Source organism: Tiliqua scincoides, chromosome 6 (assembly GCF_035046505.1).
Source record: "Tiliqua scincoides isolate rTilSci1 chromosome 6, rTilSci1.hap2, whole genome shotgun sequence".
Classification (NCBI taxonomy): Eukaryota; Metazoa; Chordata; class Lepidosauria; order Squamata; family Scincidae; genus Tiliqua; species Tiliqua scincoides.
In genome coordinates, this window is record NC_089826.1 from 78,437,595 (window position 1) to 78,565,648 (window position 128,054).

Here is a 128,054-nt window from a genome sequence, read left to right on the forward strand (position 1 = left end):
TCCCACCTTTTTCCCACACATTGGGGGCACTCAAGGCTGTTTACAACATAAAAACACAATATAACATGAAAGATTCAAACAATACTAAAACATAAAACAAAACAATAAGGGAGATCAGACCCAATGGATCATGCAACTCTATTACAATTTCATTCATTAAAAGTGCTGGCCCATCATGGCAATAGCTAATATAATCTGCTAATATAAATGAAACCATTGTTTCAAAAGAGACACCATCAAACAGCCACTGGAAAAGACATGGTGAATAGGGACAGTTGCTCTCCCCTTGCTAAATATAGGATCATCAAGTGCCTCTTAGCCCAGTTAGCAGAACCTAACTCTATCTCATTTGAATATGAGTATGCCCTTTGGGTAGAAAATCTAATTCTCAGCAGGCGAGAACAAACAAATACACAAACACAAAGACAAGACACATTTTCCATTGTCACAAAGTTTTTCTTACATTGTCTATTCAGTCAAAATCTAATTTCACTCATATAAAGCAATGTGATCCCCCAAGAAATAAGGGGGCAAAGCCAATGTTCTTGTGGGCTTAAGGGTTGACGTTTACTCAGATAGCTTGCAGTCTTGATACCTACCTGAACCTGCTATATAATGTCAGCATTGAATCAATGGACTGGACAGAAAATGTGCAAAGCTTTCCCCTGAGCACTGAATTGTCGAATACAAAGGAAAAAAACTTCCTCAATAGTTGCAGCCCCTGCAGCTTAGCACCTGTTAGCATCCCTGAACCACTGGCTTGATCCTTCAGACAACAAATCTCTCCATGCCACTTCACCTTCCATAAAATAGGGTAATGGACCTCAAACCTAACCAAAGTATCAGAACTTCACAGTGTATTCTTGGAGTTCTTTGTACTGAGTAGTGAAAAAGAAGGTAGATCACAAATCTCCAAACAAGTACATACATTCCTGATGGGGTCTGGCGGCAACATAGCTTTCCATTTGTTTTATGGCATTATTAATCTCTACTGGCCCAGTTTTCTAAAAGTGTGCACTTCCTGGAGAAGCCATGTGCAGTATAGTTACAGGGAAAACAAAGACCAAATGGCAACATCATTCGCACATAAAACAAACAGCTGTGTTGTCCTAGGTATTTGTATGTCTGTACTAGCAAATCTAGTTGCATTCTTGAGTTGGGTAGCAAGGGAACTGGAAAGGAACAAGCAAGCCACTAAGTAATTTAAAAAAAACACACATACAGAAGAAAAGAATTACATTGCAATGTAACAGTTCCATGCATCCATCCAAGCCAATATATCATGTATAAAACAAATGCCATTAGTACACATCTGAGTTAATTTTCTTCCAGTTCCATCTCATTTCTTTATGATTAATCTATTTGAAACCTCTTATTCATAGCAATATTTATTTTTTGCTATATAACAATGTCACTTGCTACAGCAAGACAAGTTCAAGAGTCTAATAGGTTCGAAAAGCAAAAAAATTATTAAAAAAAAAAATGAACATCTGCTGCAACACCACCAAAAAAAAATAAACCAATGTCCCCTGAGGACAGTTAAGTACTCACCTAAGACAGCAAATCTCCCCTTGCCACTCCCCTTACACCTGGCATTCAGAGGTTGCCTGCTTCTAAAACCAGGAGGTTGCACATACCCATCATGGTTTGAAACCTGTGATGAATTTTTCCTCCATAAGTCTGTCCAAACCCCTTTTAAAGGCATCTAGGCTAGGTGACATCACCACATCCTGTGGCAAGGAGTTCCACAGACTAATAACACACCGGGTAAAGAATTATTTTCTTTTGTCTGTTCTTACTCTCCTGACACTCAATTTTAGTGGATGTTCTCTGGTTCTGGTGTTGTGTGAGGGAGGAAAGAACACCCCTGTATCCACTCTTTCCATCCCATACATAATTATATATGTATCAATCATGTGTCCATCCCCCATCCTGCCGACATGCACCTTTTTTTTAGGCTGAAGATCTCCAAATGTTGTAACCTTTCTCCATAAAGGAGGTGCCTTGTTCAATAATCATTTTGGTCACTCTCTTATGAAGACAATCTTCAGCACTGAAAAGGTGCTTCCTCTCCCTCAACGTACACATATTTGGGACTTCCCTTGTTATGACCCCTGGTTTTAAACGTCCTTTCCACAAATGAGGGTTGCTTCCCTTAATGAACACTCTTTAGATGTTCACAAAAATGCAGAACGGATATATTGTCTAATAAAGATGAAAGGCCCAGAACCCTTGTGAAGTTTTTAAGCTGGAGAATAAATAGTTCAGTAAATTGATGAAGCTGAACAGCTTCCTTATTTATTGATTTCCCATACTAAGCATTTAGATAGTGAATTATGCTGAAAATTAGTGATCTTTAAACAAAATTATTTACATTCCTTTTCTATTGAAAAGTGATTTTCGAGAGGTTAATGCACAAAGGATCATCAAGCGCAAAAAAAAATAATACAAAGGATATTAAATTAGTGCAGTTATGATCTTGTTCAATTTAAAATTTGCAATCTCGTCCATGAGGAATACTAGCTGAACAATGACGGCATTGCTACTAAATTTTCAATGCTGGGATACGTCAAAGTTATTCCAGAGAAAGAAGGAATACTGGGGAGAGATGGTGGAAAAGACACACTCTATCCCTCTCCAACTTAAACAAGCTGGACAAAGACAGGCTAGCTATGAAAAATTCATTACTCAATGTAACATCAGATTAATGAAGTCCTCTTGCATGGTGACCTAGTAATGCTGACTTACCTTTAAGTCAGTGTAAATATCCAAATGAGATTACAGCAGAAACAGAGTTATGGAGGACAAATGGACAGCTTATTTAGTATCCTATACTTTCCAGTCTGGCCAATCCTAACTAAATTTCCCCAGGCCAATTCAGCGATCCAGGCACAAGCTATGCTACATTCCATAGGGGAATTTTGGCTGCTGGAGACCTCCTCAAGGTAAGGGGACATTTTGCCTCAGGGAAAGCTCCAGCAGCTGCTATGGGTCAACTCAGTCCTATATTGCTGGCACATGTCTGAGTTGACCCTGTGTCTGTGGATTAGTCCTGAGAAGGGGGATAGGATATGGCATATACAGCAGTTATAGGATTAAGCCACAAGTTACACTTGCAAACTAGCTAATATGAAAATACAGTATTCACATTATTTGAGAGAGCAATATGGTAAGCAGCAATGGCGTAACTAGAGGGGGTGCAAAGCTCTAAGTTTTGTACGTTCCTGAATGCGCCGTGCAAGCAGCCCCTCCCCCTCCCCTATGGAGCCATTCTGGTCAGTGGAGCATAGGGCATGTGGAAGGTTTTTCTATGATGTTGTGCTGTGTGAATCAGTGTTAAGATGAGTTCTGTGAGGGAGGAGAGTTAAGGATTTAATAATCCTTAAATCCAGAATGCTTCTGCTGCTACTGTTTCTGAAGCGTCACCTGCTTGAAATCAGAAACTTGCAGAAACCTGCATTTATGGGTCAAAAGGCAAAGTCAAGCTGGATCCTGGTTTCCACTAAATGGTAGCATCTGAGAGTAGGAGTTTCCTAGAAATGAAAAAATGTCTCCACCTATGGGTGGCAATGGGTAAACTATACAACAATGTACTGCCTTGCTAGTATTTTAACACTATTTGTCTCAAGCAATGAGGAAGCCATCTTTTGTAAATTGCTGGCTTATAAGCAAATTGAACTTTCCAGAGTTCCAGGAAGATGCTAACTCAATAGCTTGTAGTGGCTCAAAGACGTTTCCATAAATGAGCATTGATGGTTAGTGATCATCACTAACTATGACGACTGCCTCATACACAGGTAGGAGCTGGAGAGAAGCTGTGGGTGTTTGAATGTAGGTTCTGAAGGAGACAAAATGTTGAGTTTTGCAGCTGTCTGAAAAGAAGAGCCATGAAGGGCTCAAGAGTGAGTCGCTTGCTTTAAGAGGGGATGGGGGACGGGTTGGACACTGATGAACTATTACAGACTAGTGCAATGAGTCTTTTCCTGCTCCTCTATGTTCAGCTTGCATATTTGAAAACAAAGTATTACAAAAATGCTATGGGTCTCCAGCGTTCTTTCCTCACAAAGAAGTAGATCCTGTACGGGCTCCTCCTGGAATATTCTAGAACAGCAGTTCCCAAACTGTGGGTTACAATTTGATTTTTGGTGGGTCACAAAACTGACCAGCTAATAGCTGATGAGGAAAAATGTATTGAGCCTTATGGAAACTGAAACGGAGCAACATGTGCATGTTTTCCCATGAGTAGGTGGTTGCACCTTGGTCCACTTGGTCTCCCCCACCCTCCAAGTTCACAGGGAAAATGTATTGAGCCCTATGGAAAGGCCCTATGACCCACATATGAATAGGTGACAGTTTACTTGGATCTTAGTGAAGCCTAGGTGAAGGGGAATGCAAGGCCACCTGAATGGTTCTGCTCAGATAAACCTCTTGTAAAATTGAGTGGGTCCAGATAAAGTGTTGTTTTAAAAATTGGGTCCTAGTGGTAAAAAGTTTGGGAACCACTGTTCTAGAATACTCAACAAAATGGGCAATGCACCAGCAAGATTTTGTAGATATAATGGAAGGGGCAAATGAACAAGGTACCTGAATGGAGAGAGAAGGCTGACTTTGACTGGTGGGAGAGCACCGAACATGAAAATGGAAGTTGTCAAGCTTTTGTCTTGCTTCTGTAAAATTAGCACAGTACCTGCTGAAAAACATCATTAATTGCATTGTAATTAAATATAATTAATAAGACACTGCAGGAGCGTGTGTTGCAGAGAGATAATGTCAGCCCTTGGGTGTGACCTATGGTTTGATGTTATCACAGCAAAACCAGTGGTTTCTGCACTCTTGCTGAGCTACAGTAAAGGGGTTTCCTCCCTTCATTTAAAAGGCACTTTGTTAACTTTGTTGGGTGCCTTTAATCCACATGCTTTGTAATATCATAAAACATCAGTTCCCACATAGAGGTGCCTCACTTAGTAGTATTTGACAATGAAGCCTGAATGTGTGAACTGATTACATTCAAATGCACAGTGATCCAGGTGGCAGGAGATGATACAAATTTTTTTCTTTAAATCTGAGATGACCCAGGGTGCAATCCTAACTGCGCGCTAGGCCAGCGCAAGCCCCTTGCACCAGCTCAGGAGAGTCGCAAATGTGCTGTAAAGCACATTTGTGCCTCCTTGGGAGTCAGCTATGCCGGTGTAGGGACACGCGCGGGTTCATGAAGGCTGCATCCAGCCTCTGTGCCGACTTGGGGAGGGAGGGTTGTGTTGGCCGAGCTCAATGGGGGGAGTCTGGGGGAGGAGGCAGGGAGGAGGCAGGGAGGAGGTGGGAGGGAGGCATTCCAGGGTAGGGTGAGGGCGGGCAGAGGGCAGTCCCAGGGGTGGGTGGTTGGGGAGTGGGAGGCGGGGCTTAGACCTGGCTGTTATGCCGGATCCCAACCCGAACTGAAGAACTGAAGCTGCTCCGTTCTTCTCGAACTTGCACCACCTCCTGAGGTGGTGCAAGTCCAAGGAGACCCATTGGAGCTGTGATGGCTTACCTGGAGGTAAGAGGGGGAGTTTCCCCTTGCCTCTGGCTGAGCCACGTCTGGCCCCAATCTTGCACTGGATACAGTGCAGGCCTCCTGGCCCGCCTGTTCCAGCACAAGATAGGATTGTGCTGTCATTCACACAAGCAAATCACTATCCAATGCCACCCTCATCAAGATGCAAATCTGTGAAACAGTCCAAAATGCTGTGTTGCAAGCCAAAACGCCACCCCGCACCACAGCCCTTATCCAGTTCTCCCACCCATGCACCTGTGGTTGCCTTGGAAAAAAGACAAAGACATTTGTAGTCCCAGCCATGGAACTCCAATGTGTCGTGTCTGATTTGGATGTTCTTCACTGACTACGCAACCCAACAAAATAAGAGTTCAGTACTAAACCCACTTCTGAAGAGTGGAAAAACATGTCTTAAGTTGCGAAACAGGTAAAGCAGGGTGCAATATTTTAAGGCAAAGGTTATCAAACTGTAGGTCTAAGATGCACCAGTGAGTTGTGACACAACTTGTGGTGATTTGCAAAACTAACAAGGTTGATTAGGCTATGTGCATTAAGGGTTAAACAAGCTGCTTCCTGGGGAGGGGGGGAGCACTGCTGCCTAATCACCATAATAGCCATACCATTTGGCATTTATAAATGAGGCAGCAGCCTCTAGGGCCTAAAAAAAGGGGGTTTTAAGGACATTGGGGGCAGTTTCAATGTGCCCTTGCTGCATTCATATTCACACACACACACACACAGAGATTTTTTTTGCCTTTGAGGGTTAGTTTGGTCAATGGTCTAAACTATCCCTTTTAAACACATGGGGAAGAAGCAAGATCACATGCATTTCTCTCCACCTAGCAGTGCTTTTTTTGTGAAAAAAAAGGTGCAGGAACTCACAACTTGTTAATCTTTTATTTATTTATTTATTTATTTATTTATAAACCATTTTTTATTGGAGAAATAAAATATTTTTTATGTGCTTCCCCCCTAAAGATGAACTTACTTCTGAGTAGACATGCATAGGATTGGGCTGTCAATCTCCACATCCCCTTCCCCCTAGCTACTTTTTCTACACATGGGGAAAAATACTGTACAGGTGCACTTGTAGCATGTAGTATGTAGTGCGGCACTACTTCGAGGAGAGGAAGCAGTGAATGGATTCCGAAAAATGGCTTACGTGAGTTCCATGTAGTAAAATTACTCTAAGCAACTGTGGGAGTAAGAACAAAAAAGGAATTCTTACATGAGAGGGGTCCTTAGGTGCACATAGAAACAGCTACATTTGCAAACAAGTGATTAAATATGGTTTAATTCAGGTATCAGAATACTCTGTGTCTTTGGGAAGGCGCTTGGCATGCAATTGTATGTTCTCTGCTGCCCTGAGCAGCTGCTGTGCATTGCTGGAGAGGAGCTGCAAATGCTGGCTGGCGGAGGGCATGCTTGTGGGGGAAGGACGAGGAAGATCTCTGGCAAGGCTGGACAGCACGTTGTACACACGTAGAATCCCTTTTCACCTGCCCTTAGCATGTGAAAACGGGGGCAGATATATATCTCTGCCAGGATTAAGAGCCCAATCCTAGGTATGTCTACTCTGAAGTAAGTCTCGTTCTAGTCAATGGAGCTTACTCCCAGGAAAGTGCCTAGGATTGCAGCCTAAGAGCCCAATCCTATGCATGTCTACTCAGAAGTCCACTTTAGTGAATGGGGCTTACTGTGGATAGGATGGCAGCCTTAGAGTCCAATCCTGTGCCTGTCTACTCTGCCTCTGTTTTGCTCCCCTCCGGAATGCCTCTGAAGGGGAGGTGCCCCTGCAGAAAGGTGCCGGAACTCCGTCCCCCCGCGTTCCATTAGAAAAAAAGCCCTGCCACCTAGTGTGCTGGCACCTAGTGCCATGGGTGGGCAAGTCTGTTCAAGTGGGCTAGTCTGTCCAAGCAATTCCCATTGCTTAGAATAGTACTTTAAGTACTATTTAAAGTGCAGATAGAAGCCCAGTTCTGTAAAAGAACCCCATGGCATGATTAGGCATTGGCACACCAGTTGGGGAGCTGTTCCCCCTCCAGAGCCGGAGGGAGCTATAAAAGTATAATGCAAACTAGCTCCGGTGTTTCCACCTTACATCAAATCACCCTTTTAAACTTGGAGAAAAGGTTAAAACAAAGTTTGCTTCTTTGGTGGTAGAATCATCTCTGCCCCAAGCCCAAGACAACATCTACAGGAGCCATCAATCTTTATGGTTGGTTCCAACATACACATAGGAATTTAACACAAACACAAAAGGAATGCTTTTTGAAAGAATAAAAAAATGCGAGAGAAGCAAATTAAAATAGCTCTCTGATATGGATACTTTTATCCATTCAGGCTGCCTGCCAAAAGGATTTTAATATAATATTTATTCAGCCATACAAGCATAATAATTGATATTTGCAATTCAATAATGCTACTTAATTTTTTTTTATTTGTTTCTGATCTTCCTTCCCTTTCTGCCTTCAGATCAACAACCCCCATCTCAGCATATCTATCGCTCTAATGACCCTTTCAAGCATCAAAGGCAAATATTAACCATGGATCTAATTTTTTTCTTTTTCTCCAATTAATTTCTTTGAGAAGAAAGGTCAAACATTAATTCCGGAGAGTTAAAGTAGCATTAGAGTTCTTTACATGTCCTCATTACAGCATGGTGGGGATGGTGTTGGGTGGTGTCACCCAACGTGTGTGGTCGGTCTGTGGAACTCCTTGCCACAGGATGTGGTGCTGGCGTCTAGCCTAGATGCCTTTAAAAGGGGATTGCACAAGTTTCTGGAGGAAAAATCCATTATGGGGTACAAGCCATGATGTGTATGCGCAACCTCCTGATTTTAGAAATGGGTTATGTCAGAATGCCAGATGCAGGGGAGGGCACCAGGATGAGGTCTCTTGTTATCTGGTGTGCTCCCTGGGGCATTTGGTGGGCCGCTGTGAGATACAGGAAGCTGGACTAGATGGGCCTATGGCCTGATCCAGTGGGGCTATTCTTATGTTCTTATGTCACAGAGGAGAAGGCTGTCCCGAAGCTGTGGTATACAGCTGATGGCTACAGATATTTCTTGACTGGGTAGGCACTGATGGGAGAAGGTGAAAAGGAGCATTGATAGATGCTAGCAATTAGCTACTGGCCACACCCCCACCTGCTTGGGATGGGGCTGGAAAGAAGCAGTGTGAAAACAGCCAGCAAAAGACATAGAAGGTTTACTTTTGCAGCTCATTGGGGAGAAAAGGCTTTCAGAGGACACTGAGGGTTTGGGGAAGAACAATGAGCTGTTTGAAGCCTAGCACTGCCTGCCTAGTTGTCTAGCAGCCATTCCTAACCTTTATTTTTGTTACAGTCCCTTAGGAGGTCTTCTCAGGTTCCAGGGCCCACTGGTGATGCTGGCCCCTGTGCCGCCTGGAGCCAGAACTGCAGAATTTGCCCCCCCCACCAGAGAATGATGCTCTCCATCAAAGAGAATGCCATCCCCCCACCAATATATCCAGGGGCCTTGTGAGGGGGCCTTTCAACTCAGTCCTAATTTAAAGGCTGCCACACAATTTTTTTTTCTACGTAGAAACTTTAGTACCTTTTCAATTGTAGTGTCCTAGATGGCTAAACACACACACACACCAACCTCTGTTTAACCATTTTGGCGTAGGGTTGGGTGCCTTGCTCAAAATGAAGGATTGTTCCATCCACTGAAACAGAAATCGCTCTAAATTAGGACTCAGAAAATGCCTTTATCAGTGAACTTCTAATGTGTCAGTAACAAGTGTGAAAACTCTGCAGAATTTATTACACAATAGAGTGCCTCCATTTGAAAGAAAATTCATTTTGCTAAAATAAATTCAATTGACAGATTACTGTAGCGGTTCTGGGGGCTTTGTTGGCTGATAAGTCAACCCAGCAAATGCTGTGTAGTTTTTTTTTTTATTTTGTTCTGTTTTTTTCCTTTAAAGTTCTGCAACCATACTAAGCATGGCATTAGTTTATACTGCATCATTTAGTACAACGTAGACTTCCTTTCTATGTTTGGACAAACTCCAGAAGTTAGTGGAAGACAGGGAGGCCTGGCGTGCTGTGGTCCATGGGGGTCACAAAGAATTGGACACGACTTACAGCTCAATCCTGAGCTGCATAAAGGCACGTTTGTGCCTCCTCGTGAATCAGCTAGGCCAGTGCTAAAAAGGACAATGGCTAAAAAGGGCAAAGGTGATCTAACACAGTGATTCTCCAAATTTTTCCACTGATAAAAGTGGTAAAATGAGATGAGAATCTGTTGGGACCCACCAGAAGTGATGTCATGACCGGAAGTGACATCATCAAGCAGGAAAATTTTTAACAATCCTAGGCTGCAATCCTACTCATACTTACCCAGGCGTAAGTCCCATTGACTATCATTGTTAAAAGTATATTCATAGTAGCCTGTAAAAGTACAGATGTGTCACATTTCCCCAAATGCAGTCACATACCATGGTAGCATCTAGTCTAATATATTAAAAATAAAATATTGAAATGAATGGGGACCCATCTGAAATTGGCTCATGACCCACCTAGTGGGTCCTGACCCACAGTTTGAGAAACACTGATCTAACACATAATAAAACACTCATAGCTGCAATAATAAAGTGATGGAAAGTTGGAAACAATCACAAGCAGACAGTTAATGAAAAAACTCCTACAACTGGTATCCTGCGATCTATACCCACACCTTTGTGCATGTATTGCACATCGTGTAATCCCAAATGCCTCTCTGCACCTGTTAATGCAGAGTGCCGGTTTTGCTGGGTGAGCAATACTCGGCATTGTGCAGAGTGGGTGGAAATTTGAAGCGGAAGGTGTGCTGCTCTTTTCACAGCACATGTGGAAATAAATAGCTCACGCTCAAAATAACTCACGGGCTAATTTTAGATCAAATATGAATGGGAGGCCAAACAGAATGGAGAGAGACAGTGTTGGGAATGATTGGAGGTTACAACAGCAATTCAACATCTCCTTGAGTCATATGCACTTTGCGGGGGCTGAATGGGATGCCTATTTATATGCCTACATAGCTATAAATAGCAAAGTGTGAATAATTATCCAGATAGTGGCCCCACCACCTTCCACACAATTGGATATATTTATGGCCTGATAATAAATTCAAGGTATTCATCAGATTAGAAGCAATTGCTTCATATGTGTTTGAGAGAGGCTGTTAATGGGCTTGAGCGACACAATTTATCGTCCAAACCAGTCCGCACATGTTCAAATGACGTTGCTCTGAAGATTTGCATGGACAAATTCCTTGACAACAGTAGGGACAGACTTAGTAGCCAGGAAACTGTGTTCTGTTTGGAAGCATTCAGCTGATTGCCTTTAAAGACCAACAATATTACAACATTGGGGGGAAATGGGGAATTTCTCGACTGATCAAAAAGAAAAAACCGATTATATTAACACAGTGGTTCCCAAACTGGTGGGTTGTGACCTACCAGCCTGCGAAGCACTCCTGTCTGGTCCCTTAAGAGGCAGGGCAGAGCCATGACAGCAATGCAATTCCTAGGATCGCACCACTGCCTGGGTCTGCAAGTTATATTTTTTTTACTTACAGACGTCCATGCTGACCTTCGGGAAGTGCAGGGAGCCCCGCAGATGCCTCCACAGGGCTCCCCAAGTTTCCAATTAAGTAAAAATAACAATCAGAAACCACTTCCATTTTTTGATCGTGAAACTGGAAGTGGTTTCCGAACATTATTTTTACTCAATTGGAGGCTTGGGGAGCCCTGTGGAGCCGACCGTGGGCCTCCCTGCACCTCCTGAAGGCTGGCATGGTTGCCTGTAAGTAAAAACCTCCCCTTTCGCATCTCGGCAGCTGCACGATCCTGGGGATCGTGTTGATGCCAGTGCCCTGCCCCTGCAAACACTTAAGTGGTTCCTAAGTTCTCTGTAGGAGTTTCGGAACCACTGTGTTAACATTTCATAAACAAAAAGTAATATTCCGGAATATTTTCTTTTGATGTCAGAAGATTAAGCAGGGCGTTGCTAGACTCTGAGGGAGAAATAAGACAACATGTTAAGAACATAAGAAGAGCCCCGCTGGATCAAGCCAAAGGCCCATCTAGTCCAGCTTCCTGCATCTCACAGTGGCCTACTCCCACACTTTGATTTATTTGATTTTTAGAAACAATGCAGGGAAACAATGTGGTGATGGAACTGGAACCATAACACACAGGGGCATCTGACCCTTTTCCTTATACCAGTATGCCACCAAAAATTATTTCTGAAGGTACTTTGCTTCCCAAGGTACACTAAATGGTATCCTTGAGAGCAAATAGGGTCAGATTTTGGTGGTGAAAATGATGCAACTGAGAGCAATCTGGATTGAGACTCAGAATGGCAGATGCAAGGGAGGGCACCAGGATGCAGTTCTCATGTTGTCTTGTGTGTCCCTTGAGGCATCTGGTGGGCCACTGTGAGACAGAGGAAGCTGGACTAGATGGGCCTTTGGCCTGATCCAGCAGGGCTCATGTTCTTATGGGACACAACCCACCCTGAACATTTCCTGTGTCCCAATCCAGATTGAAGTCTTGGTGGCTGTTGTTTCTAAGCCAAACATATGACAGGAGAGACAGTAACATTTTTTAACATATTGCTTAGTCTGACTTCGGACCCAGATACAGAATGTCAATAGCCAGATACAGATCTCTGTATGAATGACTGTACCAAGTCACGACAAAGAGCACTGTCATAAAACAGTTCCAAAGGAAGAACCATTATTGTAGGTATTTGCGATGTGCAATTTGCATTGTACATCTGCAATGAAAATAGTAGAATAGTAGAATATTTTCGGTGTAATACTAGTACTGTAATTAAAACAAAAAAACTATAATATTGAATAAGAAATTGACTTTTATTTACCTTGAATGCTGGGGCTGCCTTGCTTACTGGAAGCAGGTTTAATTAGAGGAAGATAAAGAAGTACATGGAGACTTTTACAGAGATACTCAAGAGGGGACTTCTAGGAACGTCCAAGCATTTTAGCGATTGATGGCATGATTTAAAAGAAGCACCTACTCCTTTCTTTGAAGACTATATGTCTAATTTCACTTTAAAACATATGGCTTTTCTCTTCCTTGATACAAGAATATCCTTATCATCAGTGATCAGGGTTGTATTTTGACTCACAAATGGATGAAAACTCACTGCTTTCACTTGGAAGGCAACTAACAAGCACTAAGCAGCGCATAGATGCACCATGTTCATATGGACCATGTAGTATGTATTGTGCTAGGTTGCCACAAGTAGCTTCCAAGAGTAACAACTTGTTTGCATGAGCAGGTTGTCACCCACATTCCCAAATTCTTTTAAAAAAAATAATCTTTATGAAACTATGTTCATATGTACGGATATTGTGTATATAGTAGAACTTTAGAAATCTGATCATTTCAGGCTGTTTGTAACTCTGAATTCTTTTAAGAACTCAGGGGTGTGGAAATGAAGGTTGGGTAGCAGTTTCACAATCTGCAATTACTGCAGATCGCAAGGGCTACCCTATGCAGAGTGCATTGCAGTGGTCAAATGGAGAGGTGGTGGCTAAGGCATGGCAAATGAAAGCCAGGTCTGACTTGGTCAGAATGGGTGCAGCTGGGGCATTAGCCAAAGTTGAATAAAGGCTTCCTAGGCTGCAGCTGACACCTGGGCATCCAGACTTCGTAAGGCCAGGTCCAGGAGTACCCTTTGAACTTCATTCTTTAAGGGGACTGCATCGCCATACAGACCAGGAAATTTTATTTACATGGTTGAAGTTGCACATTGCTTGCTCCTCCACCACTGAAAAAGGATTGTCTATTGCAGTGGCTCTCAAACTTTTAGCACTGGGACCCACTTTTTAGAATGAGAATATGTCAGGACCCGCCAGAAGTGATGTCATGACCGGAAGTGACATCATCAAGCAGGATGAGTTTTAACAATCCTAGGCAGCAATTCTACCCAGGAGTAAGTCCCATTTACTATCATTGTTCAAAGCATATACATAGTAGCCTGTTAAAATTACAGATCTGTAACATTTCCCCAAATGCACACACATATCAGGGTAGCATCCAGTCTAATATATTAAAAATAAAATATTGAAATGAATGGGAACCTACCTGAATTTGGCTAGTGATCCAGCTAGTAGGTCCTGACCCACAGTTTGAGAAACACTGGTCTAGCGCATAAGAGCGTCCTATTGAGCATGAATATGGTTGACCAGTCAATTAACATTGACAGAGATGGTATCTCTGACATTCTAATGCCTCTCAAAAGTTCAAGCTAACATAGATTGCCATGGGATTTTCAGGTTTAGCGCAACCTGCTGAGTTCTAAGAATTTACATTTCTCCATAAGATTAGGCAGAGTAATTTTTTCCGACCCTAAAGACAGACATAAGTACCATAGTGTAATTACGGCACAAACATATTTGCCAATCAGGTCTGGAGTGTGCATATTTAAGATTTTAGCACCAGTACATTAAAGAAAACCCATTAGAATAATTGAGGAAATGCATTCAGCACAGGCCACACTTCCAAATCCCTAAAGCCAGCTCATTGAAATGGTGACACGATGAGTTAACAGTCTGTCAATCTGGCTCAGTTTCAAGTGGCACCAGCTGAGGTGTGCTTTTAAAATAGGGATTTTTTAATTGGATTCAAAATCAATTAAAACCCCATTAGAAACATAATTGTAGTAATACACATCATAAAATAATCTCTTTTACAATAAACTATAAAACCGAGGAAGCTTGCATAATGAATGCTGCAGGTCACACGGGCAGAAGCAGACCTTTCAGGACCTGGAACGTAGTAAGGAACCAAAACTTTTGCATTTGGTGCACAGCAAGGCAATCAGAAAGCCACGCTAGAAGCAACAGTGAAATGCAACTACATGCATCACCCTGTATTCTCGGGGGACAGGTTCCAGCTGCCACCGCAGATACTTGAAACCGTGGACAGCACTGAACCCTCACCAAGTGATTTACAAATTCTCCTTCATTGCTCAGAAGGCTTGTCTGTTCCTGATTGCAGCCCTCCTTTCACTGTTTTCTCTGTCTCACTGTCTCTGTGATGTCTACGCACTCTAACAGGAAGCGGAAAACATTAAAAGGAAGTGTCGCGTTGTTTTCAGCCATGCAACCTGTTAGCGCTTCCTGTTAGTTTTTGCAGAAAGCACAGAGACAGCGAAACACAGGAGACAGTGACAGGAGGGCTGAAATCAGAGACAGATAATCAGAGACAGAAATCAGAGACAGGTCATTTGCAAGTGGGAGGAGAATTTGTGAACCGCAGATAGGTGAAAATGTGAATACGGGACCTGCAAATACAGGGGAACACCTATAGAGAATCATCGTGGCTGAATGTTACCTACCATGGATTTTCCTGGCAATTTGCATGAGAGAAATAACAGTTTAGATAATAAGGAGGCCATGAGTGTTTTGTTAAGATGGAGAGAAGGTTCCACACATCACAAGTTGGGACCCACAGAAAACATTCGTGTGAGCTGTTAGTCAAGCTGTGTTGTGGGCACTGACCTCCTCTTACCAACACTGGAATTCCTTCTTTGAGAGATCAGTGCTGGTGAAGAAACTTACCAAAGAGGTAAGGTATACTGAACAAAGAGGTAATGATATAAATAGTGATACAAATTGAGATCTGATATTCTTCAGTCAGTCATTTACACCGAGGAGGAGCAATGGATCAGCAGGCAGAGACTTGACAAGATTGGACCTGGGGAAAGGGACCTCCCTGCTCTTCAAACAGCTGCTGGAGAATGACTTGAGAGGGAGGAAGATGAGCATTTACGTATCTAGTAGGAGGAGGAGGAGCCAGGAACATGAACTCTAGAACAGTTGGATCAGGCCCTGGTGAGAGAGACTGTATATAGCAGATCAAACCAGTGATGAGGTGTCCACTGAATAGATTTCTGGAGAGCATGGCCATGAGAGCATGGCCACAAGGGCTTTGGAGGAGGTTAACCTGGCCTAGCCAAGCTCTGGGGAGATTTAGGTGCGGAGGAGGTTGTAACACCTGCTTACCTCCTCCACCCATCCTTGGTCCCCTTCCCAGGGCTTCCAAAGGAACAAGTAGCTCCCTCTTGTTCCTTGCGACTCCCACCAGTAGCCTAGGTGGTCAGGAAGGCCTTTGTTGAACCTTACACCAAGAGGGGCTCCACTGGCAGGTCTCTTGCAAGACCTTTGCAGCCTAAGGAGGGCAGGGGCCACAGTGTGTCCCAGCACTATTTGAAGATTGAAAGCTTCACCTGAGTTTTGGAGATGTGAAAATTCCTTTTATATTTAAGGAGCAAAGAAGCTGAAATGTTGAAATGCTCAGTTTTGAAGTGTTCAACTTTGGAGCATTGAACCCCATAGTTCAGTGATTCTCAAACTTTTAGCACCAAGACCCACTTTTTAGAATGAGAATCTGTCAGGACCCACAGGAAGTGATGTCCTGACCGGAAGTGACATCAAGCAGGACACGTTTTAACAATCCTAGGCTACAATCCTACCCACACATACCCAGGAGTAAGTCCCATTTACTACCATTGTTAAAAGCATATACAGAGTAGCCTGTTAAAAGAACGTATGTGTAACATTTTCCCAAATGCAGTCACATATCATGGTAGCATCAAATCTAATAGATTAAAAATAAAATATTGAAATGAATGGGGATCCACCTGAAATTGGCTCATGACCCAGCTAGTGGGTCCAAACCCACAATTTGAGAAACACTGCCATAGTTTAATTAAGGAGGGGGATGACTACATGGTTGGCGACCTTCAGTCTCGAAAGACTATGGTATAAGCCTACAGCACCTGGTATTCCCAGGCAGTCTCCCATCCAAGTACTAACCAGGCCTGACCCTGCTTAGCTTCCAAGATCAGACAAGATTTGATACAGCTATGTAGAGTTCAATATAAAGTCTGGCCTTTCTGGCCTCTGGATTTGTGGCCTCTTGCCATCTGTCCTGTAAGCTGCTACATTACTGGTCTGGTCTTTGCTCTCCAAGCAGGTAATATCAGGTACTCATTTGCAACAGTGTCACAAGGGGCCATGGTGGCCAGGGCAGTGACCTTGTGACATCATTTCCAGGTTCAGCGAAGAAGCTCCCAAGTGAAGAAGCAACTGCTCCAAGCTTTGCCAAGTTAATGAGGAGGGACGCCAAGGAAGGATGCCCAAATGGTTGGCAACCTTCAGTCTCGAAAGACAATGGTATAAGCCTACAGCACCCGGTATTCCCTGGTGGTCTCCCATCCAAGTACTAACCAGGCCTGACCCTGCTTAGCTTCCAAGATCAGGCATGTGCAGGGTAACAGTTGCTGCATGTTGCAAGGATGCAAGGGATGCAAAGTTGCAAGGATGCCCACCACTGCCATCTTGGCTGAACCTTGTGCAGTATTCCTTTCAGCCTGGTACCCAGAGGGTGTCTCCCCACCCACCCCACCCCCGCTTGCTATACTATATTGCACACTTGCATGCATGTTTCCAGCACACCTTCAACTAATAGATAATAAAATATTAACCCTATAACAGCATACGGCTTTGGGTGCTAGGAAGTCTTGGGATGGCCCAAGGTAATTTTGAATCTCGTTCAAGTGATTAGAACTAGTTCTAAGATTCTGGAACAACTAATTTTTCTAGCGTCTCCACCACCACCCGTGTTTAATGTCACATTTTTCTTTATGGAAATATGTTGTTAGAAATATTCATTTCAAGCGAGACATCCTTTCCCAATTTGTTTTTTTTTTTTACAATGATACTTGAAATAAGTGTCCCTGTAAAGATTAAGTGCATAATTTAATTGTCCTTGTATCTGATGGAGAAAAAAATGATTCCCCACAGCAGCCTATTGACTCCTTCAACCTTGCCTCTTGAAACCTTCCTGAACGCAGGAGCTGATACTGCAGGTTTTGTATTTATAATGATTAATTAATTCTGCGCTAAGCAATGTTCCTGACTGCACGAACAAAATCCACTTTCGAAAACATAAATGACAGCCTGCCTAAAATAATTAACACCAGCACTGATAGAATTGGGGATGTTTCTCTCTCTGCTTTATGCTGGTGTGTTTCGAGAGAGTATAATTACAAAATATTTCTGCCAAGCAAAAAGGGTAGCATTAAAAAAGATTCATATAAAGAATATATGTTACAGGCACACAGCACTGAAGAGAAAAATGCTGGCTTAAAACAGGGATCTAATGCAATGACTTCTAGCAATTGACTACTCATGTTTGCTTTTTATCAAGACGAAAACGCCAAGGCTGTTCGTCTTCTTAGAGCAGAAGCTCTCAGATCTGAGTCCCAATCCAGCTCCATCGAAATCTAGTGGCACAGAACAACTAGTGGTTTTGGAAAGTCAAGATGATACAGTGGTTCTGAAGCCAGACTTCGGCCAGGAAGATCCAGATTCAAATCCCTGCTCTGCCATGAAACTTCCTGGGTGACCTTGGACCAGTCAGTCTCTCGAAGGCTCACCTACCTGACAGGGTTGTTGTGAAGACAAACTGTGTACACTACCCTGAGCTCCTTGGAGGAAGGATGGTATAAAAATGTGAATGAATGAATAAGTGAATGAATGAATGAATGAATGAATGAATGGAGACAGAAATCCTTGTGTGCATCAAAGGACTCATTCTGCCTCCTCAACGTGCTCCATGGGAATACATATGCATCAGATATTCTCACAGGAGGCTGCTACTGCACATAGATCTCTGTCGCCGCAGCACGGCCTTCCCTCTTCCTTTCCGTGCATGTATATTCATCTCTTTATTATGACACTCTTTCTCACCAGAGACATTTCTCACATTCAACTGGGAGTTACTAACTAATAAATCTTTGATGGGACATTGCATCAGTTCAGACAATGTTACCCCCCTCCCCACAAGAGTCTGAACTCAGGGCCATGCTAGGTGCCCTTTGTGTATGAACCAGAGCACCCACATTGGTGGTAGCGTGTTCGTAAATGTTCCAATTCCCATGATAGCAGTTGCTCGATTTGGGGCTGGAACCAAGATGCTTGTACACAAACATGCTACATGGTGATTCCTGGTAGCATAGGAACTTCCAACACAGGAAGCAACTCAGATTGCACCTGAAATATTCTACACAATACTAATTTTATCTATTTAGCACACCTCTCCTCCTAGAATCATAGAGTTGGAAGGTACTCACAAGGTCATCTAGTTCAACCCCTGACTGTAACATGAAATTCTTCTACATCATCTCCAGCAGGTACCTGTTGATCCTCTGCTTGAAGATCTCCTGTGAGGCAGAATCCACCACCTCCCTTGGTAATTAGTCTTCTGGTGAACTGCCCTTACCATCAAGAATTTCTTCCTGATGTCCAACTGAAATTTCCTCTCTTGCAGTTTGGACCCATGGGATCTTCTCAGTTTGGCATGCTGTGAACCTGGAAACAGCCCCATGCCACAAAGTGTTTATGTGAGTTTATGTGCTATATTTGTTTGTTAGTACCATGGAAAAAATCTCATAAGAACATAAGAACAGCCCCACTGGATCAGGCCATAGGCCCATCTAGTCCAGCTTCCTGTATCTCACAGCGGCCCACCAAATGCCCCAGGGAGCACACCAGATAACAAGAGACCTGCAAGGCTTCCTGGGAATTGTAGTTAAGAACATAAGAACAGCCCCACTGGATCAGGCCACAGGCCCATCTAGTCCAGCTTCCTGTATCTCACAGCGGCCCAACAAATGCCCCAGGGAGCACACCAGATAACAAGAGACCTCATCCTGGTGCCCTCCCTTGCATTGGCATTCGGACATAGCCCATTTCTAAAATCAGGAGGTTGCACATACACGTCATGGCTTGTAACCCATAATGGATTTTTCCTCCAGAAACTTGTCCAATCCCCTTTTAAAGGTGTCCAGCCCAGATGCCATCACCACATCCTATGGCAAGGAGTTCCACAGACCAACCACACGCTGAGTAAAGAAATATTTTCTTTTGTCTGTTCTAACTCTCCCAACACTCAATTTGAGTGGATGTCCCCTGGTTCTGGTGTTATGTGAGAGTGTAAAGAGCATCTCTCTATCCACTTTATGCTTCCCATGCATAATTTTGTATGTCTCAATCATGTCCCCCCTCAGGCGTCTCTTTTCTAGGCTGAAGAGGCCCAAACGCCGTAGCCTTTCCTCATAAGGAAGGTGCCCCAGCCCAGAAATCATCTCAGTCGCTTTCTTTTGCACCTTTTCCATTTTCACTATGTCTTGTTTGAGAGGTGACCAGAACAGGACACAATACTCCAGGTGTGGCCTTACCATCGATTTGTACAATGGCATTATGATATTAGCCGTTTTGTTCTCAATACCAAACTCAGGAGGAGAGAAAATACAATGGGGCAGCAAAGTACTATAAGGTTTTTGAGTGAAACTGACAATTTGTGGAGTGTCTTCCCCACTGGAACTGATGTGGATGCCCAATTCATGCAATTTTTCCACCTCAAAAAAATGGGAAGAAGATAATGATAATCATGACCTTTGCCATGTATGGTGGTACGTGCAAAGCCCCTTGTAAACTTATACGCATGAAAAATGAGAAGACTTATTACTTGCAGGAAAAGGACCAATGACCAGGTAAGCATGTAAACTGGTCTTTTGTCACAGATCTTCACACATTCTTGATGCCAGTGGTTATCTTCCTTGTGCTTCGTTGCTGTTTCCACCTTCCCATCAATTCTTAAATGTCCCAGAATGCACCCTGTAGTTAGAATCAGAGTACAAGAATTCAGAGCCCAATTCTATCCAACTTTCCAGCACCAGTGCAGACGCAATGCAGCCCTGAGGTAAGAGACAAAGTTCCCATACCTTCCGGAGGCCTCTGTGACTGCCTTCCCACCACAGGATGTAGTGCACACCCCATGGGCATGGCTGCACAGGCTCTGGAAAATTGGATAGGATTGGGCTCTTTGTCCACTTCATCTTCAGATCTCAGAAAACATCCTTCTGTTTCCAAGGAAATGCTTTAACATCTTAATTCAAAGATTGAAGTGTTATCTTTTTTTCCTCCTTGCTAAATGGTAGTACCTGTCTGTAGACCAGTTAGAAAAGAGAAGGCACTCACTTGCTGCTTAAGTGCTCAGATGACTCAATTCATGTAATATAAATAAATGTGATGGGAGCATGGAATGCGTATGTTACATTTCCCCATGAATATCTAAGCAGATTATACAAAATTACAGTACAAGGGGACATGGACAGCTGGAGAACATGAAACACAGAAAATCTGTCATACTATGTATCTACAATGATGAGAATGATGAGTCTGCTTACAGGAAGGAGGTACAGGAGTTGTTATTGTGGTGCAAAGAAAATAATCTCTCACTTAACATAAAAAAAACTAAAGAACTTATAATTGACTTCCAGAAAAAGAGGGATGTACACACACCATTATACATAAATGGTGAGGAGGTGGAGAGGGTTGCTAGTTTCAGATTCCTAGGCATTTACATCACAGAGGTCCTCTCATGGACTATTAACACCAGCATGTTGATAAAAAGGCACAAAAGCGGTTATATTTTCTGAGGAAGCTTGGGAGGTTAAATTTGTCACAGCAGCTGCTTGTGTCTTACTATTGTTACACTATTGAGAGTGTCCTAACCTATGATATCCATTGAGAGTGTCCTAACCTATGAAAGCTCTGCAGAGAATTATTAAGATTGTGCAGCACATCATCAACCTTCATCTACCAGCTTTGGAGGACATCTATACATCTCGCTGTCTGCAGAAGTCACATAGTATTCTGAGAGACTGTTGTATATATTTATGCTTGTATCTCACTCAAAGGTGGATAAATTTCGTTGTGCTGTAGCACAATGACAATAAAGTTACTACTACTACTACTACTACTACTACTATAAAGCATTTCTTTATGTGTAGAAAAGTATTTGATACTGTCAGACCTGGGGGGGGGTCAGGGAGGGCAAAATCCCTTTAATCCACTTCCAATGCACTTCTATTCCCTCAGTGTATTCTGAAGACTGTGGTTTGTTAAGGGTAGCTCTAACAGCTCTCAGCTTCATGAACTAACTACAGTACCCCACAGAATCCATTGGGGCAATAGAAGTGCATTGAAAGTGGATTAAATAGTGGAACTGCAGTGTGGAAATAGTGGAAATGCAGCCCAGGTCTTTTCCATAAGCACCCGCATGTACTATTCAAACATAGGAAAGCGAAATTTACACCTTCAGACTGGAACTAGTAGGTCCTAGCAGTTGGGCAGTACTGTCATAACAGTTCTCTCAACTAAAATATCCATGTTCCCATTTACTATGAGATTCAAAACATATACACGGGCAGGAGGTCTGGTCTAGAGGGTAGAGCCTCCATTTGCCTGAAGATTAACATCCACAAGGTCGCCAGTTCGAGGCCACCGGCACCGTGCGACCTTGAAGCAGCTGGCAAGCTGCAGCTGAGCTGTTCCATCTGCTCGGAGCGTGGGAGGATGGAGGCCAGAATGTTAAACCAGATCGGAGTGTAACATCTTGAATGTGGTGGTTCTTGAAAGAGAGAACCTTCTTTCAATTTGTAAAAATCCCTGTGTGGATTTAATAAGCCTGCCTGTGTAAACCGCCTTGAATAAAGTCTTGAATAAAGACCAAGAAAGGCGGTATATAAATACTGTATATTATTATTATTATTATATTATTATACACACTGACCCCTGCCTACACACAGGTTTGGTTCCAAGGTCTATACTGTAAGATGAAACATACATAGGTCAGAACACCTGGCTCTTGCCAATCCAGCGCTATTGTTCCTGTGTAAACACACCTCCAAATAACATATTATGGGTGTACCAAAGCGCTGATGCAGCCATTTGTAACTCAGGGAGCCAGTGTACACAAACACAAAAAGAACACAATAAAGAAAATTAGCAAGTCCAGCAGGGAAAAAATCTCATGTCTTCAGAGATTCCAATTTTTATTGCTCCCCACCAACGGCAGCCAATGAGACAAAGCAGCATCAAATCAAATGCACAATGTCATGACATAGGGACACTTTATTTTTTGAAGCATTTAAGTGTGGCTTTCAGATAAAAAGACTGCCCGTCTTTATGACCACATGGCCAAGCACATCTGCACCATTTGGTGAGAATTGGCACCAATTGGTGGGGTTCAGTAATTTGTGACTTAATAAAGTGAGCTTTCCATATAATGTCCCTGCTTTCCATATAAGAAATGAGTTCAGAGCATGAAACAGCTATAAAGTCCCGGATGCACCCTATTGAGGCTGGTTCTTATGCATTTTCTTCATTCCATATCCATACATCTTTCTATAATAAGGCAACAATTAAGATGAAATTGATCAACTAACTTGAGGAGAGTCCCTAAAGCCTAGAGATAACAAATAGTATTACTCACAGACCTTAAATGGGACATTTAGGAGCAGCATAACTCAGATGGATTACAACTGATTTTTTTTAATGTAATTAACTTTTGCATCCAAAATAAACATGTTTGTTTTCAGGTCTTAAGATATAAGGCACAATGGAAAGCATTCCCCTAATTCTCTAGTAATGATCAGGTTCCCTTCAGTCTTGACACAGATTCAAGCAGGGACAATATTATTAGCTATTAAAAAGAGGGAGAGAGCAGCCCTCTCAAAACAGCAGTAAGTCTGGGTGGGAAACGGTTATAATGATATATGGAGTTCAAGGCAGATGCCAGCTAAATAGTTAGTAGAGAAAGCTAGACAGACAAAAGAAAACTGTCTGAAAGCATCAACTGAAGTGATTCTACAGTCCGTTATCAAATAACTGTTGTTATAATTTGGTCATGTACTCTGCTCGCATACATATATTTTCATTTGTACAAGAATGTTCCAAGTACTGTACAATCAAATAAGGTATGTCACAATCTAATTTGTCATTCTCCCTTTCTTCCCATTCCTCCTCCCAACCATTTTCTTCTTGCTAAGACCTTTCAAATTCTAAGTTGCTAGCACTGAGGTGAAATCCCAACACTCGGGCAGGCTTCCAAGGTCCACGTTGATTGCATGAGAAAAAATTACTGATGCCTATTTAGAGGAAGTAAAAGCCAAAAGTCAACCAATTCACACAAACCCAGAACGTCTTAAATTTGTTATTGTAAACTTGAGGACCAGGGTACTAAGGTTGGTTGGCAACCTTCAGTCTCGAAAGACTATGGTATAAGCCTACAGCACCCAGTATTCCTAGGCGGTCTCCCATCCAAGTACTAACCAGGCCTGACCCTGCTTAGCTTCCAAGATCAGATGAGATCGGGCATGTGCAGGGTAACAGTGGGATAACAGGCATCCCCCCATATCCATTGTTTCCTTAGCCATGGTTTCACTTACCCGTGGTTCACAAATTCCCCCCCTTGTGCAAATGGCTTGCCTTTGTTGCTCTCAACTGTCTTTCTGTGCTTTGTGCTGCTGCAAACTTCTAAGTGTCATGTGCTTTTCAGCCCTCCAACCCACTTCCTGTTAGTGTTTGCAGCAGCACAAAGCACAGAGAGCACAGACAGCAAGACACAGGAAAGAGTAACAGGTGGGCTGCAATCAGACAAAGGATGTCATTTGCTCAATGGGGGGAAATTGTGAAACACTTCTTGTAGGGTTCTCTACTATCCACGATTTCTAGTATCTGCGGTAGTAGCAGGAACCTATTCCCCATGGATAAGAGGATGACACCTCTCTCTCTCTCTGGGTGGGTCTGACTGAGCATTTTGAACATTTCCAGTTTGAGCTTTTGATTGAGGTGAATTGATAGTTTGGTGTTGAATGCAGGTGGCATTGGACATTTTGAGTGTGAAAACCTACAGGTGAAGGCCAACACTTAGAGGGCCAAGTTCAGCAGAAGCCACCTGTACATTTTCACACTGAAAATGTCCATGTGTTTTTGAAGATGACAGGTTAACCAATGGCCTTAGCACAGCAATTTTCAACCGTTTTCATCTTATGACACATCAAGAAGGAGTTAACATTGTCAAGAAACACTATCAGCTTTTTGAGAATTGTCTAGGCACACTGCTGGCCAGAGGCTCACATCCCCCAATGGCCCTACTAATATATGACCCTCCCACAAACCCCCATGTCACAACTGCAGACCATTCTTGGCATACCAGTGGTTTAAAATTGCTGCCTTAGCCTAATATTAACTGAAAGCATGTGGTTGGTCTGTGGAACTCCTTGCCACAGGCTGTGGTGATGTCCTTAAAAGGGGATTGGACCAATTTCTGGAGGAAAAATCCATTACAGGTTACAAGCCATGATGTGTATGTGCAACCTCCTGATTTTAGAAATGGGCTATGCCAGATGCAAGGGAGGGCACCAGGATGCAGGGTCTCTTGTTATCTGGTGTGCTCCCTGGGGCATTTGGTGGGCCGCTGTGAGATACAGGAAGCTGGACTAGATGGGCCTATGGCCTGATCCAGTGGGGCTGTTCTTATGTTCTTAACTACAATTCCCAGAAAGCCTTGCAAGTCTCTTGTTATCTGGTGTGCTTCCTGGGGCATTTGGTGGGCCACTGTGATACAGGAAGCTGGACTAGATGGGCCTATGGCCTGATCCAGTGGGGCTGTTCTTATGTTCTTATGAAAGGCCTATAGCTGAAGGCATCTACACTGCAAATGTAGATTGGAGTTATGCCAGTTTTAACTGGTATGCCTCCCCCCAATCCTGGTAACTGTGAATAGGTGACAGTGCTGAGGTTTCTCCATCAGAGGCCACTCCCCTCTTAAATAGGTTCAGGGCACAATCATAACCAGGTCTACTCAGACGTAAGTCCTATTTTGTTCATTGGGGCTTACTCTCAGGAAAGTGTGGTTAGGATTGCAGCCATAGTTTTCAGAAGGGAGGAACTGACTACTATACTGGCTTAACACTGTGATATAAAGATGCCCTGTTTGCTGCCAGGCATCTCCCCCAGATGCACACCACTCACCTGGCCAAAGCACAGGAGGTTTTCTTATATAGGCTTGCAAGCGATCGTACATGATATAGTATGGACTTTCTTCCTCCTCCCTACTTTTAACAAGATGTGACAGCTTCAAGAGCGAGAACATCAAAGCAATTTACTGCAAATATTTTTTGGGAACAGCAATACAGAGATTCGGCTCCCCCTATACATGCCATCCTCTTTCTTCCGGATAATGGGGACTTCAAAGACAAATGGGGTAAAAGCAGTTGAACTCATTGATTGATCTTTGTCTGGAACATTTAAAAGAGAAACCATACCTCCCAGATATTGACTTGAAAAATCGTGTTCTGCTTATGTAAGCAGTAGTATGCAGACAAGAGTGATATTTCTCTAGCTGTGTCAAACGCTTTGGAACAGTTCATGCAACTTTTAAATAGACTTCAGTAGATAGTCACTTGATCGTATTACAAGTGTCAGGAGAAAATCCGACCCTATTTTTTTTTAAAGAAGAAAGAGAATTTAAATTTAGCTGCAGGCTACTTTTATGAAATAACATGATCAACTTGGTTTGCTTAAAAAGTGGAAGCTCAAAACCATACGGAAGCTCAAATCCACCATGCGATGGTCTAGCAGAGCCAATATGGCATCTGCTGTATCCCACAGGGGAGTTTTGGCCACAGGTGGCCTCCTCCTGAGGGAACATTTGTTCCCTTGCCCTGGGGAAGACCCATTCTGGCCTGAAGGGTCTACTCAGACCTGCACCAGCATATCGCTGGCATAAGTCCGTGTTGAACTGGATCAGGCCCAAGAAGGTGGTCAAAATTCAGCAAGTGCCATTGCGGCTGAACCCACCCCCTTCCCAGGTCAGATCTGCTATCCTCCCCACCCTTGTTGCACCCCATTCTGCCTACCCCATGCTTCCCCCTTCCTGCCCCCCTCCCAGTCACGTGCAGCCTCACCTGAGGCAGCAGGTGCCCATGGTCTGTCACAAAGCAGACCCAGCCATTTGTCTCTTCAGGTGGCAGCCAGGCCATGCTCTTCAGAGCACTCCCCAAGTGTAAATTTGCATGTTCCTGCCTCAGTGTTGCCTTGGGAGGTAAAAGATAACAACTTCTGCAAGGTAACCCAGTGAATTGCATGGTGGCACCCATATTTGAATTCTTTAGTGCAAAGCCCAAATATGCTAGGTGTCTTGGTATACACACTGAAACAGACCTCCCCAGTCTACTTCACCTTCTGTCACAACATGAGCTGTCCCAAAGACACTTCCAAAGCTGTCTAACACACACACACACACACACACACACACACACACACACACACACACTGAACTGGCTGAATTTCCTGGATAGCTGCTCCACGACCAGGAGCAATCCCTTGTAGAGTACAGGCCACATCCCAGCACTAACAGAACAGCCCAAACCCGTCAGAGCATGTGCAATGTCACAACAGCAACTGTTACTCTGCACATGCCCGATCTCGTCTGATCTTGGAAGCTAAGCAGGGTCAGGCCTGGTTAGTACTTGGATGGGAGACCGCCTGGGAACACCGGGTGCTGTAGGCTTATACCATGGTCTTTCGAGACTGAAGGTTGCCAACCCATGTGCAATGTATCAGCTGGGATAGCTTAAAAGACTCATTGCTGGTCTACGATAACAGGAAAGACAATGCAAGCCTGAGACATCTCTGATGGCCTGGTGCACAAAGGGGGCAGAGGTCTTGGAAGCTATCCCAGGAGGCAGAAGAATAGGAATGGACTGCATGAATCTCAATGTGAAGACTGAGGCATACCTAAAAGACAGGCTGAGGGCCCAATTCTGTTCAACTTTCCTGCACAGATGCAGCTGCAGTGAAGCTCTGAGTTACAGGGACAAACAATCCCTTACCTTGCCACGAACTCCATGACTCCCCGCACTGCAAGATGCAGTGCACGCCCTGTTGGAACAGCTGCGTCAGTGCTGGAAAGTTGGACCGAATTGGACCTTGGGTCAACTTTCTAGGAAAGATTGTCAGCTCTCCTTCCTTGATAAGATGAGCAATGGGGGTGTCCCCTTCCCAGGGTACCCACCTAAACTCCACACTAGGCAGTGTACCATATTGGCTCTCCTGCTATGTGCTATGTAACTTTAAAATACAGCTTTGTAAATCAGTGCTGAGGCTAACAGAGACATATGTGGAGGATGTGAATGGTACTAAACAGAAAAGAGAGATTTCCAGATAAATACAGAAAGGAAATCACAAAGTCTGCAGAGACACAAGAATGGATAAATGGAGAAAAAGTACGACATTTTTCTGGGCACCTCCTAGGCACAAGACTTAAAGCATTACAACCATGACAAGGAATGAAAGATCCTTTACACTGGGAACTAAATATTGTTCATGGATAAAAATAGCTCTCTTTATTATCTATTAAACAGAATAGGCATACCCCAAGGGCGGAGGAGCTTATCAGCAGGGAACAATAAAATAACTGATTGAAGAAAATAATCCTCCTACTCTCAGAGGGACAACTGGAGTTGTTACATTACACTTGTTGTGGTTTATCTCCATGCAAGTCTTCGGCCTCTTAAAAATAGAACTGTGGTATCTTCGCAAGCAGCTACCCCTCCGGGTCAGTTGTTTTGTTCGTAGTGATGAATGCAAATCAACCGCTGTGGACCAAACTGAAATTTGGGCAAGCACAAAGAGGATTGGAGAAGCACTGGAGAATCCACATTCCAGTGTGACCAAGGGAGAAGTCATCTGCTGAAGGAAGTGGTCTCCAGTTCACAAAGAAGTATGTGAAGGAAGCTACATATACTGAGAAGCCGCTAGGTGATGACAACAGCTGTCTGGGTGATGGATGTTATTACCATCCATGGAGAGTCCCCTCTCAACTCTCCCTCATGGGTGCCCAGTCACTGAGGACGTAACCCTAACCCACTTCCCAGCACTGACATAAGGGCAATGCAGCTCCAAGATAAGGGAACAATATTCCCTTACTTTGAGGAGGCCTCCGTGAGTGCCACCCAACTGCAGGATCCAGCACACGTCCCATTGGCACCGCTATGCCAGCGTTGGAAAGTTGGTTAGGGTCTGGGCCTGAGTTACTCACAGCCCAGTCCTATTCCAGGTTTATGCTGATGGATCTCACAATATGTCATCATAAGTTCCAGATGGATAGCAGGAAGGCCACTCCACTACCCAGCAGGCTGTGGGAACCAGGACAAATGGCTGAAGGTTGCACACAAGTTGCAGCAGCCCACTGTACCTTCTCATCATTTCCAGGAAGTGGCAGGGGCAGACTAGGGAGGATCATGGCATTTTGGGGTGGGGACAGGCCTGTGGGTGGGAGGGAGCAGGAGAGGTAACTCAATGGTAACTGCATATGTCAAGATCCTACCCCTCCCTTTTCAGCCTGGACTAGATTCAAGAATCTTTTACTTATGCCAGCAAAAGAGCTGGGTAGGTCTGAGGAGACCCACTGGAAGCCAGGCAACCTACAGTAAGATTTCTACTGACCTCTCACGGGCCACCTAGTTCCACCCCCCCAACACACACATAGCATGAAGCATGCGCTCCATCAGTAGCGCTGAACTGTTTGGGCCGTTGGGAATAGAATTGATCCACCCATGTGCTTGCAATCAACAAATGGCTTCTACTTTGGACTCTTGGAGTAGTTCACGGTCATAGGCATGTTCCTTTACTGATGTCTGAAGCATCAAGGCGTGGGTCGCATGTTCACATGGGATCCCCACAGCTGCATCCACGTTTGAACCAAAGTCTTCACGATCCAAGGCCAAACCTCGAATGGACACCCAGGCTATTTGCCGTATGCTACATGTCTATATCAGCTCTGTGGCTAACAAAGACATATGCTGTGTGTGCAAATATGTTCACTGTGTGGATAAAACATGAAGGAGACATTTCCAGAGAAATACTTGCAGGCGACGCTAAGTATTCGCCATTTTCAATATTTACTTTGGCACCTGATACTGCTAAACAAATTACCAACCAAATCCTTATCAAACAGTCACGTTTTTTTGACGTGGTTCAGTGCCTCTTTAATCCCTCTCTGCTGCTTCTTCCTAGTCTGATTCACCTCCTTTTTCTTTGCCTTCCGTGTCCTTGGCTTCATTTCTCCAGCCTTCCGTTTGTGACAACCCACATGATTTTGTTTACAAGCATTTGTGAAATCATTATCGTCAGATGTGCCATCGTGATATCATTCGTAAAAATCACACTGGTTGCCACAGCTATACGGGCGAACAAGAGGACAGAGAGTGGCACCAAGAACAACAGCATTATACATTGGCAACGAATACAGAAAATCAGGAAAAAATGAACTCCAAGTTTTATGTGAGAAGATCCAGCTTGGCTCAATTAAAATTGTCTGGGTTCTTCACCCATATTTTCTCATCTGCATCCTTAACAGGCAGTGGGGAATGTCCAAACATCTTGAGAAGTTTGCTGATTTCCAATTCAGATGAGAAGATGCTCGTTGGCATGCTTTGCATTATAATACGAAATGTATACTGTTGGAACCTCACATCACATTATAGCAGAAAGCTTTTAAGCGCTCTTGTTTTCTGTTTTTAGCGAGGGCGAACACTCTCCATCACGAACATCATTAGCGTCTTCCTCGTGACCGCCCCACTAACTGTTCTGCTGAAATCGAAAAACACAGCAAGCTCCTTCCATTGCCAAACAGCAAGAAATCCTTAAAGCTATTCTAGATAGTCGGAAGCCAAACAAAAAACAAAAAAAAAACAAAAAAACCACCAATGGAAATTATTCCAATAAGGATAAAATTATTATAAAACTGTCACATTTCTAATATTTCATATCACTCCTGACCATAAGCTCCACAGCTATAAAAGCAATATCTCCAACTCTTCAGTGTGTGAAAACGATGGTTTGCATTCTGTCGGGCTTACAGTGGTAAAATGTCTTTAATTATGTTCCAGACGGCTGTTGGTAAGGCCTTCTTAAACTCCCGTCAAGGTCAAAGCTTTACTTCCTTGCTGATCCCAAGATCATCAGTCTGTGATTTCTGTTTCACTGACATAATATCTGAATTATTCTTGAGAAACACTATATTACTGTGTAGTCCTTGGAGGCATTGGATAACATCAACTGTCCCTACAGGTTTGGATATGACACAGTGATGTCTCTTTCTCCTTTAACAGTCTTTAAAGGTCAGCTAGGCTGGAAACTAATGTATGTGCTTATTTCATATTTGAGCAGATAGTAATATAACAATGTTGCATTTTTTTTCAGGTGGGGGGGGTATTGGCTAGACTCCTGAATCTCAAGTGTATGGTAAACAGCAGGAACACCCTCCCAAACTTATGTTTCCAATGACACGTTCTAACACAAATGAGGGGGGAAATGATTGGTTGCCAATCACAGCGACAACTGGGCACCTTGAGAGCCCTGGTCTCTCTAAGTAGTTTTTGTTGAATTTAAACGACTGCTAGCTATTCGGCACACAGTAATACACTCTTACTCCCAAACCATTAATTTAAACTCCGAGACACCAAAACCTAAAGAAGAATCATCTTCATGGATCACTGACCTTGTTAACAAGTATAAAACAGAATAAATTGTATTAAAGTGAGGCCCACTAGCTCTGCTGTTCAGAAAGGTACATTCTGAATATTTTCTGGTATTACAAACTCCCAGTACCAAGACCGTGGTTCTGGGATAACAGACTTAAAGCCCAATCCGATCCAACTTTCCAGCACTGGTGCAGCTGCAATGCAGCTCTGACGTAAGGGAACAAGTGTTCCTTTACTTTGAGGAGGCCTCCAGACTACCTAACCACCACCAGAAGATGCCGGGCACACCCCATTTGCATGGCTGCATCACTGCTGGAAAGTGGCATAGGGCAGGGCTTCCAAACTCCTTGCCCTTTGGGTAACACCCCCCCCACCCTTAGTTACCATGGTTTGTTTGTTGTTATTTAAAAAAAGGAAGATCTAGCAAAGACGCTGGCATGGCCAAACAGTATGAAACTATAGGCAGCCCCATTCCATGGTTGGCAACCTTCAGTCTCGAAAGACCATGGTATAAGCCTACAGCACCCGATATTCCCAGGCGGTCTCCCATCCAAGTACTAACCAGGCCTGACCCTGCTTAGCTTCCAAGATCAGATGAGATCGGATAAATGCCACTAAGGTGGGAGAGAGAGAGAGAGAGATTGGTAACAAGACACAACTGTAATCTTTTCTTTTTAAATTTTAGGAACCGATATGCCATTGTCTATCACAATGGTTTTCATACTGGGGCATCATGATGCCCTTGCCAGAGAACCCTGGCCTCTGCCCCCTTAAGGGGTGGGGAGGGGGGAAGGCAGTGACTCGATCCACTGGATCACACTGCTTTGGAGGGGTGCAGGGGCTGCTACTACTTACCAGAGCCTACAGCAGCCTCCCAGGGATGATGGGAGCCCCCATGCCTGCCTCTGCAGGGTTCCCCACGCTGCAGAGTCAGTAAAAATCACAATCCTTACCACTTCCAGTTTCTGGGGCAGGCAGACGGTGGGAAAAGGCAGGGAGGGAGCAAAACTGGGCAGGGGAAGGGCTGTTTAGGCCCGGTAAGGGGCGGTTGCCACCGAATCCTATCCCCTCCTCCGATTGCCTCAGAGCTCTATGTAGATTCCCTTGGATCTGCCCCAGCTAAATAGCTGGCACAGCTCCAATTAGATCCATAGGGGCCACTGGGGCTTTACATGGGGTAAGGGAACCAATGTTCCTTAACCTTGAGCAGACCTCTGACTGCTTCTCTGACCCCACAGGTGTGAAGCAAGCATAGGATTGGGCCATCCTAGAATAACACTTGTAAAAACCATATTTGAAAAGAATGAGGTTTATGGTCAGCCTGCCAACGAAGGTGGTATATAAATAGCAGTTATTCACCAGCTATTTTCAACCAGCTATTTCACCAGCTATTTTCCCCTGAGGGCTGGGGATAAGAATAGGCCCTCAGTTTGGCTGTACTTGTCGTAAGAGGCAACTGAACAGCCACCGGGTAGATGGGACTCGTTAGCCTGGGAAGGCAGCTCATCTGAGAGAAGGAAAACTCTGATCCCAAACCTCCACTGCCTTGTGGCTACATCCAGTTATGGAAGAGGCTTCAGGAGTCAACCTCGAGGCAAAATCCGGAGCTGGAGTCCCTGAGGCAGTTCATGGCTGAACACAGTCACGTTCTGGCAACTCCTGCGACGCCGCTGGAACCAACCGTATTGGCTTCTGCCTTTCCATTGGACCATTCCAGCGACGTGGAGAGGGGGGATTTGCTGCATGGGTAACAGCCTATCCTCCATACCTACTTTACCCAGGCTTCGCGCACTGGAGAGGACACTCTGTTCCAGAACACTATTCAGAGTGCGATACCATAGTCTTCCGAGACTGAAGGATGCCAACAAGAATTTTCAACCAGTGGACCACAGCACATTGGTGTGCCACCAAAAGACTGTAGGTGCCGCCAGAGTTTGGAGCACAGTGGTTGAAAATTGCTGAAATACTCTTTTGGGTTCTGCAGCTCTATTTCTAGAGCAACTGTCTGTAGTAATCAATTGGGTGTCACTCTTCCTCCAGCAGCAGAGTCAGCAGAGGAAGAAGGACAGAAAATTTATTACCACAGACAGTTGCCCTAGAAACAGAACTGCAGAACCCAGAAGAGTCTCCTGGAAGTAACATCACAAGAGGCAAAGACCATACAGACCATAGTATACCGCGAGAAGAAAAATGTTGAAAATCACTGCACCACTTCCAGGATAAGCCAGGCTCCTCCACTACCCACTTCTCAACTACAATCTGTGGCCGCAACAGTTCCGGTGCCCACATAGTTCCCGAGAATCACCTGCAAGGCAAGCAGGTGATCTGCATCTGTCCTGGTATTGCTGAACATGGAGTCTCAAATATCTTAATTGATCTCGGTTATACACATTCATAGTGTTTAGTTGAAAACCTTATTTTGTTCTTAGAAATGGTGGTTTGGTGCACACTGGGCACTGTGTACCACTGCCAGAAGATTCCCTATCTCAGCACAAAATTTCTTAGCCCTTTGCAATATAATGAACTAGAGCAGGGGTCTCCAAACCCCAGCCCGGGGGCCAGATGCAGCCTGTAGCCAGCTTCTTTCTGGTCCGCGGCCAACCTCTTGTCCCCTGAAAGCCTCTGGCCCACTCAACTGAACATGACCAGAACTGTTCTCTAATTGTATCTGGTGGGTGTTCTGAGAGCCAGAGAGGTTCAATGAATGAGCCCATTCATTCATTTATTTACTCATCTAAGTTCCATCTCTAATTTATTTATTTAAATTTTATATTTAAATTTTTTTTCCAACCCTCAACACCATGCCAGATATTTGATGCGGACCTCTGGCCAAAACATTTGGAGACCCCTGAACTAGAGGAAATAAAGAAAAAATAAACTAATCCCAGACTTGTTTACAGAAAGTTTTGCTCAACCAGAAAAGTACAGATATATCTACCAATTATTATTATTGTTATTTTATTAAGTACTTTCCAATTCACTTGTGCCTTAGCTTTAGGTGACAATAATTTTAAATATTAAAAAAAAACTAGACTCGGCTATATAACTCAAATATCCAAGGCTTACAAATAAAGAACTTGTTTTGTTACCAGTCATTAATACTAATTAAGGCTGACGGTGTGATACGACTGAAGCAACCGGCAGGGTTTGGTATCCTATTTGTCAACTTTTATTTGAAAACAGTGGGAAAAGTTCTGATCCGAACAATGATTAGCCTCAAACTATGTTGCAGATTGTTTTGTGTGGTTGTAATTGTAAAAAGACAGCTTTGGTCGAAGCTCCTGAACACTTTTTACTGCTAATTTTGGCTATAAACCTGTTAATTAGTTATTAGTAAAGCGTTAGTGAATGGAGCAAGAAGGACCCATCTGTTTAACATTACAAATATGACTTCTGGGCATCACATTTTAAAACAATGGTGGCAGTCACTGGATCACCTAGTCATTGAACAAAGCACACAAACACACAAATTCTTCCAAGGATGGGTGGGCCAGGACTCAGATGTCTTGGACTTGGGAAACAAAGCATTTTTTGCAACTTGTACAGACTCAAGTCACATGTGTCAAAAACCTGGGCACTGACTTTTTAGGGTAAAACACACAGGGGCCTGTTTCACAGCCTGTGAAAAGACTCACAGGCTCAAGTCAAGACTTGCTTTTGAATATGTGGCTGTGCTTCCTTGATTGCTTTTTTTTGCCACTTCCAGGGATTGACTTGCTTTTCAAAAAGACTCTGACATGAACCAAAGTGGACAAGACACGACAGCTGCTGTTATGATTCATGGGTGACTTGACTCAATAGGGTGGAGACTTGGAACTCGACTCGAGTTCCGGCACATCACTGCATTCTTGCATCACATATTCTCACAGCATACATGTTTGAAACATTTTTTGCTTACTCTAAAGAAAATCTTGACCATTTAAACATGGTTTGGAGTGCATGCATTCAAAGGATTGACTCATCACCTGCATATCATTTTTGGCTATGCTTTTTTGCTAGAGACAAAAATATACAAAAGGTCTATCTTCGATGATCTCACATCAATATTACATCCTTGTGGTAAAAATTGTACTATTCCATAAAAACCATTACTATGATTGATACCATCAGACCACTGCCACTAATGAAAGTATTTAACCTTTGATGCACATAGCCTAATCTGCGCTGTCATGAACCACCAAAAATTGGGTCACAATCCATGGGTGGGTCCAGGACACACAGTTTGCGAACCACTGTCCTAGAGCATCTTCTCTGCTTTAGCCTTCCTCTGGATCTGCTTCATCCTTCCACCAGGTTCTGATCCCTGCGGGGGGGGGGGGGGTGTTTGTCCATCTGGCCTCAATTCATGTGACCCTGGCTGCCTTTGATTCCAGCACTAACACCATGACTTTGCTGAATTCATCCAACTCCTTCATTACTGAATCTCATTCTTTGAACTCCAAAAAACCTACCTTTCACTTTGATTGTATCAGAAAATTAATTTATTCCTTGCTTCAGATACTGACTCGTAGAAAAATTCAGCTTAATACAATACAGTTTACAGTATTATTCATGAACAAACTAATGTCAGATTGACAAGCAAGTTCCTGTTTTATTATTTTATTATCAGTAAAAATGGTTAGTCCTTCGAGCCATTGACACGAGCCGTATTTCAACTGCCAACACTGGAAATGATAGGAGAAAGAAAAGGCCTTGACAATAGAACTCAGTGAGGAATGTTTTGAAAAGCACTACAGTACAAAAAAAAAATCCAAAGACTAATGTCACAAAAATTACTGGAGCTAAAAAAAACACCAAAACGATTATTCAAAAGTGGAAGCTTGCAGGAGAACACCAGGCAGTGAAGGAAGAAGAGGTGAAAGTCAGCACTGGGCTGCTAAACAGTCAAGGCAGAGCTGAATTTAAGATCCCAAAAAATTGCAGCATCAGAGGTCTCCATCACTACGAAGACTAAGAAAGACCAATGTATTTGCTGGCTGAGATTGAAGCCAAGACTTGTGAATGCCTTTATGTGAACTGGAGGCCACTAGATGTTCCAGTCAAGGTGAAACAAAAAAATTTAGGAGGCATTGAGAAGTAGTTACCTTATTGGATGTGGGTCTATTGTAAGGAGGGAATGAAGAGAGTAGATTGTGGGTTTACAGCCTCCGGGACAGCCAAGTACTCAGTTGCGTAAAATTGTACCTGACCCAAGTCTTCGGAATCCTAAGGGAATAAATCTAAGCAAATATAAGTCAAAACTTAGACAAAACAGAACACCATTATAATAATCATAGAAGGAACAGGTTTTTTTTTAACTGAATATGTAAGAGCTGCTGCACTCACCAGACTTCTGAAAACTCAACTATTTATTATTGACTAACTGGAAAATTCCAGGCAGGAAAAAAAACCCAGAAAAAAAAAAACATGGTGAAATAACAATTGATTTGAGGACTGTCTCTGGTCACTCATCCATCAGGGCCTAGAATTGTTCCCTTGGAAGCCTTTCAGGTTCTACACTCACACAGACTTCTGCTGCTAAAGTGAAACTGTTTCCTCCAGTCTAATCCAGAGACCTTCTGGAAGTGGCGGACCTCCCCAACTCTGTGCCTCAGGGCAAAGGTCAGCGATGGTGCCCCCCCACAGGATGTCGCTACCCCCCCATGCAAATCTGCCCCCCCCCCCACTTACCTGAAGTGCAATGGAGCGTCGCATGACTCCAGGACACTCTCTGAGGTTTCCTGATGCTTTAAACTGTGCTTCTGGAAAACTGGAAGCACAGTTTCTGACCCCGTCGGGAGCCTCAGAAAGGCTTCTGCGGGGTCGTAAAGGCATATGAGGCTCTGCACCTGGGGCATTTGCCCCATCAAATGAATGGGAGGTCCACCACTGCCTTTTGGGCTTTCCTCATGACGGCAATATGCAACACTTTTTGAGTGCAGGATGGGGCACTCCTCACCCCAGTTGGATTCTTGGACCACTCTATTCTGATTGCTCCAACTTGTTGGCTAAGCCTTCAGGCCAGGCCTTCCCTAACCCATTTTCATGCTTCTCCTGCCTTTGAAACATCCTTCCTCCTGTGCTTTCTAGTTCTTATAGGCCGGTTGTCTTTAATTTTTTCCATGCCACAACTCCAATAAGTAAATAAATAAATAATGAGACTGGGGACCCATAATTGGTTCTGCCCCCTTCCTGGGACCCTATCCTCCCACTCCCTGTCCTCATCGCCACCCACTTTCCGGCTCCCTGCCCGTTATGCCCTCCCAGCACTGTTCACTGTAATCAAATATTCTTGTCTGAGAGAGCAGAAAGAGCTACCATGAAACCTGGCACTAGTGAAGGCTATTTTAGCACAGTTGCTAAGAACCTGAGCAGGACTGGTACGCAAACTCTTGGTACCTAAAGGGGTATTCTAGATGCCTTCTCCTTTTCCTGGTGCTGCTCTAGTCCAGTGGTCTTCAACTTTTTTTAATTCCTTAAGTTGCCACAACCCCACAATTGAGGCATTGCAGCCCCACTGGGATCCTGACCCCAAGGTTGAAGAACACTACTATAGACTATCCAAGCTACACCCAGTTCCCATCCCACCTCTATTTCCATGTTCACAGGGAGGCCCTCTGTTATGCTATATGCCCCAGGCCTGTAGAGAATTTACAGGCTGGATAGAGCAAGGCCCTGATGTCTTGGCCTGCATACAGTGTGGCATCATGGGAGTGGCTGATGCAATACCATGTCACCAGGTATGTCACCAGATGGTGAGTCATAGGATCACCAGACTGTAGCCCGCCTCTCATTGGCCAGTGCCAGTATATACTGCAGCCTGTGCAAGCTGCTATGTGGGAGAAGTTATGTGGAGTGTCTGCGGGAAGGTACTTCGGTGTGATTTGTGATCGGAGTGTCGAGAAAGAGAGCTATCTGTGCTGTTTGCTTGCAAAGCTGCCTTTGAACTGTAAATATCTTGTACATACTTCAAGTAAAGGAGCATCTGGTGGTGGAGCACTGCCGTGCGCCTCATTATTTTCCAGGAGTACTTGCCTGACCTTGGGTCTCTGGAGCTGTGGTGTCGGCTGCGTACAGCAACACCCTCACTAATGAGTAGCCTCTACTCCCCAGCAAGTTATATAATCCACTCCTGGCTGGGGCAAAGTTTCAAGGCACTTCATAGTGACAGCCTTATACTACTCTGGGTAGGCTACCTACACCTCCTGTCTTGAAATTACAGTCAATCCTTGCTGCCTGCAAATTTGCTACCTGTGAGTTTGCGGGCAGCAGGATTGCCACTCACCTTACTCCATTTGCAGGTTGATTTTGGCTATCCACGGTCTCCACACCATCAATGGCCATCCTGAAGCAATCAGAGGCATCTAAAAATTACACCTGCAAATAGCTTTTAAAGATCTTCGCTCTATTCACAGAGGCCTTTCTAAAGCTGCATGTGCCATTTTTCAGGTCTCTGCTGCATTCAGGAAGCCAGCAGAGACCCTCAGAATGCAGCAGAGACCTTCAAAATGGCACCTGCGAGTAGTGCCGCGAGCTTTAAAATGGCCTTGGGAAGCTTCAGAATACAAGTGGATGCAAGAGAAAGGAAAGCACATGGACAAAATTTGAAATGTGGTTGTAACTGAAAACAGCTGAAAGAGCAAAGTGATGAAAGTCAAGTGGGTGAAAGTCAAGTTATTGCTATATTTGCTTTTTAAAGAGAATAGATGGCAGCTGTTTTTAGGTTCACAGTGATGCTGCATCAGGCTGGTAAATCCTTTACCTATCTTTCCCAGAGTTCCCACAAAGACCTTGGCACCTCAAATCTGCTTTGTATAAGAAGGGGTAAATTGCACTCGCTGTGCATATCACATAACCCTAATTATCCCTCTCTTTACATTAATGATGAAATTTCTATTTTCTCTAATTAACTTTATTAGGCAGGCATTTTTAATGTGTCTATTTTTAAAAAATGAAATTCCATTAAAAGTCAGCATATCAGATCGTATTAATTCTATTGCATTACAACATGAAACATTTCACTGGAAAAAGGGGAGAAAAAAGAACTGTATCAAAACCAAATGCCAGGCTTTGATAATATTGATTTAAAAAAATCCAGTGCATTCACTTTTCTGTCTCTGTCATTTTTTAAACAGTCTGTGTAAAACTTTCCCAGTCTGAAGGGTATTTCTCTCCTCCCATCAACAGAGATCAACCTGTCATATCTTGCTTCAGAGAAATGGTGTTATCTATTTTTTTTATTTTTCCCAAGAGTAAAATGGGAAGGTGAGGACTCTAAATAGCTGTGCTTAATCGGCTCATGACCCCAGTTGAGGCCCAACCCCTGGCTTGTGATTCGGTATGTGGGTGGGGTGGTAAATAAATGAGTGAACTGAGTACACTTAGGGCCCAATCCAAACAGGACGCCGTGCCATCAGAACTCGCGTTCCTGTGGAGCAGCAGATTTTCCAGCATCAGAAAATGAGATGTGCTATCACAGCACAACTGGGCGGTCACTGAAATTGTGAGTGTTGGTGTCCTTGCAATAGTGGCAATCCCACCGTCTTAGCACTGGTAGATTGATGCAGGGGTAGGGGGAACAGGGGAGGGAAGGTGAAAAACATGGTGGGGTTACTAAGGATGAGAAGGGGACAGTTATCAGTGAGAGTGGTCTTCCTGGTCTTGGACCACCTCCCTCAGTCCACTTGGAGTTACATCAGCCAAAGAACTGGCACAGGTTTGAATAGACCTATTAGGGAAGTGGAGGCTTACTCTGAGGTAAAAGAATGAACATTCCCTTACCTCAAGAAGGCATCTGGGACCACCAACACCCCCCCCCCCGCAGGATACAATGTGTGCTTCATCAGCACAGCTGCATGGGGGGGCAAGGTTTATTTAGGGTTGTCCATTTCCTTTCCCTCTGTATATGGGACTCTTGGCCCCCATCCCCAGTGTGCACAGAGGATGGACTGGATAATCCAGCGATGTTCATGTTAATTCCTTGATCCACGTCAATTTCTGATTCTTACCCAATGTCTCCTTATTGTTCATTCTGTCATGTTGGAACTCGCCCTCATGTATCCATTGAGCTGAAATGTCCAGTATTTTTCATTCTCCAACGAAGTCTACTCTAGCTTGAGCAGAGGTGCAGCTAAGACATCTGGCATCCAGGGGCACAGAAATTTTATCACTCCCTTATATTACATCATTGTGCTCCTGCCAGGCCTCAGAGGGTGAAAACTGGCTTTCGGAGATGTCCTGAAGGCCCTCTGAAGCCCAACTTTTTGAGGAACCCAAAGCCAGATACCCTCTCAGGCATACTACTTGGGGCTCTGTACTCCCCACTCCCCTCTAGCTATGCTTGTAAGCTTGAGTCCACTCTGGCAACCAACCACTCTTCCTAACCAAAACACTAATACTCCCTTACAAGTATGATAGAGCCCGTTTGCCTTGCCGGCTGCTGGGGTTCCATGTCAATTCCAGCCCATAATTGATATGCTGTGATGTTTTCTCTGTCATTGCTGGAGAGGAGAGACTTGAGTTTTTAATGATTTTCTGTCACCACCTAAAAATGATAAGGCCTATCAGCAGTAATAGCAGAATAAAGGATTCTCCAATACCCCACTGAGGACATATCATGTTCTGCTGTTTTTCCCAGCACATTCCACAGATGTGACTCTAGGGTGCACGCAACCTAAACATTTTGGGCTTAGGGCTAAGAACCATGTATTTCTTACAGCGCTATTTCACAGCATGGGTGACATATCACAGGCAAAAGGATGGAGCTCTGTGGATAATTGGCAGCATTTAATGCCTTCCACTTGGCGGCGACGGAGAAATTCCTTATTTGACTGTTTGTGGAAAGGAAAGCATAACCATTCTTATCTGGCTGTTTTACAGCAGAGAGGTCTGAATGAATGGAGCCGGAGAAATATATAGGTGGTGTCAGGAGGGTGAAAATATCACAGAACACCCAGCAGAATGACTTGTAGTACATACCTAATTGGCTTAAATTGCTTATTTGGGTTTTCCGTAAGCTGCAAATGTAGGCCATATAACTTGTCTAGCCACAGCTGTTTTCTTTATTCAACACTCCATCACTCTGGAAGGAGGTAGAGCGCCTTAAATTATACACAAAAGACAGAGAGATTTCCAGAGCCCTGCAGCAATTTTTTTTTCCCCTCTGTACTTAACACATCCTTCCATGCAAAGAAGGGAAAGAAATGCTTGCGTTCATTCTTCCATTGGTGCCCCTCCCTCCATGTTCTCAGATGAACAGGGTGGCATTAGGTTTGGCAAGAACAGGCATTCGCTAAGGGCCCAGACCCATCAGAAATTCCCCTAAAATCTCAGCACCAGTATCAATGTTAGTGCCCAGCGTTCCAGCACCTGTACTGTGGGTGAGGGCTTTGGAATGAAAGAGCTTAGAAATGTGCACATACAGTTGCACCTCAGTTTCTGTGTGGGGGGGGGGCATTCCCAGACCTCCCACGGATACTGAAACCAATGAATAATGGAATCTGCTGGTGAGGTCCAATAGAACCTCTGGATGCAACTGGAAGCACCTTCTAGTCACATTCAGAAGTGTTCTGAGGCCCATAGAGGCTGCGCATGGCCTCTATGGACCTTAGAAATCCCCCCCCCAAAGCGTTGGAAAGGCAATTCTGGTTTTAGCGAAAACCAGAAGCTCCTTTTCAACACCTCCAGGAGATGCTCTGAGTCCCAGAGAGGCCATGGGTGGCTCCTTGGGCCTCAAAAAGCAGTCCAGATGTGACCAGAAGATGCTTCCAGTCACATCCAGGTACTTCAGCATAGATTTGGAACCTGCGCTGAATCAAATCTGTGGGTTCTGAACCCATGGATAAAGAGGGTCCACCTATACTTAATTTGTGGTGGGTCAGCCCAAGGGCATATCCTTCACCTTTTCAAATCTTTAGGTAGAGTGGGAAAAATACTATTCTCACTTGCAACCGCAAACACAGGCTGAATATACGTCATATATGTATCTGTGTACATGAGTAGCACAGGAACTATAATCAGAATCTTGGCTAACACACAGAGGTCGGAGCAGGGCTATCAGAGCTTGGCAACATTAAAAGTGGGACCATCTGACACAGCCCGCTGCTGCTCCCTATATTTCACCAGAAAAGAAAACCCAAATGGACCCAATGGAGCTCTGAGAGGCAGCAACATCTGCATACTCTTGTATCCAGCAAATGAAAGAATGATGGAAATGTTATTCAGAGACTTGTGGTTCAACATTCAGCACCTTGAAGTGCTAAACAGATAGCAGTACTTAGGAAGAAGCTTTTAGAAGCTGCCACAGATAATGACTAGTACTACAAAAATATGTATGCACTGCTTTTCAGTTCACAAAGCAGTTTACCTAGCAAAACACATAGTGATCCAACTGTGGGCTGAAATGCTTATGGTTAGAGTTGTACAGAACAAATAAACATTCTGCAGAGATTGACTGTACTGACTGGAAGCTATCCTGTTTCACAAATTTGAAAATCAAGTGCAATTGTGCATTGAAGAAATTAAGTAATTCCCATCAAAATGCAGTGTATGACGACTTTCAGATCCTTGACTGGATGGTGGAGTGAACAACAAAGGGCCTCTAATTAGGCCATCAACTGAGCTGCAGGGATTCAGATGCTGGAGGGAAAGGAAAATCATAGCCAAACTGTTCCCCTCGGTGGGCAAGGAAAGTATTGTAATTCCTCGGGAGATGAGGGTGGCTTCCTACTCAAGGACAAGATAGATGGTAGAGTGTTGGCTGCACCCACATGCTTAGGTGGTTGGCAGGAGATACTTCCTGGAGATGGAATTTGAAAAGACTGCCCAAGTGGCTTGACCCTGTGGCTGTTAGGCTTAATGTAGGAAGACGTTCCTGAAAGTGAGATTTTGCCAGGGTAGAGAGCTTGAGTTTGCAAGATCTAAGGGGAAGGTGATGCACAGATGCCACACATTGCTACAGCTTTCCATACTGATCAATAGCCATTTATTGGCATGATCTTGATTAGAGGGAACCATGCCTCCACCCCTTCAGGGAGAAGTCCTGGTTGACTCTTAGGAACGTCAGCTTCAGAAATAAGATGGAATCAGGAGAGACTGCAGGTTTGGAAAGTGAGGTCATTGGCAACGGCTCTGCAAAATGTGGCTCTCCCTATGCAAAGAAATGATCATGCATCTCACCTGCTCTGTCTTTCACGTCCTGCTTTCTGCAAGCAATAGCAAGAGTGAAAGAAGAGATGGTGGAGAGGCATACAACACCTAATTGCCCCTGCGACATACAGAACTTTCTTGGGTGGATTCTAATCATGTTATCTCTTGCAGAAGACTGGTAATGAACATGTTGCATTCACACTGTAACCCTAACACATTCTTTCAGAGCACAGAACATGGCCTCGGTTTTATTACTGCTTAATTCCAGAATAAATGTTGCTGTCACTCTTTCATAGAGTTATGAACAGCGCCTTTATTTACTCGGAGAGCGCAATTTTCTCACATTTGACAGACCATTGCTCATGCTTTTCATTGTCATGGTGTTAGTGAAATGTAGCGTAAGCTTTAAATTTTCATCCAGTGTCCAATCAATAAGAAGATCCTACCATCCGAATAATGCCATGATATTTGACCAAACTCTATTCATCTGGTTCATTCTTTGCGACTTACAAATGCCGTCACCCTCAAAACGAGCATGGCTTTGTGTTGTGACATGGGGCTTCCCCCCCCTACGCTTCCCCAACTTTGATTCAGCGCTTCTAATGAACATATTTTAAAATGAGGTAGGCCGATTAAATAAATTTTATGTGCCATATCAAAACAGCCATATTAACATTATTTGTGACAGCAAAGTTCTGAGTAAATTACAGGGAACTTACATATGCAGTACATTTAGCAAGAATAGGGGTTTTCAAAGAACGTAAATCTTGGCAGATGTCAACATGCCACACAAATGATATGTAGACTTTCTCCCCCATATTTCCATGACAGGAACAAAACGTGTGCCTTGGCATGGTTTTCAAATGCATCAAATTAGTATCCAAACCAGAATTTATTGCTAATGCAATAGCTTAGGAAAGCAGGGCCTGTAAACTGTAATAAAAGGCTCCTATATCTCCGGGTCCCTAGATGCCCAATATGACAAGACTATGATTATGCATTCTCCTCTCCACGGCTATTTTTCCTTCAGCCATATTGTTTAATTTGTGAGCTGGGCTAAGCAATGAAATTTTTCCTCCTGCATGATGTCTCCATTAATAAAATAGCACTGGTCCCCGAGAAGAAGATTGGGTTGCAGCTCACCAGGCTTATCGCTTATTATCCTGTAATAGCAACATGGTGGAAAGGTTGGGCACTTGTAGCGTGGCTCAGCTGGCCTTTGACAGCTCATGAAGTAATTCCAGAGGAGGAGGTGAATTGACCCATGTACCCACAGGCTCACATACACATGTGGAACTTTATTATAGAGTTGGGATTAGGGGCACCACATCATTTATAATGGAAATGCATTATTTATTTTCTATGATAAATTCTTAAGCGTTTTCAGTAAATATAACTAACAATCTTACATAAAAGAAAATACCTTCTGTTTACTGCAGTCCAGTTTACATCCTGTATTGGTCAATGGTACGATTCACAGCTTATCTGTGTGCAACATACACAAGCACCAGACACCTACTGTATACCTCTCATTCTAAAGCCCCCAAGTCCAAAGCCACTGCTGAGAGTTGGGGGACCCTGGGCAAACACATGGGATGCAGTGTGTGTGTGGGGTGGGGGAGGTCTGCAGGACAGCTAAACTCAGAAGCTAGGGGTAGGAACTGCAAGCACTAAGAATTGGATAGTTCTCCAGGCCAAAAATAGGGTGTCTATGTTTATTGGAAACTCATTGGTTGATCTTTTGCCATCTCTCAAGTGTTCAGTCATTTTGGAAATTTCAGCCATTATCCAGCTCTTAAATATTCATTTCTTCAAAGACAGGAATTTCTGTCCACTCTCCTTAGTTGCTATCAGTACTGTTGCTTTATTCTTCATATTCCTACATTTTGACATAAAGAAGTAGAAAGCTTAGTATGGAGGAAGTTTGCCTATGTTTTTATGATGGTCATCATTTTAAAAACGCAGTGTCGCTGAAGAGCAGTAAATGTTGCGTGAGTGACAAATCACAGGGCATATATTCACTATTTTGATGACTGAAAACCCAGTCCTATCTTAAGCCCCCTCCCCGATACAGCTGCACCACAGGAGCCCCCAGTGCACATTGAGGCAGTGCCGATATTAGCTATCTGACAGAATGCAGTAAAATACTGATGATCAGGATTGATGGTAGAGAGTATTGACAACCCCTGGACCTTTCAGGAATTAAAGAGGGACCCGGTTCCTAGAATCAGTGCTCCTGTGCCCAGATAGATTTGTCAGCACTTTTACAGCACTTTCTACCCGTGTCACTATGATTGGTTCATGCCCCTTCCTGCTTCTTTGCGCTTCCCCTCCTTATACTTCTTATTTATAAAACAAGCTACTTTACAATTGTGCAGCAGTAGCATGGCTAGAGGGGGAGGGCAAAACAGTAAGTACTGTGGGCGCCGCAATACGCCATGTAAGTGGCCTCTCCCACTGATAGCCTGGGCCATTCTGGGCAGCAACAGCAATGCACAGAAGATTGTGCTTGGTTTGGCAAGCACCTGTACATTGTTGTCGCTCCTGAAATGGCTCCAGGGGCAAGTGGAAGGAGCCACTTACATGGCGCATTGAGGTACCTGCAGTACTTGTCTGCTGTGCAGTTTACAGACGTTACCTATTGTTCCCATATCACTTGTTCCTGCTCTTCTTCCTGACCTTGAAGTCCCCTCCTCAGCTTCCCCAGTCTAGACAGCATCTCTGCACATTTTCTAGACCACCTACCTGAACTGACTGCCATCACTGGACTCTAAACTGTGGCTTGGTCATGAATTTCAATGCTCATGTTCCCTCCCAATCCAGACCCAGATACTTTGCCTCACCTCCCAGTCCTGGAAGGAACCCTTCACCTCTGCAACAGATTGGTGGCTTCACAACATATGATGGCCTTGCAAAATTGCTATCACCCACATTCTAGGGGGAGGGGGAAGCTCCCTTCCCCGACTGCCACTTACCTCTCACTCCTGAATGCTTCCAGCATTATCACAAAATGTCTTTTGTCTTTCAGTAAAGGTGATCCTAACAGGATTAAATGCAATTGAGAGTCAATAAGGGAGAAGCTAATCACAGACTTTATTATAAGAGAATGGTTTAGCAGAACATATAGGAATTGGACGGTTTTCAGAGGCCCATTTCAACGTTTAGAAAAAATTGAAACTGCATGGAAAAAAAAATATCATTCTCAGTCAGAGTCACCTCCTCTGTACTTTGATAGTGCAAGCAAATCAGTTCACAGTCCATTAAAGTAATAAGAACTGTATATTATACCTTATGAGTAAATATACATTTACAAGAAAATCAAAGACTGTGGGCAGACTTCCCATCACAAGTCTTAGTGCCGCTAGAGTGGTACATAAAACACACTTGGTTCTCCCTGACACTCTGGTTTTAATACACAAATGCTGCCTGCATGAAAAAGCTTGAGGCATGGCAGCTCTGAAAACATAGTTCTCACTAGAGATAAAATCCAGCCTATGGGTTTCTCAAGACAGTCCCATCACAAAAAAAAGCCATCTTTCAGAGAAGCTTCCTTCCCACCATTCAAGAAGTTACAGCTTCTGAACAGAGAAATGCAAAGTGTTGTTTAAACAATTCTGAATAAAGGACATCAGACAAATTCTTCTGAAAGAGAATTCTGGGCTTCTGTTGCAACTGAAAGAAAAGGAAGAATGTTTGCAAAAGACAATCGCGATCAGGGATTCCAAGACTGGAACCAGCAATGCCATGGCCAGCAGATGGGACATAGCTTAGTAAGCTACCCAAGACTGTGTCTGTGCAAACCTCAAAATCCTCTTCAGATGTGGAAGATAAAAACTCAGAATATGGCATCAATCCGTGAGACTGGCAGGCAGCATAATACCTCTGGGCTGGCCACTGTTGGTATAAACGTATAGACGCCTAGGCAGGCTCTAAACAGGACCATTTACAGTCCAACGTCCTACTCCCAAAGCTGAATCTGGGCCCCTCAGAAGCACAGGAAGTTGTCTTATGCCACTTAGGCTGAGGCTGGGTTAGGGAAGGTTCCATATTGTTGGCAAACAACATGCTCAATCTGCCCCGTTTGTACCTCCTTTATAAGCAAGAAATTCCTAAGAGAAATAGAGGTTCTATCATCAGGAGGAAAAGTTGCTGAGGAAACCTTGCTGCATTCCCCTAGACAGATGTATAGACACCACTCAAAATTATTTATTGAAGACAGGAAACTCCCTTATCCTAAAACCATTGTTAAAACCATTGTTCCACCTAGTTCAGGTTTGGAACAACCAGGGTTGGAACCTTCAGGCAGAAGGTCTGTCCAGCCCTACCTGCAGGGGCTAGAAATGGAACTTGAGATCTTATGCATGCAAAGCATGTACTTCTCCACTAAGCTATAGCTGCATCCATATGCACACAGCCATAGGTATAGGAGAACTGCAATTTGTCTTACAGTGCAATCCAAACCTTCAGTTGAGCTGTGCCAGGCCAGGCAGTCCTACATGGGCTTCCCGGAGAGCTGGCACAGATCTGAGAAGCCCCATAGGGGTGGCTCGGCCTTTACCCCATCATAAAAATCAACAAATCGAGCAAATTTTCATAAGCAGCAGCAATAAAAGTGCAGCGGTGCTAAAATATAAAAGCAGTGGTGCTTATATTTTATATGTATTCTGCATAAGTATGCAAAATGCAAATTGATTATCTTTTTCTTCACGAAGTTCACTATCAACAAGACAGATACCACAGTTTTAAAGATGCACCAAAAAAAGGCCACATCAGGAGAGGCATTTTGAAAACCATAACGCCCCTTAATGCAGTGAGTCCATTTGAATATTAGCTTCCCATAACTTTACAGAGCTCATTATCTTTTCTATCATTGCTGAACGGGAGCTCTGATGTTAAGGGCACCCACTCTTATTATGCCTCTCTAATGAGGCTAATTTCTTCTGGCTGGTTTTACCTGTCAAGGAAGTGGCAGCCTGGGCAGGGGGCGATGCTTCTATTGCAAAGGAGCATTGGAAACTGTTTTGTTTTAACTCTGTTTTGAACTGAAAGGAAATTATATTTTCCATCCTTTTTTACTAACTAAACAAAAATTGCAAAGATAGAACACATGGACAGAAGGATACAAGCAGTGCTAGTAAGAGATACCACACCATAAACATATCCAACCCAAACAAAACAGGTCTCTCAGGAAAGCACCAAACCAAGAACTCATTATTTGCAAATAATATCAGGAAGGAGTTCCTGAGCAGGGGAGAGCGGCGGTGGGTGGCCCTGGGGGCGGCTGGGAAGGGAGCAGGAGGTGGGGCTGGAATCCAGCAGTTATACTGGATTCCAATCCCTGTTCCCGGGGAGAACAGAGTGGCTTCAAGTCGCTTGGCTCTCTTTGGAATTGTGCTACCTCAAGAGGTGGTGCAAGTTCGAGGAGACCCTAGGGGCCATAGTGGCCCTTACCCAGGAGTAAGGGGAAAAGTTTCCCCTTACCTCTCACTGAGCTGCTTCTGGCCCCTATCCTGCGCTGGATACAGCGCCTCTTGCCTCTTCCAGCACAGAATAGGATTGCGCCCTCAGTAAATTAGGGCTCAAGCCTAACCAGGTCTACTCAGAAGTAAGTCCTATTGTGCTTAATGGAACTTACTCCCAGGACAGTGAGGTTAGTATAACCTGAAGTCCACAAGGACATTCTCATTCTAACTTGCAGGCTCCAGGGGCCCCCAAAAACCAATCCTGACGGATGGGAGAGCCTCAGGAATAGTGTGATATGGCATGTGGGGGATGCCCATAGAGAAAGAGATCAGCAAAAATATATTGAACTCTCCTTTTCTCATGTTTTGGCTAGTGGAAGTATAGAAGTAATATTTCTGCTTGGAATAAGCTTGGAATAACTCCTGGGACATAATAACTGTCGAAGGAGTTTGGAGCAGGGGGAAAGTGTAAACCCATCACACTACTGTACACAAAAAAGAGCTTGTTTTCTAACCCTCTTTGTAAAATTCACATAAATTTTGCCCTCCATCTGACAGAACATAATTACATGCCGGGGGGGAAGGGTGGAAACTTGCGCAGCAAAAGATAGCAATGGGCTTGATTTTCCGAGGTCCTCCCTAATCTGATTTTGTAGAAATACCATATCTGATGTAGGAAATTCAAAATATTTCCCAGCTTCTTTTCCCAATCTCCTTTGATAGAATTACATTCATTTATTTGTAGTATGTTAATAATGAACGTTAAGTGCTAGCATTTTATTTACTGATGTTTCACTCAAAAGTCCTCCAAGATTATCACATACATTCAGGTTTTGAAATAATTAAATTTCACCTTCATTATCTTCATTATTACTTTCTCACACTTCTTCTTCCTAGGAAGCTTATCACAGGTTGCGCAATGCATTATAGTGCTCCAAGGGCAATTACATGCTAACGTATCGGCAATTGTGACCGAATCTGGTACTCCAGGTGAAGTGTATATCTGATAATTAGAGACTATTAATTCTGCTTTGTTAGATTTATCACCTGGGACTCTGGTAATGAAGCACAGATTTTTATTTGCTTTGTGCTTTTAACACATGACTTTCTACAACTGCTTTTGGAAAACAGGTTTTCATTGTATTTACTGACCAATATGTCAAAAATTACTTTAAATAATGGATTAATTGGTTGTTGGCAACCTTCAGTCTCGAAAGACTATGGTATCACGCTCTAAATGGTGGTTCTGGAACAGCGTCTAGAGTGGCTGAAAAGGCCAATCCGGGAGTGACAATCCCTTCCACACCGGGAGCAAGTGTAGTCTGTCCCTGGTCTGTCTCCCTGGCTATGGGCCTTCCTTCTTTGCCTCTTTGCCTCAGACTGTTGGCAAAGTGTCTCTTCAAACTGGGAAAGGCCATGCTGCACAGCCTGCCTCCAAGCGGGCCGCTCAGAGGCCAGGGTTTCCCACCTGTTGAGGTCTACTCCTAAGGCCTTCAGATCCCTCTTGCAGATGTCCTTGTATCACAGCTGTGGTCTACCTGTAGGGTGCTTTCCTTGCACGAGTTCTCCATAGAGGAGATCCTTTGGGATCCGGCCATCATCCATTCTCACAACATGACCGAGCCAACGCAGGCGTCTCTGTTTCAGCAGTGCATACATGCTAGGGATTCCAGCACGTTCCAGGACTGTGTTGTTTGGAACTTTGTCCTGCCAGGTGATGCCGAGGATGCATCGGAGGCAGTGCATGTGGAAAGCGTTCAGTTTCCTCTCCTGTTGTGAGCGAAGAGTTCATGACTCGCTGCAGTACAGAAGTGTACTCAGGACGCAAGCTCTGTAGACCTGGATCTTGGTATGTTCCGTCAGCTTCTTGTTGGACCAGACTCTCTTTGTGAGTCTGGAAAACGTGGTAGCTGCTTTACCGATGCATTTGTTTAGCTCGGTATCGAGAGAAAGAGTGTCGGAGATCGTTGAGCCAAGGTACACAAAGTCATGGACAACCTCCAGTTCATGTGCAGAGATTGTAATGCAGGGAGGTGAGTCCACACCCTGAACCATGACCTGTGTTTTCTTCAGGCTGATTGTCAGTCCAAAATCTTGGCAGGACTTGCTAAAACGATCCATGAGCTGCTGGAGATCTTTGGCAGAGTGGGTAGTGATAGCTGCATCGTCGGCAAAGAGGAAGTCACGCAGACATTTCAGCTGGACTTTGGACTTTGCTCTCAGTCTGGAGAGGTTGAAGAGCTTTCTGTCTGATCTGGTCCAGAGAGAGATGCCTTCTGTTGCAGTTCCAAAGGCCTGCTTCAGCAGGACAGCGAAGAAAATCCCAAACAATTGATTAATTATGCATATACAATGTGGTTGCTCCTTTATAGTTGGAGGGGGGAACTAATTGCTAATTTACTTCAGAAAAAATAGCATTTTTGCCTTGCCAACATTTTTCACATTTATAATTCCCCTAAGAATTCGACAGGTTTCTCTTGGGTTGGCTTGAAAACCTCACACTTTTTTCTTGACAAACTTTGGTTCAGTTCATACATTATGCCTTGACATGGTGAAGTTATAACACACTTGATTTTATCAAATGAGTTTTGTGTGATGGATTCTTTCTTTGCATATAGCATTTTATCTTTCCTCCAAGTTCCTCAGATATTCCTTTTGAGTAAGCATTTCCAAATTCCCCTTGAATTTTACCTTATGAAAAATTTGGTGGCGATATAGGATGCCCTTAAAAAGAGACCCTTACATAGATCCCTTTTAATTAATGCAGAATCAAGTCATACACTGCTTTGTATATAGTTTAACCTCATGACAATTCTTTAAAATGTACACTCGCATTGCAAGAGCCATACGATTACCACACTGAGGCAAAACACATGTTCTAGAGTTTGTCCTGCATGGGAAATATATTTCACCATGCATGGGCCTTTAAAAAAAATGTTTACGTGAGCATTTACCACACAAAGCCATAATCGGCACTTCAAGTGAGCAGATGCATATTAGAGATATTTTTTGTTGTTGTCGGTTGCCACAGTGTTTCCTTTGGTTCATTTGACAATTTCACTTGTGATGCTCACAACATCAGAGTGGACTTTGTGTCCAGAATTAACCCAGGCAAATAAGCTAAATTAGATTGCTGCACACTTCACTGCAAATACTCCATTCAGTTGTAATTGCAATCCTGTTTCACTGTAAGGTCAGGGCAGATAATAATCAAGCCTCAGGCCCACCCAAGACTCTCCTAGTATGTCACGGGAGCACATGGGAAGAGCAAGTTATTGGAACTTTTTGGTCCACAATTCAGACTTTGCACCTTATTGGCAATGTAACCAGAGCTTCATTTTATTTAAAAAAAAAAATGAAATGTGCTAAGATTGTAAAAACCACAATTTTGGCTCAAAGCAAACACTTCTAGTTCCTTGGTCTGTGGGAGCTGGGGGTGCTATCCTGCAACCAGGCATTTCACTGGGCATTTTCTCTCAATGTCTTGCCAGACACAAACTATGGGATATTGTGAAATGGAGAAATGAAGGGTCCAATTCTATCCAATTTTCTAGTGCTGATGCAGCTGCAATGCAGTCCTTAGGTAAGATAACAGATGTTCCCTCATCTTGAGGAGGCATCAACGTCTGCACCCCAAGAGCAGGATGCAGCACACACCCTGCTGGCACGACTATATTGGCACTGCAAAGTTGGATAGGATTGGGTCCTAATGTATCAAATGAGGACAGGAGAAAGCAAAGTTATTTTCGAATCAGATGTCCTTGGTAGGCACAAAGAAAGATTGTTTAAAGGGTGCAAAAGCAAGAGACATACAATAATTGCTGGGGATGAGCCAAGGCCCAGATGACTTGGACTCAAGTCGCAAAAACACACGTGTTTTGCAACTTGTACAGACTCAGGTCATGCATGTCAAAAACTTGGGCGCTGATTCGGGACTCAGGGATTTTACCCTAAAAATGAAAAAAAATTAAGTAGACTTGAACCAAGACATGCTTTTGAGTGTGCATGCAACACTGTTTTGCATATATGCTTGCTTTTTTCTTTCTTTCTTTCTTTTTTTGCTGCTTCCACGGCTTGACCCACATTTCAAAAAAACTCGGATTCAAGTCAGAATGACTTAAAAAATGGGTTTCAATGGGTCATGACAGCAGAGTGGACACATGGAAAGCGCATGGGCAGAATGAGTGGCAGCTAACTTGTGCCCCTGAAAAATCCTAACAATTTAGCAGAAATGTAAAGGGCCACAGCCAGCATCTGGGTTTTTGATGTCTAGTGGGGACTGGCTGTAGAAAGGCGAGCTACACGTGCTCTTTGTTCCTTGATCTCCTTGTCTTCTTCCTTCATTCTAAGGTTGGACCCTCATGCAAACAAGGCTTGAAAACAGTAAATGCAGTCTGCTGATATTTATGTCTTGATATTAAAAACTAGATGTAAGAATTTCTATCACTGACCAAGTATGTTAGGAACTTCATTGCTTTTCTGCAGCTGTTTAATTCTGATCTGTTCCTCATTCCCTCTCCTGCCGCACACTCTTTACCAAACATGCTTTATTGACTCAAATGGAATCTAAACTCTTCTATCTTCTAAATGCTTCTGACATATTTAAAGTGCCTGAGTGATACTAGAAAATTAAATTTAAATTTATTAAGACATTGCTCACATGTCCCCCGAGCACTGAAAGCTTGTGAAAGCATCTAACTGTTGTATATTGGGAGCAGCCTGGTAACAATCAAACATGTTTCTCTTTAGGACAGTGGTTCTCAAACTCTCTGGGAGAGTTTGAGAGCCAGTCTTTGCAGGGGCGGGGGGAGGAGGCAGCGGGGGCGGGGGGAAGGCAGCGGCACGATCCCCAGGATTGCGCTGCTCAGGGGGCAGCAGGGGCTTGGGTGCACTTACCCAAGCCTCCTGCAGGCTCCCCAGGGTGCGAGGAGCCCGGCGCGACTTCTGGCAGGGCTCCCCGCAGCAGGGAAAGTGGATCCCCTGCTTTAGCTGGGGGATCCCCTTTTTCCTGGGGATCGCGCTGCTGCCTTCCCCCCACCTCTAGGCTGCCCCCGCCCCTTAAGGGGACAGAGACCAGGGCCCTCAGGCTGGGGCGTTGCGACGCCCCAGTTTGAATAGCACTGCTTTAGGAGGATGAAAATGCTTTGTTCATACCCAGCAAACATTCGGCATGACGGGCAGCCCAATTCTATGCTGGGGCAGCACCAGCACTTTCCTGCCAAAAGACTTCAAGCAGTGCACGCGGAGAGGCCAGGGCCAAGTTGGTGCTGGGCCTCCAGACTGGCAGAACACCAAAGAAGAGTGCCAGGTGGTAAGTATCCCCGATGGGTGGCTGGAAGGCATTTCGGGGCATAGGAGGGTGGGAGGAAAGCAGGGAGGGGCGAAACTGGGCAGGGCAAGGGTGAGCCTGAAGGTGGTTCAGACCTGGAAGGGAGCGGGAATGGCAGCAGAGGCTGATGCTGCATCATATCTCCTCTCCTGTGCCTTTGGGGCTCCCAACGGCTGTCCTTGGTTCTGCACCAGCTAAGGGCCCAATCCTATCCAACTTTCCAGCACTGATGCAGCTGCACCAACGGGGCGTGCACTGCATACCGCAGTGGGGTGGGTGTCATGGAGGCCTCCACAAGATAAGAAAATATTTGTTCCCTTAACTCAGACCTGCACTGAGGCTGCATCAGCATGGGAAAGTAAGACAGGATTGGGCCCTAAATGGCTAGTAGCTGGTTAGTAGACCCCATAGTAGACCCATAGCACTTCACAGCACTGGAAGCTAAAAAAGAACGCAGCCCAATCTTCTTCTCCAAATAGGACAAGCGGTGGAGGCATTTATAAGAACTGTAGTCTTTATGACAGCTGCAGCTGTTGAAGTACAGTACTGTATTCTTCACAAAGTCTACAGTGCCCATAAGTGCCTTCATCTCCCTTCCTGTTTGGAGAAGATGAAACAATGACTCCTTTTATTTATTTAGTTAGTTAGTTCTTGGCTTTCTGTTGTTGCCTTAGAACAATTACTGATAAGTTGTTTTCAAAGAATTAGAGAATTAAAACACCCCTAAGGTTTACTCTCAGCATATCTATGGATCATAGCAAATTCTAAGATTTTGGCTTAAAACTTACCCTCAACTTATCCATGAGCAACACGTGTACATGAGTATATACAGTAACTAGGAAATAATTTTGTGCCTGGCAGCAAACTCTGAGATCCCCTCGCCAGAGGGGGGAAAAGTGCTTTGAAAGTTATGGCCTGAGCAAAGGAGATTGACAGTTTGCACAGAGAGAGGGAGAGAGATTCATTAATGATGTATAATGGGAATTCGAATTAATAAAATTTGGATATTATATTCCGAACAATATAATTTGGATATTATAAGGACTGGCCTTTAATGATGTTACATCATGGTTGGCAACCTTCAGTCTCGAAAAACTATGGTATAAGCCTACAGCACCCGGTATTCCCAGGCGGTCTCCCATCCAAGTACTAACAAGGCCTGACCCTGCTTAGCTTCCAAGATCAGATGAGATCAGGCATGTGCAGGGTAACAGTTGCTGCTGGATATTATAAGACATTATAATGATGTATAATATCCGAATAAAAACACAAATCACCACATCTTGGTGTTTAAGATATTTTCCAGTTAGAAATAATACTGTTGGCTGCAGTGGCTGATAGTATATCACCTATATCACCTACCTAGTACACTTTGAAAGTGTTTAAAATTAATAAAAATGAGAACTTGGAATAAAAACACTCTACGCAACTCTGCCTTTCAAATCACAAAATCTGCAAAAAAATAAAACCATATTCAAACAACCCTAATAACGTGTCTGCTGGGCCCAGGGATTATGTTCCTCAATAGGCCCTGCCGTGACCTGGGACTATGACTCTCAAAGGGGAAGGAGGCCTTGCTAATGGGCTGGGAAAGAAGGGAATCAGAAGGCATGAGCCACTAGGCTCACTGGAGAGAGGCAAGACCTGGGAGCAGGTGCATGGAGGCCCAGCCAGGAATGGAAGCGGCAGGTTCTTGATTGCAGGGAGGGGAAGAAATGGTGGCTCTGCGGTTGCAGAGGCTGTGCTGGGGAAGCCCAGAAAAGAAGGGCATACTGGACTCTCCTTCTGCACCTGTGATCTATGTTAGATTGGCAGTCACAGGTTCCTGGTTTACTGACATTATGCAGCACCCTTTGGTTTCTTATCCACCCCTCCCAATAGTGATTGCCAGCCTTGTCTGAGCTCTTAAACCATCTGTTCTCATGAGCCAGATATCAGGGTGATTGGTGGAACACCCCTCCCCCCCCATACTGTACAGAGGCAAAATTCCTCCTTCAACTCTCCTCCCCTGCCAAGACTATGGCTGTGTTCGTTTTTTGGTTAGAAAATAGCTAGAAGTGAAGTTGTTTGCCTGTCTCTAGTACAGTGTTCCTCAAGGTTTGCCCTCTACTGCACCACTTACATGGTCCACCTATTTGAAGTACCACCAGAAGTAACTGGTGGGGACATCACTGCCAGTTACTTCTGGGTTAGGAGGCCACGTGCAATGTGACAAACACCAGTAAAAGGCTGGGTTGGATGGGAGGGACTTTTTGAGCATGGAAAAGAATGCTTTGGAGCCTCCTACCACTGTTGGTTGTGTTGTGTGCCTGGTCTTGCTGTTGGGTGGCAGGTGTCCAGGGGTTATATATAGGAGCTCAGGGATACAGCTGCAGGACTACGGTTGCTGCAGAAGCAGCCACCCTCATGGAGTCAAATGACAGAGGCTGGACTGATCAGCAGGTCAGGTCCACCGATCACGTAGACCTGGGTTCTGGAAACTTTTCCAGCTGTTGCCACCCCCACTGTGTTTCACCCGCTTCCCACCCCATTCCACCCATCCCTATTGCCCTCTTCCCTGTGCCCTGTTTCATCCCCTCCCCCTTTGGGAAGGGACCCACAAGAAACTTTGTACCCCCTGATAAAATTCCTCTTGGAGGCTCCCAGCCAGTGTGGTGTTCATTTGGAGGAGCTCGGTGTTCCAGACGTTTGGGGCAACATAATCACATAATCTTTTCGTTCCTGACCTTCTGTGTTATTGCATTGCTTTTAATGCAAAAAGCCCACCTCCGGACCGCCTCCGTTTGGTGATCTTCAGCCTGCTCTGGGCCCAGTTGCTTCATATTCTTGCTGGCAAGTGGCAAAAACATGATCCTTGATGAGAGCGTGAGGCAGCTTTGTAAACAAGGACTTAGTTACAGTTCTGGTACTTACTGTTTTAATAGCAAATTCAGGATTAGCATACCCACTAGTCCATGGGACTTAAAAAGCAATAAGCAGTTCAAACCTACCTAAATCCCTATGTGCTCATACAGCAGTGTTGGTGCAGTCTATGTGGCATCCAGTGGGGGATTCTTGCTGCTGGAAGACTCCTCAGGGTAAGCCCCAGCAGCTGCAATGGGTCAACTCAGATCTGTGCCAGAGATATCTGTGGTGTAAATCTGAGTTGATCCATGCAAGCAGATCAGGCCTGGGAAGGGGCTTAAGATATGGCACACACTGGCACTGCTGATCCTGCCCCCTCTCAGACCTGATCTGCCACCCTCCCTCTCCTCTCCTTCCCATTCCACCCCCCACACACACACACTCTCCCCCACCCCTGCGCTAGGGTTACCTTGCCCGGCAGGCATCCTGAGAACAGCCAGTGCATGTGCAAAGACTCCAGGGCTTCCTGCCAGCAAGCTGGTTCTCTGAGTGTCGCAAACGCATTTTACAGTGCTTTGCAATTGCCTGCCCATCCTTTAGTAAGCATGGGGCTATTAGTAAACAGGTACAATTTTGGGTTTTTCTGTTTTAAAAAGTATCAAATTCCATGCTCAACATAGACAGGAGACTAAACATATGCGCTTCCTGAGTTTGAAATAAAACAGGCTAAAAAACAAAACAAAACCCAAATCCACTCTACTCCACTCTGATGACCTTCTACATTGATATCTACAGTATCTATGGATTTTAAGTATAATTAACAACTTCCATTTCCGTATTTAACAGCTTCAAGTTCTGTTTCTTTGACAGTCAAAAGCTAATCAATCTTGTTCTCAAATGCTAATACAAGCAATTAAAAATAACATTAATTGAAATACTGCAGGGTCTGGGTGGGTTTTTTTTTCAATTTAACCTCATGGCAACACTAATTTACAGTACTAATTAGTGAGTTGCCCTTTGTATTATAAAACTTTGGAAGAGAGAGGTGTCCTTTAAAGCCCAACAGAGAACTACAGATGGCCAGAGCACTTTCAGTGGTCTTGCATGCCAGTATGTGGAATATTTATTTTACCTGATAGGCCAAGTGTGCAGGAGTATATTATTTACAGTGAGAATATTAATACTATTTTTCTGAGAAAATGTATTGCCCATTTGTCCCATATTAAAACATGTAAATATGCCCGCTAGGATAAATAATATTCTTCCCGTGTCCTAATTAAAGAAAAGGGAACTCTTCTGTCTTGGTTAATATAAGAGGAGAAAGTAAATTGTAAATAATGATACACTGTAAAATTTGAGACAAGGGGACTGCTTAAGAAATACATATAAAATAAAACACAAACATAAATTAATTTTAAAGTTATGTGATTTACCGTAAGACTTTTTTATTATGCAATTAGGTGCCAACTATTAAACAAACACACACTAATCAGAATGTATTGGTCTGCAAGTATGTTTGCTGTGATTCGCTTTTTGTTCAATTGGTTGACTTCACTATCAGTGAGATGGAAGGGGCAACTCAATCTTATCTCATGCTGGTCCACAGAAGGTCCAGGAAGGTGGGTTTGGTGCCATCAGCAAAGCTTGTGTGCTGCGCGCTATGGTGGAGGGCAACCAGACGCCTGGGAGAGGTCAGTAAAAATGTTTTATACTTGCATCTCCATTAGCTGCCTGGCCATTCAATGGGTCTCCTCAGACCCACGCCAGCTCTTTTGCTAGCATAGGTCTGAGAAGAGTCAGGGGACAGGTCCAAGCCAAGAAAGGGGAAGAGGGTCCATGATCCACCGCCTCCAACTCCCAAACAGCTCCTGGTTCCTCCCCCAAACTGCCCTGAACCTTCCCCCAACCGCCCACAAGCTGAAGCTGGTAAGCCCAGTAGAGTGGGTGGAATGAGGAAAGGGTGGGAAGAGTGGAAAGGGTGGGAGGCCGTGGGAGGGGAGGATTTGTCATGGGTGGCCTGCAATGGATCTCATCCCTTCTGGAAGCAGCCTTTCTGTCACGTTTCTCTCCTCAGACTTGCACTGGCAAATTTGCCTGTGCAGGTCCAAGGAGACTAATTGCAGGCCAGGAGGCTTACAGGGAATTGTACAATCCCCTTTCTCTGCTGAAGCCTCCTGGGCCACACACCCCCTACCTGCCATGGATGCAGAGTTGGCAAGTTTGGCATGGGGGGGGGGGGTGTAAAAGAATAAAATTGGACTCTGTGTGTGTATAATATGCCAGGGATGAATTTAAAATTGTTGCACAGTGTCCCCATCTATGAAATGAATATACTGTTCACTGGAAAATAATGGAAATGTAATTAACTCTCTCTCTCTCCCCCTCCCACCTAGTTAGAGAAAAAAAAGAAACAAGAGTTGCAATTTTCTCTTTTAGTTCCTCCCCCCCCCCCATAAAATATGTCAAAGGGAGCAAAAGCAAAGTCTTAATCCCAGCAGAGCACCTTGATGTGCCATTTGTACAGGTAAAGTAGATGTGGGGTTTACACAAAACACAGGAACAAAGCCAAGCAATCTTAGAGATACGTTCCAACTTCTAGTCTTTTGTGAGCAGCTGCAGAATATAAGCACTGTACATTTTTTTTGCAAAGCATTTTTTAATCTAAGCAATCAGCACTGTGGTTCTTTTTTCTTTAATCTCAGAAAGATTTAACACTTTTTGATTACTTCTCCTATTGTAAAAGCTTCCTTTGTATATGGAGTCTTTTAAAACCTCGTTTTCTTCTACTGTCAGAACAGGGAGGTGGCGATGAGAATTGTACACTGGATTCTTTGTTGTAGCAGATTTCTCTTTGACTTTGCTTTGATGAGCAGGAAGAGGGGTGGGGTAGCAAAGGTCATGTTTCCATGAACAAGGTTTTCCCTTACTGAGGACTAGTTCTCCTCAAGCACAGCAGTGGTGTATCTAGGGCACCTAGCACCCAGGGCCCATAAATTTTTAACACTCTACATACCTCCGGATACACTTTCCAGTCCTCAGACAGCCTTCTAGAGGCCTCCAAAAGGCACCCCCTTGATACTCCCTCAAGGCGTGGTACCTGGGGCAGTGAAACCCCATGGTTCCCCCTAGCTACACCACTGAGGGACAACTCTTGACAGAGTACATGCTCCATTCTAGGAAATGGCTTCAGGGCAGTACATTCACACTCTTCTTGTTGCTTTCTCACAACGTGGCACTTAACAAAAGCATTAACTCTGGCAAAGGGACAGAATCCATTTGCTAGCCAATGAAGCTTCAGGAGGTCCACTTTGTTCCTTTTCTGGATGTTCTTCCTTGAAGGAGAACATTTGTTTCTTTCATTTTCTAACTCTAACTTGAGTGGGATGTGTATCTGCTGTGATCTTGAGAAAACTACATCATGTAGTACTGGGCACAACATTCAGCTTCTCAAGCATCTCATAATAGATCCTATCCCCCTTGCTTAGATTCATGCCACCTCCTTATTCTCCTCAGACCATGCCAGTTCTATAGCTGGCATAGGTCCGAGGACATCCATCTGCTCTTGGGGTCCAACCTGGAGTTAAGGGAACAAAATTTCTCTTACTTTGAGAAGTCCTCGTGACCCATGGCATGGCTGCATCCATGTCAATGGTGGAGGATAAGATTGGGGAAATAATCGCGTAGTAAACCCTCCACACCGTGAAATGTTACACAGGATCCCAACCCCATTCCCCTGCAAGTCGTTCCATTCTCCTTGGGCTTATGCCACCTCCTGAAGTGGCGCGAGTCCGAGGAGACCCACTGGGGCTGTGGTGGCTTATCTGGGGGTAAGGGGAAGAATTGCCTCCGGCTGAACCACTTTGGGCCCCTATCTTGCACAGGCCTCCTGGCCTTCCTGTTCCAGCGCAAGATAGGATTGCGCTATAAATCACTTAAAATTTATTTAAACATTAAAATATTAAAGATTTAATTAAAGACATTAAATCACTTTAAAAATATTTAAAATATTTCATCATGTGGAACTCTCACAGAAAAGTAAGGTGTGCAGTGATAATACCAACAGACAATGATTGGCATTACCCATGTGATGCTGTCAGCCCATTGTTAGCAATAACTCTGGCGTACTCAGTGGCTGATTTGTAAGGAACTCGAGGGAGAGCAGAATGGTTGAAGTCAACATGAAAGAGTCCAAATCGAGAGCTGTATCCAGCAGTCCATTCAAAGTTGTCCAGAAGAGACCATACAAAGTAGCCTTTCAGCTGGACACGATCAATGTAAATTGCTGAAAAGAAAACGGGAAACTATTTCATTATTTCAATAATATATCACCTTCCTTAATGAAAAACAAGACAGCTTACACCAAGTTCCCATTGAGTCTTCCATTCACATACTGACTACACCCAGGACTTAGTTTCAGCAATGTTTATTTATGCATTACCTATTTTATATCCTGCATTTCTTTAATCACGGAGCTCAATGTGGTATACAAGGGTTTTGAGGTGCTTGCCCATCCAGACACTAACCAAACTTAATCCAGCTTAGCTTCAGCAACACAGCTGTAGAATGTGTTCTCACAACACCACAAGGACATATATAGTGTGCCCTACAACCTCCAAACAAGTCATACCGTGATACCTGTAGCCATCTAATGTGGCAGAAACATCTTGGCTACAACGGGGCAATCAATAGGAAAGAAATGCAATCCTGATTCCTGAAAAACTGTTATCATAATGACAAATGATGTGTGAATAAGGGGGCAATCCTAGCCAACTTTCCAACAGAGAGGTAAGGATAATGCAGTTCCAAGGTAAGTGTACATTCCCTTACCTTGAGGAGACCTCTGGGACTGTCCCTCAACTGCAAGATGCACACCCCCTATTGGCACAGCTATGTCAGAGCTGGAAAGTGGGTTAGGATTTGGGCCTGAGGGTCTTGGCTGAAATGGTCATCAGATGATTATGTGCTGTTAGTGTGATACATTTGCAGAAAACAAATTTACAGCCCAATCCAACGCTAGGCTTATGCTGATGAATCGCACGATCGGTCAGGATAAGTCCTTTCTGGCAGTCCACAGCCGCACCATCGGTGGGCACTTTGGAGCCACCAGAACAAACAGTCGGAGAATCATATGTGCAAAACTAGAGCAGATAAGGCGGTAGCAATAGAGTGCAGCAAGCCAGGGGCCGGAGGGTAAGGATCTTGGTGGCCTCCACACATGCCAACATTCTATCCGGCGGCGTAGCTGGAGGGGGGTGGAGCACTCAGCCTGCCAGGGATGTAGGCGAGTGGCCCTCCCTTCGGAGCCATGCCCGGCGGGGGGGAGGCAAAATGGAGCCGTACGGCTCTGAAGGGAGGGGCCGGTAAATAGACCAGGGACCAGGTAAATAGATGGCATAGGTTTGAGGAGATTCATTGGAAGCCTGGTGGCCTATGGGGGGCTAACTGAAAAGACACTTATCTCTCCATCTTCATGCTCCACCAGTGCTGATGCATCTCACAGGCTGGTTTGGGATAGAATTGGGCCATTAATTCTTGAAAGAACCACAGAGCATGGTGTATAAGCATTTCTGTGCCAGACAAGGCAGCTGCACGAGATGAGATACTGAGTGGGGCTACCCCACTCAGCCCCCAGCGCTGATTGTCTCTACGCAAGAGATAGAGAGTTTACCCAGGTTGGACCAGAGATGAATAGAAAAAAAAATGAGCTGCTTGTCGGAAACACAATTGACCACGTTGTTAATTCTACACCAAAAGAGCATTTTAACAACATGTTAACATGGAGCAAGTCAATGAATGAACACCACTGTGTAAACAATAAAATCCTGATTCTACTGCAGAGGAAAGCCCCAAAATGTATTTGTTTTAAACCTCCCCTGATTTCACGGCACACTGGAATGTGGAGAAAGAACAGCGGAAATGTGTCTCGACTATTTGTCACAAAAAATAATATTTAGGTAAAGAATTGTCTAGGTAGAGTCTAATACAGCATGAGCAGAACACAACCCTCTGACATTATTAGAAAATAAGCCACTGAGGAATCTACTGTATAATCTGTCTGCATACCATAGACAAAACAGGAGAGGAAACCTGATCACATGACTTGTCAGCTTGATTTATGAGGTACCGAAATCTTGGGGGAAACAATCTTTTGTGTATTAAACCTCTGCTCAAAACAGTGCTGCGTACAAAGATAACTGAGGACGACAGGCATGGCTCTTGGTCCACGGAAGCTGGAACAAATGCGATAAGGACCGCCGTTCTCATGCATCGACTGTTTTGGGAGGCTGGGGGGGGGGGTTGGCTGTAAACTATTATAAAAGTGAAGGGGGTGTTAAGGGAGACAAGTGTAATATAAAGGTGAGGCACAAAAATAATATCCATGGTGAACTTTTGATGTACCGCTTCGCTGATGATAGGACGTCCGCTAAACATGGCGACTCCATGCCGATACTTTGATTAGAGAACACGTCAGGAGCTCATTATTTCTAAGCCGTGGGCATTGCTCTCCCAACATTCGTCGTTAAATTGCACAGTTGCCATACTGCACCAGCTATTCAACTCGTTTATTTTTTCTTCTCCTCCCTTTTTGGGCAAGAGGTAGACTCTGACTAAAGTTTGCCCTGGAAACAGACTATCTAATTTAGAAATACAAAGGCCTGTTATCTTGAGAGAATAGGATACATTCCCACCTCCTCCCCCTCCCCCCCAACTTTTGTAGCACAAAGCCAGAACAGTGTCATTGTGCTCAAGTGATTTTCAGGCAAAGGGAGTACATTTATACAAACAAAAGCAAATGATGATAGTGTAGGGTACTCCTACAGGGATTGTCCAGGAAGAAGGTCCTTACTTCTGTATGCTTAATTAACGCTCGAAGAAGAAAGACAATGCAAAATGGACCTCATTCACAAAAAGCACATATCACAGAATTCTTCACTGCTCTTCCTTCTTCACTGTAAGAACTATGGAAAAGGTGATGTGGTCTCTAGTAAAGTTCACATGAACAAACTGTGCTGGTATCGGTAAGGAAAGAAGATATATTCCTCTTTAATCCAAAGTTCATCCTCCTCATTTGAACTCAGTTCAGTGTCAGTACCTACCACAGCATTAAAGGGTGTAATCTTACTGTTAAACTTGTGGGAAGAGCCTGGCTGAAATTCCCGGATTTTGTACAAGATCAGAGTTATTTGAGTCTGCTCTGAGCATGCACAGTGTGCCTAGCCAAAAGTAGGCCATTATACTTGCAGCTTGCTTCAGCTAGATGCTTGAAACATTCTGTGTCTGTGCTAAGAGGAAGTGAGGCTGGTCACAGACACGAGTTGAAACCTCAAGAAGTTGTTTGGCAGAACTTTTGTAGTTGATACAGGAAACTGCTAACTTAACCGCAAGAGCAGTTGGTTGTGGAGATGAACCTAAGCAATCGTGCTTTAGAGGAGTAGTAGTTGTTATTAGTCAACCGGGGGGGGGGGGGGAGAGAAAGCTGGAACTTTTGCAATTAGTAAAATTCCACATCCCTTTTAATACCTTATATGGTATAGCATAAATAGGGGTCAGGAGGCGCTTGAAGCTGAGTAGTGGGAGATGTAATCAAGGGCAGAGTTTCACGTGATATGCCAAAGTTGCTATGATGGGTTGCTTGTTACGTGTCAATCAAATTCATGGCTTGCCAATCAGAAGTGCCACCAACGCATTGCTATGAGAGTCTGATTTTGTATATCAGTTGAGAACCCCTGAGCAATCGGGGTTCCAGCTTTTGGAACCAATTCCTCTGTGACCAACTGCGGGCTGAAATAAAGTTTGCTCCTTCAACCTCCTGGTGTCCTTGTTCTGGTCCTTGTTTCAACCTGCTACAAACTGAACAAGTCAACAGGTTTCATCCTAGGACAGTGTTTCACAACCAGTGGTACAGGTGCCACCAGTGGTACTTGACGTGCTGTCTTCTGGTACTCACAGGACCCCTAGACACCTGCCACATAGCAGCGAGACAAGGAATGTGATGAAACAAACAGTGGTAGGAGACTTGGCTTGGTAGGCAGAGCTCCAAAGCATGCTTTTCCATGCTCAGAAAAGCCCTCCTGTCCACCCTGAGCCTCTTACTGGTGTTTGATGAATAGCATCTGGGCTCCCAACCCAGAAGTAACTGGTGATTGTGTCATCACAAGTTACTTTGGGTGGTACTTCGAATAGGTGGACTGTGTTAAGTCCTACTGATCATCCTCGGACTATGTGAAGCCCTAGGGTGATCCTGCTCAGATAACCTTGTCACATAGAAGGAGGTTGAAAGGGAAGGTAAAAAGAGTCCAGTCTCTCCAGAGTGCATGGAGGCTGCTTAAAACAACAGTAATAGAGGCCCAGCAGAGGTGTATACCACAAAGAAAGAAGGGCTCCACTAAATCCAGGAGGGTGCCCGCATGGCTAACCAGCCAAGTTAGAGAGGCTGTAAAGGGCAAGGAAGCTTCCTTCCATAAATGGAAGTCTTGCCCTAATGAGGAGAATAAAAAGGAACATAAACTGTGGCAAAAGAAATGTAAGAAGGTGATAAGGAGGCCAAGAGAGACTATGAGGCCAGCAACATTAAGGGGAATAATAAAAGCTTCTTCAAATATGTTAGAAGCAGGAAACCCGCCAGAGAAGTGGTTGGCCCTCTGGATGGTGAGGGAGGGAAAGGGGAGATAAAAGGAGACTTAGAGATGGCAGAGAAATTAAATGAGTTCTTTGCATGTGTCTTCACGGCAGAAGACCTCAGGCAGATACCGCTGCCTGAATGGCCCCTCCTGACCAAGGAATTAAGTCAGATAGAGGTTAAAAGAGAAGATGTTTCAGGCCATGGTGCCAGAGGATTGGAGGATAGCAAATGTCATACCAATCTTTAAAAAGGGAAAGAGGGGGGACCCGGGAAACTATAAGCCGGTCAGCCTAACATCTGGGTAAGATGGTGGAATGCCTCATCAAAGATAGAATCTCAAAACACATAGACGAACAGGCCTTGCTGAGGGAGAATCAGCATGGCTTCTGTAAGGGTAAGTCTTGCCTCACGAACCTTACAGAATTCTTTGAAAAGGTCAACAGGCATGTGGATGTGGGAGAACTCGTGGACATTATATATATGAACTTTCAGAAGGCATTCGACACGGTCCCTCACCAAAGGCTACTAAAAAAACTCCACAGTCAGGGAATTAGAGGGCAGGTCCTCTCATGGACTAAGAACTGGTTGAAGACCAGGAAACAGAGAGTGGGTGTCAATGGGCAATTTTCACAATGGAAAGAGGTGAAAAGTGGTGTGCCCCAAGGATCTGTCCTGGGACCGGTGTTTTTCAACCTCTTCATAAATGACCTGGAGACAGGGGTGAGCAGTGAGGTGGCTAAGTTTGCAGATAGCACCAAACGTTTCCGAGTGGTGAAGACCAGAAGTGATTGTGAGGAGCTCCAGAAGGATCTCTTCAAACTGGCAGAATGGGCAGCAAAATGGCAGATGCGTTTCAATGTCAGTAAGTGTAAAGTCATGCACATTGGGGCAAAAAATCAAAACTTCACATATAGGCTGATGGGTTCTGAGCTGTCTGTGACAGATCAGGAGAGATATCTTGGGGTGGTGGTGGACTGGTTGATGAAAGTGTCGACCCAAAGTGCAGTGGCAGTAAAGAAGGCCAATTCTATGCTTGGGATCATTAGAAAAGGTATTGAGAACAAAACGGCTAGTATTATAATGCCGTTGTACAAATCTATGGTAAGGCCACACCTGGAGTATTGTGTCCAGTTCTGGTCCCCATATCTCAAAAAGGACATAGTGGAAATGGAAAAGGTGCAAAAGAGAGGGGCTGGTGCACCTTCCCTATGAGGAAAGGCTATGGCGTTTGGGCCTCTTCAGCCTAGAAAAGAGGCGCCTGAGGGGGGACATGTTTGAGACATACAAAATTATGCAGGGGATGGAGAGACTGGATAGAGAGATGCTCTTTACACTCTCACATAATACCAGAACCAGGGGACATCCACTAAAATTGAGTGTTGGGAGAGTTAGGACAGACAAAAGAAAATATTTCTTTACTCAGCATGTGATTGGTCTGTGGAACTCCTTGCCACAGGATGTGGTGATGGCATCTGGCCTGGACGCATTTAAAAGGGGATTGGACAAGTTTCTGGAGGAGAAATCCTTTACGGGTTACAAGCCATGATGTGAATGTGCAACCTCCTGATTTTAGAAATGGTCTATGTCAGAATGCCAGATGCAAGGGAGGGCACCAGAATGAGGTCTCTTGTTATCTGGTGTGCTCCCTGGGGCATTTGGTGGGCCGCTGTGAGATACAGGAAGCTGGACTAGATGGGCCTATGGCCTGATCCAGTGGGGTTGTTCTTATGTTCACATATGTCATTTTTCAGTGCCTCACAGATACAAGATAATTTTCCAAGCGTTTCCCAAACACAACTTTCTAAAGAGGATTCACCAGTCTAAGAAGAGTCAAAAAGAAGATTTATAGAAGAATTAATTTGTACCATGTGCAGTGCCTCTAACCAAGTGCTCCATTATGTGCAAGAAAACAAAAAAGTAAGAGAGAAACAGGGATAGGTCACGGCAGTTTTTCTCAAACTGTGGGTTGGGACTAGATGGGTCATGAGCCAATTTCAGGTGAGTCCCCATTCATTTCAATACTTTATTTTTAATGTATTAGACCTGATGCTACCATGGTATGTGACTGCATTTGGGGAAATGTGACAGACCTGTAAATTTAAAAAGCTACATTTAACAATGATAGTCAATGGGACTTACTCCTGGCTAAGTGTGGATAGGATTACAGCCTACGATTGTTAAATGCCTGATGATGTCACTTCCGGTGGGCCCTGACAGATTCGCATTCTAAAAAGTGGGTCCCAGTGCTAAATGCGTGAGAACCACTGGGTCATGGGATATGACACAAATTGTGTTCCCTCCTTACATGTAAACTGCCATTACAGATACATTCCTAGATATCTGAATTAAAACATACAAGGTCAAGGCCACTTTGCAAGCAACCGCTTGCTGTATGGATATCATTTTCATGTTAGGGTAACCGCACACCAACATATCTGTGCTTATCATGCAGGAGAGGACACCCACTAGGAAGCAGAAAAATCGCATGTGAGGCAGACCTTGTTCTCAATTTATACTCTTGCGACTAAGTACTCTGGGTGACAGCCACATTATTAATTAGCACAAATCTATTTACACCCATCATGCCATTAATCACTGTATCAGGAAGGTCGTCTAATTAATTAACCACCATGGGTGGTCACAACAGCCAGAAGAACAATTTCAGGTGTATGGCAGAGCAAATCATTTGTCTTGTCCTGCACACTGCCCGTCTCTTTCTTGTAGGGTCTCCTCTACATACTTCTCTTCCCTTGATTTCTGTGTTAGCTTTGATACCATGGGACATTCACCCTCCACAAGGTGTTTCAATTCTTGGAGATCTAGGACATTAATTTACTAGTTCTTCACATTACTGACAAATCCTTTCTGTTCTTACTGAAATGTCTTCTTCCCTACCAGCATCCAGTGGCATTTTATAGGATTTGCCATTAATCACTGTCTTTTTTTTTTAGCGTCATAAAGATACAGGTCAACTGTCCTTATCCCTAGATTCAGGACCCGCAGATTTAACCCAAGGCAGGGCTGACCTGTACCTCCCAGATGGGACTAGAAGAATTTTCCAGTGGCATCCAGGAGGTGGTCTGAAGCCTCCAAAGGCCTCAGCAGCCCTCCTGGAAGCCTTAGAAACAAACTTGAGTTTTTGTGAAACACAGAAGTGTGTTTCTACGGCCACTGGGAGGTCTTCTGTTGCAAGGGGAGGCCGTGCACAGCCTCTCCGGATCTTAGAACACCTCCCAGACATGACAGGTCATGTCCAGAGGTCCTGTGATGGCCCCCACCCATGGATTTTATTATCTGCCAGTTTGGGGGAAGTAGATCCCCCATGGACACCTAGGGCCATCTGTAGTCTTCATATCAATCATCCATACATTCTCCATTCTGCATATATTTTTACTTCCCGTCTTATTTCCCAACTATAAAATCCTGTTCCTCTTCTCTTGCTATGGTTATCTCTGTCCACAAATCCACCAGTGCGCTGCCACTCTGCAATTGACTGGAGGAGAAGGGAAGAAACAGCAAAATCCTTTCCATTGGCTGATTGAGACAAATGATATTTTAAACTTCTTGCACTTCTCTTCCAAACAAGAAAGATGGAGTATAAATACAAACAATAAATAAAAAACAAACAAGTAGGGCTGCTGGGCTTGGACTAGGCTACTAGCTTAGATGGTGTTAGAAAAACAAAAGAAAAAGGATTAGACACAATTTATGGAAGATAGTTCTGTTAATGGCTGTTTGGCATGATGAGCTACATGGTGCCTCTGAATATGACACGGGTGGCCAAACTTGCTTAACATAAGAGTCACATATGATAAACTTCAGATGTCTGAGAACCTCAATATTTAAGAAGCATTTAAATCTGTAAATACCCTTACGCTCCATGAACATTAAATTTCTTTTATAAATTTTCTTTATTACTGGGGCAAACTCCAATGGGCCACTGGAGCCCATCAGAGCCATACAGGCAGGTGCAGGCTGTGCCAACTCCAAATATGGCCTGATTTTTATGCTCAGTGGCTCCCAAAGGACTATATGCATGTCCGCTGCTATTGTGCGATAATGGCAGTCATTCACCGAGTGAAAGCAACTGCACAAATTGTGCAAGACACACGGACCGGCTTAGTGCAATGCTTCATACAAACTTCCTGCATCTTCCCAGGGCAATTCATGTTGAGCTACATGGCAACTCATCGAGTGCTGCCAAGGGTCTGAACTAGTTGTATTAATAACATCATCATCATCAATTACTTATATACCACTTTTCAACAAGAGAAGTTCACAAAGCAGTTTACATAGTAAAATAAATCAATAAATGGTCTCTGTCCCCAAAGGGGGACAAACACCACAATTGCAGAGGAATTTCTGGAGAGGGTGCAAAACACTAAGTTGTTTTGTGTAAAGCGTCTCTCCTCCTTGCCTTCAGAACCAGTTGCAGCTGTGAAAGCCTTTGCTTTGCACTTAGTGTTTTGTTCCCTCTTCAAGAATGCCACTGCACAATCGTTTTTTTAAAAAAAATACAGAAGAGGCACCAGCAACAGCCGCTGGGAAAAACTCCTGCTGGGGTGAAGAAGGACAATTGCTCTCACCCTGCAAAATATAAGGAGACACCATTTTAAGGTGCCTCTTTGCCTAGATACCAGAGGTGTGTTTGGAGAAGAGTTTGCCTGCAATTTAGTCATGAAAATTGGAAACTTTGTGAAACTGCTGTAAGTTCAACATGTCAAGGCTGATTTACATGTCTTTTTTTTTTCCTTTTTTTGGTAGCTGGTAATCTTAGCTGTAGTGGAAGGCAGAGACAGACTAAATACATGAGCATCAATAAAGAGGATTAAGGATAAATACCAGGGATTTCTTATGAGTGGCATTTTGCAAGCATTGTTCTCAAACTGACAACTTTATAGTGCCTACTGTCTAGAAGGAGACTCACAGAAGATTTGTGAGCATAGAAGCACCACTTCCAGTGGAGAAGTCGGCATATTTAATAAGGAAAATAGGGAGGGGAAAAACATCAGGTGCAATTCAGCATACCTGTTTATTAGAGTTCTTTAGCATTCATCTGCTCCGGGGTTTAACTGGCAATAAATTAAAGTGCCGCAGACAACCTTGCTAGCAGCTGAAAATTGTGAACATCTAGGGTAGGTTCTCATATTTATCCAGCTGATGATGCTCTTTCTGCAGTACAGCAAACATGAACTCCATCTTCCATGCACGTAATATGGGTACTTCGCTTCAGTAAAGTATATGCGTGAACTATCCTTCATTTTTAGTTTAGAAATTAATAGATAACCCTTCTTTAACATATTACCCAAGACATTGTACAATACAGGTATGCCCCAGTATCTGCAGGAGTTCCATTCCAGAATGCCTCCATGGAAACTTGAAACCACAGTTATGGGCAAATGTCCACAATTAACATGTTCATGTATACAGACTTGTGTGGAGAAACTCTGAAAGGAACTGGCTCCTTTTGTTGGTGTAGTCATGCTAATTTCTATAGGATGAACTTTTTCAAGACACGACAGTCTCAGAAACAGGTGCAATTGTGGAAACATCCAGAACACACAAAGACTCCTCCAGGCTACTGCATATCCAAAAATCATTAAAGGGAGAAAATAAGCAATGCCTGCTTGTGCGAAACAGGCCTTGGTCTTAGAGGCCTACACGCGCAATGCAAGGGAACCAAAGATAGTCATTATTTATCACAGTCATTATTTCCACAGTCAAGACCCTGCATATGCCTGATCTTGTCTGATCTTGGAAGCTAAGCAGGGTTAGGCCTGGTTAGTACTTGGATGGGAGACCGCCAAGGAATACCAGGTGCTTTAGGCTTATACCATAGTCTTTCGAGACTGAAGGCTGCCAACCACAGGTTGGTCCATGACATCTGCGGGGGATCTGCTTCCAGACTCGCTGCAGATACTGAACTCACGAACACTGAGAACCATGGGGGCCACACACCTCCAGAGGCAAATGGAAGGCACTTCTGGTCATGTCCAGAGGTCCTATGTGGGACCGCCAGAAACTGGTTTGGAATCTGCTCTGGGTCAAATCCACAGGTTTCAAACCCACAGATGAGGAGGTTGTGCTATATTCACATTTTTGTCCACCCCATCAAAAGGGATCATGGCTGCTAAGAACAGATTCTCATTTCATTTTTTGCTCACAACAACCTGTTTGGGTTGGTTAGGTTGAAAGATTATGAACCTGTCAGAGCAGGGCCAACCATACTGAGAATGTTCCTGGATCATGCTAGGCCTCGCATCGTATGCTCCAAATTTCTAACTTATTGAAGAAATTGTAACATGCCCTTTACCTGCCCCACTGGTGAGGCATGAAAAAGGGGTACAGCACAGTTTGGGTTTTGTTCTGGAAATGGGTTCTAGGTCTGTTCTGGAAATACTTCCACACCAACAGGGACCTGTGATCCCTGAGAATTCTACCCCATCACTACTACAAAGACCTCTCTCCTGACCACGTGGTTTTGAAATAAATATAGTCCAGGGTTAGCTTTCAAAATGCTACCCTGCACTTATGCGACTTTGTCACTTATTTATCGCAAGTGGAAAAACTTGTCATTTGTCTAATTCCAGTCTAGAGCAAATAAAAAGAGCTGTCAGACTTAAGGCACCAAAGCCACTCTTGCTGTCTACCAACAACATCCAAGCCTATTCCTTTTAATTAAAAGAAATGCTCTCAGGCTTGCTGTGTTCTGCAAACTGCAGATCAATACTTATTCAGAAAATAAGACTCCTTGTATACCACGAATGAAAATTATGAAATATGTCTTCTCCTTCAGAACTTTTGGGACTAAAGCATTATTGCATACAGAATCTCTCTCACTGCCAAGGCGCCCCCCCCCAAAAAAAGTGGTACACCAGAAAAAGTAAAACGGGGGGGGGGTCAAATCTGCAGGTAAATGATATATATTGATTTAAATAGATGTTTGTTAATCAACAGAATGAAAAGCAGTATTAATTCAGTGACTCATGCCTGAAGCATTATAAGCTGTAAGATTCAGAGTCAATTCCTGTACAGTATTTTTACTTATGCATTTAAAAAATTTATAACCCACCTTGCCCTGTGCTACAGGGGGCAAACTATTCAAGCAAGCGTGACATTTATAGACTCCAAGTCGAAACAAAAACCACCATAGCATAAAATCAGAGTAGCACTCTGGTATTAGATCTCCCAAAACAAAATAGAAAATGTGCTTCACATTTTCCCCAGCCTCTCCCAAAAAGTTAAAAGCAGCAGCTTTCCCAGAAGGGGGCCACAGCGCTACGTTTTGCAGATGCCTCAACGCGCCGTTTAAGCAGGTCCTCTCCCTCGCCTTCGGAGTCATTCTGGGAGGCAAGAGCAACACCTCCACATTGCTCTTGCCTTTTGGAAAGGCTCCAAAGGCAAGGGGGAGGGACTGCTTGCACAGCAAGTTGAGGTGCTTGCAAACCTCACACCCCAGGAATGCTACTGATTGAAAGGGAAGTGTCCTGAGCTCAATGACAACATTTATTCCAATACAAGGAGGCTTATTCCAGTACTTTGGGGTCACCATGGGACAGGTCCTGATCCTTCCCATTACTACGAGTAATTTGAATTCTCTTATAGAATGTTAGCAGTATGTTTCCTCAGTTTCTAAAGGAAGGGGAAGACATCAGCACATCTGCCGCTCCCAGACTACATAAGGCTTTAAATATACAATCAAATATTATCAATATTCCAAAACCGATATTTTAAGACTTCTAAACGCAACACAAGAAAAAAGGTATGAATGATCTCTACATAGATCTGAAGACAGATACTTTAGAGCAATGATTTTCAACCTTTTTCATTTCATAGCACACTGAAAAGGCGCTAACATTGTCAAGGCACACCATCAGTTTTTTTTTTGCTTTTTTTAAACAAATAACAAGGCACATTGCATTGCCAGCCAGGGGCTAACATCTCCCAATGGCCCTATAAGTAAATGACCCTCCCCCAAACTCCTACAGCACACCTGCAAACCATTCATGGCACACCAATGTGCCGTGGCACAGTGGTTGAAAATCACTAAATTGGAAAGACGAGAATGATGACCTCCTCTACAGCTCTGAAAAACTGAAGACACAAAAAAGAACTTTCTGTGTGGTTTGTAGTGAAGTTTAGCAGATAAGTATTTCTTCTTACATCATTGTGCACACAATCACAAGTAAAAACTAATAGGCTTGGGACAAGGATGGTGTCATGACCAATGTTAAGAACATAAGTACATAAGAACATAAGAGGAACCCTGCTGAATCAGGTCCATGGCCCATCTAGTCCAACTTCTTATATATCACAAGCGGCCCACCAGATGCCTCAGAGAGCACACAAGACCACAAGATACCTAAATCTATATCTACAGTCCCTTCCTTATCAGCCTGAGGTAGGCAAAAAAAAAAAAAAAATGTCATCCATAGCCAATTCAGATGAGAGAAAAAAGTTCCTACCCAGCCCTCATGATGAGCAACCAGCTAATCTCAGACTGTGCACACCCATCATGGCTTGTAACCTGTGATGGACTTTTCCTCCATAAGTCTATCCACTCCCCTTTTAAAGGCATCTAGGCCAGACCAGTGGTGTTGCTATGGGGGTGTGTTTGGTGTGGGCTGCACCGGGTGAAGTGCACAGGGGGTGACGGCACTGGGGGGTGACAAGCTAAAATCACGGTGGTTAGGAGTAACCCAATAATGTTATATACTGTTGGATGTGAAATTTCCAGCTGAATGCAAAGCAAAAAACCAGAGTGAAATATTTCCTTTCTATCAAAAGTTATGGCCAAAATTCAGAGAACAAAAAATGCATGGAGCCCTATGGAAAGTGAAACTGAGCCATATCGCACATTTACTCGCGAGTAGGCAAACTTGCCTTAGTCCTTCAGAAAGGGCAGGCTGAGAGGAATGCAACGGCACCAGAATGGTCCTGATCCAATGAATGCAGCCCCCAAAAACACCTGAGAAGGAAGTCCCTCCCTCCAAGAAGACGAATGTATTGAGCCCCATGGAAAGCGAAACTAAGCCTCATGGTCGCATTTACTTGCGAGTAAGCAAACGTGCGTTGGCTGGTGGTCAGGCCAGGCAAAGGGAAATGTAATGCCACCAGAATGGTCCTGATCTGATGGAACTAGAGCTCAACAAATGCTCCAGAAGGCAGCCTCCCCCACCACTAAAAAGGATCAAAACAGAGGCTTCAGCTGATAAGGTGAACTTTTTTGAGACTTGCAAAGACAGGCGGATCTTGACAGTTATCTGGTTTAAACAGAAGTTCTTAAATTGAACTGACCCCTGGGTAGGGCTGAAAACCTTACTGATTTTGGAGGAGGGGGGTGTTATTGCAGGCAGGCTACAGAAGAAATTCACTTGGTGGACCAGGGCTGGTTTTGCTTATTTAATCATTTGTTTTACCTTAATTATTTATACTTATTTATTTATTTTAATTTGCCTGATGATCTCACTTCCGCCATGATATCACTTCTGGTGGGTCTTGGACAGATTGTCTTTCTAAAAAGTGGGTCCCAGTGCTAAAGGTTTGAGAACTGCTGCAATAAGGTGTTGGTAAGTTGACACCCAGGGCTGTGTGACACCACTAGTGACCAAAATCACAGTTTGGAGGAATAATACCATCATGTTATATATCAATCAATGTGTAATTTCATGCAGAATGTGTTCTATCTTTGTTCTATCAAAAGGTACAGCCAAAAAACCAGTGGGGGCAGAGTGATGCAACATCACCACGCTACCACCTGGGGTGTGGCCCTGCTCACTGCATGGGGGGTGACGCGCTGGCATCCCATACCAGGTTATGTGAACCCCAGTGGGGTTCACTGGGCCAGATGCCATCACCACATCCTGTGGCAAGGAATTCCACAGATTAATTACACGTGAGTAAAGAAATATTTTTTGTCTTTTGTTTGTTCTAATTCTCCCAATACTCAATTTTAGTGTATGTCCCCTGGTTCTGGAGTTGTGTGAAAGGGAAAAGAGCATTCCTCTATCCACTCTATCGATTCCCTGAATAATTTTGTGTGTCTCAATCATGTCCCCCCTCAAGTGCCTCTTTTCTATACTGAAGAGCCTCAAACACTGTATCCTTCCCTCATAAGGGAGGTGCCCCAGCCCAGTAATCATTTTGGTTGCTCTCTTCTGCACCTTTTCTAGTTCCACCATGTCCTTTTTGAGATGTAGTGTCCAGAACTGAACACAATACTCCAGGTGTGGTCTTACCATCGATTTGTACCATGACATTATAATAGTGGCCGTTTTATTCTTAATAAGGCTTTTTAATGATCCCAAGCATGGAATTAGCCTTCTTCACAGTACATTGGGTCAATACTTTCATCGAAATGTCCCCCAGCACCCCAAAATCTCTCTCCTGAGCTGTCACAGACAGCTCAAAACCCATCAGCCTATATGTGAAGTTTTGAGTTTTTGCCCCAATGTGCATGACTTTACACTTACTTACATTGAAACACATCTGCCATTTTGCTGCCCAATCTCCCACTTTGGAGAGATCCTTCTGGAGCTCTTCACAATCCCTTCTGGTCTTCACCACCCAGAAAAGTAGAGTGCTATCTGCAAACTTGGCCACCTCACTGCTCACAAACTTGGCCACACATCTCACCTCACTATTCAAAGTTTTGAGCATCTTCTATTCTATTACAACATACGTATTTTCTGAAGTTGTTTAAACCTGGGTTGAGCTCCCAAAGGTTTCCATATGGTCTAGGGACCAAAGTTTGCCACACTGTATGTTTGACAGGGTGCTGTTGGAAATCCAGGTTCTTTTACGTTTGCCCCTATACAGTAATAAACTTTCAAACACCCATTCACCACATTCATGCTTCATGTTTTTAGGAGCATTTATTTAAATAAAAAAAAAAACTTAGCTGAACACCTATGGCATGAAGTGAATCTCAAGAGCCTGCAATTTCCTTTCAGAGTTGACTGTTTCTTTATATTACTATGGATTCATTGCAGCAGATACAGCTACTAAGAAAGAGATAAATATCATGGCTGGATTATATTGGTGATGGAATAATTTATACCGTGGGAGACGTTTGGATTTACAAGTGAAATCAGAGAGAAACTAGATATTCAATAGCAAACATGGACCTGAGAATTCTGATCCCATTTCTGTCCTGCAAAGGGAGGTGGGTCTGAATGACAGGACAAAGAGAAAGGATGGACAGGGTGGGAAGGGGGAGGTGCTTAACCTCTCCATGACATCATTTTTCTCACTCCTACACAGACACGCCACCATTTTCCCATTGGATGCAACAAATGTGTCTGGGAACTACAGCTCAAAGTACAGCATCTGCAAGAGGGATCTGAAGGCCTTAGGGATGGACCTCAACAAGTGGGAAACCCTGGCCTCTGAGCGGCCCGCTTGGAGGCAGGCTGTGCAGCATGGCCTTTCCCAGTTTGAAGAGACACTTTGCCAACAGTCTGAGGCTAAGAGGCAAAGAAGGAAGGCCCATAGCCAGGGAGACAGACCAGGGACAGACTGCACTTGCTCCCGGTGTGGAAGGGATTGTCACTCCCGGATTGGCCTTTCAGCCACACTAGACGCTGTGCCAGAACCACCTTTCAGAGCGCGATACCATAGTCTTTCGAGACTGAAGGTTGCCAATACTTTAATACAGCAGCTGAAGGGTACTGCAAAAGCAAAGCAATGAATGGGGTCAAACGGAGGGGAAAATAGAATTGAATACCTCCTGTCTGCTGCTTCTACCCTTCGTGTCATGCCTCCTACTGTCACTTCCAGGGAGTGTTGGTGCTGGGGTTTCCAGACCAGTATGTGCTGGTAAAGATCTGGCTTCAGTCTCAGTTTGGAGCAGGTGAGTCTGTCTTGGGATGGGCAGCCAGTCATATCTGGACTGCTGGCGCCTACAAAATGGCTGCCACTGTATCCTGTGGGGCCCAGGAGGCAGTTGGAGGTCTCTTTGAGGCAAGGGAACATTGGTTCCCTTATTCTGTGTCGGCACCAGACAGTCCCTATGCCAGCCCACAGCTGGCACAGATGCAAGTAGCCCGTGTAGGGCTTTCAGGTGTAGGAAGGGGGAAAGGAGGCAGTGGCAACCTTTGCTGCCATTCCCCCCACCCAGGCCTGAACCACCCTCCAGGCTACCCTCTCTGTGTCCAGAAACAGCCCCATTCTGCCCTCCCCCAGCATCCCCATCACTGGGCACTGCACTTACCCTGTCTGGTGGCCACTCCCTTTTCCACCGGCTTGAGAAGCCAGCACCCACCTGCACTGGCACTGGCAGCAACTAGTACTGGGCTGTTGCAAAGTGTTTTAAGGCACTTTCGTGACTGCCTTTGCCTTGGTAGCTGCCCAATCATAGAACTGGGCTGTCAGTCCATCAAGACCAAGATTGTCTGCTCTGACAGGCGGTGTTTCTCTAAAGCATCAAGCAGAGATCTTTTCTAGCTGGGATCCTTTTAACTGGAGAGCAATTAAGCCTAAGACTTTCTACATGAAAAGAATGTGCTCCACTGAACTATGGTCCCTTGTCCCACATCAGCTAGGAACAGAATAGCAGTGTGTGTGTGCGTGTGTGTGCGTGTGCGTGTGTGTGTGTGTGTGTGTGTGTGTGTGAGAGAGAGAGAGAGAGAGAGAGAGAGAGAGAGAGAGAGAGAGAGAATGTTTAAATTCGATTGCATCCCCTTTCAATTCCTAGCTTCCCAAATATATGGCTTGCTTGAAACATTTTCAGCCTTGCTAGTCTTAACAAAGTACGCTGAACTAGGAGGCAGATTTATTCTTTGAACTCAGCTAGGACTGATCTTCTGCCGTTGCAAAATCTCTGTCGGTTAGCCAAATTCTGCAAGGCTGGCAGTCTCTGTTCGCTACGCGGTATGGTAAACTACTTCCTTGCCCCAGGAGGGACAGAAAGGTCACCTGGGGTCCAGGACTAAGGTTATTAGTGGCTCTACAGCAGCAGCCGCCAAATCGCAACGCTGTCTCTCTGCAAAGTACCAAGATTTGCAGATGCTTAGAAGCCAACAGAAAAAAATGAACAGCCAGCAACTGTTCTATTCCTATCTCCCTGCTATCTCTTGATGAAGAAGAATCTCTTTCGAATTAGATCAAAGCCCGATTTCGTTGCATGCACAGTTCTGATGTCAAATGCTAGGGTTTTGTGTATTTTTTTTTAACACAATAAATTTATAAATACAGGACACATTAATAAAACTGAAGTTCTGGAAAAGCTTTTTGTTTAAATAAAAGACATTTTTCATATCATGTTAATCTTTCTTTTCTATTACAAGTTAGCAACAGGTGCACATCTAGAGCTTATTTAAGATCAATAGATTAGAGATGAAAGAATTAAACTAGACTTCCCTGGCTGAAAGAGAATATGAAATGGATACAGCAAAACACTGCCACCTCCAGTTACAGAGAATGTACCGTCCACAGTCTACACACACACACACGCACACACGCACACACACGCACTTCCAACTATGGAAAGACAGAGAATACATAAAAAGCAAGTGAACTCTGGAGGCAGGCAAGGTGTCTAAGGGTAATTGAATGCCAGCGAGGTCCCGGGAAATTTCTTTGATCACACGTTGATTATTTTCTGTGCTTCATGTAATTCCCTCCATCAAAAAAAAAAGTGTGTTAATTCTAAGATTGAAAATTTGAAGGTGTCTCTCAAAATATGGTGTAGAACATACTGTTAGACATGGGATATAGGAGATGGGGGTTCAAATCCCTGCTCATTCACCATGCTCACTGAGAGACCTCGGACAACTAACTTCTTCTCCCTGCCTGACCTTCACAGCAGTTGTTCCCAAACTTACCCTGGTCACTGCACCCTTCTGTCACAGCACCCGGTCACGAGAACGCCACACTGCGAGAGGATGAGCCAGCCACCAGCACTCCTCTGAGATCATATGAGATCTCATGAGAAGCAAGCAAGCTTGGCCCAGCCAAGATTGTGGCACCCAGGAAAGAAGGCCAATGGGGGCATCCTGTGGCACCCCTATGAGTTCCCCACAGCACCCCAGGGAACCGCTGCCTTACAAAGTTGTGGTGAAGATAAAAATGGGACATGTATGGCACCCTGAACTTGAACCAGTTGACAGCTGTAGGTACAGAGGACCTCAGGTTTCCTCAACTCCTTTGCACAATTGGCTGAGTATGAGCAATGATAAAATCTTAAAATGGTTGCCCTATGCCCAAAACATCCACTCTTATCTCCTAGAAACAAGAGAAGGTCCAGCTTTTCCCCCTCTCCAATTTTAACATGACTTAGGATTTGTATATACAGGTTTGCATATACAGGTCCGTTTATCTGCAGATTTGGAACCTGTGGATTTGGAACCTGTGAAACCTGTCACCATGAGTTCTGAACCCGCAAAGGAGGGCTGGACCTGAGCTCCTGGATGCGACCATGGATGTTCTTCCGTTGCATCCAGAAATCTCTCTGAGGCCCGCAGAGGCCACACACGGTTTTACAAAAACCATAAGTGCCTTTCCAGCACCTCTGGAGGGCTTTCTGAGGCCATTAGCAGATGACTGTTGATGCTGCTGCCAACCTTCAAGAATTAATAAACCAGCACCCACTGCCTCCATAAGGGGAGGAGGCGCACTGGCTCAACCAAGATACGCATCAGCAGTGGGGGCCCCCTTGGGACATTGTGCCCTCAACTTAACCCTGCTTTAAAATGGCTCCCCCCCCCAGATGTGGCTTTCAAAGCTGGATGTATCCTTAACATTTACTGTCATTATCCACTGAGTTTAGGCTCCTGGAAAATCATGGGCAGCCCAAATCTACCCTTGGCACCTGGACTGCCACAGGACCAAAACAGCTGCTGCAGCATCCTCTGCACAACAGGGCAGCCACTAGCGGCTCCTCAGGGGAAGGCAATTTTCATCCCCTTCCCCTGCGTAAGGCAAGTAGCCCCACAATGGGGATTCTGCAGCAACCTTTGGGCTGCCGTAGAATCAAGAGTATCTGTGTCGGGCCTGGGGCCTGACATGGAAGCTTTGGATGCAGAGAAGCGGAGGAGCAGAGCAACTCCGGTCCTGTCTCCATCCCACCCAGCTCCCTCCCCTGGCATACCTCTTCCCCACCCTCTCTCTGCCCTCCCACTGCCCCAGAACAACTCCTCGCTACCTCCCCCCATGCCCCCACCTACCTCTCTGCCACCCAGTGGTTTGGGTGACCATGGACTGACAGAGCAGCGGTGATCCACCGGTGCTAGCCCGGCTGGCACTGAGGGCTGCAGACGTGCCTTAAGGCACGTTTATGACAATCATCACTGGTGGAGGGCCGGCAGCAAGAGCTCAGGATTGGGCTCTGAGTCATTGGTCCTACAGGATCAATGAGGTTTGGAGGTGGGGTAGCTAACCTGGCTGCAGCAGAAACCTTTAGAATGGCAGCAGCTTCACAATGCATACAATGGATTGCTTCAGGATGGCCGTGGGTGTAGCAAACAGCTTCAAAATGGCCCTGGGAAGCTTCAAAATGGCACAGACAGCTGGAGAATGGCAACAGGGCGGTCGCAGATCACTTCAGAATGCCACAGACAGCCAACAATACACCATGAATGGGGTCAGGTATGTCTCATTCTTGTTCCCCATGGATCAGGAAGCCCATGCAATTCATCAGGATTAACTGTCCATGAGTTTCTGAAAGACTCCAAGCCCTGCTTTCACTATATCTTCACAAATATTCCATCTCTAATTTTAAAATTTCTCACTCATAACGTATTTCCAATTCAAAATTAAAAGGAAAAAAGTGAAGGCCGTCATTAGTTCTTTGATGCTCACAGCTAATTTTGTATTTTGTGTATATATGTGCTAACAACCAGGGATGCATAAATTGAGATTTGACCATATAATCACCATAAAAATGATCTTTAAACTCCTCACTTTTACAATATAAAATAGTGCAGTGACAAAAAAAAGTTTCACTCAGCAGGGGATAATCAAAAGGAACCATATTTAATTGTAACATTGTTGTCAAGAAATTATACGGAGAAGTAAGCACTCTTCTCAGGCACAGATATGAAGAATTAAATTACCCTTTGGGTTGAAAATCCACAGGCTTTTTAATTTCATTCTCCTAAAGTTGAGTTCTTTGGAAAACTCAGTCAAAACTCCAGGATTTCTTCAGCTACAAGTGCTGACTCTAATCAGAAAGCAAACAGGCCTGCTGCTTAAATACATCACTCCTCCCCAGAAACTTCCCCATCATAAATACTCACTGTTGTCAGCGACTACAGACATAACACCGATTCCCTTTAACAATGGTTAACAAGCTGGCCTCCATACCTCTAGACCCTATCCCCCATGAAGCCAACATCCCCCCTACTGCCTTAACCAATTTAAGATTTCAACCATTCAGAAACAAACTATGGGCCTGTTTAGATTAGACTTTCATTGTCTAATTGGTCTCACATGATTTACTTAGAAGTATTTAATATTTACTAAGATACAAGTGTATTTGTTACTGTTGATAATTAATAGAAATATTTCTTATTTGATTATCCCTAAGTAAAAGTCTGTTTATTTTTTAAAATTTATCCATAACTTGAGCTTGATACAATTCGTATTCCAGTGTCTCAGATAAAATGGCAATGTATATATTCAATTACCCAGTGACCCACAGTTTTGGTTATCCATGGTTCACAAATTCCCCTCCCACCATTGCACTCACCTCATCTTTTTTTGTTTTGTTTGCCCATTTTGAAGCCCTCCAAACTGCTTCGTCTTTGCACCTTCTTGTGGGTGCTAAACCATGTGGGGCCAGTTAGTCAATGCAAATATCACCTAAATTGGTCCATAGGTCACAACCAGCACCTGAATTGGGCCTGGAAGCATATTGTCAACCATGACCGCTGGACCAGAGGCAGAACATGATCATATTATCCTGTCCCCATTAGTACTCTTGTGGTTGCATTTTGTACAAACTGACCTTTCCAGAAGACCTTCAAAGTCGGCCCCACATAAAGTGCATTACAGTAACCCGAATGATAAGTTACCAAGGCATGAATAACTGAAGCTATGACTGATTGAGATAGAAACAGGAACGGCTGACATGCCAGGCAAAACTGGGCAAAAGCAATTGAGGTCACAGCTTTCACCTAATCATCCAGGTATACTCCCAAATGGTGAACCTGATCCTTCAAGGGGGAATGCATCCAGAACAAGTAAACACACTGTTGTTGAACCAGCAGACCTCCTGAGCAGGACAGCCTCTGTCTTGTCCAGATTTAATTTTAATTTTTCCATGCACATCCAGTGCTTCCACAATTCAAGATAACAGTTCAAAGAATTCTCTGCTTCTCCAGCTGGGAATGGCAAAGAGATGTAAAGATGTCATCTGCATGTAGATGACACCCTATGCCAAAACCTCAGATGATCTTCCCCAGAGGTTCCATGTAGATGTTAAACAGCATGTGAGATAAACAGAGACATGTGGGACACAAGCCAAAGCCTGGGGAATAGTCTCCCAGTTCCACCCTCTGGAACCTACTTCCCAGGAAAGATTGAAACCACTGGAAACCAATGTTCCAAAAATTATTCCAACGAGGCAGTTCAGAAGGATACCATGATCAATGGTTTTCAAGGCTGCTGAGGTCCAGCAGAATCAACAGGGATGCACTCCAGATCAGTGGTTCTCAAACTTTTTAGCACCGGGACCCACTTTTTAGAATGACAATCTGTCAGGACCCACCAGCAGTGACGTCATGGCTGCAAGTTACATCCTCAAGCAGGAAAATTTTTAACACCCCCCATACAACAAAATCAAGTCAATTAATTAAGTAAATTAAGTAAATTAAAAGTTTACAATAAGTATAAGTTAAAAAATTATTTAAATAAAGAATAACCCTCCTAAGCAGTTGCTGATCTGTTAAAAAAGAAATTCTGAAGGATCCCAAAGGCTGCTATCCTAGCCACACTTGCCTGGGAGTAAGCCCCATTGACTATCATTGTTAAAGCATATACATAGTAGCCCGTTAAAAGTACAGATCTGTTACATTTCCCCAAATGAAGTCACATACCATGAAAGCATCAAAATACACATTGAACTAAATGGGGACCCATCTGAAATTGGCTCTTGACCCCCAGTTTGAAAAACACTGCTCTAGATCATCCACAATCTAGTTTAGAACCTGCAGATATTCAAATTCACAGGTACCAAACCCACGATACTGTAGGCTGCCTGAATTCCTGAAAGTGGGATCTAGCCTGTCTTTGGTTGGACCTGGCATGAGTCTTCCATCAATGTTTCTCAAATCATCTCCTTAAACATTTCCCTGCCACATATCCTCAGAAACTGTTCATAAGACACATACAGTGTGTGCAGGTTCAGATAGCTGTGGCTTTAAAACAATCTCCCATTTACAAGCTCAAATTTGCCACCACCATAATCCTGCAAAAGTTATTTGCATTTAATATTAATAGGGCTTCATAACACATAATGCATTGTGCGCATTTTATCCAGTCACTTCTAATGCTCTGTTCTATTGATCAATATTTTTGTTTCCATTTTATCCTGACATTGTAAAGGCAAATACACAGAAGTACAGAGCCAGTGCTTCATTTTGACATTGTAATATTCTTGGCGTACACTTGCATTTTCATTATCTGGAGACCATTGGAATGACAAGACGTCCCCTTACAGGAACTGACAAAACCGCCTTAACTCAAAACTCTAATGAAAAGGAATGACTATGGGAGAACAGCAGCCATTTATCAACCCAAACAACCAATTCCGAACACAGATTTCCCCCAAATATATGCTATTCACTCACACCTTCCCTTTCCCTATCCCCACAAAATGAACTGATTCAAATTTCATTTGTAGCACAGGCCTAGTTAGGGACAGCGGAATAGCTAAGGAGGGCAGGGGGGTACATTGTCCAAGGTACCATGTCTTGAGGGGGTGCCAACCCGCACACCTGGCAGCAGATCGTGAGACATCTGGGTGGTAGTCTGAAGCCTCAGAAGGTCTTCTGGAGGCCTCAGAAAGACACTTCCAGTTTTTGTGAAAAGCAGAAGTGCCATTCTAAGGCCTCCATGAGGCCTTCCAGGGCTGCGGGAATTGCAACTTCCCTGTGCCTCAGACCATCTTCCAGATGCTTCCCAGGGGGCGTTCTGGCCCCTGGGAAGATCTGGCATCAGATTCTTCAACTACACTGTTGGTTAGGGAGGCAAGTTGGCTGTACCTTGAGAAAGGGGCCATAGTTTTGTGGTAAGAACACCAGAAGAAGAGAAGTCCTGCTTGCTCAGACTAACGGTTTATCTAAGTTGGGTATAAAGCCATATCACTTCTGCCACAGTTGGTCTTCCAACAACTGGTACTCAAAGACTACACTTCCTATGAAAGTGGAAATTCCACACAGCCTAGTTGCCACTGACAGATCATTTCACCCAGAGCCGGCCCAAGACTTCCTATTGCCTGAGGTGTCATGCCAAATGCTGCCCCTCCCTGCCCAATGATGTGCCAGCCTCTGCTCCTGTCACTCTCCAATGTCTTAGCTCAGCACTCTCCTCCCCTTCACACTTTCTCTTCCCCACTTCCTTTTCCAATCCAGTAAGGAGGAGAAGGAGCCGTGGAGGCAAGAAGATGGACACAGAAGAGTTCCCCCCTCCACAATATGTTTCAGTTGGCCTTATGGACGGGCCAGTCTTGTTTCCACCATAATGTTGACCAAGCATCCAATCCTATTGATCCCCCCACGAAAAACAGACAAGTTCCCTCCTTGGGGAGGTCTCTTCCAAGTAAGGAAACAGCTGGTCAGATTTGCATGGACCCATGCCAAGGGATCAGGTCTGGGAAGGGCATTAGGAATCAGCAGCCACCACTGCCACCAAGCCTGCTCCTTTACCGAACCCAATCTGCCAATTCCCCACCCCTGTCACTGCCCTCCCGCAGCCCTCCCCTCCCACCTCCCCTGCCATCTTACCTCTGTCATCACTGTCTTTGTGCTGCCCTGGAACACACAGGAAGGCCCAGCCTTACCACTGGCTTTCCAGCAGTGCGTGGCTTTGTGCGCTGCTGGAACACCTTTTATGACTGGCCCTGACTGCTTTACGGCAGAAGAAGAGCATCAGCGTCACCCAACCCAGGTAAGATTGGGCCATAATATCATTTTAATCAAAATTCTTTTGACCTATGCCTAAAAGTTACTGATGAGAAAATTGTTCAGAAGCTAGGAAGGCTGTTTCTTTTTTAACCATGTTGGCAAAAAAAGAAACACATTTTTCACATTCTGGACCCTCATAGACCTGTTGCCATAGTTCAAAGTGCTATTCTCTACCTGCCTCAACCATTTTCACTGAAATCTTCCATAACTATGATGACAGCTTGCTGGGAGCAGGTTGTCATTAAGAGCCTACAGCTGGCCTCTAGAAATTTTCTCAGCAGGACTAGACTGCTGTGCCAGCCAAAGCATGTTTCCACACCAAAAAGTTGGACTTTGGAAAAACTGTCAAAAACATGCACTGAAACCCCAGGCCATTTGCTTCTCTCTTAAATTGATTTTTCACCAGTGGAGAGGAGAAATTCAATGTGTCTGTCTTTATATGGCTTGATTTCAATATTATTCCCACAGAAACCACTGTTGAGCATCTGAACTTTGACACCGTAACAGAAAAATCCAACAGTTGTTGAAAATTTTGCATATGTGAAGCTGGAGATGATCTGAAAGAAGCCAGCATCAGTCCCAGGGTTGCCATTTTCAGAATTCCGTGGCAAGAAGATCTACTTTTCATGAGAGGGCAAGAGTCACAGCAAGGTTTAAAAGGCCTTTAAGAGAGTTAGGACAGACAAAAGAAAATATTTCTTTACTCAGCCTGTGGTTGGTCTGTGGAACTCCTTGCCACAGGATGTGGTGATGGCATCTGGCCTAGATGCCTTTAAAGGGGGATTGGACAAATTTCTGGAGGAAAAATCCATTATGGGTTACAAGCCATGATGTGTATGTGCAACCTCTTGATTCTAGAAACAGGCTATGTCAGAATGCCAGATGCAAGGGAGGACACCAGGATGCAGGTCTCTTGTTATCTGGTGTGCTCCCAGGGGCATTTGGTGGGCCGCTGTGGGATACAGGAAGCTGGACTAGATGGGCCTATGGCCTGATCCAGCGGGGCTGTTCTTATGTTCTTAGGCCTGATCTTGACCATTCAAGATGAAATTGCAATAAAAAAAGAGGGCTGGGTCCTAAGGTTTCCTTCCTCCACAAAAAAACCCTCTCTCTTCCTTCCTCCTTTACTTCTGCATTGTTTTCCCCTTCAAACCACTATAAATAATGCTACACTGGATCCCAAGATTTGCTTCCTCCAAGCTTGGAATCCAATACAACATTATTTTAAGGCTTGGGGGAGGGGGGGTCAGTGAGAAAACAATGCAGAAGTAAAGGTTTAAAACACCCCCCATCTGTGTGTGACACAGTCTTGATCCAAATCACAGCCTTGTGTAGCTGCTGCTAAATAGCAAGTAAAAGACTGCTTTGCAAAACAGGACTTCCCCTGGGTCAACTCTCTTATTTACCATGAAATGATTGGATACAGCCTTAGGCAAGCCACTCCTTCTCAGTCTTAGTTTCCCAGCTAGGTATGAAATAGTAGTTAAAAAAAAAAAAAATCCCTGATTTCCCATCCCCACCTCCAGATTTTCTAGGATGCTTCAGCCTTCTAAACCAGGGGCCTGCAAACTACAGCCCACAGTGCACAGAGAACATAATCTTGGGTGTGGTGCAATGGTGGTGAAGCCTTACCCTTCTACCCTGCCACCTCCCACCTTCACCCCTCCCCCATCTGTGCAGAAACCTGTGCTGGGAAGCCACTTCCACTGCCGATCACCCAAGAAGGCTCTGCACCGCAATGAAGGGAGGCAGTTGGGCAGCATCGTAAGGCTTCACCACCATTATGCCCAAGATGATTTTCTCAGCACACTGGACCTGGCCCATGGGCCATAGTTTGGAGGCCCTCTTTTTAAACCAAGCTGCTGAAACTTCCTGCAGCAAAAGCCCCTTGGAATTCAGCACCATTACAGAAGAGTCACATGTCAGGGTAGCCAGAGCAGAGTGTGCACTCTGTCCACACCGTCCGGCTTTCCCCCCCGAACAAAAGTTCCTAGCCAGCCTTCATGCCGAACCAGCTTGTGCCAAATGATTGGGACTGCAGCCCACCTAACCAGGGTAGGAGGCAGGCAATGGCACCCAGGTAGCAATGATTAATCCATTTGGATGAACCCTTGACATCACCAATCCTAGGCTTTATAAGATCACCTGTGGAGATGCCCCTGGTGTGTTGCCTGGTTAACCACAGAAGAACAAATGCTGTTTTGTGAAAGGGATCTCTCCACCTGCCTTGCTGAATTAAGGGAGTATAGACAAGACCCGGGAACAGCATGGATAAGAAAGAGCACAGTATAAATACTTAGCTCTCTACATCAGGGCTTTTAAAAATTCATTGCTTGCATTTCAATCTCCTTCTCCGCCAGCCTTCTAAAAAAAAAATCTAATTTTTGACAGAAGAGAGACAGTTCTTGGAGGTGGGCCTCAGGGCCAGTAGAAACATCCTTTTGTTTTGAATTAATGAAAGTGGATTTCTTAATCTACCCACTGCAGGCCGACACAGAACTCTTCAGAAAATCCCCATGTAAACACAGCAGTTAAAATAAAATTATTTGGGGGCCTCTTGCACTGGCATGACATTGATATTTTGTGAGTAAATATAGTATGTGATGATATGGAACAAAATAATGTATTTGCTGTGCAAGTGCAAAGTATACATACACGATACTATGTGTGTAAATAACACATGATCCTTTTTGTGCATTTAAGGAGCAAGCTATTTTCAGCTGGGATGGGTGAGTCGAGTCACAAATCTCCTATGACTCAAGTCAAAAATGAGTCCTAATGGGGGGGGACTTTTCTAGTCACCCAGAGTGTTTTTGTGACTCGAAAAGACTCAAGTCGCAAATCTTTTTGATACACTTGTCAGTATGGCTCCATGGGAAAAAAATGGAGCTGCTGCAGGGGTGTGTGTTTGTGTCGAAGTTCTCTTTAAGCACTCCCCTGCTGTCCCCATCCCATCTGTAAACAAGGTGGGAGGGGGTGGGATGGACTGTGTGAGAGTCAGGAGAGAAGTGTCAAGAGGGAGCAACAGCTGGGAGGCTTACCAGGATGACCCAATCCTTTGCAGCTCTACTCAGAAGTAGTCCCATTTCGCTGGTCATTCAATGAGGCTTCCTCCTCCCAAGTAACAAGGGAGCCACAAGGAACCATGAGGTTAGAAAGTATGATTGCTATGAACCATCTCCCCCTCCCTGAGCTTCTCCAGCCAATTCTCCAGCCAAGGGGGCAAGAACCTCCTTGGGCTTCTCCTTCTGACCTACCATACCCAAAGAAATAAATCACACTGCCCATCCTTCTAATGACCATCAGTTCCTTCAGAGATGAAAGCCTGCTCCTGCCTCCCCACTTCCGGTCTGATGCACATTAACCCTTCCCTGCCCCCGGCTGGAACTTCCCTGCTGCTCACCCAGTCTGAATGATGGCCTCACTAGGACTTTCTGCAAAAAGCGCCGCAAAAAAAGTAAGCAAGCACACCCAGATAGAATCCAGTCTGCATGTGTGGGGACAGAGTGCTGAGTCAGTGGCCTCAGACTCAAGTCAATGCCTGAGTCATTGACTTGGGTGACTAAAGTGTAAAAGAGTCAGTAAAAAACATGTTTTGCAACTCAGACTCAAGTCGCCTGACTCGAGTTCCCATCCCTGATTTTCAGAGGGGCAAAGGAAACTTGAGAATCCTCAGTCCTACACTGACCTTCCTAGAAGTTGGATAATTATGCATGCATAGGGTTGTCAACCAGCCAATCTTTTACTTGTTTGACCAGTATAACAATAGTCTGTCAGATAACTCTTAATAGGATTCAGAACGCCAGTAAAACCCAGAGCCTGATCTGACTCCACTCTTGAAGTACCAGTTTCCACTCCACCTCTGTCTCACCAGATACCTTCAGGTTCCACTCTCACCTGCCAGGCACCTTGAAGCCCTGCTGCTCAGCAACTAGACTCTGCCTAGCCCTACCTCCTCATCCCACACAGGAAGACAGCATTTCTGAAATCAGTAGTTCTCAGTTCTGTTGCCAGGTCATACACCAATTAGCACAGCCTACCATCTTTGGTTTACAAACTCAGACAGAAAGAATGGGATTTCCTTTGGGGGGGGGGGAATGCTGAAACAACAACATTTGAATCTTCCCCAAGATGGCACAGGAGGACCAAAGCCACTTCCTTTCCTATCTGCAAAACATTTGTTCCTCTAATCGCAATGCTTTTGTCTGACGTACATTCGCTTCAAGGATCACTAGTCATTGCTAAATGCATATAGGCACACAGCAAAATTATATTAAGTTTGCACAACTGATCTTTCATCATCCTTAAATTGTACCTTTTAAAATCTCCTGTAAAGTCAGTCTGAAATACTCCCAGCGCTGAGTGTCATCGAGTGGAGCAGGGTCACTTAGGGAAAATCCATTCTCAGTGATGTAAATTAGAGGGTGATTATATGTATCCTAGAAGAAGGGAACAGAAGTTTTATTCAGAACAGATGTTAAGAAAAGTCCATAAAATCAGATGCATTACCCTCTATCTTCTTTAAGCTACCACCCAAAACTAGTTTTCATCAAATTGCACTGACCCTATTAACTTAATTTCCCACAAGCTGACCTTTTATGGCTAACAACGGAGAAGCAAAACTGTGCAAATATCCATGAAGACAGAGAAATTACTTATTTTAATGAGAATATTAAAATATCTTTTTTTTGGCATTAGCATCTGCTTTATTGGCAGTGCTTTTTAACCCCTTGGTCCTGGCAAGGCAGAACAAATCTCCTGGGCAGAAACTAGCCAAATATGTTGCGTGCTCGTCTGGAGACTGGAGTGAAAAAAGATGTGCTTCAGCAATGTGAAGCTGGGCTGTCACAATTATCACCCAAAGAGACAGGGGTAAACTAGGAGAAATTCCAAACTGTGGCAGGATGCCACCCACACCCTCTTTCACCAGCCTAATCTACCTAACCCTTGAGGACAAGGTGGTTTGCTTATAACACCTTAAGTGCCCAGGTTCTTTTGAAATACATTCCTTTGGTTTATAAAATGGATTGCACTTAATCTTCTAAATAGAAGAACTTTATTACAAGCAAAGGTTAGTTCTTAAGGGACACCTTGTTGCCTCATAAACATTGGTACAGCTGGGGCCTCAGTATCCACAGGGGATCAATTCTCAGGCCCATATGGATGCTGAATTTTGCGGATAAATAAATCCACAGTTGGCCCTTTTAAGCCTTCTGGAGGCAACTGGAGCAGAGCTCCAGTCACCTCCGGAGGGCTTTCTGAAGCCCACAGAGGCAGTGCGTGTCCACCTACTGCCTCTACAGGCTTCGGAATGACCATTTCTGGTCAAAAAATGTGACTTCTGGTTTCCCAAGGCCACTTTCCCTCGGGAAATTGGAAGTCACATTTTTCAGCCAGAAATGGCCATTCCGAAGCCTACAGAGGCATTGGGCAGATGCGCACTGCCTCTACGGGCTTCAAAAAGCCCTCCAGAGGCAACTGGAGCAGAGCAGAGTCAGCAGCATAGTACTCCATAAGCTGCCTTCTAACATGCTCCAGCATAAGGAATGCAAACCCAAGCTTTCTTCTCTGTGAACCCACACCCAGGTTTTATACTCTAAATTACAAATTTAACCACACCTGGACATTTTAAACTTATAGGCCAAACACAAAGGCTTTGAGCAGACAAAGAACAATCTCTTATTGGCTCAGCTAAGGATAGCTTGGCCAAATGGCACAGATCCAGCCACAACCATCCTGCAGACCCATTTTGGATTGCACAGACCAGGTGACAGACAGACCAAAACACACAGTGGGGGGGAGGCGGGTTTGCATTTACCATGCAAACATTTCCCCCGAAGCCCATGGGTCTTGCTTATGATGAGTCCTAAGAACTAATTGCCATTTTGACCTGAACAATTATGAGCCGTCTGGTTCCCTTTTGACAATTCATTGCTTACAGTGAGCTTTCTGCTGCTGTTTCTGTGGTCCATGCTTAGCTTCTCTTTCTCCTAAGATATTAAAGCCTCCTAAGACCATTAAAAAGCCATTTTCTATCCCAGCCAAACCCTTGCAGGAGGTGAACTGCAAACACCCAGTCAGTTAATTTCCTGAGCAGCTTAAACGATCGTGAATCAGAGTGTGGCTCCATGATCGCAAGCACAATTTAATACAGTTGTCTACAAAACAACTCACCTTTTGTAAGTCTGGTCTATTTGGGCTGCAGTCCTATGACACAGGGGTCTCCAAGCTATATCTGGCCTGCCACAAGATTTTTTCTGACTTGCAGCAACTTGGAGGGTTTTTTTTTGTTTTTTGTCAGAGCATTTGCTAATGTTTGACATTTTAACTCATTATATATCATTTCTCAGTTTAAGCATGGCATTGTTTCTTTGTAATTGTCACATTTCTCTCTTGTTCTGAATCATATCACGCTGATTACAAAAAAGATCCAAGTTAAACTTATTCATTCATTTAAATTTCATTCATTGATTTATAAAATGATTTATAAAACTGATTTGTTTTCGACCCGTGGAAATGTTTATACGATGTAGCCCTCATAGTGAAACATTTGGAGACCTCTTCTGTAACACACTGACCTGGGAGTAAGTCCAAAGGAATACAATGAGACTTTCTTCTGAGAAGGCGCACATATGATTGCACTGATAGAAAGTTGCCTTTTGCTGCCTCAATAAATCCTGTGCTCTCTAACATGTGGATGAGAGTTGATTCAGTCAGTTTAATTTGCTTTCACACACACACACACACACACACACACACACCAAACTCAGTCCAAGTTTTCTACTTTTTAAGAACTATAGAGTTGATGAATGAGTCATCCAATATGATGATGAATGAATGAGTCATTGATGAATGTGTCATCAGATATGACTCATCAAATATGACTCATGCATGGGTCAGTTACTTTAGTGGAACACAGGAAGCATCAGTGTGGACCAGATACTGACTGTGATGTGAAGTTGCCTACCTCCAACCTACCTGTTCACTGAACACCTGATGATCAATAGTATTAAATGCTATCTGCATTTAATAAATAGTATTAAATGCTATATGCGTACAAGCAACAGAATTGGTGAAATGGTGCTGCTGCAAAACTGCACTCATTGTGTTTCATTCACACATACAACCTTCTCTTCACAGATTCAAGAAAATCAGTTCTTTGTGGGGACAGTACAGGACTGCAGCATACAGCACTAACTGGCTGGAACCTGTGCCATAATTAATCCATCTGTCCAGAAGAGTTTCCTTGCCTTTGCCCTGAACTCACTATGTGGCAAGTCACCCTTCTCAAACTCATTTCTCCAGCTGCAACATGAAGACACGTCTTACCACTTTATAGGGCTGTTGTAATGACATCACAATAATATATCTGAAGTGCTTTGAACAGTAAGAAAGTGCATCTCTCTATACATACAGCGGGCATATCAACTATTGACTCCTGCTGTATTATTGTGTCAACTTCTACACTAAACACCTACAATGCACTCAGTCCTATCATAACAAAATGATAAAAGACACACCACCATACCTTGATGTATTTCAATAGCCGGCGCAAGCCCCATGGAACAACCGCTAGCCAAGAACTGCCGGCTGCAACAGGCCAAGACGGATCGGTTACTTGTTCTGCTTCTTTGTCTGCGGTCACACTTGGCTGGCTGTGTGTATTATCTTGGTGCTTAATTCGTCGGGTCGTGTAATAATTGAGAGAGAAGAAATCAGCGGTGCCCTTGATCATCATCTTTTCTTCCTCGGTAAATTCTGGAAGTCTCGAGGCTGGGCAGCCTTGCCTTTTACTCATAACAGAGACCTGGGATTTCATGATGGCAGGATAGTCACCATCAAGGAAGATCGGGGTAGCAAACCAATCCAGGCAAAATGCCACATGCCTCTTAGCAGCTGCCTGGTCAGCTGGGTCTGCGGGATTCAAGGGTTCTGCCCAATCCGAGTTTAGCGCTATAGACACAAATCCAGCCTGCTTTGCCCGGAATAAGGTATCATAACTGTGCCAGGCGGTAGCATGAGCTCTGATTAGGTTATGAGCTGACAGGTATGCTCCCACCCCAGGTTCTTTAACACCCGGGGCCATAATGCCCTTTTCATAGCCAAACTCAGCAACCACGTACGGTTCATTAATGGTGATCCAGAATTTCACTCTGTCCCCAAAAGTTTTAAAGCAAAACTGGGCATAGCTGTCAAAGGCTTTCACCGTCGTATCCGATCGCCAGCCTCCTTGATCTTCAAAACACTGAGGCAGGTCAAAGTGGTACAGAGTAACCACTGGCGTCACCCCATTTGCTAGCAGGCTGTCAATCACTTTGTCATAATAATCAACCCCTAAAAAAGAAACCCAGGAGACATAGTTTGTATTTTATTCAAGCAAGCCAATAGTTTTGTTTGGCATTTTTTAAATCTGCCTCTGATAATTAATTGCGTTATAGAATATTGTGGAATCGATTGAAGCCAGGGTTTGGGTCCCCTTCCCCCCCCCAACAGTATTTTAATTACCAATATTAAAAGGTCCAAAGAAATTTGTTTTTAAAAGCAGCCAAGCCGGCTCTGGTGGGACACACTTTTGAAAATTATTCCCTCGCAAATCTAGTCATTGTACAAAAGCACCCAGCAATTTCACAACATTTTTCCTAGGTGATCAAAACATTTCACATAATACCAACAACAAACCTGCAAAGTAACCCAATATTTTTAGCCTCATACTACAAGGGAGGGCAGTATTAGACTGCAAGACAGCAGTTTGTCTAACTGCTAAACCCCCCCCCCCCCGGTGAGTTCATGGCTGAGGCTAAATTTGACCTGGGGAACTTCCCTCCTGAAGTAAAATCAGACATAGTATTTTAAGAGAAGTCCCAACAAGTTCTTTATCCACAGTATTATGAGTCCAGCATAGATATCGGCATTATACATATATAATGACCTGGCTCATACCCTCTCCTTTTCATGCATCATCTCCATTAAGACTTTTTTTTTTTTTAATGTTATGAGCTATGCCTTGATATATCTGCCTTCCTCCTCACAGCTCATTCTCTCACATTCTGTGCCATTCTGGTCACTGATGTACAGTGGTGTCACCAGGGTTTGTCACCTGGTACGGGAGGCCAGCGTGTCACCCCTATGATGGACCTCCTCCCATGCAGTGGGAGGTAACACCCCAGGTAGTGGGTGTGGGGATGCACTGTTAACCCTACCCCTGCTGGTTTTCTGGCTATAACATTTGATATATATGTTATATCAAATATATAGAGATATTTCAACGTGGTTTGTTTCATCGCATTCTGCATGAAATTACACATTGGTTGATATGTAACATGATGGTATTATTTGAAAATAACAAGGTTTAAAAATTTTTTGGCCGGTAGTGGTGTCACCCCCTTGCCTGTTTGCATCACCTGGTGTGGCCCACACCGTGTAGTGATGCCACTGTTCAAGTGCAAAATATTATCATGTAAGGCAATGGTTTCCTAACCGCACACCTTGGTGCTCCAGCGTGCTGCAGCGAACTCACAGGGGCACTGCGGGATGTCCCTGACAGGCTCTTCTTCCCGAGACTCCTGGGCACCTTGGCCGGGCCAAGATTGCCCGATCTCGGGGAAGCGCTCATCCTCATCCTCCAGTGGTGTGGCACCACTGTGACAGGGCACCACGATCGGGGTACGTTTGGGAACCACTGATGTAAGGGTTACAGTCGACAGCTAACAATGACAGACCTGCCCACTGCCCTTGCATGCATACCATTACAATGACAGGGGCATTGCAAATAGTCCCAGGCATTTTGGCAGCTACAGAACACTTATCTATAGGATTGAGTATATGAGTCTCTCGTTGTCCCCCTTCCCCCCCCAAGTCATTAACTTTGATCTCCAGTTCAATTCTCTGGAGGTGTTTGCCTTGTAACATTGTTTTACTTTATATCATTGAATCTCAGTCTTCCATTCGATGGCTCTGTAAGCATTCAGAAAACTATACATAGCTGAAATAGTAAATTCCCAATTGCCATTCCAGAACCCCCAGTGGATTTAAAAAAAAAAAAATCAGTGGAGAACAAATCAGTGGAAAAATAGCTTTAAAGACCCAGATTTCTTGCTCCTCCATTGTCGTCCCAGAATGCATTGGTTCAGCCACTATATGGGGTGAATAATGGAATCTAGTGGAATGAAATTATAATTATTTAACAGCCCGAAGGTGGAAAATGGGATTTTGGTGCTTTTTTTCCTTGTTACAAGGCATTTAAAGGTGGACCTTGGTATCAATGGTGAGTAAAATCGGTGGATACCAAATCAGTGGATAATGAGGCATGACCTGTACTTAAAACATAAAGCCTGCAAGATACACAAAGCAGCAGAAGCCAAAGGACTTATTCTTTGAAGGCTGAGCAGAATGCCTTAATCTGCTTTCAAAAGATTAAGGGCTTCAAAGGTCAGCATGCGCCAGCACTTTCAATTTAATGTGCTTCAAACTCTTGTAGAACTTATACATTTGGAACATAATTTACCTATAATGCAGGTAACCTAAGTCTGTTAAGGCTTGATAACTGAAGCATTGAGTGGTGATCCCTGGGGGAAAGCTGACTGAACCCTAGGGGAAACTGATCCCTAGGGGAAAGCTGACAGGAGCCGAGGGGCATCCGGTTCGGAACTCCTCATCCTTATGGGACGAGGATGGGGAGGTTAGAGAACAACAAGGTAAAGTCAGAGTAGGAGAAGAAATTGGGAATGGTAGCATGATGGGATGTGATAGACAGTTTGGCACTGTGAGAGGATGCGGGAACAAAGGAGCTAATGCCCCAGCCCATCCTGGGGCATTCCATGTACAAATGCTTTTATGCAAATGCCCAAAGTCTCTGAGCAAAGATGGGAGAACTGGAATGTCTGGTGACTAGGGAAAACATTGACATAGTGGGCATAACGGAAACCTGGTGGAATGCGGAGAATCAGTGGGATACCGCAATCCTGGGCTATAATCTCTACAGGAGGGACAGGGAGGGGCGTGTTGGAGGTGGGGTGGCCATTTACGTTAAGGAAGGGATAGAATCCAGCAAAGTAGAGATTGAAGGCGGGTCCGACTCCACCATAGAATCTCTGTGGGTTAAATTACCAGGCCGCAGGAGTGATGTAATACTGGTGGTGTACTATTGTCCTCCAAATAAGAAACCGGAAGGGGACCTTGAAATGAGGAAACAGATCAGGGAGGTGACAAGGAGGGACAGGGTTGTAATCAAGGGGAATTCAATTATCCTCATATAGACTGAGTCAATTTGTGTTCTGGTCACAAAAAGGAGATCGGATTCCTTGACATGTTAAATGACTGTGCCTTAGAGCAGCTAGTCATGGAGCCCACCAGAAGACTCTGGATTTAATATTGTGCGGTACTCAGGACCTTGTTAGAGATGTCAATGTTATGGAGCCGTTGGGGAACAGTGATCATGCTGTGATCCGTTTCGACATGCACGTCGGGGGAAGAATACCGGGCAAATCTCTCACAAAAATCCTTGACTTCCGACAAGCGATCTTCCCTCAAATGAGGAGGCTGGTTAGAAGGAGGTTGAAAGGGAAGGTAAAAAGAGTCCAATCTCTCCAGAGTGCATGGAGGCTGCTTAAAACAACAGTAATAGAGGCCCAGCGGAAGTGTATACCGCAAAGGAAGAAGGGCTCCACTAAGTCCAGGAGGGTGCCTGCATGGCTAACCAGCCAAGTTTGAGAGGCCGTAAAGGGCAAGGAAGCTTCCTTCCGTAAATGGAAGTCTTGCCCTAACGAAGAGAATAAAAAGCAACATAAACTGTGGCAAAAGAAACGTAAGAAGGTGATACGGGAGGCCAAGAGAAACTATGAGGAACGCATGGCCAGCAATATTAAGGGGAATAATAAAAGCTTCTTCAAATATGTTAGAAGCAGGAAACCCACCAGAGAAGCAGTTGGTCCTCTGGATGGTGAGGGAGGGAAAAGGGAGATAAAAGGAGACTTAGAGTTGGCAGAGAAATTAAATGAGTTCTTTGCATTTATCTTCACGGCAGAAGACCTCGGGCAGATACCGCTGCCCGAACAGCCCCTCCTGACCAAGGAATTAAGTCAGATAGAGGTTGAAAGAGAAGATGCTTCAGACCTCATTGATAAATTAAAGATCAATAAGTCACCGGACCCAGATGGCATCCACCCAAGAGTTATTAAGGAATTAAAGAATGAAGTTGCTGATCTCTCGACTAAAATATGCAACTTGTCTCTCAAAATGGCCACGGTGCCAGAGGATTGGAGGATAGCAAATGTCATACCAATCTTTAAAAAGGGAAAGAGTTTCCACCCGGGAAACTATGGGCTAGTCAGCCTAACATCTATACCGGGTAAGATGGTGGAATGCCTCATCAAAGATAGGATCTCAAAACACATAGACGAACAGGCCTTGCTGAGGGAGAATCAGCATGGCTTCTGTAAGGGTAAGTCTTGCCTCACAAACCTTTTAGAATTCTTTGAAAAGGTCAACAGGCATGTGGATGCAGGAGAACCCGTGGACATTATATATCTGGACTTTCAGAAGGCGTTTGACACGGTCCCTCACCAAAGGTTACTGAAAAAACTCCACAGTCAGGGAATTAGAGGACAGGTCCTCTCATGGATTGAGAACTGGTTGAAGACCAGGAAACAGAGAGTGGGTGTCAATGGACAATTTTCACAGTGGAGAGAGGTGAAAAGCAGTGTGCCCCAAGGATCTGTCCTGGGACCAGTGCTTTTCAACCTCTTCATAAATGACCTGGAGACAGGGTTGAGCAGTGAGGTGGCAAAGTTTGCAGACGACACCAAACTTTTCCAAGTGGTGAAGACCAGAAGTGATTGTGAGGAGCTCCAGAAGGATCTCTCCAAACTGGCAGAATGGGCAACAAAATGGCAGATGCGTTTCAATGTAAGTAAGTGTAAAGTCATGCACATTGGGGCAAAAAATCAAAACTTCACATATAGGCTGCTGGGTTCTGAGCTGCCTGTGACAGATCAGGAGAGAGATCTTGGGGTGGTGGTGGACAGGTTGACCTAATGTGCAGCAGCAGTGAAGAAAGCCAATTCTATGCTTGGGATCATTAGAAAAGGTATTGAGAACAAAACGGCTAATATTACAATGCCGTTGTACAAATCGATGGTAAGGCCACACCTGGAGTATTGTGTCCAGTTCTAGTCGCCACATCTCAAAAAGGACATAATGGAAATGGAAAAGGTGCAAAAGAGAGCGACTAAGATGATTACAGGGTGGGGCACCTTCCTTATGAGGAAAGGCTACAGTGTTTGGGCCTCTTCAGCCTAGAAAAGAGATGCCTGAGGGGAGACATGATTGAGACATACAAAATTATGCATGGGAAGGATAAAGTGGATAGAGAGATGTTCTTTACACTCTCACAGAACACCAGAACTAGGGGACATCCACTAAAATTGAGTATTGGGAGGGTTAGGACAGACAAAAGAAAATATTTCTTTACTCAGCGTGTGGTCGGTCTGTGGAACTCCTTGCCGCAGGATGTGTGAAGGCATCTGACCTGGATGCCTTTAAAAGGGAATTGGAAAAGTTTCTGGAGGAGAAATCCTTTACAGGTTATAAGCCATGATGTGTATGTGCAACCTCCTGGTTGTAGAAATGGGCTATGTCAGATGCAAGGGAGGGCACCAGGATGCAGGTCTCTTGCTATCTGGCGTGCTCCCTGGGGCATTTGGTGGACCGCTGTGAGATACAGGAAGCCGGACTAGATGGGCCTATGGCCTGATCCAGTGGGGCTGTTCTTATGTTCTTATGTGACATATAAGTGCAAAGAAGCCATTGCACATCAAACACCATGGATAGAACCTTCACACTGCGAGGGATTCTAAAATTTGAAGTATGAACATCATAACCAGGTAATGAGGCCTCACCTGGTGCAGTAGTGTAGCTAGAGGGGGTGCAAAGCACAGAGTTCTGCAGGTGCCTAAATTCAGCGTGCAAGGGGACCCTCCCCTTCAGAGCCATAATGGGCCACTAGAGCAAAACGGAGGTGAACATCTGACCTGGTCCATTTCCTGGGACTGTGTGTGCTCATACACCACAGGCTTCTTCAGACACAGAGAGAAAAGAGATGTGCAACTCAGGCTCTTGCAATTGGCAAGATCTAACTATGAAGTCATTGGGTTGGTCAAACCTGATTTAAAAGTTGGGAGTCTGGCATTCTGCTTTAACATCTAGTTCCATCTGCTGCACTTTCACAATCCAGAGCTTCCCTAATATCTTCAGGTTTGAGGTCCAATCACAGTTCCCAGTGGTGTCACTAGGGTTGATGTCACCCAGTGCAGAGCGGTTGATGTCACCCAGTGCAGAGCAAGGGTGGGGGAGGATGGCAATGGCCAGAAAAGTATCTGGAGCCTAATTCCTCATGCAAGACCCAGGTCTACCTGCCAGGGAGACTTGGCCTCCTGGGTAGAGTCCTTCCAGTGCAGAGCCCAGGTCTACCACCTGGCTCCCCTCCTTCCGGCTCATCTCCTTTGAAATCACCCCCCATAGTGTCCCCCCAGTGCAATCTGCACCCCCTTAGTGATGCCACTGAGAGTTTCCAACCCCAAGGACCCTGGAACTGCAGAAATTTAGCCATCAGTGACTGATTCATGACCCACCCTGGTCCTAGATGCAATGCTTTCAAATGTAGTAGCTTACACATTCAGCTGTGTGAATACACCTCTGTATACAGGTGTGCGCTGCTTAATGACCTTCCACTTAATGATGGACTGCAAATACAATGGTGGTCAAAGCACAAAAAAAAGGCTGTTAGTTCTTCAATAGCTTGCAGCAGAGCGTCTGCTTACACAACAAAGAGGCTCTTAATGCAAAGAAGAGGCAATATGTCTCCAGTCACCTGTGCAGCCAATGAATGTCTGGCAGGGAGTGTCTGTTTGCACAACAAAGGAACTTGACTGGGCTGAATATTGACTTAATGACTTAATCAAGTAACAGTGGAGATTGGAGAATGTATCCCTATTGTTAAGTGGAGCACACCTGTACTATGATCCTGAGTATCCCCATGCTCAATAGCAGGAGAAAGAATGTGTGAATCAGATCAGCATCCAAAGGAACGGCTCTGTAAGATTTCTTTAACTAACAGGAGTCAATATTTTATCAAGAAGCTGCTTTACGCAAGTGAGCGCTTTGTTTGTAAGATCCAGTTTCTCCCTTCTGATTGTCTGGCTTCTTATTCACAAATGTTAAAAAAAAAAAAAAAAAAAGAGGTCCAGATGTCTTGCTCTACATTATCTTTACAGGGACAGTGTTGGTATTAAAATGATTCTGCTTTCACAGCTGTACCATATGGCTGGTCTTATCTCAAGCATTCCAGCCATCCTGTTTTTAATCCAGCATCTGATGCCACAAGACGCCACCAGACGTTAGTGGATCTTGGCATAAACGTAGCCAGGCGACATGCATTTCCCCCTCTTTTTTTTCTTTTGCGACCAGACTTGATGGATTTATTTACCTACAGAGAAACGGAATCCATTAAGGTCAGCAGGAAAGACACACTTGTGTCTGGAAGGGATCAGGGGTGCTAGTTAATCCTTAGTTGGCGGAGGCAGGGAATTTGAAGGCTGTGCTGGATTTCAAAGTTCTCAATTTTTCAGGTGAGAAGCCACTGAGTCTTAGAAACAAATGAGATTTCATGCAAAAAGCTCACCTGCAGCTGAAAATGGTAGCTGCCCATTGAGTTCCCACCAGTTCCCCCTTCTTGTCTAGTTTAGTCCTGGGTGCAAAACTCTCTCTCTCTCTCTCTCTCTCTCTCTCTCTCTCTCTGACTTTTAACCAAAGTAAAAAGCTCTACTTTTAAACACCCCACAAAGATAGTTAGAAATATCAAGTCAGTACTGCTATTAAACAAATTTTAATTTTTAGAATCAAGAAATCCTTTGGTCGAATTTGGCATCAGCCATGAACTCACAAGCTGGTCTGGGACAAGCGGGTATTCTCTCAGTCCCAGCACCAACCAGCAATATGAGGATAATAACAGAGCCTTACCACGCAGGGCCATCGTAACCATTGTCATACATAATTGACGTGGGACACTTTGAACATTTAGAAAGCAGACTCGAAATGCTAAGTATTATAATTATTATCTTAAATAACAGAACCAGACTCAAAGGCACTGTACATTTTACCTAGAATGTGGTTATTTTAAAAGAAAGTGAAGCATCTCTCATTAGAGACAGCTCCATCCCAGAGGCAGAATATCTAAACAGTGACTTTAACTGAGGTAAAAACAAAACCATCATCATCAACAACAACAACCAATTTCCTGTATCCCCAAATCGGCTCTTAGAGGCAGACCATCTTCATAGATAGGACCAGCCCTACATATCATATTGTTACATTAACATAAAATAGCATTCTAAAACAAAACAAAATCTGTCCATTCCCCCAAATCTGAAAACAAATGATTTTTCTTAGAAAATAAACAAATAGTTTTCCCCAGATGCAGTGGTGTAGCTAGAGGGGGTGCAAAGAGTTCAGTCTTGCAGGGAGTCTCACTACAGCGTGAAAGTGGGCCCTTCCCCTCCCTTTGGAGCCATTCTGGGCAGGGGGGTTGCAAAACAGAGGGGGTTGCACCCCCTCTAGCTATGCCACTGCCCAGATGTCCTATGTTTTAGGTGTGAAATTGTTCAGGAATCAGTTGATGCGAATGATTTTTTTTTAAAGGACATTGCTCTGAGGTTTCTAATTCTCCCCATGCTCTTTGAAAAAAAAAAATGTTTATACAAGGATGGTGGCCTTTTCCATGCTATTCAGTTACAATTGCTTCAACAGATCACTGCTCAGGAGAAGCGAGATCCTGGCTAATGAAAACTGGCCTACTAGGACAGCTTCCAGTGCCCTTTTGCTAAATTTAAAGTTCATAATATTAATCAGAAAACTGTTTACAATAAGAACTGCGTATGGGATTGGGTTCTCCCCCCCCCCCTAAAAAAATTACAACCGAATTTGAAAGCATGATTATTTCTCTTACCGCTGTCTTATGAGAATCTGTTAAAATTACCCTTCCGTTCCAACATCAAAATGACATAACCTATTTCTGGCCCCCTGCGCTGTCATCCAGCAAAGACCATGGTGCTTTCTATCAGATGTATAATGAGGGGGAAGAAAAGGAACACTCTGGAAAAATTTGAAACTTCACTATCTGGTTTAAGCATTCATCACAGATGGCAAATGCTCTACATTGCATATTCTGAGGGGAAAGAGTGAGTTTCAATAAAAAGTCATTTGGGATGCCGTTGTTTTTAGAATCCTTCCACTAACCAGTGGTTCCCAAACTGTGGGTTGGGACCCACCAGCGGGTAGCAACCCGATTTTTGGTGGGTTGCGAAACTGGCAAGCCAACAGCTGACAAGGAAAATGTATAGAGCCCTGTGCGGAAAGTGAAAAGGAGCTGAACATGTGTGTTTAATCAGGAGTAAGCGAATATGCCTCAGTCCACTGCACAGGGGACCATAAGGCCACCAGAGTGGTCCTGATCCAATGAGTGCGGAGCTAAACAAATGCTCCAGAAGGCTGTCCCCCCACCATAGTAAAAAGGATTAAAACAGAGACTTGAGCAGCTGTGAAGTGAAACTTTTTTTTTTTGTCTCATAAAGCTAGGTGAGTCCCAGTAGAGTGTCATTTTAAAAAGTGGATCGCTCATTTTAAAAAGTGGATCGCAGTGCTAAAAAGTTTGGAAACAACTGTACTAGGCACAAGACACAATCATCAGATCTCCTCTACTGCCACCCCTAAGCAGGCCAGCTTGTTACATTTCTGGCAAGGCCAGGTCAGACAAGATGGCAGGGCACCATTAGAGATCAGTCAGATTGGACACCCAGAGTAGATGGCATGCACCACCTCTCTGGCCCTTGAAGAGGCAGTGGCAACCACAAAGGTGGAGTAGATTGAGGGTTAGAATCTGGACAGGCCCACAGCATGAACACAGCAAAAGAGCTTAGAAACTGATTTCTGAGAATCCTATCCTTTCCTCATCCCCCCACTGGTACAGCCATGCCAAAAATATGTGCGCTGTGTCCGGGGGGCGGGGTGGGTGGAGCGGATCAGGGGGCTTTAGCAGGGAAAGGGAATTTAAATTCCCTTACTCCAGCATATGACTCCTGACTTGCAATGGGTCACCTCGGACCCGGGTTAGTGATTTTGCTAGCACAGTCCAAGGAGAGAAAGGGGACAGGAAGGCAAAATGGAGGACAGGATCCGGCACATGTCGGATTTACCCCTCTCACATTCTTCACAGTAGGCTGGACCCAAAGCAGAACAAAACTTCAGATTTTTTAAAGTATCTCAACCCAGGGACAAGGGATATCAATCACTACTCACAACAAAGAGCTGTTGTCCTTGTGCAAGAGCTTCATCTGCTCTTCCACAAGCGGAAGCATGAAAATTGCTATACTGCAACATGGCGCAAAGTTTCCCACCTGTGACTGTGCAAGCATTTAGGGAAATGCCTACGGGCTATTTATTTACATTGCACTCCTTTGGATCCCACCTAACATGTTGTGAGCTTTGGATTCCCCTTCCCTCTGTTGTCTCCCCCACTGTTGGAACCTAGATTGAAAGCTGCTCGAGGCAGAAGCTTCTTTCTCTCCATTTTGCTTATGACACCCTGAAAAACATTGCGCACATTGACGCTGCTGAGTAAAAACATAAAATAATTGATATTAAAAATAACAGCACAGCCAGTAATGTAACCTAATATGTATGTCATCTCAAAAGATTGCAGTTATCAGGCACATCCTGGACTATTAATTAGGACAAGGTTTTCAAATCTTTTTTTTTTTTTTTTTTAAATCAAGATCATCCCATAATTACTCTGAACAAAGTTGCAATTTCAAAACTGCACTGCAGAATAGCACACTGGATTAATTATGCCCGACTGCAGCAATAACCTTGAATTAGAGCAGCACAACTTTCTATTTTAAAGGAACAATTGCCTTTCTGGTTGATGAAACCTGTCGTCCCATCAGGTAACAGACGTGACCAGGAAAGAGAGAAGCGATAATGAGTCAATCCAAGCTGTTTGATACATTTCAAATCTTCCTCCCACAGAGTATAGCTGCCACAAGCTACATCACCAGTCTGGTTCTTGAAAACCCGATCTCCTCCCTGATGGGTGAACGTGTCCCAGACGCTGGGGCCTTTTCCATCTGCGTCCCAGCCTCCTGATTAAAAACAAAACAATTGTTACACTTTTGACATGGAAAAAGACAAAAGGTGAATGTAAAAATAATGCAATCAGTTACAATGGACAAAAGGGAATCCAGCTGCCTTGTGAGCAAATCATACCGTACTCCATTCTCATCTTCAATTTAACTGTAGCGCCTTGAACTATAGAATTATTGGTATTATGCTATGTATTTATTCATAGGGCTGTTCACTGCTTGAAGTTCTATTTTTTAAAAAAGAAAAGCTTTCATGTAAAGGTGATTACATGCTAGGCATACATTTTTATCCAAAACCAGATGTTTTGTGAAGCTTTGTAGAAGATGTGATAATCTTTCACCAACAATTTGTTTTCCTTTTGTACCTGCACCCCTTTACTGTGCTACACATTTGGGACCATTACTGACAATAAAATGATACAATAAATATGTAAAACTTTTCCCCATATGCGTGCCATTTCATATTCCATGCATTCTTCTACAGTACAAGGAAACATGGTTTCCTTGCTTCAGGTTTGGTAATGACAGTGAATTTCAGAGCAGGAGTGCGTGGAAATGAACTCCCTTAGCTCGGAATTTCTGAAACAAAAGCAAACCCACTCCATAGGTCATGTCCTGATGTGTTCTAAAGCAGCCTTGGCAGCCCGTCTCAATGTCACAACCAGCACCTTTTCTTTCTCAGGCAAATTTATCTGGTTGCAGCAGCAGGGGGGGCTAGCATCAGGGTCTCTAAGGACTTCAGGGTCTCTAAGGTCTCTAAGGAGACAGCCGTGCAGTGGCATCACTGAGGTTGGTGTCCCCCTGTGCGGTCATGGTGTCACCCACATAGACCTCGAATGGCGAGGGGGTGCAAGCGGCACAAAACTCCGCCAAAGTTGCAGTGGCCTCCAAGAGTTACCTGGCAAAGCCGTCGTGAAAATACAAAGATAGACAGCCCAGCCAAAAGCCCAGCATTGTTGGCCGAGGCACACGAATGGCCACCTCGGCTGTGCTGAGTAGATGCAGTACCACTCAAATGGCAACAGTATGCTGGTCCTGAATGCAGGAACCGAATGCCAGTCTCAAGCTGGCAAAGAGACAAACTAGGCTGAAGTTCATCTTGGTGTCATCCCTCCATGGTGTAATCCGTTATGGTCTGCACCTCCTATGCACCTCCCTAGTGACACAACTGTTGCTGTAGCAGTAATCTTCAGCATGAAGGAGGCCAGCCATCCTTGTTGTGAACACACCTATTGCCACTACCACAACAAAATAAGAAACTGAGAAAGTGAAAGGGTGGAGGTAATTTTGGGAGGGAGTTCACACAGAGGCATTTGAGTCATCACTCTTATCGATGATGTCAATGGGAGTAGAACTTGAATTGGAATGGGACATGCCCATCACTAGTGTCAACCTTACCTCCAATTCACTGTGTGCATTTTAAACTTAAGGATTTTTCTAGAGTCAATTCAATTCCAATTAGAAATGAATGGAGAGAATACAAAACACAGCATTTTCAAGATCTAGGGAGGGACTAAGGGCCCAATCCTATACCCTCCCAGCGATGGTGCAGAGCTCCAGCACTAGCGCCAGAAGCCGTAAATGTGCCGTAAAGCATGTTTATGGCATTGAGAGAGCAAGGAGCGCCAGCGCTGGGCCAGCACCAGTCAGCGCTGGGCCCAGCACCGGGAGAACGACACTGCGGCAACACCCTGTGGCACACCGCCCGGCGACAGTGCAGGGTTTCTGGGTGGAAGGGGAGGGGTTCTGGGGTGGGGGACGGACCAGGGCAGGAGGGGGTAGTACTTGTGGAGCCCTGCTCTGCTGGATCCTATGCTCCGTATTGGGCTGAAAAGCCTGATATGGAGTTTCTCCAGTCTGCGCTGGCAAAATACCCAGCACAGAGTGGAGGAGACCCATTGCAGTTCCTGCATCCTTACTCGGGGGAAGAGAAAAAAAAGTCCCATTCCCTGGAGGAGGTCTTGGGCAGACTTGGCAGGACCGCTGGATACAGTGCTTGCCATTTTGGCAACACTGCACACAGCAGTATCGCCACAATTAGGATTGAGCTACCCAAGTCCCCAACTCTTTCATTTGAAAACACAATCGCTACTATATTTTGATGTAGCAGTTAAGGGTAGAACCACATGTCACAAGACCATGGAGCTGACACAATAAATGGCAGATTTGTGTCAAGTTATGTTCCTCTACAACATGTAGTACAACTCATCCTGTATCATTAGCCTACACATTATACCAGGGGTGTCATACATAAGGCCTGTGAACCAAATGTGGCCTTGGGAAGCAATTTATCAGACCCCCCCCCCCCCCGTTAAAACTGGGCTCTTCCAGCATGATAATTGGACTTTCTCAGACCTTGAAAATATAAACAAAATTTGCACATTTTTCTCTTCTGTCATTTGCAGTTAATGAGTTTCTAAATGAGAACAAAGTGCTTATTTCTGGCCATCATCTGCTTAATGATGTCACTTTTTGCTTAATGACGTCACTTCTGGCTCTCAGCAGGCATCGTGAATGCTAACTTCAGCCCTCTGCACAAAAGGGGATGTGTCTGACATCCCCCCCATTTATACTGTGTGTGCCATATATATTGCATAGTATTGAGGATACCCTTGATAACACGGAGTGGGGCAAATAAATCTACACATGGTAAGCTGTGTGTTATCAGGACATGATGATGTTACGGGGGGGACAAGACAAGTAGAATTTGATACAGAGCTGAGACTTTTGGTGGCAGATCCATGTTTCCTATAATGTGTAGTTCTGCCCACAAGAGGTTAATCATTCTGCGCTTTTTTAATACATATTTTCGGGTGGTTTTCAATTAAAGGAAAGAAATGTATGAGAAAGATCTGTAGAACCCCTTAGGAATTGTATTGTATTGGCAACCTTCAGTCTCGAAAGACTATGGTATCGCGCTCTGAAAGGTGGTTCTGGCACAGCGTCTAGTGTGGCTGAAAAGGCGGAATAAACATTAGGAATCATTAAAGATTCCAGATTTTATTGATACGATTGCAACCCACTGCAATATATTCTCATATATGCACATCCACTAAATTGGAGTCTTGGCCAAATATCCCTACTTTGTATGCTGCTGCTTCTTTTTTTTTTAAACTATGACTTAATTGAGGGTCTCTTTGAGATTAGTAAAGCACTTTTTACAAGCGTGGGAGGGTTAAATGTAAAAAGATCAGTCCCTATCAAAGACGGCCTTTAGGACAAGACAGATCCATCCAGCAAACAGACACTTATGGTTGTCTGGGATGTCCTTTGAAAGTCCTGACAGTCTGTTAGGAAGAAAAGAAATGCCATTATAAGCCATGGCCCTAGGCATGCAGAAGATGAATTAATGTAACAGCGCCTCTGCAAAATGTCTGCCTTTCGCTTAGACGAGCGTCTGCATTAAAAAAAAACTGCAAAGGTTTTCACCAAATTAAATTTTACACTAGGTTTTTGCAACCTTTGCATAAATTTTTGTGTCCTGATAGTTTAGAGATATTTCATAGTGATTTCAAAGTCTTTGATAGAGGTCACTACTTAAAATGTCATTACAGGCTGCAATCATGCATACATTTATTTTTTCCTTTTCAAATCTTGATTCTACCAGTTTAGAGCTAGTGTAGCAGAAAAGGCTGAGTTCTGAACCATGAAGTCCCTGGCTGAGATATCACCTCTGCCTCAAATTCAGCAGGCGACCTTAAGCAAGCCACAATTTCCTCATTCTCAGCTTTGCCTGCCATAAGGGTATGGGTTTATTAGCACGTTAAAGCACTGCCCTACCCCATAGGGTTGTTGGAAGAACGACTGTGGTGATGTAGGCAAAGTGGACTGAAAACTCCAAAGTCCTGTATCAATGCGAAGTGTAATTATTACTTTTCTGGTAACAGCCTATATATTTACTGTTAGCAGAGCTGAAGAAATTAAGAAGGCTGGCCTGCAGAAAAACTGACTTTTGTTAAGAACTTTACTGGGACAAAGAAAGAGCTGCAGCCCTTACTGCACATAAGGAGAAACAAGATAGGGGCAGGAAGTGTGGGCTGGAGGTGGAGCTGTTGTCTTGCCTGAAAAAGCTAAGCAGCATCAGCTTAGGTCTTACCTTGGATGGGAGATTGGAAGCCACTGGTAGAGATGACGGAGTGTAGACTGGCAAGAAAAGGATAACATCCTGAGATGTTATCACACCTGAGGTCTGTTTGGAAGCTCCAAAAGAGGCCAATGTTTCAACACTTGCTGCCAGTATACCTAGGTCACCCTTCCAACATCTGTTACCCTTCTACTTCTACAGGATCCATATGCAACAAATGGAATGAGGAGGAAATATTGCAGCTACTTTATTCTCCTTTAAATTAACAAAGCAAAGTCAGTATTGATATATTAAAGCCTGTTTCAAGTTTCCAGAGTGATTCAGATATGAATTCTTACTACAATCCTGCAAGCTAGGCCAATATTATTATCCCCATGTTGCAGTTAAGAAAGAGAGTGGTTTGCTTAGGATCAGCCACTGACCACAGCTGTATAGTTCTTAGCTTATTACAGATATATAGATAAGACCTTTATTGGCATACATAACAAACACAAACACAACAACAAAGAGAACAAAAGTAGTGAGTACAAGCCTATGATATATGATACATAACTGAATAAATCAGGTATATTTGTCCCATATAAAACATAGTAGCCTAACGTAAAATATACTGGATAGCCTCTCTTGGGTCTACTTGCCACCATCAGCTACAGATAGACTGCCACCCTCTCGGTGATAGGACTGAACACATCATTCAGCTGTTATGGCTTATCACCACCATCAAGAATTCTGAAACTTTTTTCAACTCTGAGGGTGAGCTTATTTATTTATTTATTTGAGGAATTTATACACCCCCTTTCCACCCTCAAGGCAGTTTACAAAATAATAATAAATAATATGCATCGATAAAATGATGCATAAAACAACACTAAAACGTTAAGGTAAAAACAATTAAAACCATAAAGACAATTAAAATAATAAGACATAATAGGCTTAATTGTCATAAAGAGTACCAGCCCCCAATGTCAGCATTTAAAGACTTACATGCCTTGGACATGTCAATTTTTCAAATGCACCTCATTTTTATAACTGTCATGGCATCTGCTAAAGAATCCTGGGACTTATAGTATGCAGAGGGTACTGACAATTCTGTTACAAATCAGTTGCCCCCTTCAAAGAACTACATTTCCCAAGATGTCCTGTTCCCTACAGTTCACAAGGATTACCCAAAGACTGTGGCTTAAATACACTCTTACAGCATTTTTATCAGTGGGGCTTAAAGTCACCTTTGAGCTGTTCTCCTTCTAATTGCAGGAGTGTTTAATTTCAGTTTAATGCAGCAGAGAAAACAGGAGGCCTTTGTAATGCAAATGAGCATTTTGGATGATGCAAATTTTTACATTCACATTACAAAGCAATTGACCTAGAACCACTCTAAGCTTTGGGTGTGAAAATTCTGTGTGAAAATGCCCTTGCTATGCTACTCTAGCAATCTTCTGCAAAGCCAGAAAAAAAAGGAATATAAAGGACACTGCATTTCAGAGAAGTAGATGCTGCGAATACAAAAACTGTCCAGAATATCCTTTTTAGCACTGGCTCCCTTGGGATGCTCAAAATTATGGCAGGATCTTCTAACAGTAGCTAATTGGATTTAACAGCAAGCCCCCTCCAGGGAAGTATAAATCTTGAAACAGTTTGGGCTACGCTGGTGGTAGTGCCAGACTCCATGATCAAAGTGCTTGTGTAAACGCAGCTATCATTTGGTTTGATACAAGACTGCATCTAACAAGGAGGAATCCCATAAAGTATGTCAGCGTGCTTGCAAGGATTGCGTATAGGCAGTTTTGCTTGGGTCAATTCTATTCACATTTAGTTTGAGAGCCTGTAAGTGCTTGCATGGGAGGGAGGAGAGCAGTGGGGGCAGGGGGAAGGTAGCAACGCAATGCCCAGCATCGTGCTGCTGTGGCGGGGCGCAGGGGTGCGCTTCCACTCACCCCTGCTTGCAGTGGCCTCCTGGGAGTCAGAGCGCCAGCCTTAGCAAGGCTCTCCATGGAGCGCAGACCCCTGCAGAATGTGATTGTGACCATTTCCGGTCTTGCGATCAAGATCCCCTGGATTGTGTCTCTGCCTTTCCCCCTCCCCACCCCTTTAGGGGACAGAACCCAGGGCCCTCAGGCTGGGGCATTGTGATGCCCCAGTGTGAAAACCACTGCCCTAGCCTCTCCCTTCCCTTCCATTGCTTTCTTTTGTAATTTCACTCACTGTGCAAAATTATAGGTGTGCCCCGATATCCACAGCACAGGGTTTCTGTTCTGGACCCGCTCTCCCACCCGCCTGTGGAAACTGTTAGACATAAGCGCTGTTCCTCTCACCCCAGAGCAATTGACAATAACTGTCCACTGATCTTGTCCACCGTATGTTTTTTAAAGGACTTTGCACTTGCTTTCCACAGCCCAGTTCTTTTCCTGTTCCTAATTCCTGGATCCTAACATTTCTAAGAGCTGGTAGCCAAGTACGGCTGATGCTCAAAGTCTCCTTCTCGCTGCTCATGTTGTTGTGATGTTTTTGTATCTCTACTGCTTCCCTGTAAATTTGAGTGCGGTATTGGGTGGTCATAGACAATACTTGTGAATGTTGGAAATCCATTCTATGGCCTGTCTTTGCCACTTATTCAGCCACTACTGACTTGGACACAGGAGCTGAAGAGAGTGACACAACATTCCATGGGAAGGCCTATTCTATGATGCAGCAGTTACCATCTGACAATCATCAGTAACAGTTTAACTATCTTTATCTGAACTAGAGAAACGGCCATGCTTTGCTAAGCTCTCTCCGAAGTTAACACTCTCAAACCAAGAGTTATCAGTGAACTCGGTTCCATTTTATGTTGTCAAAGCTGTTAGAACGGGTGTCAAACATAAGGCCCGGGGGCCAGATGCGGCCTGCGGAAGCTTTTTATCTGGCCCTCAAGTTCTCAGCTGCTGAGCAATGTTACTGCTGAAAGGGCAGCCCACATGAAAATTGGGCTCTCCCATATCTTGAAAGGTGATCAAGATTGGCATATTTTCTCTTCTGTCATTTGTAGCTAATGAGTTCCTAAGTGAGAAAAAGTGCTTATTTTTTGTTATGATCTGTTTAATGACATCACTTTCAGCTCTCAGCAAGCATCATGAATGCTATTCAGCCCTTAAATGAGTTTGACAACACTGTGTTAGAACCTCTGGTCCTAAACCAGATGGCATATAAATAAGTTTTTAAGCACCAAAAGTAAAATATTTCTTTGATCTTTTACCTTGGTCTCAGTCTTTATTCCTTATGCTCATCATTCAGGGCTCAGACCTATCCAACTTTCCAGCACCAATGCAGCTGCAATACAACCCTGAGGTAAGGGCAGTGGTGTAGCTGGAGCGGGGGCGGAGCACTCAGCCTGGCAGGGAGGTGGGCGAACGGCCCCTCCCTTCAGAGCCATTCCTGGCAGGGGGTGGCGGCTCCGTTTTGCCCCCCTGCCGGGAATGGCTCTGAAGGGAGGGGCCGCTCGCCCACCTCCCTGCCAAGCTGAGTGCTCCGCCCCCACTCCAGCTACGCCACCGGGTAAGGGAACAAATGTCCTCTTACCTTGAGGAGGCCTCCATGACAGCCCCACCACCACAGGATGTGACACCTGCCCCGTTGGCATGGCTGAATCAGTGCTGGAAAGTTGGATAGGATTGGGTCCTTAGTCTTAACAACAAGCTGCCTGGTGAGAGCAAGGCATTTTGATTACAAGAGAAACTTTACTTCTCTCTGTATTGTTGTGCTCTGCTTACCAACCACTCCAACAGATACTGCAAAACTGCCGATACCACAGTTACCCTTTAAGGGAGGAAAAGTGCAGGAACATAGCTAACACAGCTCAACAAAGCAGCAGCATTTATAGGGCTGCAGGCTGTCTTCTCTTCCTGGTCGTGCCGAGGCTCCTTCTTTTACTCAATGTCATCCTAGAATACATCACGGTGTATTCTCTTCCTGGTTGTGATGCATTCTGAGGTGACATTGAGTGAAGGATAAACCTTGGTGCAACTAGGAAGAGGTTGCAGGAGCTGCCTGCAGCCCTGAAAAAGCAGTGGTTTTGCTGCGCTACAGTAGGAAAAGCTATTTGTGACTTTGGTCTTCACTTTCCCTACCTTTTTAAAGGGCGTCCCCAGTAGCCTCTGGAGCAGCGGATAATTGAAACTGCAGACACGAGATCTACCTGTAGATTATAAATTTCTTGTGGCAGGGACCTGTTTGTTTTTGAAATGTTATTTTGCAAAGGTCCATACAGTCAGCTGACGCTATACATGTCTGTATAGGAACGGACTGTATCAAAAAGTCCATTCCTATCATTCCATCACATTCTAGTGTAACACCCTCCCCCCAAAATGCCACTATAGAATACAAACTATCCCACTCCAATTACTGAGGTCACCAGGGGCAGTGCATTTGTTTATTTTCTCTTATTTAAGTGAATGGCTGCTTTTCATTCTTATGGGAAAAAATAATGAGTTGCAGTACTGAGTTGACAGTAAACCCCCATCTCTGTTCCTGCCACTACATGGCCTGGTCCCCACAAAAGGCATCCCAGATATAGTGCATCTCTGTGTTCAGAGTTGCAATTGGAATCCTGGCCCATGTGCCACATGGGGCCAGGACTGCAAAATGCTGCCCAGAAAACCCAGAAAAGTTTTCAACAGAGAACTGGAAGCAATGTTTTAATGCCGCCCCCCCCCCCCGGAGATCTCAGAAGGCTTTCGGGGGGCTGGAGGACACTGTGCGAGGCCTCCCTGGCCCTCAGAAGGGCTCTGGAGGGAGAGAGGGTGACACAGGGGGCGTTGCTGCCCCCACAGGCATGGTGCCCCAGGGGCATTTGCCCCCTGATTCCCCCAGGAACATCAGTGCAGTGATACACTCCCTGGCTACAGCCTTCCTGGCTGTATGTGCCCTCCATGTATGTGTGGAGATGCATGTGTAGTTTAAATTAAGCTCGAATACATTTATACTCTGCTAATCTCTAGCACGGCATATTGTACTTTGATCACCAAAATGAAAATGGGCGAAACTCCTCCAGTCTTTATTACAAGTAACATTTTTCAGAGTTTCCAGTCTCAAAAATTAAAGGGACATTATGGTTTAGAACTGTCTATAAATTAAATATCAGCCAGTCTGCAAGATTAATATCTATGTAATAGTTATACACCAGCCCTCAATAAAAAGAGTTTTAATAATCAATTAGTATAATAGAAATTAAAGATGGAAAAGACCTATTAGGAGGTCATCCAGTCCATCCCTCGCCGATGCCAAATTGCTCCCTGAAGTATTTTCAGTACTTTAATACACATCTGTCTTATTAAATCTAAGTTTAATGCAAGGTTAAGCATATTGCAGACACTTAAAGCATTTCGGGAATATGTAATACGCCTTCCACAACTGGCCTGCTCATAGGCTTTCAGTCACGTCTCATGTTCTTTACAGAATTTTATCATAGCTTGAGTGCACCAATATATCTACGCAGGGTTATTCGGCAAATTGAACTTTAATGTGGGACAACCTTCAAAGTAGGTCAATTATTAGATCAAAGTGCTCTGAGTGTCTCTCAAGGTCCACATTTTCCCGTGGTTCGGTGACTCAAGGCAATCGTATTTTCGTCAGACTCCTTAGAGCACTGAAAGTTTTCTAACACATCAACTTTGACATCAATTAAAAATTCAATTTCTTCCCGTGGAAAGATTTAACTCTTCAAACTTTTGCTATTCTGTGAAACAACTAACTCTTTTTTTCCCCCTCTAAAAATTGTAATAAGATGGTTTTGGGTAACCTGAATGATATTAACAAGAGCAGGCCCAGATTCTGAAGTGCTGTAATCACTTGTATTCTGTTAACAATGTACAAGGTTAGAAGAACATTTGTCAAAATCCATGAAATCTGTCAAAATCATCAAGGAGTTTTGTAATGGTGCAGATAAGCTATTCTAACGTCACAGAAAGGCATGGCAGGTGAAAGAGTCTTTGGCATTGGTTCCAGTGCCTAGAGCAGTGATTTTCAACCTTTTTCATCTCATGGCACACTGACAAGGCACTAAAACTGTCAAGGCACACCATCAGGTTTTTGATCATTGCCAAGGCACACCATGCTGACAGTGGGGGCCTCACATCCCTATTGGTCCTACTAATAAATGACCTTCCGTCAAATTCCTGTAGCACACCTGTGGACCGCTCGCGGCACACCAGTGTCCCACGGCACAGTGGTTGAAAATGGCTGGCCTAGAGAGAGGCATGTTGGGTAGAAGAGCTTTGGAAAGCAGCAGGCATGGGTCTGAGAAGGCAACAGGCCAAGGGATGCAGAGAAGAGCTAAGAAAAAATTGCCTAGGCTTGGTAAAAGGAGTCGTGCAGAGGAATGAGAGATACAGGAGAGAATGACAGGAGTGGAGAGTGTGTGAGAGAGAAAAAAAAAAACTGAAGAGAGAATGGACCAGAGGAGAGCTGCATGTGGCCATAAGCTACAGGGATGAAGAATCACACTTTGAACAAAAACATCAGAAATACCTTGGCCATAGGCTTCTAGTTGTGTTATAATAGTCCAGAATGGCTATTTGTCAGGTCTGTAGTTGCATGTGAAGTTCTGTTCCTTAGCATGCACACCAATCAATGTTAAGAGCATAAGTTCAAGCCAAGGGCCCATCTAGTCCAGCTCCTTATACAGCAAGCCCTCTATATCCACAGGGAATCTTGTTCTCAGACCACCACCACCCCCCATGGATACTGATATCTGTGGATAATGGAATCCACGGGGAGGGCCTCAAGGATGTCCTGGACCTGACCAGAAGTCACTTCTGGTCAGATCTGGGAGGTTCTTGAGGCCCTCCAGATGCGGGGTCGGCATCCACATTGAATCAAATCCATGGGTGCCAAACCTGCGAATAAGGAGGCCCCACCAGCTGCCTCTGGGAACACTAAAGACAAGATAATACCTGTATCCCATAGCCACTCCCCTGCAACTGGCATTCAGCGAGAGGCTGCCTCCAAAACCTGGAGGCGGCACACAGTTATATGAAATATGAAGGCCAAATGCCTCTGACCATACCACTGAGGGTGCAATCCTTTCCCTTTATGTCAGTGCTTTCCAGCACTGGCATAGCGGTGCCAATGGGACATGTGCTGCATCCTGCAGTTGGGTGTCACTCACGGAGGCCTCCTCAAAGCAAGGGAATGTTTGTTCCCTCACCTCAGAGCTGCACTGCCCTTGCTGGAAAGCACTGACATAAGGGGTTAGGATTGTACCCTGAGTATCCATCTTTCCCCTCTCCTCTATTCCTATCATAGCTTTCTCTGGTTTCCTCAGTGACCACCATTTTGTCAGCTTTATCTTCCATGCCCCCTTATGATGCTACGCATGGGTCACGGGGGTGGGGGGGGGTGGGGGTGGGGAGGCTGCCACATAAACACAAACTTAGAAGCACATGCATGATGAAGAAACAGAATGGCAACTAGGAATGGGCTTGTGACAGTGGCAACAACAACCCAGGGCACCCTAACAGAAAAGAAGTGGGGCTGGTCTGCTTAACATTATTATTATTAACATTTATTAACAGTATTTATATACCGCTTTTCAACTAAGTTCACAAAGCGGTTTACAGAATTCCTAGGGAATCCTAATGTTACAAAGGGGCTGATCCACTGATGAGGTAGATTGATGGGGGAGGGGGGGCTGGATTGGTGGCAGGTGTACCTTGCTACTTTCTGGAAATCCACCGTCTATGCTAGCTGTCCATCCCACTACCTTGGCTGCCTGTTTGCCTGCCTACAGCATATCCCAGTAACGTTTTTCTGCTAAATTCTCTTACTCTTCTGATCCCCAAACACACCCTTTTTAAAATCACACAGTAAGATACAGAAAAGCAACAGCAATATCCGTGACCACAGAAAAAAAAATAGAAGATGCTCCTGTGTGTCAATGTGCACCACAGAGAAGGCAGCAATTCAGCTGCAGGGGCGGCTGGGCTAGGGCTGGCCCTGGTTGAAAGAGACTTTTTCTAACTCTGAAGCTCACACATATACTGGCATCGTCGTCACCATCCGTCTGTCCCGTATCTGCAATCACAAATTCTTCTCCATTACACAAATGATTTATTGTTGTTTGATTGCAGCCCTCCTGTTGCTGTATCCTCTGTGTCTCTGTGCTGCTGCAAACGCTAACAGGAAGTGAGTTGGAGGGCTGAAAACAATGCAGTGCTAAGCCACCGAGCAGAGAGAGCACAGAGGCAGCGAGATAGTGACAGGACAGCTGCAAATCAGACAAAGGATGTCATTTGCACAAAGGAGGGTATTTGTGAACCACTTCTTGTAGGATTTGCTACTATCCGTGGTTTCCAATATCCGTGGTAGCAGCAGGAACCTATCCCCCCCCCCATAGATATGAGGGGAAGTCTGTACACATACCTTAATAAATATTGCATGAATTTCAGTCAAGTGTACGAACTGTCTCTGCAGGAAGTGACACAGAAGTTCCACTTGCAATATGTGATCTGGTGAATGTTCACTCACACACGGACATCTCCACTTAATGTTGCACTTAGCAAGTGACAATCCTGCTGGGGTGAACCAGCCCTGTGATTTTAACCTGTCTGCAACATTAGGGTCACGGAAACATAGGCTCCCTCAATGCAAGAAATGTGGTCGAAAGATCTGGAGAGCCTTAGACCATGCAACAGTTCTCTGAGATTGATATTATTCAGACATTGATCTTAAAGGCTGTTTGACATGCAGTGGGGAGGCCTAAAATAGCTAATGCTTTGACACCTCTTGACATGTCTTCAAGTCCATCTGCATTTTCAGCAAAAAGGAGACAATCAAATTACTTTCAAAAACTACTGAAGTTACTTTCCTATTACACAGCATTCCAAAGGCCCTATAAGCCACAACAATAATAATATTTAGTTAACATTTTTGTCTGTTTTGATTTTTGTGTCAAACTTCACATTTCCACAGAGGAATGGGGGGGGACGAGTAAACACATTCATCACTTACATCACTGGCGTTCTGCATGGGGCTGCCTCTGGAGACAGTCTGGAAACTGCAACTAGTGCAGAATGGAGTTGCCCGTGTGATTACTGGGTCTGCCAGTTTGACTCGGTTGGGCCACTGTTTCAGCGACTTCACTGGCTGCCAGTTCATTTCCGAGCCGAATTCAAAGTGCTAATTTTGACTTTTAAAGTTCTATTCGGTTTTGGACCAGAGTATTTGAGGGACCACCTCTTCCCATATAATTGTATCTGTATTCTTGGGTCACCTGAGGGGGGCCGTTGTGACTGTGCCACTCCCAGCAGAGATGAGGGGGATGGTGGCCTGAATTAGGGCCTTTTTAGTGGTGGCTCCTCGCTTGTGGGATTCCCTCCCTCTGGGATTAAGAACGGCTTCCGCTCTAGATACATTTCAGTGGGGCCTTAAGACTTTTTTATTCAAGGAAGCATTTAATTGCTGGCAGGCACTTTTTAATGAATGCAGTATTAACGTGGTTCATTGGAGTCTGATCTGTCTTATTATTTTAATTGTTTTATGTTTTAATGTGTTAGTGTAGTTTTAATCTTTTATCTTGTATTGTTTTTATTGTTTTAAGCCACCTTGGGTGCCCCAATTGTGTGGTGGAAAGGTAGGGTAAAAATTCTTTAAATCAGGGGTCCCTAAACCTTTCGGCCAAAGGGCCGCATCAAATATCTGGTACAGTGTCGAGGGCAGGAAAAAAAAAATTAAATACAATTTAAATAAATGAATTAGTGATGGAACTTAGATGAATGAATAAATGAATGGGCTCAAATGCTCAGGACTTCTCCAAGCACCAACACAACCCAAGAAATAAAGCACACACTTAAATGAACCCCCATTCCCCCACCCCACAAGCACAACTCTGGTTGTGTTTGGTCAACTGGGCCAGAGGCTCTCAAGGTATCAGGCTGGCCGCGGGCCGGAATGAGGCTGGCCATGGGCTGCATCTGGCCCCTGGGCCAGGGTTTGGAGACCCCCTGCTTTAAATGAATGAATGAATGAATGAATGTATGGACAGGGCTCACCAAATCAGTGCCTTCACAAAAACTTAGCTGATCCTAAGGTGATTGAAGATTGGCTGCCACTTGCATTAAACATGCACTATAATTATTACCATTTATTAGCTGCTTTTCTACTTCTCCACACAGTGTCCGGTTTTAAGCATAGCATAAAACCAAATGAAAAAAAATAAAATCACATTCATGCAATTGCAGAAAACCAAACAAATCAGCATCTGTTTGCTTAAAGAGATTTATCACACCATGATGAAATTTATCAGCGGAATGGCCTTCAGTAAGACAAACCACCTTTGAGCGTTTGGATGAAAATTCCCATTGCTGCGCCCAAGTCATAAGACTCTTGCAGCTGCCCTTTTTTCTTACATAGTACAATTAGGATGGACCTTCAACTCTGTTCAGATAACAAATAACGTGTACCTTGCTAAACTAGCGAAAATACGCTGTGAACAAAGCAGCAGTCTATGTGAGACTTTCAGAGGTGCAAGGCAAACTGTGTGACTGGACAGCAGCCTTCCTTTGTCACAGCCCTCCAAAGAGAATCCTAAATCATTTGATGAATTTTCCCGTAATAAAGAGAAGCACAAAGAATTTGGACTGTGCTGCCTCCCTATGTACAATATGACCCTGTCCACTGGAGAGAAATTTCTAGCAAACAATTCAGTTACTCTGATAACCAATTGCTTTTTTCAATGACTTTGCCAGAAGTGCAAGGTAAGGAGATTAGAGCCCAATCCTGAGCTTGTTGAGCCAGCTGTGTGCCAGTGCTGGGTGTCGCAAATGTACCATAAGGCATGCCCATGACACTTAGAGTAGAGTCAGAGCTGGTGCCAACCCAGCATCAGTTCGTCCTGAGCCCAGCACCAGCTGTCCGCCCACCACACACCACCTGGAGAAAGGGAAAAGCTCCAGGTGGTGGAGAGGTTAGTTGGGGTGGGGGGAGGCATTCTGGGATGAGGGGAGGGTGGAGCGGGGGGAAGGAAGTGGGGCAGGAGGGGGTGGGATTGAGTGTATGCCTTTGTTTTGCTTCCACCACCCAGAATAGCTTCAAAGGGGAAGGTGAGGGGTTGCTTGTATGGTGCAGTGAGTCTCCCTGTAAAACTTAGCGCTTTGCACCCCCTCTGCCTATGCTACTGAACTGTAGTCTAAAGCACCAGCCATGGCTGAGAGCCACAAACAGAAGTTCACCCACCCCATATCAAACACACACAAACACACACCTGGGAATCAGGTTTAGACAATACTTCCCAACAGCAACCCAATTGTATGAAAAACTTGTACATGCATACATGCCCCCCACTCTGCCCAAGCAAGTTGTTCCATTCCTGCAGAGTCATGTACATGTACTTGTGTATGTGTCACACATGCATGCATGGGGAGCTGAACATGAACACAGCAAGCTGCTTTATACCTTGTCAGATCATTGATCCAGCTAGCTCAGTATAGTGATTGGCAGTGGCTCTACAAGATTTCAGACAGGGGTCTTCCCAAGCCCACTAGAAGATGCCAGGTGTTAAGCCTGAGTCCTTCTGCATGCAAAATATGCTTTTCCACAGAGCTATGGGCCAGGTGCACCACTGAGTGTATATTTTAAAAGTATTCGCAGTACAGACAGCTCAGGTTCCCTGAAAAGCATACTCAAAATACCTTATGTGAGCAACTAAAAATGTAATGAGTAAAGCAACCCTTAGAAGGGTATGACCCTTAAAAGGGGATGACCAAATCAAACATAGTGCCCTCTTTATCACAAAACATTGTGATTGAAATTTACACAAATCCATTCCCATTATCCCCTCCCAGCAAGGGCTTCCAGGTAGGTTTATTGTGTTCTGCTACTGGTGAAAGGCAAAAACAAAGGGGAAAGTCTCTTATAGAAGAACACAAGATTTGATAGCTTCTTGAAGCAATAAGAAGAACTCCAACCTCTTTCTTTCCATTCACAATGGGTCAAGAGTCTCAATTCATTTCAGCACCCTGTTTTATCCTCTTCCCACAAACTCCAATTTCCAGTGGCGTAGCTAGAGGGGGTGCAAAGCACTAAATTTTGTGGGGAGCCTCCCCTCCCCCCCTTTCAGAGCCATTCTGGGTGGTGGGAACAAAATGGAGGCAAATTCGTTTTGCTTCCACTGTCTGGAATGGCTCCAAAGGGGAGTGGAAGGGGCTGTTTGCATGCCATAGTGAGACTCCCTGCAAAACTTAGTGCTTTGCATCCCTTCTAGCTATGCCCCTGTTTTGCTCCAATCACCTAGAATGGCTCCAAAGGGGAGGGCTGTTTGCACACTGCCGTGAGGCTCCCTACAAGACTTAGTGCTTTGCACCCCCTCTAGCTATGCCACTGCAATTCCAATTATTTTTTTTTTAAAAAAAACAACCCTCAGATACCTTCAATCTGGTATGCCGCTGTTGCTGCACCCCATGCAAATTGTTCTGGAAAAGAAACATCTTCTGGATTCCAGTCACCATCAACAGGAGAGGAGAGCCCTCTGGAATCAACCAAGGGAGCAGAAGCCATGTTACAAAGAGTATCTGCCTTTCTACTAGCTGGTCAGAACTTCCTAAGAAGAACTTCAGCTCTTCTTGCTCCAACCAGATTTTGTATCTGTGAGAAAGGAAACAAGAAATACAACTTGAGCTTTGGACCTCAGGAAAAATCTTGCTGGCCTGATTTTTATGGTACCAATTTATTGGTACCAATTTTTATGGTACAAAAATCATTTGTACCCTGGGGTTCAGAGGGCAGTGTTTAACCTCCAGTTCTATGAAAGGAGGATGAAAACTGTGATCCTGCAAACTACTCGTACAAGGACCCTGCCTTCAAGGAAGTTCATAAGAATTACCTCTTGCAAAAAAAGGTATAGGTTCCTTAAAGCTGCCTAACACCTTTTATTTGAAGAGAATGTTTTATTTTTTTTTAAAATTCTGTACCACTTTTCCTATGTTTGATGCAGTGTACTGCTGTTAGCTTTTTTTTTTTTAATCTCCCCAATACAAGGAGTTCCATAAAGTACAAGGGGATGTCTCTTATTTCAAGCTCACCCCAACTTCACGAGAAGGCAACACCAGCCAACAGCCCTGGAAAATCCCACAAGGAATACACAACACATCAGCACAGAGGTCCATGGAATGGGCAATCCATAAAAAAGAACCAGGGGGTCCCACCTTTTCATCTGGCAAGTTACAAACACAACAATCACAGTGTCAGTGAAGCAAAATGAAACATAGGGTGGCGTTTCTCAAACTGTGGGTCGAGACCCACTAGGTGGTTCGCGAAGCACCTAGCTCAGCTGCCATTGAAAATACGGAGTACAGAGCAGCTGGGCAGGGCAGGGCAGGTGGGAGAGAGGCAGGGTGCTTTGTCCTGCATAGGTGGGAAGATGGGGCACTGGAAAGAGGGGGGCTGTGCAGTTGGAAAAGATCCAACTCTCTGTTCTGCTTTACTTCCGAGTTGTAACGTTTTAATTTTGAGCTATGCAAAATAAAAGCATGAGCACGCTATGTAATGGGACCTTTGGCTGATCGCAGTTTAGGTTTGAAGCCTAAATTGATGATGTCACTTGCAGCCATGACATCCCTTCCAGGTTAATTACATCACTTGCAGTGAGTCCCAACAGATTGTCCTTCTAAAAAGACCCAGTGCTAAAAAGTTTGAGAATCACTGATATAGGACATTTATCATGGGTCTAATCATGGGTACTTAGTCAAATCATTTCAGTTCCAAAATACAGAACTAGGAAAACACAACTTTCCTAGTGGTCAATTTACCCAAAGATGTGCAAGGGTTACCATATTTAAATTTTTCATATTTGTTACATTTATGCCCCACCGTTCTTATATTAAAGAATACAAAGTGGAATCCATGCAGCTCCCATGTGGTCATCTAATGAGGAGCTAACCAGACCTGCTTAGTTTTAGTGAAGTGGCTGCATCATGTGCCTTGAGACCGTGGAACTTAACTCGGTTCCAAAGAGAACTGCCCAGTTCAGACATTCATCTTGAAGGGGGGAGACAAAAGTGTGAGGGCTTGCTGGGAGCACCCCAGTTATCCCATACCTCAACGACACAGGTGTGTTAGATCTGACTTCCTTGTGTTCAGTGACTGTCACTGCAAACAAATGCTGCTCATGGGTAGGATGGAACTGACATATACATGTTATTAGAGCAGATGGTGCTAAGATGGCATGAACCTAGAAAGCCCTCACACAGTCATCTTCCTATGGAGACAAAATACCTGCACAGGGCTAGCTTGGCCTTGAAGTCCACATGCGTTGAAGTCCTCACCTGGTCTGCTGAGCAGAGCCATGATGGGTGACTCTGTGGCAACATAAGAGGTATTGTATACCTCTCCCACCTTCTCTTCTGTCACTCTTGCCATTGCATGCAGAAAGCAGCACATGAGAAACACAGCAGGTGCATAGCCATTCATCTGCATGGGGAGCGTCACCATATTTTGCTGAGCCACTGGCAATGGCCTCACTTTCCAAATGTGCATAGCCTCTAACTCCATCTTGGTTCCTTAGCTGATGTCCCTGAGAGTCAGCCAGGCCTTTGCCCTGGAGATGGAGAGGCATGGCTCCCTCTAATCAAGACCATGCAAAACGAGGGCCATGAGGTTATATGGTGGTTACTGCATCAATGTGTGTCGTCAACCGATATTGCAGTCGTCAAGCAATGAAAGTGCACATGAGAACATAGCAGTTTCACAGCGATGCTCAGTGTAGACTAGGCAAGGGAGTCATTCAAAGAGATTACTTTTACCACACCTTCACCTACGCACTGGGCAGTCATCTGACTTGACCTGGGTTGCCTATTGGCCCAAGTTTTGCTGAAGAAAGGGTGACCTGTTGTCTTCTGATTGGCACACCGACCAGTGATTCTGACAGGGCTAAACACTCAGGTCAACCAAGTCAGAAGATAAGGCAACAACTTTGGGAAGAAGGCGTTAGAGAGCTCTTGGTCCCCATCCTTTCTACCAGCTCAAGACTAGGTACTTTCCTCATATAAGACAAAACTCAAAAGGCCTCCAAAACTCCAGAACTTTGACAAAACTCAAAGGCCTCCAGTAGCTAAAATGTATTTAAAAATATCACACTAGATGGCACCATTGTAACTTTATTGTTCAGGCATCTCAAGAACTGTACTCTCCAGCAGGATTAAAATACACCCATATTGATTTATGCTACGGTAGTTACTCATGTTTATTGGGCCACAAGCAATACATGCCTTAGGAGGTGGCATTAAGGGGGAGGAATTAAGTAAATTCCTCACTAGTGCTGCATTGAGTTCCTTTGCATGGACCTTTGAACTTAGAATATGTTCAATCCAGGAGAGCTGATCTCTTGTAAATCACTAAACATGTATTATACGCATAACTGGGATTCAAATGAAAACTAGTATGGGCCAGATTCTGAAGTGCAATCATACATATGCTTTATAGTGCAATTCTATGCACCAATTCAGAAGTCCCACTGTATTCAATGGGGCTTATTTCAAGGAAAGTGCATATAGGATTTCAGTGTTATTTTAGCCAGACTATTTCTAAAAAGTGCCGATCTTGAACCCTGTCTTCTTGCTCAAGAATAGATACTTTCCTCATTTAAAACCAAAGTCAAAAGCCTCCAGTAACCTGTAAAAGGACACAGTGCCTGGATTGGAGTCCGTCAAATCTTCCTCAACTGTGCAACGTGTATTTATTAATTTGTTCTGAAGAGTTCAAAAAGCAACAAAGAGTTCAGAGTGACAAATGTCTTTTTCTCTCCCCTGGCCACATTGTTTTCCTTTCACAATAACCCTGTGAGGTAGTCTAGACCAGGGGTGGGCAAACCCTGGCCCAGGGGCCATTTGGACTGCAGGGAGACCCCAGTCTCCAATGAGCCTCTGGGCTGTCGGAGACTGTTGGAGCTCACACTGGCCTGCAGCTTCTGGTTGTGACCACCAGAAGTGAGCTGCAGGCCAAGTTAGAGCAAGGCCTTTTTTAGTCTCTATGTGTTTTCTGCTTTTTCCAGGGCATTATTTTAATCTCCCCTCTCATTGCCTCTGAACAACTTATGTCTTCATGTGTTTCTGGCTTGGTCTGTATGTTTCACTGTGCAACAGGTGTGTGGCAAGCACGTCATAGTTCTCATGTGGTTCTACATGCCTGTGTTATAGTTCTCATGTATATTATAAATAAGCTCAGTAAAATTCATTCATTCATATAAGTTCCATCTCTAATGTATTCATTTATGTATCTTTCCTCAAATTTGAAATGCAAATTAATTCTTTTTTCTCTGACACAGTGTCAGAGAGATGATGTGGCCCTCCTGCCAAAATGTTTCCCCATTCCTGATCTAGACTGAGAAGGGGAAAAAAATAAATGTTCCCAAGTCATTCTGCCAGCATCATAGTTGAGTAGCAATTTCACCATGGGTCTTCCTGATCCAAGTAGCTAGTCAGTCACTACACCACAATGGCTGGCCTGGGATGGCACCAGTCTTCAATTTAAATATATATATTTTGCAAATCGGAAATTGGCTTCCAAAAACATGTTTTTTCAACTATTTTTTTTCAATTATTTAAAGTAGGGCGGTCCAACTTTTACCACTAAGGAGGCTACAGTACCCTGTCACTGCCCCCAAAGGTACAAATGCATAAGTAATTGGTGGTGATGTGATGACATGATGATGTCACTGCCAACTCCGAGTTCTGAGCCGCCAAAGTCACTCCGAAGGAGTCGGTGGCAGGAGAAGCAGGCAGAGGAGAAAGAGGAAGAAGTGGTGGGTGCAGCAGGGCTTTTCGATCTCCCTTACATATTGTTTCAGCTTCTCAAGAAGCTGGAACTGAGCGGCAGGGAGACCAAAAAGCTGCTGAAGCAGAAGGAGGGTGTGGGTGTGGCAGGGTTTTTGAGGGCCACCAAAGGAGACCTCTTGGGCCATATGCAGCTTGCAGACTGCATGTTGGACCAACCGGATTTAAAGCATCTGCAGAACTCTGGCTAGCAATTGTCACCTAAGGAGTTTGACTAAGGCTAAGGAGTTTGACTGTAAACAGAGTTTGACTGTAACAGGAAACTCTCATTGGTCATGTACATGCCCCACGGTTGTCACGATTGATGTGGGCATCAGGTTATACGTACTATTGAGTAGCAAAATCATTGACACCGATTAGTTATGGCTTTTTATGCAAATACTAAACAGAAGACTGGAAACCATCAGCAAGCAGTGAGATAGAGATTGGTTTTATGAAAACACTGATTAGATCGCCTTGCAAAAAAAAATCAGCTTAAATTGGACATAAACGCTCTTGCTGACTAAAATGAACAGCGATGATGAACAACAACTTCAGAGTGGGTGGGGGAAGACATTAATGCAGCACAGAGAAAATAGTATTGCTTCTGATTCTACTTAGTAGCTTCATTAATGTTCAGGAAGAGGAAGGTAATGGCAGATTAATTAAATCTGCAGATCTTATGAGTGGGAGGAGTTGGGGACATTAAAAACATGAGCAGAATTTAACAAAGCTATTCACCTTGGAAAGTGGCAAACTACTCCATCTGGTAGGAAACTGGAGGGAGGTAGGAGTTAATGGGATTTAGGGAGAGCACAAAACCTCCCTAAGGTACTACTAAGGTAGTAGTAAGAAAGACAAATCTGACAAGCGTTATCCCAGCTTATGCAAAACTACTGCATAAATCCAAGTTGGCATTTGCAGGAACCTATCTAGTTCAGGGTCCAGGATCAGAATTGCAACTAGGTATAAGATCTTGGGTAACATTGGCACTCTGATCTAGCCTCCCACAGTTCTGGAAACTGCAAGTATCATCCTTGATAGAGAGAAGGGTTGGATGAGTCAGTCAGTCTTGCTCAGACTGAGGAAGAGTAGCAGTTCTCAGAGCAGGTCTCCCCAAAGCAACCAAATTCTCCTGTTTGTGCGGGCACACGCTCCACCTCCATCATTTCAATGTGGAGTCCAAGTCATGGTGGATCTGAGCAATTTTATTTCCAAAGTGCCTTACAAACATGTCACAGATGATCTCTGTGTGATCTTCCTGATCTACCAAGGATCAGGAAGACTCTGCTTTGAGTTTGTGAGTTGGTAGTCATAGCTCAGGAATGATCTCATCCACAGCCCTATCCATGTCTGTATTCCAGAGATCAACCAGGGCTGCTGGCATTGGCAGCAGGAAAGTCAGTGAACAGTCAGTGAGGTTCTCCACCTCCCTCAGGAAACCATTAGGATCCATTAGTATCCAGGGGCAGACCATACAACACGGTCTTCCACCTCTGTAGAGGTAAGAGGCTGCAACAAGCCTAGCCCTTACTAGGAGGTGATCTGTCCATGTCAACAGAGTGATCTTAATCTCCTTCACATCCAGATCACCTTATACTTTTCTGGCTGTAAACACCAGGTCCAACGTGTGTGCTGCTTCATGAGTTGGAGATGAGATCTTCTGAGAAAGGTGCATGGTTGTCAAGGCAGCCATGAAACCCTGAGTTGCAACTACCCCTGGGGCCTCTGCGTGGACATTGGAGTCCTCCAGTACCACTAAGGGGGGGGGGCTCCAATGCCACATCTTGAATCAACCTAGTCAGCTCAGGTAGGGAGACTATTGGGCAGCAATGCAGACAGCACACCAACATGGAATCCGAATCCTCCCAATGTGACATACAAATACTCGAACCTGGTGGATTGCCATAAAGTTCATCTGGTAGGAGAGATGGATTCCAGATAGATTACTGCAACCCCCCTCTGCATCCCTGCAGTCGTGGTTGCTGCACTACCTTGAAACCTGGTGGACAATGTGCAGAAAAACTCACTTCTCCCACCTCATCCAATGAGGTCTCTGTAATATATGTCAGATCAGCATCCTCATCTGGGATTAAATCCTAGGTTTTGTTATTCACTGATCTGCCATTCAAGAGCAGCAGTTTCAGACCCAGGGAATTACTACCAAGATCATCCATCAGGCAAGAGCTGGGGGAAGAGGGACAATCTGTCTGTAATTGACCCTCCTTCCCCTGGAATGGCCTGCCCTGTTCCCACCTCCATATCTTACATAAGAAGAGCCCCAGTGGATCAGTCCAAACACCCATCTAGTCCAGCTTCCTGTCTATCACAGTGGTCCATCAAGTGCTTTCAGGGAACACACAGGACAACAAGACACAACCTGGTGCCTTCCCTTGCATCTGGCATTCTAAGGTCATCTTTCATGACCTGTTACTCTGTTTATAAAGACATCCTCCCCCTCCTCCGAGCTCCTCCATAGAGATACACACATCTGTCACCGGCAAGTCCCACCCTCCAAAAG

At 44.3% G+C, this 128,054-nt stretch overlaps 1 protein-coding gene and 3 pseudogenes across 1 annotated transcript; 1 reads left to right on the forward strand and 3 right to left on the reverse strand.

Moving 5' to 3' along the window:
* Positions 1–23,708: 23,708 nt before the first annotated feature.
* LOC136656550 (5S ribosomal RNA) lies at positions 23,709–23,830 on the reverse strand (annotated as a pseudogene).
* A 3,051-nt stretch (positions 23,831–26,881) lies between these two features.
* LOC136656432 (5S ribosomal RNA) lies at positions 26,882–27,001 on the forward strand (annotated as a pseudogene).
* A 27,998-nt stretch (positions 27,002–54,999) lies between these two features.
* On the reverse strand, positions 55,000–55,119 carry LOC136656561 (5S ribosomal RNA; annotated as a pseudogene).
* Positions 55,120–60,814: 5,695 nt separating this feature from the next.
* LOC136656084 (cytosolic beta-glucosidase-like) lies at positions 60,815–121,283 on the reverse strand. The gene is made up of 5 exons (XM_066632925.1): positions 121,154–121,283; positions 104,402–104,674; positions 93,013–93,818; positions 89,800–89,923; positions 60,815–61,020 (listed from the first exon to the last, which is right to left on the reverse strand). Exons 1-5 carry the CDS (start codon positions 121,281–121,283, stop codon positions 60,815–60,817), a joined length of 1,539 nt encoding a protein of 512 aa, XP_066489022.1.
* Positions 121,284–128,054: the final 6,771 nt, after the last annotated feature.

Excerpts from the sequence above, each read along its gene's own strand:
- LOC136656084 (XM_066632925.1), bottom strand. The coding sequence starts at position 121,283 with ATGGCTTCTGCTCCCTTGGTTGATTCCAGAGGGCTCTCCTCTCCTGTT. Across the intron at positions 93,819-104,401 it reads TTGTGCTGCTCTAATTCAAG|GGGTTGATTATTATGACAAA; the intron begins GTTATTGCTGCA and ends TTTCTTTTTTAG. Across the intron at positions 89,924-93,012 it reads GGCTATTGAAATACATCAAG|GATACATATAATCACCCTCT; the intron begins GTATGGTGGTGT and ends CCCTTCTTCTAG.